The sequence below is a fragment of the Rhineura floridana genome, chromosome 5 (assembly GCF_030035675.1).
Source record: "Rhineura floridana isolate rRhiFlo1 chromosome 5, rRhiFlo1.hap2, whole genome shotgun sequence".
Classification (NCBI taxonomy): domain Eukaryota; kingdom Metazoa; phylum Chordata; class Lepidosauria; order Squamata; family Rhineuridae; genus Rhineura; species Rhineura floridana.
Window position 1 is genome coordinate 181,608,473 of NC_084484.1, and position 130,714 is coordinate 181,739,186.

At 46.1% G+C, this 130,714-nt stretch overlaps 2 protein-coding genes across 2 annotated transcripts; one reads left to right on the plus strand and one right to left on the minus strand.

Moving 5' to 3' along the window:
* Positions 1-3,032: 3,032 nt before the first annotated feature.
* Positions 3,033-53,097, minus strand: MOGAT2 (monoacylglycerol O-acyltransferase 2). The gene is made up of 6 exons (XM_061629638.1): positions 53,004-53,097; positions 40,408-40,586; positions 23,358-23,562; positions 21,177-21,351; positions 10,508-10,707; positions 3,033-3,187 (listed from the first exon to the last, which is right to left on the minus strand). Exons 1-6 carry the CDS (start codon positions 53,095-53,097, stop codon positions 3,033-3,035), a joined length of 1,008 nt encoding a protein of 335 aa, XP_061485622.1.
* A 10,148-nt stretch (positions 53,098-63,245) lies between these two features.
* On the plus strand, positions 63,246-113,487 carry MAP6 (microtubule associated protein 6). The gene is made up of 3 exons (XM_061629639.1): positions 63,246-64,909; positions 110,671-110,884; positions 113,200-113,487. The coding sequence occupies exons 1-3, from the start codon at positions 64,113-64,115 to the stop codon at positions 113,398-113,400; spliced, it is 1,212 nt and encodes a 403-aa protein (XP_061485623.1). The 5' UTR covers positions 63,246-64,112; the 3' UTR covers positions 113,401-113,487.
* Positions 113,488-130,714: the final 17,227 nt, after the last annotated feature.

Below are 130,714 nucleotides of genomic sequence, written 5' to 3' on the forward strand. Positions count from 1 at the left end.
TATCTCTTTTTTGCTGCCCTCACCGCTACTACATACCGCTTAGAAGAGGCACTCACCAAGGCATAATTGCATTTGTCAGGAGTTCGCCTCCATCTGCACTCAAGCCTCCTCCTCTCTTGCTTCATCACTCTCAGCTCCACGGTATACCATGGAGCTGTATGAGCTCTACATAGGAGGGGGCGCATGGGAGCGATCGTGTCAACCGCCCGGGTCATCTCCGTATTCCACAATCTGACCAGGGCTTCGACAGGAGCGCCAGTCTTCTCAGTCGGGAAATCCCCCAGAGCCCTTTGGAAACCCTCAGGATCCATTAGTCTCCGGGGACGGACCAATTTAATAGGTCCCCCACCCTTGCAGAGGGAAACGGTCGCCGTGAGCCTAAACTTCAGCAAGCGGTGATCTGTCCATGACAATGGGGTAGATGAAAAACCCCCAACCACCAGATCACCATCTCCATGTCCAGTAGCGAAGATCAAATCAAGAGTATGTCCCGACACATGCGTTGGGCCAGTAACAACCTGAAAGTATTTGCCAGGCTACAAGCTGCCACCCAATGTGGTGGCAATGCCAGATGTGTTGATGGCTTCAGCTGATGTGGACATCCTCACATTCATAGTGCCACATCAGTTCATTGGGAAACTTTGTGACCAACTAAAAGGCCATATCAAGAAGGAAGCAACAGGAGTCTCGCTCATCAAGGGTGTAGATGAAGGACCTGATGGACTGAAGCTGATATCAGAAGTCATCTGTGAGCAGCTTGGCATTGAAATGAGTGAGCTTATGGGGGCCAACATTGCCAACAAGGTGGCAGATGAGAAGTTTTGTGAGACTACCATTGGTAAAGGAGTTCGACCTTATGTTATGGGTAGCTGAGGGTGATGGGGATCTCTCTCTGGACGTGGTCTTTAAGTGTTTTACTCATGCCAAGTTCTTGAGATGTTCATCTACCCCTCCTTACCAGTGCCACCAGATGTTTTTGGTCTTTGCAAATGCCTGAAAAGGGCTTATGTATTTTCTTAATAGGAACAAAATGTTAGCAAAAACATCTTAATGGATTATCCTTAGCCATGGAAATGTAGCTAAATCTAAAATGTATTGCCTTCAACATCGAGAAAGCAAGTAATCCTTATATAATTATTTGTTACTTGAAATGTAAGCCTCAGAAATAAAACCATTTATATGTATGCCTTTAAGTAACTCTCTTGATGTTTGTACCATGTGTGAAGTTTGTTAATGTGGGAATGAATGTGGGAAAGAGTAATTGGTATTGGTATTATTGATTGAATTTTCATGTTAAAAATACGATTTTGATTTATCTATTGGATTTATTATTTATCTATTTATCTATTTTATCTATTGTATCATTGTATTTTTACTGTATATTCCTGATGTGATTTTTTTGTAATATGTTTTATAATATGTAGTAGTAGTAGTAGTAGTAGTAATAATAATAATAATAATAAGAAGAAGAAGAAGAAGAGTTCATGAACAGCTGTGGTGGGAAAAGAAACCATTGTCTCTATTCAGACCCAAATGAACAGAGTTGAACTTCTTTATGAATTGTAAATCAGCAGCATCACCCTGGAGCCTCCCTTTTGAAAATCCTATCTTCAAGTGTGGCCACCTTAAGGACCACAGGAGAGTGTCCTGGTTGATTGAAATGTTCTCCTGTTGCCACTAATCTAAGTCCCATTGATTTCAATCGGTTTACTCTTAGTATGACAAAATCGAAATTGACCCATAACGTCATTGGTATACACATAAGACGCTGTAGCCACCTGGCACCCTCCAAATCTTTTGCACTGCAACTCCCAGCAGGTATGTAGGCTGCAACCGCTGCACTGGCTGGGTCTGATGCGGGTTGCAGTCCAAACCATTGGGAGAGTTCCAGGTTGAAGAAGGCTGGTTTACCCATGACAATGGAAAGTCCTCCCTGGAGTGATAGGCAGCAATCAAGAGTACATGGCACCATGCAAGAAACTGCAGCTCATGAAACCGGAGTGTAAACCATCTATTTGCTTTAAAATGATTTTATTAAAAATATAAAGTAGACATAATGAAGACTGTGGAGTGATTTCCCTTTCCTCCCCCTCAACTGACATTTAGCATAGCTGTCTGATCATTTTGTTACATCAGTGTGTAAAAGCAGAGATAAATGCTCTTATTCTGAAAATGTTTATCGTAACCCAATCTGAAATCAATGATGTTTTATAAATATTGACGGGGTTTGGGCCTGCGGGTCAGGAAAGACATTCACTCTGGGTAATCTGATCCTGTTAAATGTCCTTCTTTCGTCTCTTTCCTGACCATCCTTAGCGTGGACTCTTGCAGTTCTTGTCTCTGTCTGTTCCATGTGCAAATACATGTTGCCATGTGCAAATACATGTTGCCGCCTCCTCCCCAAAACTAACATTTCCCAGACATTCTAATGCATGCCCCAACCTTCAAAACCAGTAAGTTGGATTCAAAGGAGCCCTTCTGCACACATGAGGACTATTCTTCGCATCATGTTAGAGCAGGGGTTGGCAACCTTTTTTGGCCAGTGGACACACTTGCACTTTTGGTAAAGTGCTGTGGGTGCCAGTCACAAAATGGCTGCCATGGGGGAGTGGCATAACACAAAATGGCACCCACGAGAGCATGTAAGGAGAGGCTGAACCTTGCAAACAGGAACTGAGCTGGAAGAGCAAACAGCCTCTTGTGCATTGTGGATTTTGGAGGGGATATTAAACTGAGAGCACCACAGGAGGTACTAGTGGGAGCAGTGGTACCCATGGTCACCACATTGGTGACCCCAGTGCTACAGTATTGGGTGAAAAAAGCGAAACTGTATCCAGAGGTGTCCTTCCCTTGCACACTGTGTTGCCCATGAAGAAATCATGAAGGCTGCTAGAGAAGATGCTTAATCCAGAATTGCACAACTTCTTGTGCCAGTGCGTTTGCAGAACCACGTCAGTGGCTACGTTCCCCTTGCAGTTCTTTGGATCCAACGCGGTGTCAGTGAGGGAATAGGGTTGAGCAGCTTCCTTGTTTCAAATGAAAGAAAGATGCTTGTCCTCTGGAACATTGTACTTCAGCTTGTGCTCTTCAAACAGCTTGCACAGCTCTTCCACGTACTTTTTGTGTAACGTGTCCACCTCTTCGTCGCTGGGGTTGTTGTTTTTCTCAACATTAATGGGTTTTCCAACTGCAGGTAGGTGGAGAGGGAAAGAAGGCAAGTAGTCGTTAAGATGCAACAAAATGTTTCACAAATGTAAGGGCACGAGAAGGGCCTGCTGGATCAGGGTCAGTGGTCTCACAAGCAACTGGATCCCACCCTCTCTCTCTGCAAAGTGCCATGTCAGTTACTCACTGTGTTACCTATTTATATAAATTTATATCCCACCCTTCCTCCCAGAAGGAGCCCAGGGTGGCAAACAAAAACACTAAAAGCACTTTAAAACATCTTAAAAACAAAAGACTTTCAAACAGATTAGAACAAAACGTCTTTAAAACCATCTTAAAAAGCAAATCCAGCACAGACGCAGACAGTCATATTATATCCATCTGAGCCAAACTTCATATACAGGAGACGTGGAAACGTCAATGGGCTCATGGTTTCGTTGCTTCTTTCTTTACCTAGCGTATAGTTTTTCTTACCCATGGTTAGGGATGGAACAAGCTGTCAGTTTTGGTTGTCTCGATATATTCACTGCATGCACACATTTCCCTAATATATGCACTGTCATAAACACTGCTTGGTTGGAGAGCTGCATTGGAAAATTCGGGTAAGTGCAAATTTCGAAGGGTGGCCATTCCCATTTTCTTTTGGTAAGTGCAGATTTGATCATTTGGGGTTTAAATGTGAACTGAATTGCATTTCTTCCCCATCCCTACCCATGGTGTGATGTGGGGAATTTTCCCACCTCCCGCCATCAGCAATCAATGATGTGGAGCTGGGGCAGGGAAGCACAGGGGTGCTGTGTTCAAGTGCAGCGAATGAATTGCTGCACTGATCAGCACAATCTACACCACCCCCTCCACCGCCCACCTTCCTTCGCTTTCCTTTGCCGAAGGTATGGGGAAATGGTATCTGTCACCCTCTAGATATCTCCCATCAGCCCCAGCCAGAATGGCCAATGGCCAGGCATGACAGAGTCCCACTGCACATGTTCCCTGGCCTGAGAGAAACCCTATTGCAGGCCTGTCTTAGCAGCTCTGCCAGGGAAGCCTGTTTAAGAAGAATCTCTGTGTCTGTGCTGGAATCCCTTTTTAAGATGTGTTCAGAGTTGTTTTCCCAAGACGTTTTTCAGATGCTTTGCTTTCATGCTTTTTCAAAGACGTTTTGTTTTAATATGTTTTGAAGTCTTTCATTTTTAAGAATTTTCAAAGTCCTGTTCGTGCTTTCGTTTGATGCCCTGAGCTCCTTTTGGGAGGAAAGGTGGGGTATAAATTTAATAAATAAATAACAAAAATGACCCAGTTGAACTTGTGAAGGATTAACAATACTTTGGCACAGTCATTAACCAGAATGGAGACAATAGTCAACAAACCAGAAGAAGACTAGGACTAGGGAGGGCAGCTGTGAGAGGACTAGAAAAGGTCCTCAAATGCAAAGATGCATCACTGAACACTAAAGTCAGGATCATTCAGACCATGGTACTTCCGATCTCTATGTATGGATGTGAAAGTTGGACAGTGAAAAAAGTGGATAAGAGCAAAATCAACTCATTAGAAATGTGGTGTTGGAGAAGAGTTTTGCAGATGCCATGGACTGTGAAAAAAACAAACAATTGGGTGTTGGAACAAATCAAACCAGAACTATCACTAGAAGCTAAAATGCTGAAACTGAGCGTATCATACTTTGGACACATAATGAGAAGACATGATTCACTAGAAACAGGGCTGGTTCTAAAGGGCGGCCAGGTTGGGAACTGGCCCGACGGCCCCTGGAGCTACAGGGGGCCCCTCAGCCGCCCCTCCGCTCCCCTTCTGTGATCCACGCCCCCCCCACGTCTCTCCACTTACCTGTCTGCTGTCTCTTATCGTTGCCCTTAACGAAGATGGCGGCTGCAGTTTCCCTAAGGTACTGAAGCCCCTGCCACCATCTTAGTTGATGGGAGAGATGCGCATGCGTAGCACATATGTGTGCCATCAACAAAGATGGCAGTGGTGGCTTCATCCCCTTAGGGAAACCACGGCCGCCATCTTCGTTAAGGGCAATGGTAAAAGAGCAGACAGGTAGGTGGGGGGGCTGTGCGTGCACGTGTGCGAACGCAAACGCAAACGCACACACACACTGGGGCCCAGGGCAAGCTGATGCCCAAGGGCCCCGGCATTCCTGGAGCCGGCCCTGACTAGAAAAGACAATAATGCTGGGAAAAACAGCAGGGAGTAGAAAAAGAGGAAGGCCAAACAAGAGATGGATTGATTCCGTAAAGGAAACCACAGACCTGAACTTACTTGATCTGAACAGGGTGGCTCATGACAGATGCTATTGGAGGTCACTGATTTATAGGGTTGCCATAAGTCGAAATCGACTTGAAGGCACATAACAACAACAACAACAGACTGGTTCTTTTGCATTAATTGGCATTCCCAACATGGTACCATCCAGATGTTAGGGACTCCAGCTCCCTTCAGCCCCAGCCAGCATGGCCAAGGGTCAGGGATGACGGGAGTTGGAGTCATAGGAATGTAGGAAGCTGCCCTTCCACACTGTGCAGACCATTCGCCCATCGAGCTCAATATCGTCTGCACTGACCGGCAGTGCTACTCCAGGGTTTCAGACAGGGGACATTCCAAGGCCTACCTGGCAATGCCAGGGACTGAACCTTTTCTTCCTCCACAGTCGAAGGCAGTATGCTTCTAGATACAGAGCTTGGAAAAGTTACTTTTTTGAACTACAACTCCCATAAGCCCCAGCCAGCATGGCCACTGGATTGGGCTGGTGGGAGTTGTAGTTCAAAAAAGTAACTTTTCCAAGCTCTGTCTAGATACCAGTTGCTGGAAACTGCGGGAAGGCAGAGCGCTGTTGTGCTTGGGTCCCGCTTGGCAGCTTCCCAAAAGAGGCATCTGGTTGGTCACTGGGAGAACAGGATGCTGGACAAGATGGTTCCCCTTTGGCCTGATCAAGCACTGCCCTCCATACGTTCACCTGCATGCGCAGCATATATTCTACCACGGAACCTTGGCTTTTCCCCAAATCATCCAGGGGCACCAATTTGGGAAAACTAATGTTGACCTGCAATGGCTACTACAGAGAAGCTTTAGATTTCACTATCCCAAACTATCTGGCTTTGAGGCTAGATGGGGAATACAGCTATGACTTATCTGCCTTCCCTCTGAAACTCTATGCTAATTGTGTTTGTCAGACTATGACAGGCTGTTATTGTCTGTCAGGCCGACTTGCTCTCTCTCATTAAGTGTCCTCTGCCAGAGAGGTTGGGGAAAGTGCATAAAACCACTGACAGGATCCAAACAAGCTGTAAAACAATTACCGGTAATCACTGTCTGTCAAATCCTGTCAGAGAGGGTGGCTTTACTTCCTTTTTAAATTAGCCTGTCAAGGAGTGACTGAAATTATTTGGGCTTATTCAGATTACAGTTTGTTTGCCACCATAAAACCTGTCATATAAATGCTCTCTCAGTGTTCAACGGCAGAAAAATCCATGCAAGTAATAAATGATCTGGTGCTTGCTTATGGAAAAAGGGTCCCTGATTGTTTGGGAAGGTGGCCTGTGTGCTAATATATCCTTCTGGCAGGGACTAATACCCACCGTATGTTTTACAGTCACTGTTATGTTTACAGAGATTGAGTCTTAAATTCTGTCTCTGTTCTATGTATCAACGTACCTGGCTCTCCCTCCTAGCCAATCCTACTTTCCTGTTGAATATTTTATTAAAGTCCCAAAGTAAAAACTACTTTCAGCCTTTTTGTTAATTATTCTGACATTCTGGTGTATATCAAGTTAGGAATCACTTTGCGGGGGAGAGGGGAACCCACAGAAGCCACAATCCAGTGCAGGTTGAAATGTTCTCGATTTTGAGGATGCATTCCTACTTTGTACTGGATTGGGTAATGAGAGTGGTAACGAGAGAGGAAGTTCTAGGCTTAATGGACAATATAAAAACTGACAAATCACCAGGCCTGGATGGCATCCACCCGAGAGTTCTCAAAGAACTCAAATGTGAAATTGCTGATCTGCTAACTAAAATATGTAACTTGTCCCTCGGGTCCTCCTCCGTGCCTGAGGACTGGAAAGTGGCAAATGTAACACCAATATTCAAAAAGGGATCCAGAGGGGATTCCGGAAATTACAGGCCAGTTAGCTTAACTTCTGTCCCTGGAAAACTGGTAGAAAGTTGTCCTGTCCAGAGCCGAAAGAATGAGGCTGGAGTGTTTGTGCAAGTAAATCTCGTTTTATTAGAGTAATGGATACATCAAAGGCATTGTGCTTCATAGGAAACCCTATGCTAACTCACTAGATTCCCTAACTATACTCTAGACATGCTGTGCAGCGTGTGAAGGAAGTTGACTCAACGACCCCCCACTGGGAGCGGCAGGCTTATATAGGGAATTTTCGAACATAATCTCTGACTCCTTCGTAATTCCTGTCTTTGCCCTGTCCGTTTCTTGCGGCGACGGAAACAAGGAGACAGGGGACGCGCATCCAACAGCTCATCTGAAGACACCTGCTCCCAAGCAACGGGCTCGAGGTCAGGGGGCGGTGCCACACTGGAATCCTCCTGGGAACTGCTTGGTAAAGGAGGAGCTGGCACTGACTCTGAAGCTTCCCCCCACAAGTCCTCTGCATCAACTGGGGGCGGTGCGCTCGGTTCCTCAGAAAGGGCGTTACTCGTGGAAACTGGCTGGAGAGCAGGCTGCCCCCCTCCCGCACGATCCTGCTCAGACACAACAATCCCCAACTCTGCTTCTTCTGGCTGTGGAGGTGCCTGAAACTCATGTCTCCCCCCTTCCTGTCCCTTCTGAGTTGGCTGCAGCACAACAAAACTATTATTAAAGCTAGATTAACTAAGCACATAGAAGAACAAGCCTTGCTGAAGCAGAGCCAGCATGGCTTCTGCAAGGGAAAGTCCTGTCTCAGTAACCTATTAGAATTCTTTGAGACTGTCAACAACCATATAGATAGAGGTGATCCAGTGGACATAGTGTACTTAGACTTTCAAAAAGCTTTTGACAAGGTACCTCACCAAAGACTTCTGAGGAAGCTTAGCAGTCGTAGAATAAGAGGAGAGGCCCTCTTGTGGATACGGAATTGGTTAAGAAGCAGAAAGCAGAGAGTAGGAATAAACGGACAGTTCTCCCAATGGAGGGCTGTAGAAAGTGGAGTCCCTCAAGGATCGGTATTGGGACCTGTACTTTTCAACTTGTTCATTAATGACCTAGAATTAGGAGTGAGCAGTGAAGTGGCCAAGTTTGCTGACGACACGAAATTGTTCAGGGTTGTTAAAACAAAAAGGGATTGCGAAGAGCTCCAAAAAGACCTCTCCAAACTGAGTGAATGGGCAGAAAAATGGCAAATGCAATTCAATATAAACAAGTGTAAAATTATGCATATTGGAGCAAAAAATCTTAATTTCACATATACGCTCATGGGGACTGAACTGGCGGTGACCGACCAGGAGAGAGACCTCGGGGTTGTAGTGGACAGCACGATGAAAATGTCGACCCAGTGTGTGGCAGCTGTGAAAAAGACAAATACCATGCTAGCAATAATTAGGAAAGGTATTGAAAATAAAACAGCCGATATCATAATGCCATTGTATAAATCTATGGTGCGGCCGCATTTGGAATACTGTGTACAGTTCTGGTCGCCTCATCTCAAAAAGGATATTATAGAGTTGGAAAAGGTTCAGAAGAGGGCAACCAGAATGATCAAGTGGATGGAGCGATTCCCTTACGAGGAAAGGTTGCAGCATTTGGGGCTTTTTAGTTTAGAGAAAAGGTGGGTCAGAGGAGACATGATAGAAGTGTATAAAATTATGCATGGCATTGAGAAAGTGGATAGAGAAAAGTTCTTCTCCCTCTCTCATAATACTAGAACTCGTGGACATTCAAAGAAGCTGAATGTTGGAAGATTCAGGACAGACAAAAGGAAGTACTTCTTTACTCAGTGCATAGTTAAACTATGGAATTTGCTCCCACAAGACGCAGTAATGGCCACCAGCTTGGATGGCTTTAAAAGAAGATTAGACAAATCCATGGAGGACAGGGCTATCAATGGCTACTAGCCATGATGGCTGTGCTGTGCCACCCTAGTCAGAGGCAGCATGCTTCTGAAAACCAGTTGCCGGAAGCCTCAGGAGGGGAGAGTGTTCTTGCACTCGGGTCCTGCTTGCGGGCTTCCCCCAGGCACCTGGTTGGCCACTGTGAGAACAGGATGCTGGACTAGATGGGCCACTGGCCTGATCCAGCAGGCTCTTCTTATGTTCTTATGTTCTTATGGGGACCTAACTGATTTTCTTTACTCTTCAACCTCATTTTTATTTACTGTGTGGAATGTTATAGAAATATGTATGCAGAGTGATTCAGTGGTCTGAGCTGTGCGTGCACCAGTGTGTATATTTACCTAAGTAGCAGGCTTTTACCCTGCATTGAGATCACTGAGACTTAAGATTTAGTAAAATAAGAAAAGCTACTTTATTTATAGAAATACATCATAGATAGGAAAGGCATACCTAGTTCTAACTAAGTTGGAGGCGCAATGTCCAGACTCGGGTATCACTCTCATGGCTCAGGAGAGAGATGTCTCCTCTCTCCTCGGACAGTCGAAGAAGAAGACAAAGGAAGGAGGGGTAGGTCAGCTTCCCTGAGCATATCAGTTTACAACAGAAGGAAGTTAGGCAGAGAAGAGCACACGTAAAGGTAGGCAAGCCTGGCCAGCTGGAGGACCCTAACTCTATCTCCCTTCTGGAATACAAAAGAACCCAGACAGGAGTTGCTCTTGCCCCACTTCTAACATGGAAAAGTAAGTGGAATATGAATGGTGAAATACATGAAATCAGGGCCGGTGCCAGGCATGACTGGGCCCGCACCCCCCCACCTACCTCTCCCATCACCTACGTGAATGATGTGTGCCAATAGCGCTCATGACTGCCATCACCCAAGATGGCAGTGGGGGCATCAGCCCCTTACAGAAGCCCCCACCATATGCAAACATAGTGCAGAAGTGTTCACAGAGACGGGACTCCCTCTGCTGGCTATGTGTGTGCCTTGCCGTGGTTTAGAATTCCAACACCAGTGTGGTGTAATGGGTTAGAGTGTCAGACTGAGACCTGGACACCAGGGTTCAAATCCCCACTTGGCCATGAAGCTCGCTGGGTGACCTTGAGCCAGTCACTGCTTATCAGCCTAACCTACCCCACAGGGTTGGTGTGAGGATAAAGTCAGGCGGGGGAGAACCATGTTTGTACGCTGCCTGGAGCACCTTGGAGGAAAGGTGGAACACAAATGTAATAAATAAATAAATAAATGCAAAGGGCCAGTTATCAAGAGCAGACTTACCCACAGTGTAGATTGGTCGCCGATATGGAATGAACCCAATACTGTACTGGAAGATCCCCCTGGCATGGAAGAGAGGAAGGGAGATTCCCATGATCTTTTGCAAGCGGTCTTGCATCCGCCTCAGCCAGCCACCTTTGGGGTTTTCAACTTGATCAAACACCTCATTCTCTCCAAAGGAAAATACAGGGACAAGTGGGGTTCTGCAAGGGGGGGCAGAGGTATGGAAAGAAGGAAGATGCTCTATCATTAATATGCCAGAAGATGTCCTAGCACTTAAACCTGTTGGGAGTAAAGCTCCAATGCATGTTACAAGTGACCTGAACCAGTGGGGGGCAATAGACAGAAAGGCAATCTCTTCTTCCCTCTGCTGCTTCCTCCTCTAAAGGGTTTGTTGTTTTTGTGGGCTTTGCTCCTCCCCTTCCTCCCTTCTTTTCCTGCCTCTGTTCTCAGTTAGTTAGTAATGGCTCCCTGAGTGCAGGCAGCATGCCTGCTTCAGCGTGTATGGCTATCTCTTTGTAGTAATAAACCTTATGTTTCTTTATTCTTATAACTATCAGTCTTAACAGACCAGTTATTTCTGCATTCAGCCTTGTTGCTGGTGCTAAATTTGTTTAAGCAGCACAGCGAAGAGTAACAGCAATGCGAGTGTGCCAGCGTGTTTGTGCATTTACCTAAGAAAGCAAGCTTTTACCCTGCATTGAGATCACTGAGACTTAAGACTTAGTAAAATAAGAAAAGCAACTTTATTTATAGAAATACACAGTAGATAGAAAGGCATACCTAGTTCTAACTAACTAAGTTGGAAGCGCAATGCCCAGGTTTGGGAGTTGCACTCATGGCTGAGGAGGGAGAGAGCAGAGACAAAGGTGTCTCCTCTCTCTCGGACGGTCCAAGAAGAGAAGAGAGGAAAGGGCGGAAGGAGGAGGGGCAGATAAGCTTCCTTAAGACATATCAATCTAACAACAGAAGGAAGTCAGTCAGAGCATCGCAGGTAAAGGTAATCAAGCCTATCCATCTGGAGAACCCGAACTCTATCTCCCTTCTGGAGCATAAAGAAAAGAACAACACAGGAGTTGCTCTTGCCCCACTTCCAACAAGCTGGTGCAGCCTTCCCATTCACCCTGTCGCCTCCCCTCCTCCTCCTTCTCCCCCCCCCCACAGCATTGTCATGGGCCCCATGGAGCGTTCCTGAAGTAATCCCACGGAGGAGGAGGAAAATTCTAGGATCCTGGGGAGGGGCCCAGTGGGGCTGCAGCAGGAAGGAGCTGAAACAGGAGAAGGTTTCAGCACTTTCGGCAGGGACAGCTCTGCCCTTGTAGTTCCAGCTACAACTAAAGAAACACTGTCTGACAAGCCAGCCCCTTTTCCTCTCTGCAGCCCTCCCTTGTTGCCCAACCCACCACCATTTGCGCCTCCTCTCAAGGAGGGGAGGACGGAGGCTCAACCAGAGGTGGTGTCAGGGCCGACTTGCCCATTAGGCACAGTAGGCACAGTGCCTAGGGCCCATGATACTTTTAGGGGCCAACGAAAATGTTTTAATTTCTTTTAAAATCAAAAGGGGAAAAATGAACATTTAGGGTCGAAGAAAATCTTTTAATTTTTCTCTCACATCAGAAGAAAATGAAATTTTTAGGGCCCAAGAAAATCTATTAAATTTTGCCTAAAACAGAAAATAAAATAAAATGTTGAATTATTTAAAGTTATATCAAAAATAAGAACAGCTGCCGCCGTGATCATATCACCCCAGTGCTAGAAGATCTGCACTGGTTACCAGTTGTTTACCGAGCCCAATTCAAGGTGTTGGTGTTAACCTTTAAAGCCCTACACGGTTTTGGTCCAGTTTATCTAATGGAACGCCTCCAGCATCACCAAATAGGCCGCCTGACGAGATCAGCCTCACAAGACCTTCTCTCGGTCCCACCAGTTAGAACAGTTAGGCTGGTGCGGACCAAAGAGGGGGCATTCTCGATTGTGGCTCCCACCCTCTGGAACTCTCTGCCATATGATCTTCGGCATACCCCCTCCCTGGTAGGTTTCTGCCAAAGATTGAAAACTTGGCTGTTTCAGCGGGCATATATGATTCCTGGGTAATTTTAGTTTTATAGCGTACAGATGTGGGTGGGTTTGATAATTAAAGACTGATGTTATAATTGTATTTATATGTGTATTTAATTTTATGTACGCCGCCTAGAGTGGCCGTTCATTCGGCCAAATAGGCGGCCTAAAAATAAATTATTATTATTATTATTATTATTATTATTATTATTATTATTATTATTATTATTATGGTGGGAGGGGCCCACGAAGGCAAAAGTGCCTAGGGCCCACGAAAGTCATAATGCTGCCCTGGGTGGTGTCCAAATATTATCTCAATAATGTACCACCATCATCATCTCCAAGGATTTGCAGGCATTCACAGATGGCTCCAGCAACACAGAGGGGGACCCTCAAGATTCCAAACCAGCAAAGAGCAGAGAGTAAAAAGTGAGAAGTTTTTATTGCAGCCCAAAGCGTTTCAGGTGTTGGTACAACCCTTTGTCAAGGTCAATCTGCAAACATATATATATATAAACACTATTAAAATGTATTTATTTATTTATTATTTGATTTATATCCTGCCCTTCCTCCCGGCAGGAGCCCAGGGCAGCAAACAAAAGCACTACAAACTTTAAAACATCATAAAAACAAACCTTAAAACCAGAGCTTGGAAAAGTTACTTTTTTGAACTACAACTCCCATCAGCCCAATCCAGTGCCCATGCTGGCTGAGGCTGATGGGAGTTGTAGTTTAAAAAAAGTAACTTTTCCAAGCTCTGCTTAAAACACATTAAAACAAAACATCTTCAAAAATGTTTCTTACAAAAAAGCTTTCAAAACATCTTCTAAGATTAAAAACATTTTTTTTAAAAAAAGGTTTAAGAACATATTAAAAAGCAAATCCAACACAGACGCAGACTGGGGTAGGAAAGATGATTACAGCAGATGGCTCGGAACACCTTGTGCAAATAACAAGCTGATATCTCATCAATGTAACAAACTAAATACTTAGAAACTGCTGGTTCTTAACATAAGGAAGATAAAGAGCACACCCACTTGTGTGAGTGTAGCCAGTTAATGAAAGCAGGGTGGTTTCTGAATTCTAAAAGGTACACAATGCTGATTTCAGTGAGAGTAACTACTTCTTAAAGGCAGATTCAAACACCCATGCAGGTGGCACTAGCTGAAAAGGGGTTGCTTTAATAGTGAGAAGTGATGTAGCAAAAGTATCTGTCCTGAAGCGCAACCTATACTCTGAACAAGATGCTACTGTAAGGACAGAATATGGAGAAACTGATTGGTTCCCCATCGGAAAGGGTGTGAGATAGGGGTGTATTTTATCACCCTACTTGTTTAATCTATACACAGAACGTATCATATGGAAAGCAGGACTGGACCAAGATGAAGGAAGTGTGAAAAGTGGAGGGAGAAATATCAATAATTTCAGATATGCAGACGATACCATACTACTAGCAGAAACCAGTAATGATTTGAAACGAATGCTGATGAAAGTTAAAGAGGAAAGCACCAAAGCAGGACTACAGCTGAACGCCAAGAAGACTAAAGTAATGACAACAGAAGATTTACGTAACTTTAAAGTTGACAATGAGGACATTGAACTTGTCGGCACAGTCATTAACCAAAATGGAGACAATAGTCAAGAAATCAGAAGAAGGCTAGGACTGGGGAGGGCAGCTATGAGAGAACTAGAAAAGGTCCTCAAATGCAAAGATGTATCACTGAACACTAAAGTCAGGATCATTCAGACCATGGTATTCCCAATCTCTATGTATGGATGTGAAAGCTGGACAGTGAAAAAAGTGGATAAGAGAAAAAATCCACTCATTTGAAATGTGGTGTTGGAGGAGAGTTATGCGCATACCATGGACTGCAAAAAAGACAAATAATTGTGGGTTAGAACAAATTAAACCAGAACTATCACTAGAAGCTAAATGATGAAACTGAGGTTATCATACTTTGGACACATAATGAGAAGACATGATTCACTAGAAAAGACAATCATGCTGGGAAAAACAGAAGGAAGTAGAAAAAGAGGAAGGCCAAACAAGAGGTGGATTGATTCCATAAAGGAAGCCACAGACCTGAACTTACAAGATCTGAACAGGGTGGTCCATGAGAGATGCTATTGGAGGTAGCTGGTTCATAGTGTCGCCATAAGTCGTAATCGACTTGAAGGCACATAACAACAAAAACAGCTGAAATGTATGGTAAAAAATGCAACAAGGCAATTATCTGAAATCTTCATTGGAACCAAAGGAAAAATACAAAAGTGCATGTAATAGGACAGACTATAGCAAAGGAGCTATTCCTAAATCTTCATTTAAATCTGTGGGGGGGGGTACACTCCTGAGCTGGAGGATCCAAAAAAGTTCCCTTTTCAATAATTGGCACATTGGCACATTGTACATTTTCTATGACCCAAAAAACCAAATCTCTGGGAGCACATCTCCGTGTCTGAAAATGGGTCACCAACAGAGTGCCCACTCTGTTACAAATATTGTTACGAATAGTGCTCACCAATGCGTTTTTTAAGGGGCCCCTAAGTTTGTCCTATGGAAAGTTTTTTACAGGGACACTCAGTTGCATAAACCACAGAGGCACTGCTACATGTGGGGAAATGGTGTAAAAAGTAGAGCCTGTTGTCCAAAGGAGTGGAGAAGGAGAAACACTCGCGGGTGTATTTGCAAAAAGTACAAGTGGCAATGGGTAGCTCTCCTTGATTGCTCAGTGATAGTTATTTTATGTATTTTAATTTATTTTAATGTTTTTGTGATTTTACTGTTTACAATTTTATTATGTACATGTCTGATTTTATTTTTGTAAGCCACCCTGAGTGCCCTATTATAGGGTAGAAGGGTGGGATAGAAATATTTTAAATAAATAAATAAATATTCATTTATTGTATTTCTGGTGTATTGACTGTAATATTTATTTATTTATTTATTATTAGATTTATATCCCGCCCTTTCTCCCGGTAGGAGCCAAGGGGGGCAGCATTATTATAATGTTCGAACCCTAACCTCATGCATGGGGGAGAAGATCCGGAATGTAAAGCCTGCTGTTTGTGTGCAGGTTTTCTCCATGATTTGGACCCTTTCCTGAGTGCCACACAAGGATGGCGAGTGCTGGAGGGGAATGCGATGGTAGGGCTGGGGCAAGGAGACTCATTCCTAACCTCCAAACTCCATGCAATTGCAACCACACGGGAGGGCAATGCCAGAGGATGCTTTCAACAGCTGAAGTGAGTTTGAACCCAGACTTATCTCAGTGTGGATTCTAATGTCATGTACTCATCAGATAATCTTTAAATATTCACCCCCTACTTTTGCTTGTCTTAAGAAAAGCTGGAAACAACAAGGCAGGTAGCCAAACCGGCAGACTAGTCAACAGGTGAGTGAGGACAGACAAGACTCTCAATGCTTGGGTAATGAGATGCTGCAGTGGAGGAGCCAGGACCCCAGTCAGGGCCAGGTGGAACCCTATTGGTCCATTTTGTCTCCTGACACTTGCCAAGTTAGCAGCTGCGATACCACCTCCTGTCCCTCTGCAGCGCTGTTGCTGAAGCATGGTAGAGAGCAAGCCAAGAGTTCAGAAGGTTCGGGAAAGGGCAACCAAGGGGGATGGAGTGACTCCCTGTGAGGGAAGGTTGCAGCATTTGCGGCACTTTCGAGAGAAGACAAGTGAGAGGTGACATGATAGACATTCATAAAATTATGCATGGCATGCAAAGAATGGATAGAGAGAAGTTTTTCTCCCTCTCTCAGAACACTAGAACTCAGAGGAGCTGAATGAAGCTGAATGCTGGAAGATTCTGTTGGAATAGGCAAATTCAGATTTTTTGCTCCAATATGCATAATTTTACACTTGTTTATATTGAATTGCATTTGCCATTTTTCCGCCCATTCACTCAGTTTGGAGAGGTCTTTTTGGAGCTCTTCGCAATCCCTTTTTGTTTTAACAGCCCTGAACAATTTCGTGTCGTCAGCAAACTTGGCCACTTCACTGCTCACTCCTAATTCTAGGTCATTAATGATCAAGTTGAAAAGTACAGGTCCCAATACCGATCCTTGAGGGACTCCACTTTCTACAGCCCTCCATTGGGAGAACTGTCCGTTGATTCCTACTCTCTGCTTTCTGTTTCTTAACCAATTCCTTATCCACAAGAGGACCTCTCCTCTTATTCCATGACTGCTAAGCATCCTCAGAAGTCTTTGGTGAGGTACCTTGTCAAATGCTTTTTGAAAGTCTAAGTACACTATGTCCACTGGATCACCTCTATCTATATGCTTGTTGACACTCTCAAAGAATTCTAATAGGTTACTGAGACAGGACTTTCCCATGCAGAAGACATGCTGGCTCTGCCTCAGCAAGGCTTGTTCTTCTATGTGCTTAGTTAATCTAGCTTTAATAATACTTTCTACCAGTTTTCCAGGGACAGAAGTTAAGCTAACTGGCCTGTAATTTCCGGGATCCCCTCTGGATCCCTTTTTGAAGATTGGTGTTACATTTGCCACTTTCCAGTCCTCAGGCACGGAGGAGGACCCGAGGGACAAGTTACATATTTTAGTTAGCAGATCAGCAATTTCACATTTGAGTTCTTTGAGAACTCTTGGGTGGATGCCATCCGGGCCCGGTGATTTGTCAGTTTTTATATTGTCCATTAAGCCTAGAACTTCCTCTCTCGTTACCACTATTTGTCTCAGTTCCTCAGAATCCCTTCCTGCAAATGTTAGTTCAGGTTCAGGGATCTGCCCTATATCTCCCACTGTGAAGACAGATGCAAAGAATTCATTTAGCTTCTCTGCAATCTCCTTATCGTTCTTTAGTACACCTTTGACTCCCTTATCATCCAAGGGTCCAATCGCCTCCCTAGATGGTCTCCTGCTTTGAATGTATTGATAGAATTTTTTGTTGTTGGTTTTTATGTTCTTAGCAATGTGCTCCTCAAATTCTTTTTTGGCATCCCTTATTGTCTTCTTGCATTTCTTTTGCCAGACTTTGTGTTCTTTTTGATTTTCTTCATTCGGACAAGACTTCCATTTTCTGAAGGAAGACTTTTTGCCTCTGAGAGCTTCCTTGACTTTGCTCGTTAACCATGCTGGCATCTTCTTGGCCCTGGCGGTACCTTTTCTGATCTGCGGTATGCACTCCAGTTGAGCTTCTAATATAGTGTTTTTAAACAACTTCCAAGCATTTTCGAGTGATGTGACCCTCTGGACTTTGTTTTTCAGCTTTCTTTTTACCAATCCCCTCATTTTTGTGAAGTTTCCTCTTTTGAAGTCAAATGTGATCGTGTTGGATTTTCTTGGCAATTGGCCATTTACATGTATGTTTAATTTAATAGCACTGTGGTCACTGCTCCCAATCGGTTCAACAACACTTACATCTCACACCAGGTCCCGGTCCCCACTGAGGATTAAGTCCAGGGTTGCCATCCCTCTGGTCGGTTCCATGACCAACTGGTCTAGGGAATAGTCATTTAGAATATCTAGAAACTTTGCTTCTTTGTCATGACTGGAACACATATGCGGCCAGTCTATGTCCGGGTAGTTGAAGTCACCCATTACTACCACATTTCCTAGTTTGGATGCTTCCTCAATTTCATATCTCATCTCAAGGTCTCCCTGAGCATTTTGATCAGGGGGATGATAGATCGTTCCCAGTATTAAGTCTCTCCTGGGGCATGGTATCACCACCCACAACGATTCTGTGGAGGAGTCCGCCTCTTTTGGGGTTTCGAGCTTGCTGGATTCAATGCCTTCTTTCACGTATAGAGCGACTCCGCCACCAATATGTCCTGCCCTGTCCTTCCGATATAGTTTATATCCAGGAATAACCGTATCCCACTGGTTTTCTCCATTCCACCAGGTCTCCGTTATGCTCACTATATCAATGCTCTCCTCTAAGACCAAGCACTCCAGTTCTCCCATCTTGGTTCGGAGGCTGCTAGCCCTCAATCAGATCATGATCCCCAACAGCTACCCCCTGCCGGTCATCAAAGAGATGCTGGAGCGGCTACAATCCACAAAAATCTACACAAAACTGGACTTGAGAGGGGCTTATAACTTGGTGCAGATAAGGGAGGGGATGAGTGGAAACTGCCTTCAAGACCCGCTATGGGCAGTATGAATACCTATGGATTGTCCAGCGCTCCAGGAGTCTTCCAGAATTTCATGAATGACATCTTCAGAGACTTTGTGGACCATTTTATGATTGTGTATCTGGACGATATCTTGATATACTCAAACTCCCTTGAGGAGCACTACACACATGTGCGCGCAGTGTTGCAAAACCTGCGGGAGCACTGCCTTTACGCTAAGTTAGAAAAATGTGGCTTTCATCAGACCACACTAGACTTTCTGGGGTACCGGATTTCCCCAGCAGGAGTGGAGATGGACCCCAGGAAGGTCCAATGCGTGCTCACTTGGCAGCCCCCCAAGGCAAAGAAGGATTTGCAGCACTTCTTGGGATTTGCAAATTACTACCATTGTTTCATAGCTAATTATTCAAGGCAGACGGCACCTCTCACTGATTGTCTGAAGGGCTCGGGGCCGTTCCGTTGGACAGAAGCTGCTCAGGAAGCCTTCGAGAGGCTGAAACAGAAATTTGCTACCGAGCCCATTTTACAGCATGTAGATCCCATGCTACCTTTTATGGTAGAGACTGAGGCCTCAGACGTCGCGATCGGGGGTGTCCTTTTGCAACCAGCCCAGAGAGGAGGGGGGCTAAAACTGTGTGCCTACTTCTCGAGGAAGCTAACCGACTCAGAACAAAACTACACCGTGTGGGAAAAGGAGTTGTTGGCCATCAAGGATGCCTTTGAAGCCTGGAGACACCATCTGGAAGGGGCACAGCAGGAAACTGAGGTGTGCCCGCCCGCCCCCCGTCACCCCGCTCATGACGCTGTGAGAAACGGACAGGACAGAGGTTGGACTTGCGCAGGAGTCAGAGATTACGATCAAAGACTTTCCCTACTTAAGACTGCAGCTTTCCAGTTTACGCTGCTGAGTCAACTTTATTCACACGCTGCAGAGCATGTCTAGAGTGTAGTTAGGGAACTCTAGTGAGCTAGCATAGAGATTCTTATGAAGCGCACTGCTTTTGATGTATCCATTACTTTAATAAAACAAGAGTTAATTGCACCTGTGTCTCAGCATCGTGGATCCCGCTCAGAAGGGGACACTGTCGGAGGTGTTGGAAATGTGACAGTGCAGCTCATGTTGGAGCCTGGGAGGGGACTGCATGCTACATGGGAGGTAGAGAGGTAGAGAGAAGTCCTCCTAAATTCTTAGACTGTTCTATCCACTCTCACCTAAGCTCACCTTTCCTTCCAGGTGTAAACTGATATCCTCAGAGGAAACAAATCTCCCTTCTTGCTCCTTCTCTGATTTCAGTCTTCCTTTGGTCTTCTTGCCAGCATGACTCCCCGAGGAGGAGACAGGTGCAACAGACATCTCTCCTGCAGCATCTCCTATCTAGTTAGTCAGATGTGGTTCTTTTCTATCGAAATATATTTCCTACAACAAACTTAGTTTGTTATTTTTCTTATACCAGACTCTCAGTACAATTTCTACCAAGCTGAAGTGTAGCTACTGCTTAATGTTTACTGCATGCACTTAATTCTGCAAAATACAATTATAATTCACTAATAGGCAAAAAACCTTGCAGTTTAAGAACATAATTATAGCCCACAGACATTTCTATCCAACTTTAAAAAGCAGGTAAATTGGGTAGCTCTAGTGAATGCACCAGGGGAGCAAGAGACCTGACCTCCTCTCTGAGATATTGTACTGCCCTACAAATCTGTCAAAATGCAAACACAATTTGGGTTGGTCTTTCACAGTCCAATCCTCTTGCTGTGTAGCTTGGAAGAATTTGGTAACGTGCCTCTGAGCATATGGTATGTAAACTGATATTCTCAGGGAAGCTGACCTCACTTCTGACCCTCCTTCCTGTTTTCTTCTTCTTCAACTGTCAGAAGAGAGAAGAGACATCTTTTTCTTTGCTCTCTCTCCTGAGCCATGAGGGCGATGCCCAAGTCCAGGCATTGCACCTCCAGCTTAGTTAGTTAGTTAGAACTAGGTACACCTTTCCTATCTGCTATGCATGTCTGTAAATAAAGTAGCTTTTCTTATTTTACTAAGTCTTAAATCTCAGCATAACATCAGTCAGGCAAAACCATTCGGAGGTACAGAGCAGAGCCAGTGAGGGGTGTGGCCTGGGGAGTGGGAGTGGCCTGGAGAGAGTTCCAAGGGCCAGGTAAAGAAGCCTGGAGGCTGCTGAGCTTCCCCAGCCCTGCCCTAGACTGACTTGCCAGATGACAACACTGTTTTTGCAATCCGAGGCAGGAAGCAGATTTGCCCAGACCCTAGTGGATTGACAGGCTGTGCTTGACTTGATGGAGCACCAGTCATAGAATCATAGAATAGTAGAGTTGGAAGGGGCCTATAAGGCCATCAAGTCCAACCCCCTCCTCAATTCAGGAATCCAAATCAAAGCATGTAGGCTTGCAGTAGTACTTCCCATTTGTGGGCAGCCACTGCGCAAGAGTTAGTATTTTGCACTCTGTTTGGACAACATGGTCTTCTGCCAGACAGAGGGCCACGACTCACCCATTCTTTATGGCCAGCCGAACAAACCCCTTCCGGTTTGCCAGCAGCAGCGTAAAAGCCCCTGGGCGGGCGTCCAGAGCTTCTTGTGCTCCTCCTACAGCGATGATGAGGACGTTCCCACCTCCTGGCTTCCGTAGAATGTACGATGCCGTTTCCTTGTCCGATGGGATTAAACCTGAGTGTGAAATGCAGGATGTGTGAGAACAAACACCCTGAGCTATAAACTATCGAACAACAATATTGGCAGTCTTTAGGCACCAGGCTATGTAAGACCTGCCTGTTCACCCAGGCCTTTGGTAATTAGATAGGAAGCTGCCTTATCCCGAGCCAGACCATTGGTCCATCTAGCTCAGTATTGTCTACACTGACTGGCAGCAGCTCTCCAGGATTTCAGGGGGCATTTGCAGCCTTATCTGGAGATGCCAGGGGCTGAACTTGGGTCCTTCTGCATGCAAAACAGATGCTCTGACACTGCACTACACCCCCTTCCTCTGCTGTTCTCTTCTTTTAGTAGCGTGGGTAGGACTTTTACTTATGAATATATTATGGGATCAACATTTTATGCATTTTGTATTGTTCATTGTTTTAATTTTTCTGGTTTTAATTGTTTTTTTATCTTGTTGAGTTGCAGAGAGGTTTTTTAAGATAAAGCGACTGACAAATGTAATAATAACAACAGTAATAATAATTGTTGTTGATGATGATGATAATAGAGCCGCATTCAGTATTAGACTCAGAATAGACCCATTGATATTAATGGGCACTACTAAATTAGGCCAATTAATTTCAGTGGGTGTGCTCTGGGTAAAACTTAGTTGGCTACAACCCAATAGTATTAATGAATGGGTAAAAAATGGACTGCTTCCAAGTCGATCCCAACTTATGGCGACCCTATGAATAGGGTTTTCATGGTAAGCGGTATTCAGAGGTGATTTACCATTGCCTTCCCCTATTAATGAATGTTGTTGTTGTTATGTGCCTTCAAGTCGCTTATGACTTATGGCGACCCTATGAATCAGTGACCTCCAAGAGCATCTGTCATGAACCACCCTGTTCAGATCTTCTAAGTTCAGGTCTGTGGCTTCCTTTATGGAATCAGTCCATCTCTTGTTTGGCCTTCCTCTTTTTCTACTCCCTTCTGTTTTTCCCAGCATTATTGTCTTTTCTAGTGAATCAGGTCTTCTCAATTATGTGTCCAAAGTATGATAACCTCAGTTTCATCATTTTAGCTTCTAGTGACAGTTCTGGTTTAATTTGTTCTAACACCCAATTATTCGTCTTTTTCGCAGTCCATGATATGCGCAAAGCTCTCCTCCAACATATTGCAAAAATCTTTAGGCATAACATGTGTACAGTCTAGCAGTGGAATGGGATGCAAATTTGCCACCCCAGCACCCACCCCCACCGCAGGCAATTGCCTCAGTTTGCCTAATGAAAAAACCAGCCCTGAAGGGGCCTTGATTTCCTACTTTCAGAGGTGGTTTTACTGGACGGGTAGGATTGCTGCGGCTCTCCAGTTATTGGTGGGCTACCAATCCCTTCTCCCCTGATGATTGGCTACGCCGGCTGGAGGCCAGGGCTGATGGGAATTGGAGCCCAGCAGCATCTGGATGGCCACACCTACCACATCTGCGCTTTGCTGGGTGGAGCTTGAAAAGTACAGCCTCTCTTTCTCCACCAGCCAGGTGCTGGCTAGGGATGGAATGATCTATCCATTCCAGTTCTCCCAGTTTCTAATTTTTCCAGTCTTAAATTCAGTTCTCCATATTTATGCCACAATTTGCAATTTCTTTTTTTTAAAAATCCTCATGAAAATTATTCAGCATTTTAGTGCAAATTTCTCCTAGTAAACACATTCTTGTATGCAGTTTTGACTAATACACAGATTTTTGCAAGCGGTTTCTCCTAATATAATGCATTTTCGTGTTATCACCAATGTATTCATTTTGTACACGCTTTCCCCTAATAGATGCATTTTTGTAAATATTGCTTGGTTGGAGAACTGAATCGCAAAACTCAAATAAGTGCAAATTTTGAAGGGCGACTGTGTTTCAGTTCTCAAATTGTTTCGGAAAGTACAGATTTGATAAATTTGGCTTTAAATGTGAACTGAATCAAATTTCTCCCCTGTACCTATTCCTGGCTTATAAAAACCTTCCTGTGCACTTCAGCTTTCCTTACCTCCACTCATCAAATAGTCGCGAAAGAAAGGGACTCTGAACCAGACGTTTAGCATCATCATATAAGGGGTCAGTCCTGGGAAGATCTTGGAAAACCCTGTTGCCTCTGTGCAGAAATTAAGAAATGCGCCAGCCACCAGGATCCCATGGGGATGGAAGCCAAAGATGTAGTTCTTCGCAGGATCCAGCTCTACTGTCTTCACCAGCTGTAAGAAGACCCAAAGCCATTTAGGATTCCTGTAGGCTCACATTCCAGTTTGGTAGAAATGGAGCCTATTGAGCAAGACCATTTCTAAGGAATGCCGGAGAATCAGCGGCCGACTCACACAACCATTGTGTTAGCACAAGCTTGACTGTTCCAACCATCCTCTAGCCTTGGAAGTGCTCTCACATGCCTCAGCTATAACACCTAGTGCATGGGGCAGTATATTCAGATAGCTTACTCCAGAGACCTTTGAAGAATATTCCCTAGATTTCTGATAGATGAGGCCCAGATCCCGCCCCCTCCAAATTGATAGCAGAGGAACACTTTAACAGATGGGGAGGGGAATCAGTTACCGCTACCCTGTGTATGTATGCATAAGTCATTCATCTGGGTGTGTCTCTTGGCTGCAAGGAGGCAAGGCTAGAGCAGCTATTCATGCAGAGAAGCAGCGAGCAGCCTCCTCTGAGAATGGGCCATTCTGCTTTATCTCTCTACCAGAAATGATGGAATGATCCAGCCACACCCAATGGCAGTGTTCTTCAACCTTGGCTCCCCAGATGTTGTTGGATTACAACTCCAATGATCCCACCTTGATCCCTTGATGATCCCTTGGCTAAGCTGGCTGGGGATGATGGGAGTTGTAGTCCAAGAACATCTGGGGACCCAAGGCTGAACAGCAGTGCCCAGTATAGAGAAGCAGCAGATTTACGATCTGTCCCCATCTCCCTCCTTCCCAGGGGTGACTGGAAAAAGGACAACTCAGAACTACTACTCCTGCAGAAAAGCAGCAAGGTGCCTCCTCTACTCCCCCTAGAGGATGACTGAAAGAAGGCAAGCACAGAGCAACAAATACACAAAGCTGTCTTATATTGAAATCATCTGATGGGTCTCTTGCCTGTTCTACTACTAAACTGTGAGCTCTGCTGTCGTTCTGGGTGAATTATGCAGAGGGGCAACAAGCAGCCTCCTAATGGTCCAATTGCTTTGGGCTCAGAGGAACCTGTATATAATTACTTTACTTCTCACTACACATTCACAAGTCAATGGTGGCACTCACTTAGGGAACAGCTACCCTCAAAGACGCCCATGAAGGAGAGAAGAAGCAAGCAGCCGGCCACACTGGTCCCACTTTCCACAGTTGCCAGTGAGAGAAAGTTGCATGGGTGACTTCAGATAGCCTTCCCCAACATGGAGCTCTCCAGAGGTTGTTAGACATCTGCTCCTATCAGCCCCATCCAACCTGGCTTAATTGCCAGGGATGATGGGAGTTATAGTCCAACAACATCTGGAGGATCATGGATTCGGAACCTGCGGCCCTCCAGATGCTGAAAAAGGGCACATTCCAGCCAGGCCAAACCACTCAAGGAGGGTGCAAAGTGAGGCTGGCAGGGGGTGTGGTGTGGGGAAAGGAAGGAAGGAGATGGCATAGCCTGGGTAGGGCCACACAAAGAGGTCAGGAGAGACACATTGAGCCCCCAGGCCTGAGGTTCCAGAACCCTGGTACTGAACACTTCTGAGCTAGATAGACCAATGGTTGGACTTGGTGTAAGGCAGCTTCCTGTTCCTAATGAAGAAGAGGAGCATTGCCTACCTGAGAAGGTAAGTGAGTGAGGAGCTGTGGACGTTCCTCCTTTCTGCCATTGTAAAGAAGAGAGTGGCCAGAGTGACGAGAAGCAGCTGCAGAGTCAGCACTGAGCCCTTTCATGTCAGTGGGGCCCAGGCATCAGCCTGAGGCTGTCAGCCTGTGGCACCCACCTTGAGTGACTGCAGCACTCCAGACCCTGTGCTACAGGAAAGCCACTCCAACCTATTATTCATGTATGCCAATTTTACGCAGAAAACTGCCTGTCCCTTCTAGAACATGGGAGCCTCTGCTGCTGCTGATTGCATATATTGTATATATTGTATAGAAATAGGACAACAAAAAAGGTAGAACAAGAGCCTTATTCTGAAAGATTAGAGAAATGAAAGGGAAATTTGAACCAAGAGTAGGGGTGTTGAATAATCAACAGGGGAACACACTGACTGACCGAGATGAAATAAAAGGAAGATGGAAGCAATACACTGAAGAACTCTATAAAAGAGATGCCAGGATGACAAATTCATTCACAGAGGAACCATATAATGAAGAATCAGAAATATTAGAATTTGAGGTGGAAGCTGCTCTTAAAATACTTGGAAGAAACAAATCACCAGGAACAGATGGCATACCAAAAGAGTTGCTACAAGCTACTGAGACTGAATCCATCCAAATTTTGACAAAAATGTGTAAAGAAATATGGAAAACTAAACAATGGCCCACAGACTGGAAGCATTCCATATACATCCCAATTCCAAAGAAATGGGATCCATGGGAATGCAGTAATTATCGAACTATTGCTTTAATATCCCATGCAAGTAAAGTAATGCTCAACATTCTACAATAAAAGCTCTTACCATATATGGAGTGAGAAATGCCAGATGTCCAAGCTGGATTTAGAAAAGGAAGAGGCACCAGAGATCATATCGCAAACATACGTTGGATAACGGACCAAGGAATTTCAGAAGAAAATCGCTTTGTGCTTTATAGATTACAGCAAAGCCTTTGATTGTGTAGATCATGAAAAACTATGGAATGCTTTAAAAGAAATGGGGGTGCCACAGCATCTGATTGTCCTGATGTGCAACTTATACTCTGCACAAGAGGCTACTGTAAGGACAGAATATGGAGAAACCAATTGGTTCCGAATTGGAAAGGGTGTGAGATAGGGGTGTGTTTTATCACCCCATTTGTTTAATCTGTATGCAGAACATATCATATGGAAAGCGCGATTGGACCAAGATGGAGGTGTGAAAATTGGAGGGAGACAGATTAATAAGATATGCAACCAATACCATGCTACTAGCAGAAACCAGTAATGATTTGAAACAAATGCTATTGAAAGTTAAAGAGGAAAGCACAAAAGCAGGACTATAGTTGAATGTCAAGAAGACTAAAGTAATGACAACAGAAGATTCATGTAAAATTAAAGTTGACAATGAGGACATTGAACTTGTCAAGGATTAACAATACCTTGGTACGGTCATTAACCAAAATGGAGACAATAGTAAAAAAATTAGAAGAAGGCTAGGACTGGGGAGGGCAGCTGTGAGAGAACTAGAAAAGGTCCTCAAATGCAAAGATGTATCACTGAACACTAAAGTCAGGATCATTCAGACCATGGTATTCCCAATCTCTATGTATGGATATGAAAGTTGGACAGTGAAAAAAGCTGATAAGAGAAAAATCAACTCATTTGAAATGTGGTGTTGGAGGAGAACTTTGTGCATACCATGGACAGCGAAAAAAGACAAATCATTGGGTGTCAGAACAAATTAAACCAGAACTCTCACTAGAAGCTAAAATGATGAAACTGAGGTTATCATACTTTGGACACATCATTAGAAGACACAATTCATTAGAAAAGACAATAATGCTGGGAAAAACAGAAGGGAGTAGAAAAAGAGGAAGGCCAAACAACAGATGGGTTGATTCCACCAAGGAAGCCACAGACCTGAACTTACAAGATCTGAACAGGGTGGTTCATGACAGATGCTCTTGGAGGTCGCTGATTCATAGGGTCGCCATAAGTCGTAATCGACTTGAAGGCACATAACAACAACACAATGCACATGTGTTGCCTTAAGAAAGGGGAGGGCCATGCTGAAGCAGTGATGGAAAGCAGCAGCAGCACTATGTACCCTACCATGGTGTCCACTGAAGTTCGCCGCCCAAAACAACTGCACGCCTGACCTTGAATATTAGGTTGGTCCTGTGCATGAGCATCTTCTTGCCACGGTGAATTTTCCATCTGTCCAGCATGCTGCCGCCCGTCTGCATGTGCCTATTCAAGCACCCTCTCCTAATGAGGCAAGGTTGGGAACAAGCTGTCCCCTTTTGCTGCCTCGTTGCACAGATGGCACTGAAGGCAAACGAGGATCACGTCTGCTGATTGTGTCTTTACTCAGGGACACATCTCCACCATTTCCGCAAGGCACTTTGTGCCATCTCACTTTCCATCATGAAATATGCGCAGTCATCTAAGGTTGCATGCACACACCATACATTTAAAGCACATTTAAAGTGTGTGACGTCTCCCCAAAAGACCCGGGGAACTGTTAGCACCCTCACCAAACTACAGCTCCCAGGATTATTTGGGGGAAATCATGTGCTTTTAAAACACTTTAAATATGTGGAGTGTATACAATGCAGCCTAAAGCTTTGTCTCCTCTGCATGTGCCTGACCAGCTGGTATGAAAGATACAGGTTGGATCTGCTTCAGAGCAACTTGATGCATTTTGGGTGAAAAGCATGTTGCTAAAATGATAAAATATGGGTTATCATAATTTGGACACATAATGAGAAGACAGGATTCACTAGAAAAGACAATAATGCTGGGAAAAACAGAAGAGAGTAGAAAAAGAGGAAGGTCAAACAAGAGATGGATTGATTCCATAAAGGAAGCCACAGACCTGAACTTACAAGATCTGAACAGGGTGGTCCACAGCAGATGCTCTTGGAGGTCACTGATTCATAGGGTCGCCATAAGTCGTAATCGACTTGAAGGCACATAACAACACAATAGTAAGCTTGAGTGGGTTGGTTTAGAATGTTGATATATTTCAACACGAGTGTGTGGATCTGATAAGGGTATGTTTGAATAAACTAAATGATAACTATTATTTTCAACTGTAGTTAGATGAAATTCTGTTATAAAGGGGGGGCTGGCTGTTCTAATTGTTTTTGTTTGTATTACGTTGTAATTAAGAAATGAGCTGATTTTGTTTAATCTATAATGTTTAAAAATAAGCTTACTTTTACTTTTATTTTTCTCAAAACATAGGGAATATTTTGTTTAGTCTACTATGCTATGATTTTTTTCTCATATTTCTTGTTGTTGTTATGTGTCTTCAAGTCAATTTCGACTTATGGCAACCCTATGAATCAGTGACCTCCAAGAGCATCTTTCAGGAACCACCCTGATCAGATCCTGCAAGTTCAGGTCTGTGGCTTCCTTTATGGAATCAATCCATCTCTTGTTTGGCCTTCCTCTTTTTCTACTCCCTTCTGTTTTTCCCAGCATTATTATCTTTTGAAGTGAATCATGTCTTCTCATTTTATATGCAATGTTTACATTATGTGTTGATACTAAAGAGGATGTTTTTTTTTATCGATTGTGGGGTTTGGGTATCTGATTTTTGACTTATGTTGTATACCACTAAGAGTTTGATTGATTGATTGCTGTAAACCGCCCAGAGAGCTTCGGCTATGGGGCGGTATACAAGTGCAATAAATAAATAAATTTAAATATAAGCAGTATATAAATAAAATAAAATAAATAACAGATGACCTAATAGCCTTCCCTTGTCTGATTTCTCAAAATTTCCCTCTGCCTGAAGTTAATTTATCAGTATCGGGTGCTCTCAGATCCTGGCTGTTTATTACTTGCTTGTCATGTTTTCCTTTCAAGATTTCTCCTGATTAATGACACTTTTAGAGGATGTACGCACTGAGCCGCTATGTGAAGCCTCTGCACCGCTGTTTGCTTTTCCTTACAGAGTCATTCCAGCAGCAATGTGATCAAATGAGAACGTTCTCTGATTTTATAATGTCCACATGCAAGGACATCTAGTTTCATGGCTGGATTCCCTTCTTCCCCACCCATCTCTCCCACACGCTCACTTCCAAGGTGACCTAAATTTTGCATCAAGCAGACCTTAATTTTGCAGCACATAAATGTCATGTAATTGTGCATACTGTCACTTCTTTGGCATAGGTTATGTTCTCCATCTAATCTGAAGGAGAGGGGGGCAGAGATGGGGAACTTGAAATCCTCCAGATGTTCTTGAACTACAATTCCCATAGGCTCCAACCAGCATAGCCAATGGTCAGTGATGGTGGGAGTTGTAGTCCAGCAACATCTGGAGGGTTGCAGTTTGCCCATATTTGCTATACAGGATATTCTGAAACGCTTGCCCTTTAACCTCTGGAGATCTGAGTTGGCCACATGCTTTTGAACCTCTTTTTGCAGCCTTCAGAACTAGCTTCAAAAATGAAAATGAATGCTGGCATTCTCAAGATGCAAAATTCTGCACCTTCGTGGTGCAGCTGCAGAATCCGCCAGCTTCCTGAAGCTGGGAAAGGTGAACGATTTAGCCCTGAAGCAGAAGCTCCGAAAGCAACACCTGTACTGATTTTAAGTGAGGCTTTGAGCCAGTGTGGTGTAGCAGTTAGTGTGTTGGACTACGACCTGGGAGACCAGGGTTCGAATCCCCACACAGCCATGAAGCTCACTGGGTGGCCTTGGGCCAGTCACTGCCTCTCAGCCTCAGAGGAAGGCAATGGCAAACCCCTCTGAATACCGCTTACCATGAAAACCCTATTCGTAGGGCCGCCATAAGTCGGAATCGAATTGGAGGCAGCCCATTTCCATTTTTCATTTTGTTAAAGGGACTGTTTCATGACTTGTTGCATGGTAAAGAGCTACCTCCACTGTTGGAGGCAGTAAGCTTCTGAATACCAGTTGCCAGAAACCACACGAGGGGAGAGTGCGCTTGCACTCAGGTCCTGCTTGTGGGCTTCCTGTTGGGGCATCTGGTTGGCCACTGTGAGAACAACACACTGGACAGGATGGGCCACTGGCCTCATCCAGCAGGCTTTTCCTATGTTCTTATGACTGCCATTGGTAACGTGAGATAAGCAATGCTTGTGGGCATATCAGCACAGTCATACACCTATTCCTTGCTTGATGCTTCCTTCTCAACTAGGAATGGACATATCTGTCCATTTCAGCTCCTCTTGTTTGTTTCCATCATACAGTTCTCACCCCTTCCATATCATCTCTGAATTGTTATTTCTTTCAAAAAAGGCTGCGCGAAAATGTGGATGCATTTTGTGTGGGTCCATCTACTGAGCTAGATAGACCAATGGTCTGACTTGGCTGCTTCCCAAGTTCCTCTGTGTTGCATGGCTATTAGGGGAAGGGGCATAGCTCAGCGGGTAGAGCCATTGCTTTGCATGCAGAAGGTCCCAGGTAGGGTTGGGAATGCCCGTTATGGTAGAAGCAGGAGCTAGCAGACAAAGAATGAATTTGAATCGATACCGGCCTGTTAGGTGGACGAAATGCTTTCAAACTGGCACTGGCCGAGGATCCCATCCCTGCTAGTGGGTAACTACAGGGCTGGCCCTACTATTAGGTAGTGTGAAGCAGCTGATCCAGGTAGCAGGTGATGTGGGTTGTGGGAAGGCAATGACAAGATGTCCCCTGCCTGCTTTTCCCAAGCCCATCGGCCTTGTTTGAGCACACCACTGTGTGTGCCCCATGGTCAGCAGCCCCCAAGCTAGACTGCTGCCCTCAGGTGTGGAGGTGAATGCTATGGATCAGGTGGATCAGTCAAATATGGAGGTTTAAGAACTCTTGCATATGGGGACATTGGGATCGGTCAGGAAAATGCCTGGAAAGGGCTTATGTATTTTCTTAATAGGCACAAAATGTTGGCAAGAACATCTTAATGGATTATCCTTAGCCATAGAAATGTAGCTAAATGTAAAATGTATTGCTTTCAACATCAAGAAAGCAAGTAATCCTTATATGATTATTTGTTACTTGAAATGTAAGCCTCAGAAGTAAAACCATTTCTGTGCATGCCTTTAAGTAACTCTCTTGATGTTTGTACCATGTGTGAAGTTTGTTAATGTGGGAATGAATGTGGAAAAGACTAATGGGTATTGGTATTATAGATTGAATGTTCATGTTGTTTTTAAAATACGGATTTGATTTATCTATTGTGTGCATTGTATTTTTTACTGTATATTTCTTATGTAATTTTTTTTTGTAATATGTTTTATAATATGTGGTTCACCACTTTGGGGGCCTTTTGGCCAAAAAGTGGTATATAAATAAACTATGCTACTAACTATACTATCCCAGCCCTAGCATTGAAGTGAAATTCCACTGCCAGTCTAGCTGGCTTTTGTATGTGGAATTTTGGAGGAGATCTTAATCTTTGCCTCAGGCAGTCAGATGTCTTGGAATGGCCCTGAGTAACTACAGCCTCCTGCTCACAAGCCGAATTAGGTCCACTCGCCGCCCCCCCCCACGTGTCCTGCCAGGCTGTTTTGGCCCAGCTGCGCCCACCTGCCCTTTACTGCTGATGTCATAGATGATGTCAGGTTTGGGGGAGGTGACGATGGAGCTGGGCCATATGGGGTTGCATTCAGTGTACCACTAAGCAGATCCTTCTGTTAACGCAAGGATTTTTTCCTCGCGCAACGGAATGTTCTTCCCATCTCCTCCGGCAGTGCGCCCCCTAAATCTCTTCCGGGGGTTCACTCAACCCACCAGTGCAGATTTGGAGATGGCACCGGATGCATGTGAGGGGAAGAGAGGGGGGCAGCAGCACAGTTATTTAGCTGAGTGCCACTCAAGGGTTTGCAAGCCCCAACAATCTGCTGATGTCATTGTGGCATCAGGTAATTGACAGGTGGGCAGCTCTGGTCACCGGCCCACCAGCGGTGCTGTATCAACTCCATCTGATATGGAGGCTGCACCCCTACCTTCCCAATCATCTGCTTCCATCAGCGGTACATGCCCTGGTCTCTTCTCGCCTAGACTACTGCAATGCGCTCTACGTGGGGCTACCCTTGAAAACGGTCTGGAAGTTGCAACTGGTACAGAATGCGGCGGCGTGCCTGATTAAAGGCAGGTGACGACGACATCATATCACTCCATTGCTAAAAGAGTTGCACTGGTTACCAGTTGCTTACTGGGCCCAATTCAAGGTGTTGGTTTTGACCTTTAAATCCCTACACGGTTTCAGCCCAGTATATCTGAAGGAGCGCCTCCAGCATCATCAGCGATGCCGTCCAACAAGATCAGCCTCAAATGACCTTCTCTCCATCCCACCAGTCAAAACAGCCAGACTGGTGAGCACTAGAGAGAGGGCTTTTTCAATTGTGGCCCCCATCCTGCGGAACTCCCTCCCAAATGATCTCCGCCAGGCCCCTTCCATGATGAGTTTCCGCCAGGCCTTGAAGACCTGGCTCTTGAGGCAGGCTTTTACGGTGGGCTAGGTTTTACTATTATTGCTTCAGATTTTTAATGTTTAATGTATTGCACCTTTTATTTTGTACGTCACCCAGAGTGGCTGGATAACCAGCCAGATGGGCGACTAATAATAACAACAACAACAACAACAATAACAACAACAACTTGGCCCATGGATGGGGGAGGGAGATGAGGATTTGGCTCACCAACGAGATCCACTTCCCCACCAACAAACTGCAATACCCTCCTGGCATAATGTCAGGACAGGTGACATCTACCCAGGAGTAGCCATCCCCCCAAAACTGTGGAGTGAGCATTAGCTCATCAGTGCGCTCATTAAACAGTGGATGCTTCTTTTTAATGATTAGCTGCTTGTGTTTACCCTTTGTTATCAGTGATGTCCATCCCTTCCTCCTGGTTGCCCTGGTACCAGCCTTCACATCCTAGGAAGACTGCCAAGGCGTTGCATAACTCATGTCACTTGCTATACAGAGTGATCTTGTTTAATGGCTCTTCGGAGTGTTTTGTTTGCAAAAGGGCAGAGGAGGTAAGAGGTGTGAGCACAGCATTATCCCAATGATTGGACAGTGAATTTGCCTATGCGTGAGTTGCTTTCTCCTCCTGTAGCCCAGGAGCTCTGCTCTGAATCGGGAATCTACCTAAACACCTGACAAACTACCATAGCATCTCACTTGTCTCATCATAATTTAAAGCAGTTGGTTTTTTTAGCCTGGGGGCCATATTCTCTTTGGAACAATCTTCTGAGGGCCACGTACCAGTGGTGGGCATGGCTGGAGGCAAATATGGCCGGAGCAACCTTTGTACAATAGGCTAGTTTCTACCCACACACTTCTCTGTCCTCAATCAAGGCAACCAAGAGGCGTTCTTAGAGATCAAGGACACATTTCAGCTAAGCAAAACCACCAGGAGCACAAATCAGACCCAATGACGGGTGTGGCCTGCAGAGAGGGGGCATGGCCTGGGGAGAGTTCCAAGTTTTTTATTATTGTATCACTTGTTGTTTGCTGCCCTCGGCTCCTTCGGGAGGAAGGGCAGGATATAAATGTAATAAATAAATAAATAGATGCAACTTTAAACAGTCATGGCCAGGGCTGTGGAGTCGGTATGCCAAACCTTCGACTCCGACTCCGACTCCTCTATTTTTCTACTGTCCAACTCCAACTCCAACTCCACCCAAAATCGCTTCTGACTCCACAGCCCTGGAAAGGGCTATAAATGTCTTTTTAAATTGAAAGCTCTCATAGGAGCATTTTTATCACTGCCTGAATATGCTCTGATCTTGGCATCACAACATTTGTCTTCATCTGGGTCCTGTGTCATACACTGACACACAAAATGTTTTCCATCTTGAGTTATGGTGAAATGCTCAACTACAGCTGACTTCATGGGAAGCTTGTTTGACATTTTGAATTTATATTTTAAAAAATTTGTCAATCAAAATTTATTTTGAAGCCAGAGTCGGAGTCAGTATATTTCTACCGACTCCGACTCCACCCAAAATTGCTTCTGACTCTGACTCCACAACTCCGACTCCACAGCCCTGGTCATGGCTTCCCTCAAAGAATCCTGGGAACTGCAGTTTGCTAAGGGTGTCGAGAGTTGTTAGATGACCCCTATTCCTCTCACAGAGCTACAATTCCAAGAGTGATTTATCAGTCAATCCTTCTTCTTAGGGAACTCTGAGAAGTGTAGCTCTGTGAGGGTAATGGGGGGGGAGTCTCCTAACAACTCTTGGCACCCTACAGTTCCCAGGATTCTTTGGGGCACGCCATGACTGTTTTAAACTGCTGTAATGCAAGGTGAGGACATGGCCTTGGGCTGGCCAGCCTTCAAAAGAGTGCCTTCAAATAGAGGGCTGTTCCTCTCGCAGCCCTTCAAATGAAGAACTCTGCTCTGCACATGGCCACCTTGGTTTTGATTGGGATAGGGTGGAATTAGGGATGGAGGAATCTGTTCATTTTGGTTTCTCCCAGTTTCTCATTTTTCCAATCTTATATCCAGTTCTCCACATTTATGTAGCAATTGGTGCTTGTTATTGTTATTATTTTAAATCCTCACGAAAATTCGTCAGCATTTGGGTACCAATTTCTCCTAACAAACACATTTTTGTATGCAGTTTTGACTAATATACACGTTTGCAAGCAATTTCCCCCAGCGTAATGCATTTCTGCATGTTAGTTCCACAAATATATAGTAGGGCCCTGCTTACAGGCGTTCTGCTAATGCGGCAGCTTTCCTCCCCTCTTCTAAAGCCGCTTTTGCGGCATTTTGCGGCATTTTCATGTGACACACCCCATTAAAGTCAATGGGGTTTCACTTTGCAGCGATTTCCACTTTACGGTGCGGGTCTGGAACGGAACCCGCCGTATAAACGGGGCCCTACTGTATGCAATTTTTTGTGCACACTTCCATATGGGCATATTTGCACACATTGCTTGGTCAGAGAACTGCATTGCAAATTTTGGAGAAGTCCAAATTTAGAAGGATAATTGTGTTTCGGTTTGCATATCGTTTTGCAAAGTCTGAATTAGGTAGCTTCTTATTAAAATGCCAACACCACCAAATATCTGTCCCCCATCCCTAGGTGGGATATAGGGAGCTCTGCTCTTAACTGTCTTCCCTGTTACAGTGCGATGGAACCTGCCTCCCCCCCACCTCTGAGTGCTTGTTTCTCTCCATTGCGGGATCTTTCCGGGTTGCTCCTTGGATTAACATTAGCCCCCGGGGGAGGGGGAAGATACTTGAGTTCCCTTCACTTCACCTCTTCCATCCTGGGACTCACTCCCTCGTTTGTGCTATCAAGATATTATGGGAGGATTAGAAGGCCCCAGTTAATCTCTTGGGAGCGAGTAATCCTCCTGCGACTAAGATGCCTTCTGCAAACTGGTCCATGATGGGAGGAGGGCAAGGGAAGCCAACAAAAGCCCCTGAAAAAGAACAGAGATTGGCACAGACTTGCCCTTCCTGAAGGTGCTTTTAGAGCTGAAGGAAGAACCGCAAGTGTGATCCTCCAGGGGAGGGGGGTGGCCTTGCGCAAGCTGAGCTTTCCCCAAAACAATGCCCATGGGGACAGGAGGAACAAAACTAGAGGAGATAGTTCCTGACTTCTCTTGCCAATCCTTCCCTCCCACTCCAAGGGAGGGACTCCTGGCACACAAACAGATCTGGTAGTCCTGCCTTTCTCTGTCCCAGATGACTCTGAGCAACCTGGGGTCCAGGGGATTTGTCATTTCCTGTGGCTCCCAATTCAGGGGATTGAGCCAGAGGGCATATAGGGGACCTCAAAATATTTGCTCAGTCCTTCATGGCTTTGTGTTGGAGATCCCTGCTTCACAAAGACCCCACAGTGTTGGCCCTCCACTTGGAATCGAGCCCAGATTCACCCACAAGGGCCATTCTCAGCCTCAACTTCCTCACAACGTTGTTATAAAAATTACATGAGAGAAGGGTTACAATTTGAATGCTGACTAGTGCTATAGGGATTAATATTAAGCTAAACAAGTTTTGCTATATCGACAGCTTCTGGAGAATTAAACATTAATGCAATGCATAAATGACTGGAAGATACCTGGTTTTGTTAGTGATTCGAGCTCTGAGAACCACAATGAAATTGATCAGTAGACTTGGCCAGTTGACTTCTAGTTTAATTCCAGTTTGGTTAACCAAACTGCAACTCTAAAATGTCCCAATCTACTATCCACTTCATTACTATTTCATTCCCCATAGGTTATCGACTTGTGAGGCTCCAAAAAACTCTCATATTATTATTATTAATCTCTGTAGCACCTTTCACACCTCGCTGCTGTTGTGATCCTTGTGATGTCAGAAACCCCTTAATAACAGTTTTCTGAAGTTCACATCAACTTTACCAGGAAATGTCTCTGACATTTCGGATTGATGTGTAGTTTCTTTGTAAAGATTGGTTGGGAGGCGCCATCTGCTGGACAAATATAACATAGCACGTTTTGGTTTAATCTTAGGGTAAACATGGGGAATCTGTGGCCCTCCAGATATTGTTAAATTCCAACTCCCATCAGCCCTCAGCCAGCATAGGCAATAATCAGGGATGATGGGAGTTGTACCCCCAACATCATCTAGAGGGCCACAGGTTTCCCATTCCCACTCCTGTCTTAAGGCCAAACTAGTTGCCACATGTACATAAGATGTGTCTTTGCCCTGAATGTGCAGGTTCTTTAAAACACATTTTTTTTGAGAAACAAAGCAAAAAAAAAAGGTTCAGAGGAGGGCAACAAGGATGGTTAGGGGACTGGAAACAAAGCCCTATGAGGAGAGACTGAAAGAACTGGGCATGTTTAGCCTGGAGAAGAGAAGGCTGAGGGGAGATATGAGAGCACTCTTCAAGTATACGAAACGTTGTCACACAGAGGAGGGCCGGGATCTCTTCTCGATCGTCCCAGAGTGCAGGACACGGAATAATGGACTCAAGTTGCAGGAAGCCAGATTTCGACTGGACATCTGGAAAAACTTCCTAACTGTTAGAGCCATACAACAATGGAACCAATGACCTAGAGAGGTAGTGGGCTCTCCGACACTGGAGGCCTTCAAGAGGCAGCTGGACAGCCATCTGTTGGGAATGCTTTGATTTGGATTCCTGCATTGAGCAGGGGGTTGGACTGGATGGCCTTGTAGTGTCAGGCTTAGGTGGGCAACACAGCCAGTTCCAGACAAGACTGTTAGGAGTTAAAGACACAGTGAAGCCGGTAATGGACAGCACTTGGCAGAAACGCCCAAGGTCAGGCTGCAGCTGTAACTGATCAGTGAAGCAGCAATGAAAAGGCTTCAATGAGCACACAGAGGTGTGGGGGTAATAGGAAAGCATTATAGAGTTGGTTGGTGAGCAAGAGACGGAGCACGGTGTGAAACCAGTAAAGTTTTGTTTTCTTAAAGACTTGGCTGATGGTCTATTATTTCGGTCGGCGACTGGCACTGATACACAAGCTAAAACGCTACTGGACTCTACTGGTTATACTGGTAAATTGGTGCTGCACTCTACATGTAGGCCCCTTCCAACTCTACTATTCTATGATTCTAAGTGCTGATGTCCAGGAAACAGGGCATGTAGTGGTCGTGTCAAGGGCAGCCACAGGATGCCGAATAATCTCATTAAGAACATAAGAAGAGAGTCTGCTGGATCACACCAAAGACCCACTGAGTCCAGCGTCCTGTTCTCATTGAGAGCAACCAGATGTCCACGGGCAGCCTGCAAGCAGGACCTGAGTGCAAAGAACTCTCTCCCCACTTGGGATTCCTGGCAACTGGTATTTCCAGGTATACTGCCTCTGATTGTGGAGGTACATAACATAAGAAGGGCTCTGCTGAATCAGACCAAAGGCCCATCTAGTCCAGCATCCTGTTCTCACCGTGGCCAGCCACTTCTTTGCTTCTATGAAAACGCCCCCTGCATTTTCAATGTCACCCACAGAGCATCATCTATGCATAGCAGAGCAGACCCAAGACCTCTGCATCACTGGGGGCTGGTGCCCATTTGGACTGATGGGGCAGAAGGCACAGAGCCCTACAGGAGTTGGAGCCAATGGCAGGCACAGCCAAACTCATTCTGGTTTTCTCCCCATCCTACTCCTCCCTGCATCCTCCCACACGGGCAACACTGAGATTAAAGAAGAACACAGGAAGCTGCCTGATACCAAATCAGATTTTTGGTCCATCTAACTCAGTACTGTCTACCCTGACTGGCAGCCTCTGTCCAGGGTCTCAGGTAGGGAACACTCCCAGCTCTACCTGGAGATGCAAGGGATTGAACCTGGGACCTTCTGCATGCAAGACAGATGCTGTGCCACTGAGCTACGACCCTTCCCCCTAGGAGGAGGAGGAGGAATCTGCCAGCCAGGGCCACCCCCTAGGCTGGTCATCAGAAGACAGACAAGTGAGGACTGGCTGAGATTGGCTGGGGCAGTGCCCAAGTTGCCCATATGGACCAGCCTCCCCTGCTGTCCAGACAGTAGACACGTTTATCCACACCACAAGAGAAGTACCTTTGTTCTTATGGACACTTCCACACCCTAGGGTTGCCAGGCTCAGGGCCTCAGACTGAACCTGTATCTTTAGGAGAAGAGAAAGTCAGCCAAGCGCAGGTGGTCTTGCAATGCTGTAATGGGAAAAACCACAAGGTGGAATTCTCCCTTCCCCCAACACAACTTTTAAAGATCCTCTTGGAGGCCGGGCCTGGCAACCAAGAGGCCTTCTGTATCTTTAAAAGTTGTGCAGGGGGAAGGGAGAATTCCACCTTGTGGTTTTTCCCATTACAGTGTTGCAAGACCACTTGCACTTGGCTGACTTTCTCTTCTCCTAAAGATACAGGATCAGTCTCAGGCCATGGACCTTGCAACCCTACCTCCCACACAAACCTGTGCATTTTTTGGCCAAATGGCAGCCTAGAAATAAACTATAACATAACATTTTCCAACAGGCCCTGCACCCACCTTTTCAGGACAGGCATGCTCGGCTGACCATAGCCCAGAAACCACATCTTGTGGTCAGCTAAGGGGCTTACTAACTCCCCTGTGCAGGTCAGATTTAAAATTTAGTGGTTGGCTACTTGGTCAGGAGTCTGGGTGAGAAGCTGCTATACGAACAGACAGACAGACACACCCAACAGCAATCTCAGTTCTTTAAGTGTTGATCCTTATGTAACTATTTATTTATTTATTTTCTTATTTACTTACTTACTAGATTTATATTTATTTATTTATTTATTTAATTCCACTTCTATACCGCCCACAGCCAAAGGCTCTCTGGGCGGTTCACAACAGAAATAAAATACAACAATATCAATAATAAATACAACATACATATAATCAATATCAAACCAAAATATAAAAACAATATGTAAACAAACAAGTAGGAGCCCAGGGTGGCAAAATAAAAGCACTAAAAATACTCTAAAATATCACAAAAACAGACTGTAAAATATATTACAACAAAGCATCCTTGAGAACATATTAAAACAAAACATTTTTATTTTTTTTTTAAAAAAAGCCTTAAAAACATCTCAAAAAGCAGTTCCATCACAGACACAGAGTGGGATAAGGTCTCTACTTAAAAGGCTTGTTGAAAGAGGAAGGTCTTCAGCGGGTGCTGAAAACATGGCACTTGTCTATTATTTAAGGGGAGGGAATTCCAAAGGGTCAGTGCCACCACACTAAAGGTTCGCTTCCTATGTTGTGTAGAATGGACCTCCTGATAAGATGGTATCTGCAGGAGGCCCTCACTTGCAGAGCGCAGTGGTTTACAGGGTATATAAGGGATATACTTTTAGTATATCTTTTTTAGGTCTTTTAGGTATCCTATTCCCATGCTGTATACTTTGTACACCAAAACCAGAACCTTGAACTAAATCAGCACGCACGCGCACGCACATACGGGAGGTATCAGTGTGCTTAAGGGGATTGTCAAGATTCGCATAAATACAACAAAATCCTTAGCGGGGGAAACGAAGGGAGTACCCGTCTCCACCCCAACCCCCAAAATCCAGGCAATGAGAACTAAGCATCATCTGTACTTGGGAAAACAAAGGGGTGGGGAATGGAATGGACCATCTCAGAGGAACGCATGTCTAGCTGGGACCCGGAATTGAAGTACTCCACGCTGCAAGATTTTGTTGTAGGCCTTCCTTACAGTAGCATGCGTTTGATTATTTTGCAGAACATGCTCTAATTAAATGGATGGGGGGGGAGCAAAGCTCTATGCAGGGATGCCCCCCCCCAATCTTCCACACTTACTGTGATGGGGAAATAGTCCTTCATGTATCTCCAGACGATGCAGTTCCTTATGCATTGGACTCGCCTTCCACCTCTGTTCGGTGTCTCCCAGTCATAGGCCCACCAGGCAGCATAAAGGGCACTGATCAGCCAGAAGCGGGTGAAGAGGAGTCCGACAAAGATCACGATGCAACACTGTGCTGTGAAAGGAATGCAGGTTGGCCAGGAGGTGGCAAGCCCTCAGAGCAGGGCCCGCCTGTGGGCGCTTCCCTGTGTGGGGGTCTTCAGTGGGGCTCTGCAACTGATCTGGCAAAAGCTCGGATATCAAAACCAATTTGGGCTCCTACTGGAAGGAAGGGCGGGATACATTTATTATTTATCTGGGTTTCCTCCAGATCAGGTTGAGTCAACCCCAGATTGCCCCAGGCTGGCCCACCTGGAGTGATCTGGAGTTGTCACAAGACTGGGTGACCAACAGGAGGGATGGAGGGGAAGTGAGGGTATTCTTTGCCAGGGCTTCCCAGCAGGATCCAGTTCTCTGCTGGGGATGGGGAGAAACTTGATTCAGTGCCCACTGAAAGCTAAATCTATCAAATTCGCGCTTTTCAGACCAGTATGAGAACTGAAACTCAGCCGTCCTTTGAAAGTCGCACTTCCCCAAATTTTGCAGTGCCGTTCTCCAACCAGCCAGTGTTTACAAAAATGCATATATTGGGAGAAAGTGTGCACAAAAATGAACACATGAGTGAAAAATAAATGTACAAAAATGCATGGTAGGAGAAACCGCTTGCAAAAATGTCTGCATTACTCAAAATGGGATACAAAAACACATATTTATTAAAAGAAAATTGCACTAAAATGCTGAAGCATTTTCACAAAGATTTTTTTTTTTTAAAGAAAACTCACAAATTGCTGCAGAATGTAGAAAACTGAATCTGAGATTGGGAAACTGGGAAACTGGGAAAAACCCAAAGGGACCAGTCTTCCCCTCCCTACTCTCCGCTCACCAGCTGCTTCAGTCGTGCCCTGTGGAGGAGTCAGTTCCCCACAGGGAATGCACTTGTGAAACAGCATCCAGCAAGACTGAGTGGGCCATCTGTTTACCCTCCTGACCACATTTAATTGGGGTTTTAAACCCTAATTAAACATTAGAACCGGTCCCAAATCAATTTGGGGCCTTGATCCTGGTTGGTCAGCCCCCAATTGTCCCAGGTCAGATTGGGGTCAATCAGAGTGCTGTTATCAGGCCCCAAACTGGATCAGGGGAGATCACGCACAGCCCTCATGTTTACCCTAGGAAGACCTGGGACGCAATATTAAATTCCGGTCTGGAAGCAACCTTTATTCTTCTGCACAGACTTTCCACGCATCCAAAAATCAGGGAAGGCAAAGCAGAAAACTCTTTGGAAACGATGACATGATTTTGGCACATCCTTACAGGGACATTCAGTTCTCCTTCCTGGTTGGTGGGATGTTACAGAGGGCAAATACAGATGACCGCTTGCCAAGCAGCAGCTTGCCCCAGTTGTCTGAGGTCCCTGCAAATAGTCTGCACCACCCTGCCAAAGAAGAGCTGCCACCTTGCAGGCTGGGCGCCAGGCACGTGCTTTCAACTCCCCTGATGCCACAGGGCATGATGTGCCTCCTGTTTGTCCCCACCCTGATCCTATTGTGCTTCCAGCCCCCTCTGCCGTCAGCGAGGGGGCAGAAAGGTCCCCTCCTGTGAGGATACTAACTGCCGTCAAGTCAGCTGTCTGGGGGAGGAACTATGTGGCAGGAGCTGCCGCGTCCTCCTGGCCTGGACATCGTCACATGCTTTTTATCAAGGGCAAGGCAGCCAGAACTGCCATTGAATTCAGCTGTAACTTTAAGTGCTAGAAGAACTTGTGCCTGAGCGTGCTTTTCCCTCATCCCTCCCTCCTTTTTTCCTCTTGTGTCATGACATTTTAATACAGTGAGCCTGACAGCAGGGTCCATCTCAGGACTGATTTTTGACAGCTGCTCTGAAAGCCTTTTTGCTGAAAGGGAGGGGTATAAATGCCATAAATAAATATTCTGGTGAAATAACAGAGGGAGCAAGCAGGAGGACTGTGGTGGTGACCTGACAAATGAGAGATTTAAAGGCCTACATCCATCATCTCGGTTACGGGGGGGGGTCTTATTGCTAAGTGACAAGCAGCACTTTACCACACATCAGGTATGGGTTTTGGGGAGGGAGAGAGTGATAATTTTCTGCATCAGCAACACTGATGACTGTTTTATCAAGCATTTCCCTTCACACTGGACTAAGCTGCCACAGTGATTTGTAGCTCAGCCTATTAGCTACACCAGCCCTTGATTTTCTTTGCATTTTGATGAGAACCTACCTAATTCACACTATGAGAACCATTGTGCCAACTGAAACACAATGACCCTTCAAACCTGGCACTCCTGTCATTGTTGCCATATAGTTCTCCAACCAATGTGTACAAAAATGGGGAAAGTGTGCTTAAGGATGCATGCATTTGGGAAAACAACATACAAAAAAGTCTTACATTAAGGGAACAGAAAACGTGTATATTAGTCAAAACTGCATAGGAAAAAATGTGTACATGAGGAAAGATTTGCACTAAAATGCTCACAAATTTTCATTTCACAACAATAATCACAGGTTGCTACATAAATGCGGAGAACTGATGTTATGATTTGAAAAATGAGAAACTGAGAGAAATACTGGCAGATTCATCCATCCCTACTCCATGGGGGGAGGGAAGCATCACCTGTTGAATTTTGCCTGTCAAGTTAGTGGCACAGGAGCCCAATCACTGTGGCAATTGTAGGACAATATTTTAAAGTTGGTCTGTTGCAAAATTCTGCAGCCTGTACACTGTCTGGTTTTATGACTGTACAGAGGCCAAAGTACATCTCGGGAGGAGATAGCATGCCCTTGCCCTCAGCCCAGCTGATGATTAATCAAGCTCAATTGATTCTTGCTAGTCCCTTTGATGTCTGCCCTAGCTATGACCCAAGGCCAGGGGCAAGACTTCTGGAGTGGGTGCAACACTTCCCTGCCTGCAAGGTCCGGCCTTAATTTGGCCCACGGTTTCTCGACAGCAGAGGCACATGTGAAAACACAAGGAGAGTCCTCTACTGGGTCAGAGCAAAGGTCCATCAGCCCAGCATTCTGTCTCCCACAGTGGCTGCCCAGGCACCCTCTCGGAAGAAGCCCACAAGACAGACGTGAGTAGTACTTTTAAAGATACAGAAGACCTCTTGGTTGCCAGGCCCGGCCTCCAAGAGGATCTTTAAAAGTTGTGCAGGGGGAAGGGAAAATTCCACCTTGTGGTTTTTCCCATTACAGAGTTGCAAGAACACCTGCACTTGGCTGACTTTCGCTTCTCCTAAAGATACAGGATCAGTCTCAGGCCAGGAACCTGGCAACCCTAGACGTGAGTGTAATTGTTGTTTCCTGCTAGTTTGGCTTTGCCCAGCTTTCCTCAACCTGGTGCCCTCCAGATGTTATGGATTACAACTCCCATCAGGCCTAGATGCTGGCAGGGGCTGATGGGAGTTGTAATCCAAAACAACTGGCAGGCACCAGGTTCAGGAAGACTTTCCATCAGTGTGGATAATGTGCAATGAAATTGCTTGAGAAACAATCTGTCATTTTAAAACAACAACTAAACACCACGAAATCACAACCAGCTAGCCTGATAGGTCTGGATTGCCGTCTTTTCCCCCAGGAAGGGCTCCTGCAACTTCCAGTGGTGCAGACAGGCAGAAATTCAACATGTTCCATTTTCCCAGTCAAATGCTTCTCAGTGCCTTGAGGAGTTTCACTGGCTGAATTACTGCCTGCTGCGGAGCTGTTTTAAAAGCAGGGGGAAACATCCAGGAAAAGGTGGATATTCAGGAAAAGTTTTAAAAATAGGACTCTTGTAGAACTTGTTCTTTTCCTTAACATCCCATGGAGCCTATTATATTGGAATGCTAGGTCCACTACACAGCATAGGAATCTATAGCTATGCTGGGGGTGGGGAGCCTCAAGCCCACAGGCCAAAAATGGCCTGCCAGCCCCAGTCAGTTTGGCCTGCTTGCTTTTGGACGTCCACACACACCTGTCACTCACACGCAGGGCTTGGCAAAGTTACTTTTTTTGAACTACAACTCCCATCAGCCCCAGCCAGCATGGCCATTGGATTGGGCTGGTGGGAGTTGTAGTTCAAAAAAAGTAACTTTGCCAAGCCCTGCAGGTGCAGGACAGGTAAAGCTGTAACCGCCAAGGAGCGTTCAGGAGTGCTCTTCAAATTTGGCACCAAATGCAAACTCCGTGGTCAGGATCAGTTCCATTCTGGAGTTCCCAAATGGCGCCAATCCCTCACAGAGTTGCAGTTCCTGGCATCCTTAACACACTATAGTTCCCAGGATTCTTCAGGAAGGACATGTGTTTTATGGCATGTGTGCAGCCCCAGAGCGGAGACACTTCACGCTGAAAGTGGGCACAGATCCACCCATCATTGGGTAGCTGGCAGTGTACGGATCCACCTGCCTGTCAAAAATAGCCTTAGGAGGGGCGGCTACTTTTCAGTCCCGCTCTCCAGATCCAAGGGCTTCCCCAACCCTGCTCAACACTGACCGGCAGCCTCTCTCCAGGCACTCCGAAAGGAGCCCTTCCCAGTCCTTCCTGGAGATGTTGGCAATTGAACCTGGGACCTTCAGCATGCAAAAGAGATGCTCCACCACCGAGCTGTGGCCTTTCCCTCAAGCTTGTGCCCTACCGTAGATCTACAGCTCATCCTCAGAGAGCATCGCAACTTCTCCAATGCCAGTGAACACGTTGGGAAGCTGCCTTGATACAGCCTCAGAATGGTGCCCCATTTGGCTCAGCAGTGTCTACTCTGACCAGCAGCAGCTCTCCAGAGTTTCAGACAGGGGGTCTTTCCCAGCCCTCCCTGGAGATGCCGTGGGTTGAACCTGGGATTTTCTGCATGAGGAGCGGGTGCTCCACCACTGAGCTCCGGCCTCTTCCCCTTGCAGGTTGGACCCTGCAGAGGAAGAGTTGGGGTGGATTTGCGAGGCAAAAGTCCCAGTTGTGCCTTGGCATCTTTGCTGGTTTGAGACAAGTCCTTCCCTCCTTCCTTCAGTTCCATTATGTGCACAATGGGTATAATACTAGCCTACCTCACAGGGTTGCTGGGAAGATGAAACACAATCAAGATTGCGAAGCATTTTGCAAAATGGAAACTCAACACTGGTCATAAGCCTTAGAGTTAATTAGTAGATAAGATATACGGACGTAACTTATGGAAGTGCTTTATGCAGGGTCAGAGCACTGATCCACTTCATCCCAGATTGTCTCCCTCAAAGGGCAGCCGAACTCATCAAGAACTCAGGCAGAGAGATGTCAGTCCTGGTGTCCAAGACACCAGATTCCATCTCCTGGTGACTGGGACTGTCTGTCATGCAAAGCATGTGATTATCCACTGGGCTACAGCCTCTCCCCATCTCACACCCTTTTGGTGTAAATCAGTCAAGCGTGCCCAGATCTTTCTAATGACAAATGGGTGGCTGCAGACAGATAAAACTTGTTGCTTACTCAGTATTTACTGATTGCTCCACTTAAACGTGCTTGGATAGATTTGCTCACAGATGCAATGCAACATGGAGGTTGACACCTTTGTACCATACATGTCACTCTAGATCACACTGCATAATAGTTTTTGTAGTGTTAAACCTACACAAAAACATTGCCGATAGCCTATTTGTGTATTTTCTCAGAGGGTACACCTGATGCCAAGGGTTTCTGGCCCAGTTCATAGGCGACCCTTGCATTACGAGGCATTGATTCCGCAGGGTTCAGTCCCATACAGCGCCATCAAAAAGGACCAGCGAGGCTGGTGCCAGTCTTTAGCGGGTCCTCAGCATGGTGCTGCAGGTGAGCCCCTTCTGGATGCACTGGCACCATCAGAGCAGCTGCATGGTATGATGCCACTCATCCCTCACCCCCGATGCATTTGCCACCATTGCATCTGTTATGGCTGCAGAAGCACCGCTCAGCTTTGCAGCAGGGTGGTCAGCCACCGTGTTCAAATCCCCAAGGTGCAGTGTCCAACAGCAACATTATGGGGCATTGCAACTTTATGTATTTATTTATTACATTTAAATCCCACTTTTCCTCCAAGGAACTCAAGGTGGCATATATGGTTCTCCGCCTTCCCATTTTATCCTCACAACAACCCTATAAGGTAGGTTAGGCTGAGAGATAGTGAGCGTCCCGAGATCACCCAGTGAATTTCATGGTTGACAGGTGGATTTGAACCCTGGTCCCCCAAGTCCTGGTCTAGCACTCTAACCGCTACACCACACTTGGATAATTTAACATGTTAGGAGGCTGCCTGCCTGTGCCATGGACCCAGACAGTAGCTCTAAGCCTGTCCTGTTCTCACCAGGCTCCTGAGAAGGTAAGAGACTTCCCAGCAACATTGCCAATGTGGGCCACACCAAGTCAGTCTCCAGGGCCGGTCCAAAGCCAGAGTCCAAACAAGCAGAGTCCACAGCAAAGGGGTCAGGAAAGAGGCAAGGTCACAGCAGTCCAAAGGTCAGGGTCCAAGCTATCCGTGGGCAAAGCTGGTCCAGGCCAAGTCAAGAGGCAGGTCCAGGCTAGTCCATGGTCAGGTCTGGAGCCAACAGCAGAGCAGCAAACAGGCCAGGGATAGGGCTGGCTGGCTGGACACTATTCCACCAGCCCTTCCACCCTAGCCCTGGGGGTTTTGAGGTCTAGCTGCTAGAACCAAGCCCCCAACCTCAGCTGACCCTGATCAACTACCTTCAGTCAGGCCTTTACTCCCAAGGAGACCTTGCCTGCAGTCAGGCGCTTCTCTGGATGGGCTGCGTTTCCACCTGGTGTTTAAGCTGACCTCTGTCTCTTTGTCTTGGGACCTGTTCAGCCTCGATGTTAGAGGCAGAACTCACCCTAGGTGCAGAAGGCCCTTCCTCAATCTGGTCAGAGGACACTGACTCCTCACCCCAGGTGGAGCCTGACCCTGTGCTGGGTCTAATGCCAGAGCCTCCTGATCTTCCCCTGATGAGGAGTTCCCAATGATGATTCTCCCGGCTGGGACCTGACAGCACCCATGCTGAGTACCAGAGCAGGGGCAAATGTGTCCAGGGTGGAGGTGAGCAAATGACTGTGGGAAGGGCAGCAGTTCTCCCACTGCCCCATGCAGGGGCTCTAATGGCACAATTCTCTGGAGAGGGTCTGGAGTCAGCAAGATTAGCAATGGGCCCTTCTAAGTGTATGGGCACCCAGCAAGTGCCCAGCTATGCCGACTTCTGATGCTGACCCTGGGAACCAGGCAGGACGGGGCTGTTTCCCACGCTACCACACAGGGAGGGGTATTAGCACAAGGCTTCTTTGTCCTTTTCACAAAAGGGACACCCAATGTCCTTGTTGTGTTTTGTTTTGCACCAGACGCAGCTCCGTGTATGGGCAAGCTGCTGCTGAGGAATCTGCAGCTCCCTTGGAGAGGGACTGCACAGAGGCCTGACGTCAGAGCTGGCAGAGGACAGCTGCCAGGGGTTGGCGTGCCAAAGCGTCTAGTGCTCGCCTCTCGAAAATGAAATGAGTCTCTCGGTGGGGCAGGCCTGCGCTTTCTTTGCATAACCATGGCAACGGCTGAGAGCGGCGGAGGCAAGCGGCCGCCACCAAGCCCATCTGCTAATGAGTAGAACGGCTGGCATAGCCCGTGACGCGGAATGCCAAAGTGAGCCGATCAATGTCCCCTCAGCAGACTGGCAAAGAGGATGCTTGCAAGGCAACAAGACGATGTTTGCATACACACAGGTGCTCACGCCCATTGAATGCAGGGCCAGGAACACTTTTTCTGCCCGAGGGCCACTTTCCCTTCTGGGCCATCTTCCGGGGTCCACATGCCAGTCCTACACACATTTGCACACCCCTCCCTATATCCTCCGTCCAGGCAAGCAACAGGCATGGAAATAGAAATGGACTGCCTTCAAGTCGATCCCAACTTACGGCGACCCTATGAATAGGCCTTTTCATGGTAAGCAGTATTCAGAGGTGATTTTACCATTGCCTCCCTCTGAGGCTGACAGGCAGTGACTGGCCCAAGGTCACCCAGGGAGCTTCATGGCTGTGTGGGGATTGGAACCCTGGTCTCCCAGGTTGTAGGATAGGTAAAACTGACCATGGGGGAGGAGGGGGGGAAGGAGGGGATGGGAAGCAGATGGGGAGGGGAAGGGAGGGGTGAAGGAAGGGGGAAGGAAGGGGCAAGAGGGAGGAGAGTCCCAGGGGCCAGGTCAGAAGCCCCAGGGGGCTGCCTTTGGCTCCTGCACCTGAGGTGTCCCAGCCTGGAGTGAAAGGGTCCTGTGCCATTTAGCAAGAGATGCTTTGCCTGGGATGAAGATAAAACAATGGGGGGGGATGTCACCAGCCTGCTTTCTGGGTTTGGACAGGGGGCTGTTAAAATGCAGAGGAAATCAAGGGAGTTGAACTCTTCCCCTTCCTGGCAGTCATGTTATCTCCCTCCTTGGGAGAAGCATCACCCGCTAAATTTTCATGTGTCAAACGAAGGAAACGACCAGTGAGCAACGGTGGTATACCCCTGTTTGGATCTGGTTAGATTTTTAGGCAGTGGCGGCTGGCAGCTCCATGTCAGTGGGGCAGTGGAACCCGCTCCGGGTTTTAGCACTTTCAAGGTGCTGAGCCACCGTTCAGCACCTTGAACAGCTCCTCGAAAGTCCAGACTAAAACCTGGAGTGGGTTCCACTGCCCCACTGAAAGGAAGCCACCCTGATTTTAGCAGCATGGTGTAAGAAGCGTTCACCAACCTACCACCCTCCAGATGCTGACTGGGACTGACAAGTGTTCTAGTCCAAAACACTCAGTTGGCGAAGGCTGGCATAAGATAACATGGTCTTCATAAAGCAAAAGCAGGCTTTAAACAGCAACTATTAGGCACTTCCATGGAGGAGAGTGTAGATGTGTTTTGGATGCTGCAGAGGGGCCCACAGAGGACAGGTCTGCCAAAGGTGTTTAGCTATTACAGCTAAATAGAACCTCCCTGTTCATAGCAGTCAGCTGCTAAATGTCACAATGCGGGAAGGGAAGGCTGATGCCATCATCAGGACCTGCTTATGGGCTGACCACTGCTGGGATCACAACACTGAGGTAGACCCAGATGGGCTTTTCTTACGCTGGTTTCTTCACTGCTGGCTCTTCTATCCCCTCTGGGAGACACTCTCTGCTCATACATTTGCCAGCCCTGCCGTGAGCTTCCAAAGCCACAATGATCCTCTCCCAACTTGTCACCCTGGAAACTGCAAGCGTCCTTTTTTCTTCCCTCGATCACCCGCGTTGGCCAGCATGCAAGGTTCACTCTGTTGAGCCACACTGGGAGTTCTTCCTTCAGAACAACGCACCATGTTCATAGAATCATAGAATCGTAGAGTTGGAAGGGGCCTGTAAGGCCATCCAGTCCAACCCCCTGCTCAATGCAGGAATCCAAATCAAAGCATTCCCGACAGATGGCTGTCCAGCTGCCTCTTGAAGGCCTCCAGTGTCGGGGAGCCCACCACCTCCCTAAGTCATTGGTTCCATTGTCGTATGGGTCTAACAGTTAGGAAATTTTTCCTGATGTCCAGTCGAAATCTGTTCTCCACTTCCAGCCATCTGCCCACACAATTTCGCTCGGACTCCCCGTTTTTTGTGAGCGCTGCACCTTTAACTAGTGCAGGATTTAAGCAGAAGAAGCCTGTCCCGCCATGAACAGCCACTCAGTGGAGGCTGGCCCAGTCTTAGTCTGCCTTCAACCAGCACCCATAGCCTACTTCAGGCGGTGGGATTGCCAATCAGTTCCCTCCTCTTCCTCCTCTCCCTTAATCTCAGGATTTCCATTGTGGAACTCTGCAGGGAGGAGGACAAGGAGGGGCAAAACTAGTGTTAGCTGGCTCCGACTGCCATTGGCTCAGATCCCGTCTACGGCTGGCCTCTCTACCTTCCATTTTACCAGCCATCACTGGCTTCCCTCAAAATGACAGGTTGTAATGAGGAGTCAACCCAATCAAGCCTAGGCACACGGCAAGCTGCCTTACACCAAGTCAGACCATCGGTGCATCTCGTTCATTATTGCCAGCACAGACTGGCAGCAGCCCTCCAGGGTTACAGATGGGGTTCTGTCCCAGCCCCACCTCTACCTGCTAGGGATTTAACTCAGGGCATTCTGCATGGAGAGCAGATGCTCTACCACTGAGTAGGGGGGGAGTGACCAATCAGTTTAGGTTTTCTCCGTTTTTCATTTTTCTGCTCTTAAATTCAGTTCTCCCCATTTCTGTAGTTATTTGCAATTAAAAAAAAAATCCTTATGACAATGCTCCAGAATTTTAGTGTGAATTTCTCCTAATAAACAGATTTCTGTAAGCAGTTTTGACTCATGTACACATTTCTGCAAAGCCATTTCTCACCATATAGTGCCTTTTTATGCACACTTGCCCCTTTTGTAAACAATTGTTTGGTTTGCCAGCTGCAAACTTCAAGTAAGTGTGAATTTCGAAGGATGGCTGCTTCATATTGTTTTGGAAAGTGTGAATTTAATAGATTCAGTCTGAAATGCAAACTGAATCAAATTTCTCGCCCATCCCTACCACTGAGCTATGGTTGGTACACAGATGTGCCACCAGTCAGGTCAATTATCCAATAATACTTCTGGGCCTGTATTTTTACATAGATTCATTTCTTCCCATATATAAAACCTAGTCAAAGAGGAGCTAGAATGCTTAGCGAAGACTTGATGTCAATGACAAAACAGAAGCTTCACTCCATGTGGCGCTTGCCTTCAAACCCCAATCAAAAAGTGAAAATCAGGCTCAGCCTAGATGTGGCATTAATTGCTTTAACACAGTTGGCACGCCTGGGTTTTGTTATGTCAATAGCAACTGCAGGGAAGCCAACACACCCTTGGGACTGTGGGAGTGGGAGGGGCATTTAACTCCTTGCCTCCCTGCCACAATCCTGACAAACATCACCCCTGACGAACCGCAGTCTGGAGTGAGAAGTTTGGGGTTTTTTTAAATGGGGACAATACTATTTACAACTGCATTTTCTTTATACTTCAGGGTTTTTTCCCCTTTATTGCTCTTGAAGTTCCATAAAATGTTATCGATTAACAGCTCAATCCTATAATGTCTACTCTGAAGGAAATCCCATTGAGTTCAACGGGTCTTGCTCCCTAGTAAGTGGGTACAGGGCTATAGTATTTTATGCTTAAATTGTTATGTTTCTATCGCTTTCAGATTTTCTGCTTTCATCAAGCCTTGGCCCAACACCCAGGAGGATCCTCTGGGTTGGATCCTGCCAGGCTGATTTTGTTAATTTCTCTCTGAGGCAAAGTGTTTTAACAGCCCTTTATTCCAAGATATACCATCCCCATCCATTACATTTTGCTTTTCATGTGGCATCAGGTGATTGTGGCCTGTGGAGGGTGGACCAGTTCCTTGTCCCTGCTTTAAAGCATAAGCAAGAGAAACAGGTCCCTGCCCTACAGAGCTTACAAAACTGACAATCTGGCCCTAAATTAACCAGGATAAATTTTTGCTCGCTCTGTCTCCATATAGTATAGGAGAGCTGGGGACCCTGGTGCCCTTCAGATGTTGCTGGACTACAACTCCTATACTTCCTTGACCATTGGCCATGCTGGCTGGAGCTGATGGAGGATGGAGTCTGACAACATCTAGAAGGCACCAGGCTCCCCAGCCCTGCCACAAAGTTTCACCTCTTAACAGGCCTGTTTGGGGGGCTCAGGGGGTTCTCCTGCTTCTCCTCCCCTTAAAAAAATGCAATTAAAAAAAACCCTTTGCTTAGTGTCTGGGCATACTGCAAAGGTGGGACTCCAGCCGCATCTAAGGCCCTTTTGCCTGTGAAATCTCTTTGTATCAGGATTATAGATGGAAGGAATGGACAGGTCCCTTCCGTTTCTCTTTTTTCCCCACTCTTAAATTCAGTTCTCCACATTTCTCAACTAATAAAATATTTCTGTAAACAGTTTTGTCTAATGCACACATTTTTGCAAGCAATTTCTGCTAATATAATAAATTGATGAATTTTAACACGTTTCACTACTGTATATAAATTTTCATGCATAAGTTTCCCTAACATATGCATTTTTGTAACCATTGCTTTGAGAACTGCATTGCAAAATTCGAATAAGTCTGAATTTTGAAGGATGGCTGGGTTTCATATTGTTCTCATATTGTTTCAGAATGTGCAGATTTGATAGATTTGGCTTTAAATGTGAGCTGAATCTAATTTCCCCCCCAACCCTTGTCAGGATATTTGTAAAGGCTCATGATGAACAGAAAGTCAGCCATTCCATTTGTTCCCAGGGGGTCAGGAAAAAGAGTGCATCTTTCTCATCTTTATGGGCAAAGAGGCCTCACAGGAGTTGACTGAACAATATCGCCTTCTCATCCCCACCTGCCATTGTGATCTTGAAAGAAAGGCTGCAATCCTAATCCCTCCTACCTGGGAGTAAACCCCACTGAATTCAATTGGGGTCACAGCTAGGAAGATACGGTTAGAATGGCACTGAAAGTGTCTAAGGAAGAATCAGTAGATCATTTACCTAGACCCAAGAAACTGAAGACCCACTGGAGGACTGAAGCAGTCTGGAGTCTCCTCTCGAAAGGGATCGAGCGGGGAGCAAATTCAATCTTCATTGCGGAGGCTTAAGCGTATGGCTTGAAATTGGTAGGCAAAGGGATCTTCTCGAGCAGAGAAAGCCAGAAAGACCAAAGTCTGTGGCCCTGTGTTGACTCAGCATTCAAGGAATGTTACTGAGGGAGCAATTAATGCGTGTCTTGATTAGGCTTTGGAAGAAGCCCATCCCATTTTGGCAAGACTGAGCTGATCAAATGTGGCTGTGCATATTAGGGGACTTTGATTTTAGAAGGGTAATCAAGTAATTGAGCCAATTTGTAGCTTCAGAATTGGCTTAAGAAGACCACCACTGGATCAGTCCAAAAGCCTATCCAGTCCAGCATCCCAGTCAGGGCTACTGACAGGGGGTACAGGAGTACATGTGTATCAGGCCCCCTAACCGATAAGGCAGAAACCAGTAATGATTTGAAACAAATGCTGATGAACGTTAAAGAGGAAAGCACAAAAGCAGGACTACAGCTGAACGTCAAAAAGGCTAAAGTAATGACAACAGAAGATTTATGTAACTTTAAAGTTGACAGTGAGGACATTGAACTTGTCAAGGATTATCAATACCTTGGCACAGTTATTAACCAAAATGGAGACCATAGTCAAGAAATCAGAAGAAGGCTAGTACTGGGGAGGGCAGCTGTGAGAGAACTAGAAAAGGTCCTCAAATGCAAAGATGTATCACTGAACACTAAAGTCAGGATCATTCAGACCATGGTATTCCCGATCTCTATGTATGGATGTGAAAGTTGGACAGTGAAAAAGCAGATAAGAGAAAAATCAACTCATTTGAAATGTGGTGCTGGAGGAAAGCTTTGCGGATACCATGGACTGCGAAAAAGACAAATCATTGGGTGTTAGAACAAATTAAACCAGAACTGTCATTAGAAGCTAAAATGATGAAACTGAGGTTATCATATTTTGGACACATCATGAGAAGACATGATTCACTAGAAAAGTCAATAATGCTGGGAAAAACAGAAGGGAGTAGAAAAAGAGGAAGGCCAAACAACAGATGGATTGATTCCATAAAGGAAGCCACAGACCCGAACTTACAAGATCTGAACAGGGTGGTTCATGACAGATGTTCTTGGAGGTCGCTGATTCATAGGGTCGCCATAAATCGTAGTTGACTTGAAGGTACATAACAACAACAACAACAACCGATAAGGCACCCCAGGCTCTTAGCTTTCATTTTAAAAAAAAGTTAGTCAATCAGACATCTACAAAGAAAGTTAGAAAGCAAAATGTGAAGGCAACTCTAAGGCTTCAGTACTTAGCAGGCAACACTGTTGCTAAGGACACAATTGCTGTTGCTAAGCACTCCATCAATTGGAAGAAAAGGCACCTACATCAGCCACCACCACAATCACACACAGAGAGAAGCTCTTTGCATCTCTCTGTTCAGACTGGGAGGGAGAGTGGGTGTCCAATCCTGGCATCCTATGAAATCTGGCCATATTTAACAAGGCGTGCTCAATGCAAAAGAGGCAGAGCCAGTGCAAATGAGCCAGATCAACAGTCTCTTGTGCACTGTGGATTTGTGAGAGGATATTTACTGAAACCTTTCATGGCTGCCACAGGAGGTATTGCTGGGCACAGTGGCACATCATTGGCAGCCTCCTGATATAATGTGTAAACAAGTGAAGCATGTGTTTCAACAAGTGTGCATTATGTTATTGGAGAGATGTTGCATCCAAATCTGATGGATTCTGCATCTGTGAAGTCCACATATTTGCTTGGAAGTAAATCCTTTTGGGCTCAGTGGGACTTACCTCATCCTTAGGAACTCCACAGGCTCAAAAATGCAGCAGCATCCCAGCTAGTCTGTTCACAGAACCACTTGTGGTCGTAACAATAGTCCAGGCATCTGTGAGGTTTCTATTTTCCCTTAATACAGAAGGAACAAGTACCGGCAGGTCTTTTGTTTGGCAGTGTACAGAAGGGTCTCTTGTATTTGCAGACACCAGGGGAGTAGAAAGACTTGCACAAAATGCGTCTCCCAGCAAATGTGGCTTTGTCCAGCTGAAACTCCAGCTCTATAAAAGAACAGAGGCCAGTTGAAGGAGACAGTTACACAGTACTGTGATGTCTGGGTGCAGGCAGGACATCCTTCTACGTATTTTCCTATGTAGGATTGCCAACTTTACAATTGGCCTTTGCAGCTCTGCCATTAAGATCAACTCAAGCTATGGCCATCAGCCAGGGATAATGAGTTGTTCCAGATGACCTGTTCTAGTGAGCATTCATCCTGATTTGTTTGCATGAAATCTGCAAGGGCCTTATTATTGATGTGGCTGCTTATTGAGCATTCATTCCCATTCATTTGTATGGCGGTTTTAGGGTGTTGCCCGATGTGGCAGTTATTTATTTATTGAAGAAGGGCCCAGGTTCAGCCCCCAGTGGCATCTCCAGGTAGGGCTAGGAAAGGACCCTGCCTGAAACCCAGGAGAGCTGCTGCAAGTCCGTGTAGACAATACTGAACTAGATGGACAAACATGATCTGACTTAGTATAAGATACCTTCCTATGTTCCAATGCCAACGTTTATTTATTTATTTATTTAATTAGATTTATATCCCATCCTTTCTCCCAGCAGGAGCCCAGGGCGGCTTGAAAGTATGTAAGGCGGCTTGTTGTTGTTATTTCCATTTATAGACCGCTTACTATCGAAAAGATCTCAAAGTGGTTTACAATAGAATACACAAGGTACAATAAAAATATATCAGATTAATTTACAAAGCAAAATACATAATCAATATCATATACACAAACATATGCATAAACACAGTATAAAAGTCAGAATTCACCAAGTGAAGCCCTTAAGCATGGCTTCTCTGGTAGCCAGATACCCATTCCATGCAAGACTTTATCGATGCTAATCTGCAAGAACAAATGCTATCAGTCAAATTGCTCCTTTACCTGCGCTGCTATATCACAGAGTCCATCTGTAAGCTGGAGATAACAATCTACTTCACCAGGTTGTTGTCCAGGTCACACTTCCTGCTAATTTTTTCTGTTGCTGTCCCTTTAAACTTGATGTTCACCTCTGTGATGGGAAAAGCTTCACCAGTCAATTTCCGCATTATCAATGGTATTCCCAGTCTCTATGTATGGATGTGAAAGTTGGACAGTGAAAAAAGCAGGTAAGAGAAAAATCAACTCATTTGAAATGTGGTGTTGGAGGAGAGCTTTGCGGATACCATGGACTGCGAAAAAGACAAATAATTGGGTGTTCGAACAAATTAAACCAGAACTGTCACTAGAAGCTAAAATGATGTAACTGAGGTTATCATACTTTGGACACATCATGAGAAGACATGATTCACTAGAAAAGATATTAATGCTTGGGAAAAACAGAAGGGAGTAGAAAAAGAGGAAGACCAAACAAAAGATGGATTGATTCCATAAAGGAAGCCACAGACCTGAACTTACAAGATCTGAACAGGGTGGTTTACAATAGATGCTATTGGAGGTCGCTAATTCATCGGGTCACCATAAGTATTAATTGACTTGAAGGCACATAACACACACACACACACACAAGCTGTTTCTAAAGCAAGGTGGGGAACCTAAGCCCCACCCTGATTGCTCAACTACAACTCCCATCATCCCTGGTTCCAAAAACAGGTATCTCAGGTGTTAAAGGCAAATGATGGGAACTATATAGTGAAGGTGCCAGGCACACCTCCGTGGATAGGGAGTTCCACAACTTAGGAGCTGCCACAGTGAATGCCATTTCCTGGGCTGCCACCACCCCAAATTTCTGAGGGAGGTGGAACCAAGAGGGCTCCTCTACTGATCTTAACACCTGAGAGGTTCTGTAGGGAAGGAGGAAGCCTTATATATCCCCCAATCCATGCGAGGCTTCATTTCCACAAGGACAACACAATGTTAGATGGTAAAGCTATTGTTTCCTGGGGTGAATGTGCAGTTCACACACAAAACGTGTCACTTAGTCAATGAGCGCCTATGCCATCTTTGACGGTCAAAGGCTGACAGCGCCACAACTGCAGTTAAGTCACAGCTGTTGTGCTTTGCTGATAAGATTACACCTTATCACAAAGTCTGAAGGTTGCCCAATCTGTTCAGTACCATTCAGCAATATTTCCCTTGGCTACACACCCATTATTAGGATTCGACAGAGGGAGCTGAAGTGGAGCTGGGGGAACTTTTATTTTTTGTGTAAGAATTTTAACTTTTCTATCCTGAGAGTCACGTTTCCTTATGAGGATAGGGGCCGCATGCAAGGGGTGGGCAGGAGCCAGAGGCAAAAGTGGGTGGGGTGGAGCAATGGATGTAGTTCTTACCTTTGAACAGGTAGGCTACATTTTGAAAAATGGAAATGGGCTGCCTTCAAGTCGATCCCGACTTATGGCGACCGCGACCCTACGAATAGGGTTTTCAGGATAAGCGGTATTCAGAGGAGGTTTACCATTGCCTTCCTCTGAGGCTGAGAGGCAGTGACTGGCCCAAGGTCTCCCAGTGAGCTTCATGGCTGTGTGGGGATTCAAACCCTGGTCTCCCAGGTCATAATCCAGCCCCTTAACCACTATACCACACTGGCTCTCTAGGCTACATTTTAGTCGCACAAAACCCCGATGTTTCTACATCCATGCCCCATCCTTCAGCCAGGAAGCAACATTCATTATCACAGTTCAAAGACACATTACACCTAGGCAAAAGCACTCAAAGAGGCTGTGAAAGAGAGCCGATGAGGGGTGTGGTTTGGAGTAGGGCGTGGCCTAGGGAGAGGCCTTGTGGGCTGCAGCTCTTGGGCGTGGGATTCCCTACCCCTGAGCTACAGGTACATAGAATGATGAGGTCATAAGGCAATGCAAAAATCATCCTGAATCACCCCAATATTCCTCATTATTCGGTCCCAGCACAGAACAGCTGCACACCCCTAGTATTTACACACACATGTGCACTAGGTATTCAAGACACATTTAGGCCATATTCACACCAGGCCCGTATTCCGTTATTTTTCCACTTTAAACAGTCATGGCTTCCCCCAAAGAATAATGGGAAGTGTAGTTTGTGAAGAGTGCTGAGAGTTGCTAGAAGACCCCTATTCTCCTCACAGAGGTACAGTTTGCCATAGTGGTTTAACAGTCATTTCCTCTTTCCAGAAAACTCTTGAGAATTGTAGCTCTGTGCAGGGCCGGCACCAGAGGTTGGCCATGTCGGGCCCTGACCAAGGGTTCCTGTGTCCCAAGGGGCCCCTGAAGGGTGGGTGCGTAGTGCTCCCTTCCATGATCTGCGGCAGCATCAGCTCTGACCTTGCCGTGAATCACAGAAAGGGAGTTCCCAGTCCAGACACCCCCCTGCTGCGCAGGCCTGCAATGATGCCACACCTACCTCTCCTTTGATGTAAATACTGGTTGCACAGCGGGCAGAAGCCTGCCATCAACTAAGATGGTGGCCGAGGTTTCCCTAAGGGGCTGATTCCCCTTCCACTATCTTGGTTGATGGCAGGGATGCATGTGCGTAGCAACCAGAAACCAACATCAGTGTCACTCAGATAGGCCCTTCTTCTCTGCTGAGACACAACAGTCATTAAGAAAGGATCACAACTGTTTTATGGGCTTGTTAGCTTGGTAAAGCGTTTTTAAATAATGTTTTTAAAGATGTTTGGTTTTAATGTATTTTAAAGACTGTTTTTATGATGTTTTAAAGTGTTTTTAGTGCTTCTGTTTGCCGCCCTGAGCTCCTGCTGGGAGGAAGGGTGGGGTATAAATCAAATAAGAAAGAAAGAAAGAAAGAAAGAAAGAAAGAAAGAAAGAAAGAAAGAAAGAAAGAAAGAAAGAAAGAAAGAAAGAAAGAAAGAAAGAAAGAAAGACAAGGACCTTCCTTGACTGCCCTCCTCAAAAGATTTCCTGCCTCCATGCTCTGATCTTCTTTGTGTCTATATGAGTGAAACCCTCCGTGATGACAATCTTATGTATGTCTACCCAGAAGAAAGTCCCACTAAATTCTCATAAGTGGGTTTAGGATCCCAGCCTCATAGCACAATATGAGCATGTGTTCTCAGAAGGAAGTGGCCCCATGCATTCCATGGTACATACATACTACTAAGCGTGTGATGCACACTTACTTGGGAGTAAGCCCCACTGGACGGAGTGACAGTTCTGAGTAAAAATGTAAAGAACTGCCCCCTCATACTGACTTCTGGGGTACATTTGGAGCCCAGATGCACTTTTCATTGTGTAGTTTACATATAAGTAGACTTACAGGGATCTCCTTGTAGCATTTGTAGGCTTTTTACAGCATTTGGGGCTTTTTAGTTTAGAGAAAAGGCGGGTCAGAGGAGACATGATAGAAGTGTATAAAATTATGCATGGTATTGAGAAAGTGGATAGAGAAAAGTTCTTCTCCCTCTCTCATAATACTAGAACTCGTGGACATTCAAAGAAGCTGAATGTTGGAAGATTCAGGACAGACGAAAGGAAGTACTTCTTTACTCAGTGCATAGTTAAACTATGGAATTTGCTCCCACAAGATGCAGTAATGGCCACCAACTTGGACGGCTTTAAAAGAAGATTAGACAAATTCATGGAGGACAGGGCTATCAATGGCTACTAGCCATGATGGCTGTGCTGTGCCACCCTAGTCAGAGGCAGCATGCTTCTGAAAACCAGTTGCCGGAAGCCTCAGGAGGGGAGTGTGTTCTTGCACTCGGGTCCTGCTTGCGGGCTTCCCCCAGGCACCTGGTTGGCCACTGTGAGAACAGGATGCTGGACTAGATGGGCCACTGGCCTGATCCAGCAGGCTCTTCTTATGTTCTTATGTTCTAGGACCTTGTTGCAAATGTTAACCTGTACAATGTCTGCAAATTTCAGCCAGTAACCACTTACCATTTTCCTTCTAGAAACAAAAAAACCCTGTGGTCCAAATATATCCCAGCAAGAAGCCCTGGGGCAAATTTCTGCTGCAGGCACACTTTTATTGTGTAATTTACACATGAGTAGACCTATGGGGTTGTCCTTCCAGGACGTTGCAACAAACTGTTACCCGTACAATGTCGCCAGATTTTAGCCAGTTACCACCGACCATTTTCCTTCTGAAAACAAAAAAAATACCCAAACACCACTACCAAATATTTGGACCACAGGGGTCCGAATATGCTCCAGAAATTGTGTTGTACTCAATATTCATGGGGAAGGGGCCAACGTATACTGCTCAGAGAAGTTCTACCTCCGCTGAATAAGTGTGGGGGTTTTGGCTTAAGAGCTTTGGTATTGTCAAACACCCTTGTGCTGGCAACACACCAAAAATGGTCTCTGGGGGGCAAAGGTACCCCATCCTTCAGTAGGAAATCACACATATATATGCCAAAGACAGCCAGTGTGATTTTTTAAATTTAATCCTAATGTGGAATTTCAACCCATGGATCATTTTTTTTCTGTATCTTTTCGAATTCTACAATTTGGGGAAGGGCCGTAGCTCAGGGTTCAAGCATCTGTCTTGCAGGCAGAAATCCCCGACTCCAATCCTCAGCATCTCCAGGTAGGGCCAGGAAAGGCTCCCTGCCTGAAACCCTGGAGAGCTGCTGCGAGTCAGTGTCAACAATACTTAGTTAGATGGACCAACAATTTGATTCAGTATAGGGCACCTTCCTATGTTCCTAATATCATTTTTTAAAGATGGGAAGCCAAACTATACATAGCATCATGACTGTGGCTGCACCTAAGATGTGCATAACAACAGTGATACTAGCTGATTTCTGTCATCAGCTAGTCCTTAGGAGAGACGGCAGCATTTACTGGTGGCTTAACATTTTCCCTAACAGCTGGTCTAGCACAGTGGGGATCAGGGCCTGGCTGGGAGTCCAGAGTCTGTGAGTTCAAATCCCTGCTCGTGTCTGCTGGGTGTGAAGGGCCAGCTAAAGATCACCCCCACAGGGAGTGGCTCAGGGGTGACGTGCCCTGCCACCTGTGCAGCCGTGGGCAAGCTGCATAGTCCCAAGGAGCCCAGTTGCCCCAGCTGGCAGTTGCAGACAAAGAAGGGGCTGCCTTGTGCAGCTGTGGCAAACTGAGCAGGCCCTGGCCAGCTGCGGAGGGCTAGCCTCAGAGGGAGGCAATGGGAAACCCCCTCTGAATACCGCTTACCATGAAAACCCTATTCATAGGGTAGCCATAAGTCGGGATCGACTTGAAGGCAGTCCGTTTCCATTTTTTAAAACATTTTCCCTAACCAAATCTCCCCAATGACTAGGTGTTTCTCCATTTCCTAGTATAAGGGTGTAAGATTCAGGAGTGCGTGCGTGCATGTATTACTCCAGTCTAGACAGCATCTAGTTTTTAAGGTGGCACTGGAAACGTGATTGTTTTTTCCTTCCCTAGTTGTGGAAAAAGCTTGCAAAGGCTAAAATCCCACACCCAGGACTAGAATTCAGCCTAGCTCACCCGCCCTGCCACAAGCACGCACCTCTAGAGACTTTGGGATTGTATTTATTTTAAGTGCCCCAGGCTCTTTAACAGCCTATGACCCGCCTTTCAGATTTCTAAAGGGGCATTCCATGGTAGATTAACAAGGGGGGGTTCATTTCTTGTTCCCTGCTCCCGCCTTTCTTTGGACTTTTCCCTTTCATCAGAGATCTTTTAAAGGGCGGGTTGCCTCGGGATCTGTCCAAAGATTTTTAGTACTGAAAATTCCTGCCTGGGAAAGAGAATGGCAGTGACTCTGGGGTGCTGTCCAATAGCTTCGCAAAGGACATATCTGTGTGTTTTCAGCCAGCTATGAAAAAGGAGAATGGGAATCCATGTGCTTCTAAGCGACAATTTGGCAAGTGTGCCTGAGCTGGGCAGGGAGGAGAATGGCAAGATCTGAGGCTGCTGTGTGTCTGGGAAAGGCCTGTAAGCTCTTGTGTGAGAGAATCATAGAACAGTAGAGTTGGAAGGGGCCTATAAGGTCATCAAGTCCAACCCCTTGCTCAAGAGGGCAGGGGAGGGCCACAGCTCAGTGGCAGACAGTATCATAGTGGCAAATTCAGAAGTGCAGGGTCCCTTCATGATAGACACAGCCATGCACCTCCCCCCATTTTTTTGCTATGGGGTTGAGAATGAGATCCTTGTTAATGCCTTCTCCCACAACAACAGACATCCCTGGGAGCCAGTTAGCATGGACAGGGAGAGTGTTAACTACTGAGAAGAGTCTTCTCAGTTTCTGACTCACCTCCTTTCACTCTGATAGGCTTCAATCAGCAGGAAAGGAATAGGAAGCATCTTCTCAGTGGCTAACACACTCCCCTTTCATGCTGATTGGCTTGTAGGATGCTGAAGACATTAGGGACCCTGCCGGGACCCTGCCTCTGAAAAAGTCAGATGTCTAAGCCTCCCCCCCCAGACCCCAGGCAACTACACTCCTGGTGGAAGAGCATCTGCTTTACATGCAGAAGGCCCCAAATTCAATTTCCAGCATCTGGAGAGAGCCCCTCTCTGACATCCTGGGAGGAAGTTTTCTTAACACGTGGAAGGCTTGTTCAATGCATACGTGCAAGAAACGGGAATCTTCAGCCAGTGCGTCCATTCAACTGGGGCAGGCACGCTCTTCCAGCCCTGGCGTCTGGTGCCGGCTCGCCAGGCACAGAGGCGATACCAGAACAATTCGTCTGCTTGCTGTGGGTGATTTTTGGGCCGGGTATGAGAAGAGGCGTCTGGCTGGCCCCGGCGAGGCAGGAAGCTCGCTTCCATGAGCTTTTGGCCTGACCCGGCAGGCTCTCCTTACGGTACCGCAGTCGCAACCCTGGTCTGCCTTACACGGCTGTTGTAAGCGCTAGGACATCCTCCCTCCCCCGTCGGAGGCAGAATGCTGGGGATCGCGAGGGGGAAGGGCGAGGTTGCGCTCAGGTCCTGCTGGGGGGCTTCCCAGCGGGGTGTCTGCCTGGCCACTGCGGCAACAGGACGCTGGACTGGAGGGGGCCCCTTTGGCTTCCTCCAGCAGCCGGGCTCCTCTTGGGGGAGCCTGCCGGGGCGTTTCGACAGGCAGCTGCTGCCTCCACGCGAATCCCCGCCTCCTTGGGGAAGCCCCCCCCGCCTGGCCAGGCTGGAAAGGGTTAAGGGCTGCTGCCGCCGCCGCCGCCCTCCCACCCCCCCTCCCTCCCCGCTCCGGCGTCCTTCCGTGCGTGCTGACGGAGGCAGGGGATCCGAGCGCCTCGCCTCCCTCCCTCCCTCCGTCGCGCATCGTCGGGGCGCTCGGCTGGGTGGGGTCCATTCGGCTCCACTCGGCTCTGCCGCAGCTGCGCCCGCGCGCCTCGCCTTCGCTGCTCCCGTCAGGTGGGGATGGCTGCGAGCCCAGAAGCGACGGCGGCTCCCTCGCCCCTTTCGCCCGCCTGACTGGCCCTCTGCAGCCGCAGAAGAAGCGCAAGGCCAGCGAGCCAGCGAGGTGGGGCTGCCAGGCCGGCTGACTCTCCCTAACGCCGACGCCGCCCCGTCGGACGCCTGTCCCCTCGCTCGGCCATGAGGCTGCGAAGAGCTGCCTTTTCCTCCCCTCCTCCTCCTCCTCCAGCCGGCGAGGTGGCGTGAATCCCGCCGCTGTCCTGAATCCGTCGGGGACGGGGCTGACGCTTCTTGGGTCTGCTGGACGCGGGCGCCCTTTGGAGACCGGCAACCAGAGAGGGAGCTGGCCGCCTGACAGACGCCTCCTGGGTTGTTGGCCCAGAAAACTCTGCATCCACCCAAGGGGAAGAACGGGTTCCTTTTGCCCCCTCCCCTTCTGAATGACTCTGTAGATTTCTTTCTTGATATAGATATAGGTATAATTGCAGGGTGTTTGTCTAACTTAAGGGAGGGTGGCGCTTGGCTTCAGCCGGCGGCAGGCCAGGCAGGATTGGGTGCTGATTTAATCTTGGGTGTTTTTTTTGGTGGTCTCCTTTTGCAAAACCACAGCCGGTAATGTAAGGTCAGGCTGGGAGCCGGTGGAGGTGTCCGCTGAGTCGGCGGCCCGTGGTCTTTTGTGGAGAGTGAGGGGGCCAGCAGGCGCTCCCCAAAGTGGAGGAGGGGGTGGCGCTGGACCAGGCTGCCAAAATGGCCTGGCCTTGCATCAGCCGGGCGTGCTGCATCGCCCGCTTTTGGAACCAGCTGGACAAAGCCGACATTGCCGTGCCTTTGGTCTTCACCAAATACTCGGAAGCCACCGAAATCCCCGGCACGCAGGCGGTTCTGCAGCAGCAGCTACGCCCATCCTCGGCTATCGAGACCCAGCCTGCTGCTGCCCTTGGTGGCGGCGACCTGGATGCAGTCGCCAGGGCGACCTCTGCAGCGGGCGACCATCCGGCCCAGGGGAGTCATCACAGACCTGGGCCGAAAGAGCCGCCCTCGGTGGACTCAGTGATGCGCCAGGACTACAAGGCATGGAAGGTGCAGAGGCCGGAACCCAGCTGCAAGCCGAAAAATGAATACCAGCCTTCGGACACGCCCTTTGCGAAGGAGAGTCAGTACCAGAAGGATTTCCGTCCCTGGCCCATCCCCAAGAGAGGGGACCATCCCTGGATCCCGAAACCGGTCCCTATCCCTGTGGTGGGTCTGGAGAGGGGGTCAAAGGAGAGGCCTGGCAGCCTTGAGAGGAGGAGGAAGGCGCAGGGGGGTCAAGAGAAGGAAGAAAGGGGGAAGGCAGAGGAGGTGGCCAACCCAGCCGGGCCAGAAGAAGGAAGGATGAAGAGGACCAAGAAGAAAGTCCACCTGCCAGAGGGTGAGAGTCAGCAGAGGCCAGCTGGCGGGCAACCTGCAGCACTGGATGCCAGCAAAGGGCGAGCGGCCGTGGACGCGCTCAACCGACAGATCAAGGAGGAAGTCACGGCACGGGTGAGCACCTCCTCCTACAGGTGAGAAGCCCAAACAGGTTGTCCCGTAGCCAGCAGGGCTGCCTGCTGAGCAGATGTCTTGTTCTGAATACCTCGCTAATTGCACAGCCGGAGGTGGGCCCCCAGGGGAGGTGCCTTGCTGCTGTTGGCCAGATTTGTGGGAGATAGTAGAATCTGAGCCCCTGGGCACCATCCGCAAGGACATGAGGAACAGAGGCTGCCCTGCCCAGAGTCAGACCGTTGCTCCACCTAGGTCAGTTGTGTCGACACTGACCGGCAGCTGCTCTTCAGGGCTTCAAGCAGGGAGTCTCTCCCAGCCCTGCCTGGAGATGCCATTGGGGATTGAACCCAGGAGCATGCCAAGGAGATGCTCTGCCACTGAGCTAGGGCCCATTCCCAAAGGAGGTGGGAGTATGACTCAATGGGAGGGGACAAACTTTGCTTGCGGAAGGTCCCGGGTTCAGTCACTGGCATTTCCCATTGAAAACATGCTAAGGTAGTGGGGCTCGGAAAGTTGTCTTTCTGGAGAGCCTCTGCTACTCAGAGTAGACCATACTGAGCCAGGTAGGTCAGTGGTCTGACCGTAAGGCAGTGATACATGTTCATATGGATGGTTCTGCCTTATGCACAGCACATGTTCATAGCGGTAGGGATTACACAGGAGAAATTCCCAGCAGATTGTACCCCAGGTTTTCGCCTTGGGCGCCAAAATATTCTGGGCTGGCCTTGCATGCTGTTGAGGATGACATAACTATATTTGTGTGCTTCTTTCTCTGACTTCAAAATGCAACAGATTTCCTGGTTTTAAGCATGGTTCTAGTTGTGACTCTGGTGCTCACTCCTGAGATTCTGCAGCCCTTAAATTCACATCTTGGTAGTACGTATTTCACGTTTAAAACTGAATGTTTGCACTCAAAACCAAAAAATTTGCTAAAAGAAATCTGTTGTTTTTTTCCAAATTCTGTGTCTATAAATCTCCAAAAATTTCTTTTTGAGAATACGTATATGAATTTGCTGAATTAGCTTATTCTGGGTTTTCAAACATTTTGTTTTGTTTTGGTCATCTGCCCAGTTGCTTTCTCAACAGGACCAAGAGTTTTTATAATTATTTAATTTTAATTAATCAATGTAATCAGCAGGATTTATATACCACTTAATCATCATAATCTTTAAGTGGTTTATATCAAATAGAAATTAAAATTACTGATTAAACTGAGATGTTATGAACAAGCCACCCTAAAATTTTCAAAGTAAAATCAGCAGTTTTAAAAATATGCATACCAAAATAAAATTACATATAAAAATACATCTGAAATTTACATGCCTAAATAGGCTTACTTAGACCAAAAAGATTTGAACAGGACCTGAAAACAGTAGAGTGAAAATGTCTGCCTAATATCAATGGGCAGGGAGTTCCAACATGTAGGCGCTGCAACACTGAAGGATTGATTCCTTGCGAGTGCGGAACGAAGGTTGGTGTGGCACTTGTGAAACTACTGTGCCAATTAAGGATAGGAGAAACTTCCTGATACTAAGCCCAGCTGAGAATGTGCCTAATTAGCGCTGGTGGTGTGTGTGTGTGTGTGTTTGTGTGACTATACTCCCTGGTACGGAGTACTGTCACCTCTTTGTTACACGTCAGCCATATTGTGCTGCCACCCACTGTACTTTTTTCAAGATATGAGTACCGGCACCTCTTTTTTTTTTTACCAAAAACTCCCCACTGTGCCTAACTCTATCCACCCAAATTTGCAGTGGCTTTTCAGAGTCCCCCCCCTTCACCTGCCATCTGAGATCCTTAAAAGAAATTGGTTTCAGGTAGTGATGGGGGAAACTCCATTCAGTTCACATTTAAAGCCGAATTTGTCAGGTTTGCAGTTTCTGAAGCAGTATGAGAACTGAAACACAGCCATCCTTCAAAGTTCACCCTAATATGGATTTTGTGATGCAAAGTGCACAGAAATGCATATTTTGAGGGCAAGGTGTGCATGAAAATAAATGTTTGTGAAATTACAGAATGTATTGTATTAGGAGAAATTGCTTGCGAAACTATGCACATTAGTCAAAACGGAATAAAAAAAGTTTTTATTAGGAGAAATGAGCACTAAAGAAGAATTTGAACGACAAAGTTTGCAAAATTGTTGCAGAACTGTGGAGCATTGAATTTAAGATTGGAAAAATGAGATCCGAAATTGACAGACCCTTCAGTTGCAGAGCTGTCATCTGAACAAAGAAACTTTGGTGAATTAATCGTATGAGTTTTTTGGTGGGATTGCATGGAGGAGCAGCTGTCACTTCCAAAGCCCTGCTGGCCAAGGGAAAAAGGGGGGAAGTTTTTTCCCTACCTTCTCCCCTCTTCTTCTCCCCCCCCCCATTGCAATCAATAGGAGAAAATTAAGCACTCCAGGCCAGCCCCACGGCTGGTGCAGTTCAAGGCTCCTTTTGGGAGCATATTGGAGGAACAAAAGGAGGTACTTCTTCACAGAGCACATAATTAAACTATGGAATTTGTGCTCCCAAGTGACGGCCACCAGCTTGGATGGCTTTAAAAGAAGATTAGACAAATTCATGGAGGATGAAGGCTGTCAGGGGCTTCTAGCCATGATGACGATGTTGCACCTCCACCGTTGGAAGCAGTGTGCCTCTGAATGCCCTTTGCTGGGGCTCACAAGTGAGGAGAACTGCTGTTGTGCTCAGGCTCTGCTGTCAGGCTGCCCATTGGGGTATCTGGCTGGCCACGGTGAGAACAGGATGCTGGACTAGACGGGCCTTTGGTCTGATTCAGCAGAGCCCTTCTTATGTTATGTACCTCCACAATCAGAGGCAGTATCCCTGGAAATACCAGTTGCCAGGAATCCCAAGTGGGGAGAGAGTTCTTTGCACTCAGGGCCTGCTTGCAGGCTGCCCGTGGACATCTGGTTGCTCTCAGTGAGAACAGGACGCTGGACTCAGTGGGTCTTTGGTGTGATCCAGCAGACTCTCTTCTTATGTTCTTAATGAGATTATTCGGCATCCTGTGGCTGCCCTTGACACGACCACTACATGCCCTGTTTCCTGGACATCAGCACTTAGAATCATAGAATAGTAGAGTTGGAAGGGGCCTACTAGGCCATCCATCCAGTCCAACCCCCTGCTCAATGCAGGAATCCAAATCAAAGCATTCCCAACAGATGGCTGTCCAGCTGCCTCTTGAAGGCCTCCAGTGTCGGAGAGCCCACTACCTCTCTAGGTAATTGGTTCCATTGTTGTATGGCTCTAACAGTTAGGAAGTTTTTCCAGATGTCCAGTCGAAATCTGACTTCCTGCAACTTGAGCCCATTATTCCGTGTCCTGCACTCTGGGACGATCAAGAAGAGACCCCGGCCCTCCTCTGAGTGACAACCTTTCATGTACTTGAAGAGTGCTATCATATCTCCCCTCAGTCTTCTCTTCTCCGGGCCAAACATGCCCAGTTCTTTCAGTCTCTCCTCACAGAGTTTTGTTTCCAGTCCCCTGATCATCCTTGTTGCCCTCCTCTGAATCTGTTCCAGTTTGTCTGCATCCTTCTTGAAGTGCGGAGACCAGAACTAGATGCAGTAGTCAAGATGAGGCCTAACCAGTGCTGAATTGCCAATCTGTCCATGCTGCCAGTGGGAAAGGACAAGATGTCATCCCTTTGGATTCCACAAAGAGAAGCTGCCTGGCAGCTGGCTCTTACTTCAATAGTGGTAACCAGATAGTGTTCCCCCTACCCACCCACTCATGCTGTGCATGTGGCAGCAGGCATTTGGGGGCCAGGAGAGATCTTGTGGTGATGGAGATGAATGGTTGGAGGACACTGCTGGGGGCTGCTGTTGCTGCCTTCCAGTGTCTGCCACATGAAGTGGTTGCCTCACTCTGCCTAATGGCAGGGCTGGCCCTGTTTCTATGGGGATGCTCTAGCAGTAGGTCTCCTTCTCCACTGGTGGAATTGCACTTAACCAATGACCTCTCAGTTGACTTTAGCATTATATCCTAATATCCTGACCTAAGACAATTAATTACAACAGTAATCCCAATGCCACTTAACTCAGGAGTATGTCCTATTGAACTCCAAGAGGGCTTACTTATGAGTAGATATGAATAGGATTACACTGTAGAGAAAATAAACCTGCATAAATTTGCATATAATTAAAACAATCATTCCAAAGGGGGGGAAGCACACTTCCTTTGTGTAAAGTATCACACACCTGTGTCTTAATCTAGGGTGGCTGATTGATGAGTAGGGATCAAGTGCCGTGTCCAGACTCCCTTGGGACTGAGCCTCAACTGCATGGCGCGCAGAGAGCAGACAGAGGGAACTTTTCCCTTAGTATTTCTGTCATAATAGTAAATTTTGGGTCTCCCAGTGATTGATTGATTGATTGGTCGATCAAGATCAGGACTGACAAAAGGAAACACTTCTTAAAAACAGTGAAGTTATGGAAAGCATTACGGGTTGTGTCATGACGGTCATGGGCCTATCAGCTTTGGGAAAAGGTTAAACAATTACTTGGAGGGTTAGGTTATCAATTGCTGCAATAGATTCATAGAATCACAGAATAGTAGAGTTGGAAGGGGCCTATAAGGCCATCAAGTCCAACCCCCTGCTCAATGCAGGAATCCAAGTGAAAGCATTCCCGACAGATGGCTGTCCAGCTGCCTCTTGAAGGCCTTCAGTGTCGGAGAGCCCACTACCTCTCTAGGTCATTGGTTCCATTGTTGTATGGCTCTAACAGTTAGGAAGTTTTTCCTGATGTTCAGTCGAAATCTGACTTCCTGCAACTTGAGCCCATTATTCCGTGTCCTGCACTCTGGGACGATCGAGAAGAGATCCCAGCCCTCCTCTGTGTGACAACCTTTCATGTACTTGAAGAGTGCTATCATACCTCCCCTCAGTCTTCTCTTCTCCGGGCTAAACATACCCAGTTCTTTCAGTCTCTCCTCATAGGGCTTTGTTTCCAGTCCCCTGATCATCCTTGTTGGCCTCCTCTGAACCTGTTCCAGTTTGTCTGCATCCTTCTTGAAGTGCGGAGACCAGAACTGAATGCAGTACTCAAGATGAGGCCTAACCAGTGCTGAATAGAGGGGAACTAATATTTCACACGAAGGTTAAACCAAGGATAGGAAGCCTCAGTTCTGGGAGTCAAATGGAGCCCTTCAGGCCTCGTTATCTGGCTCTCATGACTCTTCCCAGGCCACACCTCCTCCCCAGGCCACATCTCCTCCCAGGCCCCATCTCTCACTAGCCCTGATTCGCATCCTCCTTGAGTGTTTCTGGCTGGCTGGAATGGGTGTCCCTGAACTCTGATCCTGCCTCCTGCTTGCCTGGGTGGAGGATAGAGAAGGGTGTGTCAGTGTGTGTAGAAACCCGGCCTTATGTGCAGAGGTGAAATTCACATGCGTTGCTCCACCCACTTTTGCCTCTGGCCCCGCCCACCCCTGAAAGGGAAGGGAATGCAGCCCTTAGTCTGAAAAAGTTCCCCACCCCTGACTCAAATAGAACTGCCACGTTTGGAGGTGATTTTGTATTTATTTATTTATTCATTTCATTTCATTACATTTCTAGAACACTCTTTATTTTTTATTTTATTTTTTAATCACTGTATATCTTGAGTATCGGGCTGGGAGCAAAATGCAAGAGCATGCCTCGCTGTCCCGCCTTGCTTGTGAATTTCTGGGCGCCATCTGGCTGGAAATGATTGGAAAAAGAATTTGGGATGAGCTAGACCCAAGTTGATATGGAACCTGCAGTTATCTTAGGTTAGGCCAGGAGTCAGCAATTTGTGACACACACACACACACACCCGCTGGATGATGTTGGATTATAATTCCCATCATCCCTGCCCATTGACCACACTGGCCGGAGCTGATGGGACCTGGACCTCAACAACGTCTAGAGCAGCCTTTCCCAACCAGTGTGCCTCCAGATGTTGTTGGACTACAACTCCCATCTTCCTGACCATTGGCAATGCTAGCTGAGGCTGATGGGAGTTGTGGTCCAACAACATCTGGAGGCACACTGGTTGGGAAAGGCTGTTCTAGAGGGCCACACTTCTGTATTAAGGGCTTTTCTTCTCAAGCATATGCCTTATCATTGAGCTTTAAGCCCTTTCCTTGATCCATGGGAACCTGAGTATGTGAACCTGCCACCCATGTGTCCTATTAAACACACCTCCTTGAGAGGAAGGGGATCTTTTGCTAGGGATTAACCAAGTGCTTTACCCTGAAATGTGCCTAAATAGTGTATGTATAACCCAAAAATGCAGGTCCAAACCAGGCTAAAGCAAAGTTTTCTTTTATAGAGAGAAAAGAGAAGAATAGCATTACAAAATCACTGAGTGCGTGGCAGCATTAATCATTAGTACACTAACCCATTCATAACTCTAAACTAAAAAGATAAAAGATGCCTATTGCTATAACGAATGACAGGTTCAGAAAGTGGGATTGGACCAAGATGAAGTAGGTGTGAAAATTGGAGGGAGAAATATCAATAATTTCAGATATGCAGACGATACCATACTACTAGCAGAAACCAGTAATGATTTGAAACGAATGCTGATGAAAGTTAAAGAGGAAAGCACAAAAGCAGGACTACAGCTGAACATCAAAAAAACTAAAGTAATGACAACAGAAGATTGATGTAACTTTAAAGTTGACAATGAAGACATTGAACTTGTCAAAGATTATCAATACGTCAGCACAGGCATTAACCAAAATGGAGACCATAGTCAAGAAATCAGAAGAAGGCTAGGACTGGGGAGGGCAGCTGTGAGAGAACTAGAAAAGGTCCTCAAATGCAAAGATGTATCCCTGAACACTAAAGTCAGGATCATTCAGACCATGGTATTTCCGATCTCTAATATGGATGTGAAAGTTGGACAGTGAAAAAAGCGGATAAGAGAAAAATCCACTCATTTGAAATGTGGTGTTGGAGGAGAGCTTTGCGGATACCATGGACTGCAAAAAAGACAAATAATTGGGTGTTAGAACAAATTAAACCAGAACTATCACTAGAAGCTAAAATGATGAAATGAGGTTATCATACTTTGGACACATGAGAAGACATGATTCACTAGAAAAGACAATAATGCTGGGGAAAACAGAAGGGAGTAGAAAAAGAGGAAGGGCAAACAAGAGATGGATTGATTCCATAAAGGAAGCCACAGACCTGAACTTACAAGATCTGAACAGGGTGGTTCATGACAGATGCTATTTGAAGTCATTGATTCATAGGGTCGCCATGAGTCGTAATCGACTTGGAGGCACATAACAACAACAAGGCCCAGGAGTGGGCCATGGAATACAGCTGAAATGATGTGAGGGAGCTCTGGCCAGAAAAGCAGGAAGGAATCTCTGCCTCAAGGTTTGCACCAAGACACAGACTCCTTTCCTGTTCTGTGGCCTGCAGTCCTGTGCTGCATTCCTTGAGAGTGTAGTTACACATGTTGGAGCTCAGATCGGCCTTTTGAGTCTCCAGCCCTGCTCTTAAATACACTTTCCCTCTTACAAATCAACGTGAAAAGGAGCGGTCTAGGTATGAGGTGATCTCATGTTTGTGTGTCTGTTTCTTGCTGACAGAGAAACTACTTCTGCTTTCTAATGTTGGCTTTGAACAATAAGATTGTTCTGCTGGGCATGAGGGAAATCTGCCAAAAAATGAGATAACATTTAATTCGGGGTCTTCATGTTCCTCCGAAAGTGCTAAAAGATGGTCCTTGCTTCTTGTCCTCATTTCACAGTGTTTAGGAAGGCACAACGAGTCAGAAAACAGGGTGTGGGGTGGGAAATGTAGTCCAGGATATTCCAGGCCTTGTCATCCCTTTGACTCCAAATGAACCAACGTGGGGGCTAGCCTGAGCACTCGTAGCGATATGGTCCACATTCTGTAGGGCCGGCCCTACCATTCAGTAAGAAAAAGTAGCTGATTCTGGTCATAATGAAAAAGCAGCCAATTGTTAGTTATTTAATTTGTTGTTGTGTTATTTACTCCCAGGCAAAGACATTTGAGGATTTTCTGCCTAAAATAGCTTGACTCGCCTTGGATATTATGCACCTTGACTTCGAGGGGGGGGAGGAGGGAGGGATTTTCAGTCAGCAAAAGGTTTTGGACTTGAGATGGCGCAGTCCTAAGAATGCTTACTCAGCATGCTTTGCATTACTCAGCTCCGCATTACTCAGCATACACCCTACAGAATTTATTGGAGCCTACTTCGGTATAAGCATGTATAGGATTGTAGCTTAAGTATCTTAGTGACCACACTATTTCATTCCACACTGGCTCACGGGGCACTATCACTTGAATATACGAGCCTTGCTGGATCAGATCAAATGTCCATCTAGTTTAGTATCCTGCATCCCATAGCGATCAGCCGGATGCCTTCTGCAGTCCATACAGGCTGAAGACCATTATTGTTCCCTCTGCATATTGCCTCTGAACCTTGAGGTTCCGGAGAGCTACCCTGACTAATAGCCATTGACAGGCCTCCTCCTCCTCCGTGAATTTGTCTGATTCTCTTACAAAAAAAATCTAACAAAGATTGGAACCCTCAGTGCTCCCTCTAATCGCTGACTCAGGTGCTGAGGGCCGACTGAGATGCAAAAGAAAAGTATTAGCTCAGGGGAAGCTTGAGGTTTGTAGAACTACAACTCCACCCCACCCCAAATGGAGCAACAGCAGCAAAATCCCCCCCCAAATGACCCACTGAGGTCTAAGCATGCTCAGTGGCTGTGGAATGCTGAGTGTCTGTTGGGGGGGGGGATCAGGGGAATGTAGAGCCAATGAAATGGAGCAGAGCACAAGCGGGCGTGGTCTGGTGGCTGGAATCCTGAACAGGAGGGCTCCAAAAGGCATCATTCACAGAGACAGGAAAGGTAGGTGGGGCATGCGTGTGGGTTTATTGAAACCCGTGCTGATTGTATTGGGCTGTGTGGGCCTGGGAGTTCCCTCTTCATGATCCGTGCCAGGGTTAGGAGTTGACGCCCTGCAGATTGCGGAATGGGAGCGCCACCCTTCCACCCTAAGGGGGGGCCCTTCAGGGGTGCAGGGGACCTCGGCTGGGGCCTGACCTGGCCACTCTCTGGCACCAGCACTTGAAGCCATGACTGTTAAAGTGGTATAGTATTGCTTTAAATGTATAGTATAAGTTGAACCAGCTTGTAAAAAATATAATTTATAAAATATAATTTATTATAAAGGCATTAAGGAGGCAGCTGGACAGCCATCTGTCAGGAATGCTTTAGTTTGGATTCCTGCATTGAGCAGGGGGTTGGACTTGATGGCCTTATAGGCCCCTTCCAACTCTACTATTCTTTGATTCTATGAAACCTGGATTTATTTTAAAATGACATCAATTTATGCCTCTCACTGCTTTTGGCTACGTGAATAGAACTGGATGGAATATTAACTCCAGTGTCACTCATGCACTGATCATCCTGTTCCCTTTTCTTGTTTCTGTTGCCCTTTTGCTGTATTTAAGGAGAGGAGAAAGTGCTTGCAGACAGGGCTCAGGGGACACGATGGGATCTCTTCCTGCCCTTGCAGATCAGCATAATGTAATGCTTAAAAGGCTGGGAAGGCAGTCAAGTCTGCAACCAGAAATAGACTTGTAGGTCCAGATGTAGTTACAGTTAATTAAAAGGAATATCGTGAATCATTTTCTGATTTTTTTAAAGCATTGTAGATTGCTCCTTATTTTGCTTTAATTGGCCTCATCTGTGTACAGTGGGCATTTTGACCCCCCACCTCCCTGGTTTAATTTTAAAAAATCCCTCCCCCACATGCCTGTGAAAATTAGAGCTGATTTCCTTCTGCTGTTGCGGTGGGAGTGGAGACATTTCTGCAAAATAATTCAAGAGGTGTTGCTACTGACTTTAATGAAGTGGCTGAGAGGTGTTTTTTATTTGAGGGGACAGGGTGTCTTGCTTTTTTAAAAAAATAATCAGCAAAATTTTGTGATGCTGTTTGTGGAGACAATGCAATGTTAAGAACCACAGTGCTGTTAAATTAAACATACATGTAACTGGCCAATTGCCAAGAAAATCCAACACGGTCACATTTGACTTCAAAAGAGGAAACTTCACAAAAATGAGGGGATTGGTAAAAAGAAAGCTGAAAAACAAAGTCCAGAGGATCACATCACTCGAAAATGCTTGGAAGTTGTTTAAAAACACTATATTAGAAGCTCAACTGGAGTGCATACCGCAGATCAGAAAAGGTACCGCCAGGGCCAAAAAGATGCCAGCATGGTTAACGAGCAAAGTCAAGGAAGCTCTTAGAGGCAAAAAGTCTTCCTTCAGAAAATGGAAGTCTTATCCGAATGAAGAAAATAAAAAAGAACACAAACTCTGGCAAAAGAAATGCAAGAAGACAATAAGGGATGCTAAAAAAGAATTTGAGGAGCACATTGCTAAGAACATAAAAACCAACAACAAAAAATTCTATAAATACATTCAAAGCAGGAGACCATCTAGGGAGACGATTGGACCCTTGGATGATAAGGGAGTCAAAGGTGTACTAAAGAACGGTAAGGAGATTTCAGAGAAGCTAAACGAATTCTTTGCATCTGTCTTCACAGTGGAAGATATAGGGCAGATCCCTGAACCTGAACTAACATTTGCAAGAAGGGATTCTGAGGAACTGAGACAAATAGTGGTAACGAGAGAGGAAGTTCTAAGCTTAATGGACAATATAAAAACTGACAAATCACCGGGCCCAGATGGCATCCACCCGAGAGTTCTCAAAGAACTCAAAGGTGAAATTGCTGATCTGCTAACTAAAATATGTAACTTGTCCCTTGGGTCCTCCTCCGTGCCTGAGGACTGGAAAGTGGCAAATGTAACACCAATCTTCAAAAAGGGATCCAGAGGGGATCCCGGAAATTACAGGCCAGTTAGCTTAACTTCTGTCCTTGGAAAACTGGTAGAAAGTATTATTAAAGCTAGATTAACTAAGCACATAGAAGAACAAGCCTTGCTGAAGCAGAGCCAGCATGGCTTCTGCAAGGGAAAGTCCTGTCTCAGTAACCTATTAGAATTCTTTGAGAGTGTCAACAAGCATATAGATAGAGGTGATCCAGTGGACATAGTGTACTTAGACTTTCAAAAAGCGTTTGACAAGGTACCTCACCAAAGGCTTCTGAGGAAGCTTAGCAGTCATGGAATGAGAGGAGAGGTCCTCTTGTGGATAAGGAATTGGTTAAGAAGCAGAAAGCAGAGAGTAGGAATAAACGGACAGTTCTCCCAATGGAGGGCTGTAGAAAGTGGAGTCCCTCAAGGATCGGTATTGGGACCTGTACTTTTCAACTTGTTCATTAATGACCTAGAATTAGGAGTGAGCAGTGAAGTGGCCAAGTTTGCTGATGACACTAAATTGTTCAGGGTTGTTAAAACAAAAAGGGATTGCGAAGAGCTCCAAAAAGACCTCTCCAAAGTGAGTGAATGGGCAGAAAAATGGCAAATGCAATTCAATATAAACAAGTGTAAAATTATGCATATTGGAGCAAAAAATCTTCATTTCACATATACGCTCATGGGGTCTGAACTGGCGGTGACCGACCAGGAGAGAGACCTCGGGGTTGTAGTGGACAGCACGATGAAAATGTTGACCCAGTGTGCGGCAGCTGTGAAAAAGGCAAATTCCATGCTAGCAATAATTAGGAAAGGTATTGAAAATAAAACAGCCGATATCATAATGCCGTTGTATAAATCTATGGTGCGGCCGCATTTGGAATACTGTGTACAGTTCTGGTCGCCTCATCTCAAAAAGGATATTATAGAGTTGGAAAAGGTTCAGAAGAGGGCAACCAGAATGATCAAGGGGATGGAGCAACTCCCTTACGAGGAAAGGGTGCAGCATTTGGGGCTTTTTAGTTTAGAGAAAAGGCGGGTCAGAGGAGACATGATAGAAGTGTATAAAATTATGCATGGCATTGAGAAAGTGGATAGAGAAAAGTTCTTCTCCCTCTCTCATAATACTAGAACTCGTGGACATTCAAAGAAGCTGAATGTTGGAAGATTCAGGACAGACAAAAGGAAGTACTTCTTTACTCAGCGCATAGTTAAACTATGGAATTTGCTCCCACAAGATGCAGTAATGGCCACCAGCTTGGATGGCTTTAAAAGAAGATTAGACAAATTCATGGAGGACAGGGCTATCAATGGCTACTAGCTGTGATGGCTGTGCTCTGCCACCCTAGTCAGAGGCAGCATGCTTCTAAAAACCAGTTGCCGGAAGCCTCAGGAGGGGAGAGTGTTCTTGCACTCGGGTCCTGCTTGCGGGCTTCCCCCAGGCACCTGGTTGGCCACTGTGAGAACAGGATGCTGGACTAGATGGGCCACTGGCCTGATCCAGCAGGCTCTTCTTATGTTCTTATGTTCTTAAGAACACTTCCCACCCTTTGTTTCCGCAAATGGAATTCATGCATGCAAAGAAGCTCTTTCTGGAAGGCTGATTGGTTGTCATATTGCTGATGTCTCAGTGGCTGATTTTTTTTAAAAAAAATCACGGCTCTGCATGCAAACAATGCCTTATAAAACACAATTTTTGTATGCAGTTCTGCTTTATATACACATTTTTGCAAAGCTCTTTCCCCTAAATTAATGTATTATTGTATATTATTTTTAGCTAATAGATGTACTTTTATGCACGCTTTATCCTAGTATATGCATTTTTGTACACACTTTACTGGAGAACTGGATTGCAAAATTCAGAGAAGTGTGAGTTTAGAAGGATGGTTATGTTTGGGTTCACGTGTTGTTTCAGAAGTTGCAGATTATGTAGGTTCACCTTTAAATGTGAACTGGATTGAATTTTCTCCCCCATCCCTTTAAATTGGTTATATAGATTGATTAAAATTATTTTAATCAACCAAAAAAGTGACCATGATCAATCAGTCAACAGATACCTTTTTTAAAAAAAGTTATTTTTAATCCAAATAATTATAAAAACTGCAGATGGCATGTGCCTCCTTATTTTCCCCCAGATTTAATAGGCTGGCAGGACTTGTATAATGAATCAACTAAAATGTAATAACACTCCTTAGAGAGCCACAATCAGCTGTTGCTCGCTGCCAAAGATATTTCTAGTAGCAAACTGGTTTGCCTCTCAATAATTGTGCTAAAAAGATCCTCTGTCTAGCTTCTACAGTTGTGTTATCTCAGATATTGTGTTATTTCTTTGGAATTTTTTATTTTATTTTATGCAAGATTCCCTATTTTTGCAGACAGCAATGAACCACGTTCTTTTGCTTGCATTCTTTGATAACTCTCAGCTTGCTCATGGCAATCCAAATCAGGTAACAGCTATGCTGATCCATTCAAACAAAATTTGTATAGTCTGAAAAGCGATGTCTTTGTTGGGGCCAACAATGTGTACAGGCTTTTGAGTTACACTGCTCTCTTCCCCAGGCTCAGTGTGCTCAAAATGTTTAAACAAACACATCTAAAAGAGAGAAGCCACTCTACTTTGGAACGGTGTTAAGGCTCACTTGACTTTTGTCGCAGTTTTGGCTTCATATGGCAACCCTGTGAATAGGGTTTTCATGGTAAACGGTATTCCGAGGGGGTTTGCCATTGCCTCCCTCTGAGGCTGAGAGGCAGTGACTGGCCCAAGGTCACCCAGTGAGCTTCATGGCTGTGTGGGGATTCGAACCCTGCTCTCCCAGGTCGTAGTCCAACCGCCCACCCACTACACCACTCAGAAGTAAGTCCCAGTAAGCTCAATGAAAATCATTCTTCAGCCAGGGTGCATAGGATTTTAGTTTCATTGCAGAATGAAAGAGCACGTCCTTTGCTTGTATGAGACCCTGGGCTTGCTCCATTGTATCTTGGCTTGAAAAGCTTTACACGAGAGTGCAACAAAACTCGCCTGCCTGAAATCTAGGAGAGTTATCACCCAAACAGATAATATGCTGCTCTAGATGGATCCATTGTCTGGCTCACAGCTTCGCATGTGGAAATGGGGAGGCACACGAAAGCTTTTGAGCTATGAGCCTGTTCGCCCCTGCTTGGCGGGAAGCGCTGCCGAACTCATTGGGACTTGCTTCTGAGTTAGGGGTGGGCAACCTCAGGCCCAGGGGCGAAATGAAGTCCTCCAGGCCTCTCTGCCTGACCCCTGGAGTTCTCTCCAGGCCACTCCGCTTCTCATCAGGCCACACCCCTGAATGGCCTGCTTTGCCCCCTCCTTGAGAGTGTGTGCATGCGTATGTGTGTTGGCTTGGCTGCTGCAGTGTGCCCTGATCATGCCTCCTGCTTGCCTGTACATTCAAGTACATGAAAGGTTGTCACTCAGAGGAGGGCCGGGATCTCTTCTCGATCGTCCCAGAGTGCAGGACACGGAATGATGGGCTCAAGTTGCAGGAAGCCAGATTTCGACTGAACATCAGGAAAAACTTCCTAACTGTTAGAGCCATACGACAATGGAACCAATGACCTGGAGAGGTGCTGGGCTCTCCGACACTGGAGGCCTTCAAGAGGCAGCTGGACAGCCATCTGTCGGGAATGCTTTGACTTGGAATCCTGCATTGAGCAGGGGGTTGGACTTGATGGCCTTATAGGCCCCTTCCAACTCTACTATTCTGTGATTCTATGAGGGTGTGTGTGTGTGTGTGTGTAGCATAGTGTACAAGGGTAGATTTTACATTCACTACTCTGCCCACTTTTGCCTCTCCCCCCTCACCTCTAGCATGTGGCCCTCAGAAGGTTGTCCAAAAGAGAGTGTGGCCCTCGGACTGGAAGAAAGGTGCCCCACCGTTATACTAAGCATACCTGCATAAGGTCAGGCTATCTGTGTGTTGAGGTTTGCAGACTTAAGTTCCAATGAAACCGTGCCTGGAGAACACCAGATGTAAAACCCCAGAAAATATCTTAACACTTAGAAAATGGTCCAGTGTACTTTGAGCTTTGCAGCTCGTCTGCAAGGATATTTTCCCTTTGCAACTCATTCAAAAGAGACCCACCTTTCTTTCTTCACTCACTTTCTGTATCCGGCCATTTTCTAAAACAGTCTTGACTTATTTAAAAGCACATTAACCTGCTTCCAAACTGGGCAGTTGAGCTCAAATGATGGCCATGTGGGTATATTTCATAGAATTATAGAGTTAGGTGGTATGTTGGAGGTCATCTAGCTGATCCCCTGCTCATTGTTGGACTCTTAATACCTACAGCATCCCTGACAAATGGCTCTCCAGATGCCTCTGGTTAAATACCTCCAGCAAAGGAGAGCCCAGCACCTCCTGAGGCAGCCTGTTCCACTGTGAGCAGCAGATGTGGGGAGCGTTTGCCCATCTAGGTGTTGCTGAACGACAACTCCCATTATTCCTGTCCATTGGGCTTGCTTGCTGGGGCTGATGGGCGCTGTAGTCCAGCAACACCTGGAGGGCCAAAGGTTCCCCACATCTGCTTTAGGAAGTTGCTCCTAACCTTTAGCCAAAAGCCGCTTGCCTGCCATTTCCACACATTGGGGCTAGTCTGCCCTCTGGAGGAACTGAGGACAAATCCCCAGCATCCTTAACAAACTACAGTTCCCATGATTCTTTAGGGGATGTCATGTACTTTAAGTGTGGATTGGATGTGCTTTAAAAGTATGGTGTGGGCCTGTCCCAAGTCTGCCCCATCCTTTGCAGGATAGACCTTTCAAATATTTGAGGACCGCTATCATGCCTCCCCTTAGGCTTCTTTTCTTCACTCTCGTATGGCTTCATTTCTGTGTGCCTTTGTTATTGTTGGCCTTGGTTGATGTTCCTTTGTCCTGAGGTCAGTGCGCAGACTTGTTTAGTGCAAAATATTTGGTTACCGATTTGCTACTGGGCCAGGTTCATAGTTCTTGTGTCACTGCACAAAGCCCTAAACATCTTGGGCCCAAAGGAGCTTCAGGACCCCCTAGTTCCGTATGCTCTGCCTTGATCACTGAGGTCTTCTGATGGGGCACTTTTGGGGGTCCCACATGGCCCTGAGGTTTGGCTGGCTTTTACCAGGGGCCAAGCCTTTGGTGTGGCAGGCCCTGCCCTGTGGAACTCCTTGCCAAGAGAGGTTTGGAAGGAGCTTCTTTTTAGACATCTTCTAAAGGCCTTTCAAACCTGAGATTCTTTGCCAATAAGCTCTTACCGAGGTTTCACATTTTAAAATGTTTTTTACGGTATTTTTCAGGTTATATGCTGCCTTGTGATTTGTAATATGAAAATGTGGTATTACTATAATAATAATAATAATAATAATAATAATAACAATAATAATAACAACAACAACAATAACAACAACAACAATAATAATACATTCAAAGTCTCTTGGCACTATGTGAATGGCCCTGTTGGATATGCCCATTGAGATCCCCAGGAATTCCCAAACTCTGTGTTGCCGTGAGAGACCTGCTAGGGTGCTTGGATAAATAAGCAAATTATATAAAGAAAGGCTGTGATGAGCTCAACGTACTTGGCCAAAGAGGATGCTTCTTGTTATGTCTTGGTGTGGGCTACTGTTCTGGCCTTTCCTCTCTCCAGTCACCTTTGGGGTGGGTATTCCTCCAGCCAGTGTTAGTGGATCATTTAATCATTCCAATTCAAAGATTTAGCGGGATTGGTTTCCTTCAGAGGAGGCTGTCCGTTGTATCTCTGTGTCAGTTCGTGCACTGGGCTTGCTTTTTTCTACTGAAGAGCCATGCCTAGATTAGTGACTCACTCAGAAAGAGGGGTGGTTGTCTCCTTTGAAGGTAGATAATGCTTGCTTTTTTTTACACTCTTTAGAAGCGGTACAAAAATGAAGTGTTCCTGTTTTAATTCAGAAAAGAAATCCGTTCCTTAGTATCCGAAAACATGCTTCATCACTAAATTTGAGTCTGATTTTCTAGGTGGTACATCTAACCATTAAAGTGCTCTTTAAATGTTATGCTGATTAAGAGGGTGAATTTTTTGCTGCCCCCTTTTCCAAACTCTTCCTGTTTGAATAATGCCCCTGAGTCAAGCTCACTTTCCTTTAATAATTGCATTGTCTGGCTCATCTTTAGATAAACTCCTCAGGTCTTCTCTAGGTAGCATTTTGAGGATCCAGTACCCCTCTGATAACCTGGCAGCCAAGCTTTGCAAGACAGTAATGCGTGCCCGTCCATAGAGGAGCTTTAGGAAATAGAACAATTATAGCCCGTTGCTTAACGCTGCTCCTAAATCTTTCACAAGGTTCGCCTCATCCCTCATCGCCACGCCCAGCATCAGTGCACAAAACTCCTTTTGTGTTTAAAGCTGCCAGCTGGGGAGTACAACCTGGCCCACTCTTATACATTTAATAGGGTCTATATATCTCTGTCTATATATGTCAGCAGATAAGGCTTTTCACAGCATAGAGATAAGCAGGCTCACCCTGTTAAGGCTTTCCGTGCACCAGCTTCCTGTTGAAGGCACGGTGGAAAAACTGGCAACCTCATGGAAGCAATACCCACTAATTCCAAAGAAGTGTGTGTGAGTGTGTGGTGGGATAGTCCGTCTGTGATTGCTCAGATGCAAAGGAGGACAACGGGGCATTTGCCTCTTTAATACAGGAGGTGCTCTCCAACTTCCTCGTTCCATCAGTGCAAGGATTTTCACTTGTGCAACATAATTTCCCCCTTCTCTCCCCCTGCATGCTCCATGCCCTCCTGAAACGGGGGGGGGGGGTTGGAGGAATCCCCAGAACAAATTTTGGGGGTGCATGGAAGGGAGGGAGGGACATTCTGTTGCACAAGTGCTGACAGAATGAGGGAGTTAGCACTACATTGGATTCCCCCCAGGAATGGGGAACTTGCGGCCCTCCGAATTTTGTTGAACTACGGCTCCCATCATTCCTTGCCCATTGGCCATGCTGGCTGGCATTGACAGGACTTGGAGTCTGACCACATCTGGAGGGCACAGCATCCCTATCACTGCTTTTGCAGCTGTGTCGAAGGGGGACTTTTAGCAGGCATAGCTTATGGAGGAGCAGAAAAGATGCACCCACTGAAAATTTCCTCCTTCAAATTTTGTACCAACACAATCTAAATGCAGCAGTATCAGAACCGAAGAAGATCACTGCTGAATCAGGCCAATGGCCCATCTAGTCCAGCATCCTGGTCTCACAGTGGCCAACCAGATGTCCATGGGGAGCCCACAAGCAGGACCTGAGTGCAAGAGCACTTTCCCCTCCTGCAGTTTCCAGCAACTGGTGTTCAGAAGCATGCTGCCTCCAGTCATGGAGGAACTGAATAGCCATCATGGCTAGTAGCCATTGATAGCCTTATCCTCCATGGATTTGTCCAATCCTGTTTTAAAGCCATCCAAGTTGGTGACCATCACTGCATCTTCTGTGAGCAAATAAACTATGCATTTCATGTAGGAATGAACGACAATTCTGCTGAATTTGGATTTTGTACTGGATTTGTCAATGGACCACGTAGTCTCCATCTTTGTGGAGTAATCCTGTTTGCTCTGAACTTCAGTGGCTATCCCCTGACACTAGATTTCCCCCCCCCCTCAAATATTCCCTCAAATTTATTCTTCTTTTATGGATTTTATTCACAGCACTGCAGTACAGCTTTCTTCACTCTCACTGCTGTCTCCCCTTCACTCGGATAATCCAAGCTCCAAGTGGGGAGGAAGCAAGCCAAGCCTATAATAGCGGAGGAGAGGGAGGAGGCGAAGCTGCTTTCCTTTCAAACTATCAATAATTCTTTCAAAATATTGATAATTGCTTTCAAAATACCAATATTAATATTGATATTTTTAGGGAGGAAAAAATCGGACCAGTAAAAGCAATAGATAGTGAACCAAGAACCAACTCAAATCAATACTGCTTATGAGGTCAACAGAATGCTTTTGAAGCGGCACTGGCCAACAGATCTCATCCCTAGTGGGATAAAGAAGGACTTTCTTTTGTCTGCCCCGAATCTTCCTACATTCAGCTTCATTGGTTGTCCACAAATTCTAGTGGATTCCTCTATCCACTTTCTCCATTCCATGCATCATTTTATACATGTCTATCATGTCCCCTCTGACTCGCCATTCCTCTAAACTAAAAAACCCAAATACAGGAGTTGCCCTATCCCCTTGATTGTTTTGGTTTCTCTTTTCCGAACCTTTTCCAACTCTACAGTATCTCTAAAGTAACACAGATAAATGATGCAAATTAAGACCTCCGGCTAGTTTTGTTTTAGCAGTTGGGCAACATTCTCCAAGGAACTTTGGGGCAAATTGGGAAGGGGGTGGTTAAAGGGTGCACCCTTTTACCCTTTTCACTTGCCACCCACGGGGTTTCAAGGCAGTGGTGGCAGAAAAGTGGTGTGGCAGCCGCCGACTAACAGCTGTTGGGAGGGGTTGCTATTGTCACCATCGCCAGGAAGACCCGCCCCTGAAGCTTGTGCCCTTGTTCCCCTCCCCCTAAAAATTGACTAAATGCCCCCATTTTGCTGCCTACAAGGATGAGCTCTGGATTTGTTTTGTTACTGTCCCAAGGTGGGGGGAAGACATGAAACCACTCCACCGTAGGGACCCTGTGCCTACTGACGAATCCATCTCCCGGCAAGCCTATCCTGGTTTCTGAAGCCCCATTGGCATGTTTGCAGGCTCAGCTGTGCAGCCTCCAAAGGGTTGAAAGTCGGTAAAGCTCAGCGTGCTCCCTCAGTTTGTAAATTGGGGTGGGTGGGGTGCAGGCACCCCCAGGGGTCGCACAGGGATGGGGGAGAGGAATATAGGAGAGGATGTCTACCAGCGATTGTTTGAAATGGAAATGTACTGTCTTCAAGTTGATCCCGACTTATGGCGACCCTGTGAATAGGGTGTTCATGGTAGGTGGTATTCAGAGGGGGTTTCCCATTGCTTCCCTCTGAGGCTAGTTCTCCCCAACTGGCTAGGGCCTGCTCAGCTTGCCACAGCTGCACAAGCCAGCCCCTTCCTTGTCTGCAACTGCCATCTGGGATGCAACTGGGCTCCTTGGGACTATGCAGCTTGCCCACGGCTGCACAGGTGGCAGGGCACGTCACCCCTGAGCCACTCCCTATGGAGGTGATCTTTAGCTGGCCCTTCATCCAGGAGACACGAGCAGGGATTTGAACTCACAGCCTCTGGACTCCCATCCAGGCTCTCCTCCCCACTGTTGCCCAAAAAATCCAGAAGGTCAAGAAGTCTCTCTGCTTTCCCCCGAAAACTAGAGGGGCTCAAAGGTTGTGCATTTGCAATGCCCTCACACTGCTGGTGAACTCCAATTCACCTTTGTGACGGAACAGATCCCAGGGGGGATTGGTATCCTCAGAGTCCAATTTCCCCTTGGTCCCTCCTTTTTGGGGGGAGGGAAGGGGACTTTCTGCACGCGCACCCGCTCACCAATCTCACACTACAGATTAGTACCAGGCAATTACTCGTATGCTCCGGTTAGTATTGTGTGATGCAATTAGACAAGAACAGGCTGACGTGTGCTGTCTTGCACTCTGTCGCAGGCACGCCAGTCCCTTGGAAGTGCTTTGCTGGCAAGCAGTGCAGGCTCAGGTGCACACAGGTCAGCAGAGCAACTGAGAAAGCACCGGGGGGGGGGAGAGGGAGAGACACCAGTCTGAGCTCCTCGCTTGACTTAATGCCAAATGAGAGAAGTATGTTAAGTGCAGCTTTAAAGGCCTCCTGCTTCTGCCTTATTATTTTTAAAATAATTATTAAGATGGAAAACAGAAGGATTGAATGATTGTGGAGGGGGCTTTTTGGGGGGTTTATCCTGGAAAATCTCAGGGACCTCAACATCTCCTGCCATATTCCTTTTTGGAAATGGCTGATGTAACAGACGCGTAAGAGACATATTCCATTTGTTACTGTTCCACTCCTCTGCTCTAGATTTCTTTTATTTATTTATTTATACCCAGCTTTTCTTTTCGTGGTAGAAACCCAAGGCGGCTTCCATATGGTTCCCATGCGGTCTCCCATCCAGGCACTGGCCAGACCTGACCCTGCTTAGCTTCAGCAGGGTGCTGGCCTCATGTGCCTTCAGACCATAGCCAGCACTCAACATCCTTGGCTACTGAACGTGCTCAGTCACTGAGCTGTCCCAAGGGCTGTCCCCAGGCATGACTGGGCCTGCAGTACTGGGCGCCCCAACACCCCCTTCCGATGCAGGCAGCACAGGGCTTAAACAGGCTGGCCAGCCCCACCTACCTCTCGCATACGTGTGCATGCCCTCGGTGCTGCATGTGCACACCTGCCATCACCCAAGATGGTGGCGGGAGTGTCAACCCCTTAAGGACACCCCGCCGCCATCTTGGGTGATGGGAGTCCTGTGCACTAACATACTAACGCAACAGGTAGGGGGGATGGGTCGGCTTATTTAAACCTGCACCACCTGTATTGGGGGGGGTCCTGGGAACTCCCACACTGCAATCCAAGGCAGCATCAGGTCATGTGACCTGACACTGTCACGGATTGGGAGTTCCACCCTCCCGCCCTAAAGAAGGGCCCCTTGGCTAGGGCCCAACCTGGCCAACAGCTGGCGCCAGGCCTATTTTTATACTTTCCAAACATGAGAGGTCCTGAAGCCTCCTAAGATCTCTGTGTGTGTCTGTGGCTTCCCAGTGGAGGCTGGCTTATTGGGGTGGATGGGGCAGTGCCCCACTAAGTTCATTCTGCCCTTTCCAATTCCCACCTGCCTGTCTTCCCACTTACAACCACTCCAGGGGATGACAATGCTCAGTGTTGCCCTTGTAGAACTCAGCAGAGAGGATGGAGGCAAAACTAGAATCAGCTGGCTCTGCCTCTCCTTCACTGTGGCTCCCCTTGCTGTCTGGGCACCCTGCCTTCTGCCCCACCAGTCCCAGTGGGCACCGGCCCCCATGGGTGGCCCCCTTTTGTGTCAGCACCCATGCTCAGTATTAGAGGGAGCAATGCGCCAGCTGTTCACTAAGAAAGTTCCCGCTTGATCCTTCTCTATCATTTTCCTTCGGGCTCTTTCCCTTTAACAACTCCACTAGTGTAGTAAGAGACCGTGAGCGGAGGAGGAAGAATGAATATTAGTTTTGGTGTGGTGTGCGGAGGTGCAAATTATGGTTCAGTGGCTTGCAAACAAATAAACATACAATCTTAAGAGTAGGTGTAATTAAAAGCTTCTTGAGTGTTTAAAGCCAAAACTTAGGTCCTGTTACTCACAGCTCACAGATGTTTCAGAAACTCGCACAAAAATCACTCGCCTACTGGAACACATTTTTGTGAATGAGATTGTCTCTTCTCCTGTTGGCAGACCTATTAAGCTCATTCTTGTGAACGGGTTCTTCATTCATCACACTGTTTCCAGGCCTGTCACTTTCTTCCACTTTGAGAACAGATGGGCGAGAAATTTGATTCAGTTCTCATTTGAAGCTGAATCTATCAAATTCGCATTTTCCAAAACAATACAAGAACACAGCCGTCTTTCCAAATTTACATGTGTCCAAATTTTGCAGTGCGGTTCTCCAACCAAAAAAGGTTTACAAAAATGCACAAATTAGAGGACAGTGTGCATAAAAATGAACCTATTAGTGAAAATAACATACAAAAATGCATTCTGTTAGGAGAAATTGTTTGCAAAAATGTGTATGTTGTTCAAAACTGCATACAAAAACGTGTTTATTGGGAGAAATTCTCAGTAAAATGCTGGAGAACTTTCATGAGGATTTTTCTTTTTTTTTAACAAAAAAAGTCACAGATTGCTGCAGAAATGTGGACTGAATTTAAGACTGGAAAAATGAGAAACTGAGAAAACCAAAATAGACAGATCCTTCCATTTCTAACTTTGCGTAAAGCCTATTGAATGTTACATCCTTTCCCCTTTGCCCTTGCTATGAAACCTGCATTTTCTAAATTCTGGTCATAAAGACTTCCAAAACAGCATTGTTTATGTGTGTATTTATTTATTTATTACATTTATATACCACCCCATAGCCAAAACTCTCTGGGCGGTTTACAATTAACAATTATTGACAATTAATGTTAGTTTTCTGGGAGCTTGTCAGTTTCTAGCAAATTTTTATTTTATTTATTTATTTATTTATTTATTTTATTTATTTCATTTTTAAACCGCCCATAGCGAATAGCTCTCTGGGCGGTGAACAAAACAAGATTAAAATACAATATTACAATAAAATTACAATAAAATCAGCAACAAGTTAAACGAAAAAAAAAATTAAATGAAACACATTGAACATTAAAATGCCTGGGAGTATAGCCAGGTCTTAACCTGGTGCCTAAAAGAAAGTACCGAAGGCGCCAGGCGTATCTCCACAGGTAGGCTGTTCTACAGTTCGGGGGCCACCACAGAAAAGGCCCTAGATCTAATAACAATCCTCCGGGCATCCTGATGAGTTGGTACCCGGAGGAGGGCCTTGGATATTGAACGAAGTGAACGGGTAGGTTCATGGCGGGAGAGGCGTTCCACAAGGTATTGCGGTCCCACACCATGTAAGGCTTTATAGGTCAAAACCAGCACCTTGAATCTGGCTCGGAAACAAATAGGCAGCCAGTGCAGGCGGGCCAGGACAGGTGTTATATGCACAGACCAGTGGGTCCTCGTTAACAACCTGGCTGCCGCATTTTGCACTAGCTGAAGTTTCCGAACGGTCTTCAAGGGCAGCCCTACGTAGAGCGCATTACAGTAGTCCAGTCTAGAGGTTACCAGAGCGTGAACAACTGAGGCGAGATCGTCACTGTCCAGATAGGGGCGTAGTTGGGCTACTAAGCGAAGATGGTAAAATGCATTCCGTGCCACCGAGGCCACTTGAGCCTCAAGCGACAAGGAAGGATCAAAAAGGACCCCCAAGCTACGAACCTGTTCCTTCAAGGGGAGTGTAACCCCATCTAGAACAGGATGAACATCCACCATCTGGGCAGGTAAAGAGCTCACCAACAGTGTCTCAGTCTTGTCTGGATTAAGTTTCAGTTTATTAGCTCTCATCCAGTCCATTATCGCGGTCAGGCAACGGTTCAGCACATCAACAGCCTCACCTGAAGGTGAAAAGGAGAAGTAGAGTTGCGTGTCATCAGCGTACTGATGGCAACGCACTCCAAAACTGCTGATGACCGCACCCAGAGGCTGCATGTAGATGTTAAAGAGCATGGGGGACAAGACCGACCCCTGAGGGACTCCACAATGGAGAGTCCAGGGTGTCGAGCAATGTTCCCCAAGCACTACCTTCTGGCGACGATCCGCTAAGTAGGAGCAGAGCCACTGCCAAGCAGTGCTCCCAACTCCGCGAGCCTCCCCAGAAGGATACCATGGTCAATGGTATCAAACGCCACTGAGAGATCAAGGAGAATCAACAGGGTCACACTCCCCCTGTCCCTCTCCCGACAAAGGTCATCATACAGGGCGACCAAGGCTGTTTCAGTGCCAAAACCAGGCCTAAAACCGGATTGAAACGGATCCAGATAATCGGTTTCATCCAAGAGCGCCTGGAGCTGGCCGGCGACCACCCGCTCCAGGACCTTGCCCAAAAAAGGGACCTTCGCCACCGGTCTATAGTTGTTCAAAATATCTGGGTCCAAAGAAGGTTTCTTTAGAAGAGGTCTCACTACTGCCTCCTTGAGACTACCAGGGACTACTCCCTCTCTCAAGGAGGCGTTTATCACCTCTTTGGCCCAGCCGGTGGTTACAGCCCTGCTGGCCTTCACCAGCCAAGATGGGCAAGGATCAAGGGCAGACGTGGTCGCCTGCACCATTCCAAGCACCTTGTCCACTTCCTCGAGCTGCACCAACTGAAACTCATCCAACAATGAAGGACAAGACCGCGCTCTGGACACTTCAATGGAGTCATCTGTCATAACATCAGAGTCTAAGTCCCGACGGATGCAAGCAATCTTATCCTTGTAGTGCTCCGCAAATTCGTTGCAGCGAGCTTCCGATGTTTCCTTAGTATCAGGAGGGCCAGAATGTAAAAGCCCTCGTACCACCCTAAAAAGCTCCACTGGGCGGCAAAGAGATGATCTAATGGTGGCAGCAAAATATGACTTTTTTGCCGCCCTAACCGCTTTTACATACAACTTAGTGGAAGCACTCACCAAAGAATGACTACATCCGTCAGGAGTTCGCCTCCACCTGCACTCTAGCCTCCTTCTCTCTTGCTTCATCACTCTCAGCTCCGGGGTATACCACGGTGCTGTTTGAGTTCTGCACCGAAGGGGGCGCGCGGGAGTGATCATGTCAATGGCCTGGGTCATCTCCGCATTCCACAGATCGACCATGGCCTCGACAGGAGCGCCAGTGCTATCAGCCGGAAAAACTCCCAGAGCGCTCTGGAAAGCAACAGGATCCATAAGCCTCCGGGAGCGGACCAACTTAATAGGTCCCCCACCTCTGCAGAGGGAAAGGGTTGCCGTGAGTCTAAAGCTCAGCAAGCGGTGATCTGTCCATGACAATGGAGTAGATGAAAAATACCCCACCCTCAGATCACCATCTCCATGACCAGTGGCGAAGATCAAATCAAGAGTATGTCCTGATACATGCGTCGGGCCAGTAGCAACTTGAGACAGCCCCATGGTTGTCATGGAGGCCATGAAGTCCTGAGCTGCCCCGAACAAGACAGCCTCGGCATGAATGTTGACATCCCCCAGTACCACAAGTCTGGGCGATCTCAACAATACCTCCGAGACTATCTCCTTCAGCTCAGCTAGGGAAGCCATTGGGCAGCAAGGTGGGCGGTACACCAATAGTATTCCCAATCTGTCTCCTTGGCCCAGCACAAGATGAAGACACTCCAAACCAGTCGCCGTCTGGACAGGGTGCTTAGTGAGAGAGAAAGAACTCCGATAGACCACAGCAACCCCGCCTCCCCGGCCCTCAGATCTACCACAGTGCTGCACCGAATACCCAGGTGGGCAAAGCTGGGAAAGAGCAACTTCTCCCTGCTCACCCACCCAGGTTTCAGTAATACACACAAGGTCGGCACCCTTCTCCACAATCAAATCGTGGATAAGGGGGGGTTTATTAACGACCGACCTAGCATTTAAAAGCAGCACCTGGAGATCCGAGAGCTGGCTGACAGTACAACCAACAGTCCTGTGGATAGGAGGAGAACCAGAACAAGGCACAGACACAACTTGTCTGGGACGAGTTCCCCTTACCTGGCACGTTCTCCTCCCAACGCCATACCTCCCATTACCCGTCACAACGTTAATTGGGGGCCCCGAAAATCTCCCTGCGAGGCCCAAGGCATGTTCTCCCAGGCACATCTTAAAATAAATCTAATACAGCAAAACACTTAAACAACATAAACACAAACACACATTCACTCAATCTCATTCACACAACAACAGACAGACAAACAAACAAACAAATTAAAATACAGCCAAACTTATTGCAAGTTATAAAACGGAGGGGAGGCGTTCCTGATCCCAAAAATAACGCTAAAAGGTGATTAAAATGTGTTAAAAGAAACATAGGTGGTGGAGCTCCAGCCGTAGCAAGCTGTTACGCCGCCATCTTCATTACGCCCAGCAGCAGATCTTCCCAGTACAAGCAGTTCAATGAGAAGCGCAGCAATGATGACAATCAAAAGAAGACAGGAGCAAACAGCAATAATAGCTCTCACTCCCTGGGCAGCTGGAACAAATGCTGTGTGTAAGAACCAAAGTAGCAGCCACAGCTGCTCTCTTTCTCTAAGCAACAACAATGTTCCTCTTCCTGTAGGCAAAAAGGTCTCCACACGTCCCTCAGTCCACAGTCAACATATCCCTCCAAAGGGTAGATGGAAAAAATAAACCACGGCTGGCTAAGGTTCCTGGGACCCGATCCTGCAGGATATAGTGCAAATCAAACAACAGCAATCCAACAGGGAGGGATGATGATCTTGTTTTACATTTCTTTATTGCTGTCGCCAAACTACAGATGCAAAGAGAGACACATCTATGTGGCATTGTTCTTCAAAGTAGAATCATTTTCTTGGTTTTGGTTTTACCTTGATAATGTTGTTCATGTCCTCATTTCAGTCGAGGGGCCAACTGCAGATTGTTTCCAAAGTCAACCCGGAAGCAGGGCATTGTATGGGCGTCCAGTGATTATAACGCTATCTATGTTAGGAGACAAGGTGGAAGACAGTGTAGTAAATGTGCAAGCTTTTGCATGATTCCTGCATGTAACTTTTAGCTTATACCTAAAGTCTTGCAAGAGGACATTGCAATGTTTTAGGAATGAGCTATCTAGCAACTCAGGTGCAGCAAGAACTTTAGAGTCAGCACTCTGATAATTACAAGAATCGTGGGCTCACTTTGTAGCTATTGCAAGGCCCTTGCAGTTGATCCAAAGCTCTTATCAGGATGCTTCTGCTGTACCTTTAGCCTGTTTATTCCTACACACCTGGGGCTTTGTGCGAACACCCAGAAACCTGAAATTTTAACCTTAGAACCTCAGAACTAGTGGTGACTGGTGGCGCCATGCCAGTGGGGCAGTGGAATTCACTCGGGTTTAGTCTGAACTTTCAAGGAGCTGTCCAAGGTGCAGCAAGGTGCATTCAAAGAAGCTGAATGTTGGAAGATTCAGGACAGACAAAAGGAAGTACTTCTTTACTCAGCGCATAGTTAAACTATGGAATTTGCTCCCACAAGATGCAGTAATGGCCGCCAGCTTGGATGGCTTTAAAAGAAGATTAGACAAATTCATGGAGGACAGGGCTATCAATGGCTACTAGCCGTGATGGCTGTGCTCTGCCACCCTAGTCAGAGGCAGCATGCTTCTGAAAACCAGTTGCCGGAAGCCTCAGGAGGGGAGAGTGTTCTTGCACTCGGGTCCTGCTTGCGGGCTTCCCCCAGGCACCTGGTTGGCCACTGTGAGAACAGGATGCTGGACTAGATGGGCCACTGGCCTGATCCAGCAGGCTCTTCTTATGTTCTTATGTTCTTAAGTTTGTATTAAAACCTGGAGTGGATTCCACTGCCCCACTGGCATGAAGCCACCAGCCACCACTGCATGAAGGCCAAAGCACTGAGCGCAGACAGCCTTGTCATGCATCAGGAATCCTGATTATTCTTGTATGAAACTCTACTTTTAGCTCCAGATGCTTCACGCAGTCTATCAAATCACCTATGAGCTAGGTTGGTTGAAACTCCCTCTTTATGGCACCCATATTCTTGAATGAATGCAACATTGTGATGAGCCCTCCCCTTTATCAGGCTGTCTTGCTGATTTCTTGTCTGCATTGACCTTGAGATCCCTTGCATCTTTTCCCATACTCTAGGGGATCAGAGTAGCACTGGGCGATTATAATTGTAACAGAAAGTGCCTGGTGATGGATGGGTGGGAGATGCGTCATCATTCAAATTATCCTAATGGCTTTTCTTGATCCGTAATTCTTGTGGTCTCTCTCTCTCTAACCATCCTGTTCCACCCCTTCCTTGTTGTTGTTGTTATGTGCCTTCAAGTCGATTACGACCCTATGAATCAGCGACCTCCAAGAGCATCTGTCATGAACCACCCTGTTCAGATCTAGTAAGTTCAGGTCTGTGGCTTCCTTGATGGAATCAGTCCATCTCTTGTTTGGCCTTCCTCTTTTGCTACTCCCTTCTGTTTTTCCCAGCATTATTATCTTTTCTAGTGAATCCTGTCTTCTCATGATGTGTCCAAAGTATGATAACTTCAGTTTCATCAATTTAGCTTCTGGTTTAATTTGTTCTAACACTCTTTTTTGCAGTCCATGGTATGCCCAAAGCTGTCCTCCAACACCACATTTCAAATGAGTTGATTTTTCTCTTATCCGCTTTTCTCACTGTCCAACTTTCACATCCATAAATAGAGATCGGGAATGCCATGGTCTGAATGATCCTGACTTTGGTGTTCAGGGATACATCTTTGCATTTGAGGACTTTTTCTAGTACTCTCACAGCTGCCCTCCCCAGTCCTAGCCTTCTTCTGATTTCTTGACTATTGTCTCCATTTTGGTTAATGACTGTGCCGAGGTATTGATAATCCTTGACAAGTTCAATGTCCTCATTGTCAACTTTAAAGCTACATAAATCTTCTGTTTAGTCTTTTTGACGTTCAGCTGTAATCCTGCGTTTGTGCTTTCGGACTCAAGAGGTTATCTGCTGATGCCAGCATCTCCATGGAAGATCACCTACAGAGACAAACTGATACATAATGTTTTAACACTCTTTATAGGAACACAGGAAACTGTCTTATACTGAATCATATCATTGGTCCATCTAGCTCATTATCGTCAACACTTAACTGGCAGCAGCTCCCCGGGGTTTGAAGCAGGGAGCTTTCCTGGTCCTACCTGGAGCTGCCAGAGATTCAACCTGAGACCACCTGCATGCAAAGCAGATGTTTTACCCCTGAGCTACAGCCCTTCCCCAAGCTGCAGCTGTCCAAGAGGTGGGAAGGGGGGGTTGCCTTTGCATTGTTACACATTTTTAATTTTATTTTTATTTATTTAAAAAGATTTGTAGGCCGCTTTGCAATGCCAGTCCAAAGCTGTTTACAGCCATAAAACAAATGATCACGGGGCATAGATCCTGGAGCATGTGCACAACATCGCAAAGGTGCCTTGTTGCACACCTTCTCCAGGGCTGGCCTTACCATGAGGCAGAGTGAGGCAGCTGCCTCAGCTGGTGGCTTGGTGGTGGGTATGTTAGAACAAATTAAACCAGAACTATCACTAGAAGCTAAAATGATGAAATTGAGGTTATCCTACTTTGGACACATAATGAGAAGACATGATTCACTAGAAAAGACAATAATGCTGTGAAAACCAGAAGGGAGTAGAAAAAGAGGAAGGCCAAACAAGAGATGGATTTGTTCCATAAAGGAAGCCACAGACCTGAACTTACAAGATCTGAACAGGGTGGTTCACGACAGATGCTCTTGGAGGTCGCTGATTCATAGGGTCGCCATAAGTCGTAGTCGACTTGAAGGCACATAACAACAACAATGGCAGGGAGTTGGAGGACAGAGTTTTGTGGCCCTTGTGGCCTGCCATGTGCCTCCTACACAAAGCTGCTGCCATAGGAGGGTGCTGTCCAGTGCTGAAATATGACCCAATAGCCAGCCTATTAGCTTCTGTAGATGGAAAGGGGTAGGGAGCATCTTGCCTTTGCTTCAAGCAGCAACATGTCTTGGACCCACCCCGACCATGTTCTCCAGCAGATTAAAACTTGGAGATGCTTACAAACTTGTGGAATTCCCTGCCAACAGATGGGGAGACTGCTCCATCTGGCCCTTGGTATCAAAGAAAATTTAAGCATCTGTGATATAGTGCTTCATCTCTCAGTGGATCTGGTTGTACTTGCTACAGCTGCAACTCAATACACATCCCTCAAGATTTATTATCTAGGCCGGTTTGGTGTGTGCGTGGCCACACAAGGGTGGGCAACCTGTGGCCTTCCAGATGTTGTTGGACTACGGCTGCCACCAGCCCTAAACATTGACCATGCTGGCAGGTGCAGATGGGAGCTGGGGTCCAACAATGTCTGCAGGGCCTCAGGTTCCCCATGCCCAATGTAAGGGAAACATTGCAGCATATGCTTGTGCATGTGCGTATGCTCATTGGGAGGCGTTGGATCTAGAGTCAAGATGGCATTGTATATCCCCTCTGTAAGATAAGTAACCTGGGCCAGACTCTGAAGAAGAAATCTAGTGCACGTGAAGGCACATTAAAAAGCATTTGGGAGGCATCACTCAACATTACCCTATGCTGTACTCCGCCCTGAGAGCCTTTGGGCTGTGGGCGGTATATAAATTGAACAAAATAAATAAATAAATAAATAAAATAAAATAAAATACCCCACAAGCAAAATACAGACAAATTAGGAAACTGTATTATTATTATTACTACTACTGCTGCTGCTACTGCTGCTGCTACTGCCTGTCCTTCATCAGATACAGGGTGGGTTACAGCAGTTTAAAATTCAGTATTAAAACAATTAAAACCAGTCACAATCACAGGAATAGGGTAAGCCCTGAAAACATACATCTCAGGTGTCAAAGAGGTACATCTTCAGCCTAAAACTCTACAGTGACGGTGCAAGACGCACCTAATTGGGGAGAGAATGCCACAAGCTAGGGGCTACCACAGAGAATGCCCTCCCACCAGCCACCTCCCCAAAGTCTGATGGCAGGAGAACTACCAAGAGGCCCCCCTCTGCTGATCTCAATGCCCAAGAGGGTCTCAAGAGAAGAAGGCAGTCCCTTATAGATTTGGGCTCTAATATCCCACCTGGCAAACTCTGATCTGTGTGAGTCCTGCAAAACAGTTTGCCATTCCATCCAAACAGCATCAGCGGACACATAAGTGCAAAAGCGCAAATTTAGCAATTATTTGTTTTGCATTTATAATGGAAATACAAGATGTTGTGCATGTTTAGGAGACATGCAAGATTTTCCCCCCTCCAACCCTCCAGGGATAGCAGAAGATCCAACAGAAATATGAGCTAGTTTGGACTAACTCTCAAAAACTACCCTTGCCACACATTAAATGTTGTTAGTATAGGTGAAACTTCATTTCACGCCATCAAGAATGTGCAAGTTGACACTGAATTTTATTATTTTAATGATAGCTTTCTCACAAACACCACCTGTGACCCTGCAAATGCCACTCAATTGTTGCCTCCGCTTCAGTCAGTGAGGCCTTTTAGAGTGGATAGCTAATTAATTTTTTTTTAAATGCCTCCCAAACAAGCCATCTGCTCTCAGTCTGTTTTGCAGACTCCCCCGAGACCCTGCGGGGGGGACAGCCATGGTGTTTGCAGAGGGCTAAATTAGTAGTTTAGGAACTGGTCTCCATGATTCTTTTCCACAAAATAATCATCAGTATGTCAGAAATGGTGTTTAAATTATGAAGTCCTAAGAGCGCTTTCCGGAGATGCTGTTTAATCGAAGCTGAGTCTGTGTGCAGACATAAAAAAGAGGCCAACTAAATTTTGCGTCACAACCCAAATTTTGCAACCAGAATAAATTCAGAAAGGGTGCATGCATGCAATTGTTGTGCTTAAGTTATTTTATCCATAAGTTTCTAGTTTTCACATACATAGCTGTCAGCTCAGAACTTGCAGATGGAATATATTAAGTATATATTACCCTTAGTTAAATGCACATCACACCTTTCTTCTCTGGTCAAAATCAAGGTCGCGTTCATGAAGGGTCCTCAGACAATTTCCCATCCAGGCATTAGCAAGACCAGACTTAACATAAGAAGAGGTTGCTGGATCAGCTAAAGGCCCATCTAGTCCAGCATCCTGGACTCACAATGGCCAGCTAGATAAGTCCACAAGCAGGACTGCAGTTTCCAGTCACTGGTATCAGAAGCATACTGCCTCTGACACAGTAGCATAGCAGCAAATTCAGAAGTGCAGGGTCCCTTCATGTTGATGAGAGCCATGCCCCCGTCCTGTTTTTTTTGCGGCGGGTTGAGAATGAGATCCTTGTTAATGCTTAAGAACCAACACGCAGAAAAGAGGAGAGTGTTAGCCTTGAGAAGAGTGGCTGACTCACCTGCATTCACTCTGATTGGCTCCAATCAGCAGGAAAGAAGAAAGTTAGAAGACTCTTCTCAGTGGCTAACACACTCCCCTTTCATGCGGATTGATTTGTAGGATGCTGAAGACACAGGGACTTGCTGGGACCCTGCTCCCAAAAAAGGAAAGGGTCTAAGACCCCCCAAAACCCTGCACGACTGCACCCCTGCTCCTACAGTGGAAGAAGAACACAGCCAACGTGACTAGTAGCCACTGATAGCCTTTTCCTCCATTAATTTGTTGAGTCCTCTTTTCAAGCCATCCAAATCAGTGGCTATCATTGCCTCTTGTGGGAGCGAATTTCATAGTTTAATTATGCGCTGTGTGAAGGACTTTCTTCTGTCTGTTCTGAATCCTCCAACATTCAGATTCATTGGATGTCCATTACCGTTACTTATGAGAGAGGGAGAAAAACTTTTATCCACTTTCCCTGTGCCATGCAAAATTTTATTTTAACTTGCAGAGCTTCCGTTGGTGCAGGTTGTGCTTTTGAATTTCTCTGGTCGTCCACGTGTCTTGGACTAGGCTTCTGTCAACGTTCAGCTTTCTAGGTGGTCTGGAATCAGCAGAACTGTTTGGGATGCACTTCCAGCCCTCTGTTTCTAGGGAGAGACTAAACAAACGTACCTCCGTTTCAGACTTTTATAGCAGCCAGCATGGCTTGGGGTGCATCTGTGCCAAGGTTTAGCTCTCTCAATTGCCTGAGGCTAGAGCTGACCTAAAATGCCTTCCTCAATTCTCAATTCCAGTTGCAGGTCCTGAAAGTGATATTAGGGATTTCAGTTATTTTTAAATTCTGATGCTGCTGATTTTGCTGTTTGTGTATGTTATTAGAATTACCCTGATGGTCAAGATCTACCTCCAGTATCAGAGGCAGAATGCTTCTGAATAACAGCTGCTGGGAATCATAAATAGGGAGAGCACTACTGCACTCGGGTCCTACTTGCGGGCTTCCGCTTGAGACATCTGGTTGGCCATTGTGAGAACAGGATGCTAGATTAGATGAGCCATTGGCCTAATCCAGCAGGCTCTTCTTATGCTCTTAGTGTTTTAATGTTTTTATTCATTATGTAATGGGTTTTCAAATGCAAAGATGTATCACTGAACACTAAAGTCAGGATCATTCAGACCATGGTATTCCCGATCTCTATGTATGGATGTGAAAGTTGGACAGTGAAAAGGCGGATAAGAGAAAAATCAACTCATTTGAAATGTGGTGTTGGAGGAAAGCTTTGCGCATACCATGGACTGTGAAAAAAGCAAATGATTGGGTGTTGAAAGAGGAAGGTCTTCAGTAGGAGCTGAAAAGATAACAGAGATGGCGCCTGTCTAATATTTTAAGGGGAGGGAGTTCCGCAGGGTAGGTGCCACCACACTATAGGTCCGATTTCTATGTTGTGCAGACTGGACCTCCTGATAAGATGGTATCTGCAGGAGGCCCTCGCTGGCAGAGCTCAATGATCGACTGGGTATATAACGGATAAGATGGCCTTTCAGGTATCCTGGTCCCAAGCTGTATAGGGCATTGTACACCAAGACTAGAAAAAACTTTACCCTCAAAGTGCCTTGCAAACAATTCACAGTGGGCCTCCAAAGGGTCTAAAACTCCATTTCCTGGAGTTGATGTCAACAGACCCCTGACAATACGGAAAAGCTCCACTGGACGGCTACTTGAGGATGCGATGGAGGCAGAGAAGTGGGCCTTCTTCGCTGCCCTCACTGCCACACAGTAGACACAGTTATCATGTTTTACTTGTGCCCGATCAGCCTCACAGCCCGTCTTTCGCCACTTGTGCTCTAGCTGTTGTCCAGCCTGTTCCATTCCCTTTAGCTCACTGGTGTACCAAGAGGTTGTTGAACTACAACTCCCATTAGCCCCAGCAAGCATGGCCAGGGATGATGGGAGTTGTAGTTCAGCAGCATCTGGAGGGCCAAAAGTTTTCCCACACCTGACAAAGAGGATCCTCCCCCAGTAACTATGCAAAGTGTGAATGGTAGCTACCCATGCAGCAGAGGACCTTGCAAAATAACATGCAGGGCTCCACTTCGATGGGCCAGACTGCCTGCAGCGATGCTGTCAATTTCCGTAATGCCACTACGGCGAAACAATGCCAGTGTGTTGGTCCAGCAACAGCTGCAGCGTTCTGTGTGGTTTGTGTTTATTTGTAGCTGCTCCTGCTTCCATGTTACATTATTCATGCGCCCTTTGTCTTTACAACACACGCGAGGTGGAGCTTTTAATGAAGGCGCACTTAACGGCATGTCTCTTTCCATGTCTCACTGGACCTCCTCCACTCATCCTTGCATTAGGTCTAGACAAGTGGGAATCTCTAGGGTCCAGGAGGAAAGAGGGCTATCTCACTGTTAGTGCTAAACTCATTGAGAATTACTTTTTTAGCGCAGACCAAAAGGTCCAGCGTTCTGTTACTAGCAGCAGTGGCCGAGATGCCTCTGCCTGTTCACAAGCCTTCTCCTAGGGTAGGGGTGAGGAACTAGATCTGGCAGGAGTCTGGATCCTTATCTCTCCCTCCCCCCCCCATGGACCAAGTTTGACAGGGAGGCAGGGCCACTCCCCTGTCAATCATCTAATGCCACAGTGATATCAGGTGTCCCGGTTTGGGCTGTATTATTTGAAATCAGCTGATCGTTGGGTCTTGCAAACCCCAGTGCCCGCTGTTCTGCAAGCGCTGATGATCAGCTGATTCTCAGAATGTGCAAAAACTCCTGCATAGCACCCCACAAGACCAAGCAATCAGCTGATTGTCAGAGCTTGCAAGGCCCAGTCAGTGCACAGCAGCGCTCCACAAGACCTGAACGTCTGCGAAGGGTTTGTGAAGCACTATGTAGCACTTTACAAGCCCAGCTGATCAGCTGACTCAAAGCCAGGTGGTCAGTGCCTCACAGGGCTTTGCAGGCACCGCCAGTCAGCTGATCAGCAGTGCCTGCAAGCCCTCTCTTGGCCCAGCTGAGTCTTTCCCAGCTTCACAGCTGACAATGAATTTATGGGTGGAGGTTCCCCACTGCTGTGCTAGGGGATTGATCAGAAATGAGCTGTTGTACTTTGAGTGCAGGGAAAGCGAGATACCCAAAGCGATGCCTCTTTGGAAGAGGTGATTTGCACCTCCCACAACAATTGCCACTTCTTTTCTCTCCCACACTAAGCAGGGTAGGTATGCACAGCCCCTGGGCATGCACAGGAGAGCACAAGAAGAGCCCTGCTAGATCAGGCCAAAGGTCTGTCTGCTCCCACATCCTCAAGGAAGCCCAGAAGCCAGGCTTGAAGGGCACAACCCTCGACTGCAGGCAACCTCTTGAGCATGCAGGTTTCACTTAGCTGCAGCGGCTTATAGTTTGAGAAAGGTTAGTTTATATCAGCAGCAAACTCAGCACGTGTAAGCAGTCATGAAGCCACAACCACACCATCAAAGTACAAGAGACCCAAGGGCCACAGCAACTCTAAAATTAATTTATATATTTTAATTACATTTATATACCACTTTATTCTAAAAAATCTCAAAGCAGTTTACAGAAGGAATTAAAACAATAAAATTATTGGCAAAAACAGTTAAAGGCAGGTATTTAAAAACATTCAAAATAATAAAACCAACAATGAGTTAAAAACAGATAAAAAATCACAATAGCTTCTACATGCCTGGGTAGGCTTGCCTAAACAAGAATGTTTTTAGCAGGTGCTAAAAAGAGTGCAATGAAGGTGTCTGCCTAATGTCAATAGGCAGGGAGTTCCAAAGCTTAGGTGCTGCCACACTAAAGAACTGATTTCTTACAAGAGCAGAACAAGTACTATGTGGCACCCGTAACATGGAAAGCACCCCTTGAACTTGGCCTGGTAGCAAATCAGCAACCCGTGCAGATTTCAGAGCAGAGGTGTTATGTGCTGATAGGATCTCACTCATGTCAGCAATCATGCCACAGCATTCTGAACTGCAGCCCTCGGGTCAGGTTGTGCTGCATCGGGATTTCGGTGACCTTGGCTGACTGGCTGCCAGGATTTTTTTAGTTTTGGTTTTTGGTTAGGAATCCTGACTGGTTGTTGGATGCTGAGTTTTTTGCCTTACTGATAGGAATCTTGTTGTGGTTGGTATGGTATTGCATTTAGGAAATCTTCACTGCCTTTTCTTTTTCTTTTTCTATTTGCGTTTCATTTACCTTTATCCGCACTCGCTTTCATCCATAGAAGCAACAACAGTGGTTCCATGCGCTCCACTCAGCCCCCTTAAACCCACTGATGATGCACCTTGTTGGTTGCATGACTAAAATGCACCCTGGCTGAAGAATGATTTTCATTGAGCTTACTGGGACTTACATCTGAGTGGTGTAGTGGTTAGAGCAGCCTTTCCCAACCAGTGTGCCTCCAGATGTTGTTGGACCACAACTCCCATCAGCCTCAGCCTGAGGCTGATGGGAGTTGTGGTCCAACAACATCTGGAGGCACACCGGTTGGGAAAGTCTGGGTTAGAGGGTTGGACTACGACCTGGGAAACCAGGGTTCGAATTCCCACACAGCCATGAAGCTCACTGGGTGACCTTGGGCCAGTCACTGCTTCTTAGCCTCAGAGGAAGGCAATGGCAAACCACCTCTGAATACCGCTTACCATGAAAACCCTGTTCATAGGGTCACCATAAGTCGGGATTGTCTTGAAGGCAGTTCCAGTGGTAAAAGAGAATTCACATACTGGGCAGCGTGGCTGCAGTTGTTGTCGTTGTTCCCAAGCTGCTGCCTATGAAGGTAGACCAAACCATATGTGCTTTCTCTCTGTGAATTATTACTCACTGGAATTGGGTTGGCTATCAGAGTGAGTTTATAGCAGCCCACAGGGGAGACAGAAAAGAGTAGAGAATCTTCTTACTCTTACTCATTTCTCAGACCTCTTTCTGAAGTGAACGGTCAAATCTGTAAAGATATTTAGAGCAGCCATGTTAAACTGTAGGGGCAGGACATTCCAGGCAGGGGGTTGCCAACCATACTTGGATAAGGATATCTTTGCAGAGGATCCCTGGTCAAGCTTACCAACAACACAATCCACACCATATCTACTGAGAAGTAAGTCCTATTGAGTTCTATGGGGCTTAGTCCCTTAGTAAGTGTGTTTAGAACTGCAGCCTTCGGGGGCATCCATCTTTACTCCTGAGTGCTCCCATCTAACATCTCCACAACACTAGGCTCCTTTCTTCTTACAATGGCCTTCTGGTGACTGGCCAGGCCTGAGGGCACTTAAAACCCTTTTTGCCAGAAGCAAGTTGGATAGATCAAATGTTCCCTACCCAGACTCCATTTTAGCTAAGATTTCTATCTTAATTTCCGATCAGAGAAATGTTTTTGTTTGAATTGTATGCACCAAGCAACGTGGTTGATGCTTAGTATATCATGCTTAATGCCAATATTGAGCTAGACAGAGCAATGATCTGACTCAGTATAAGGAAGTTTCAGATGTTCCCTGTGAGCCACTTTTAAAAAAAGAAGAAAATTTTTCCAAAGGTGGCATACAAAAAGTGACAAAAATAAAACAAATCAGGACCCCTATTAACATTAACATTGCAAAACAGACAGCAAAATGATAAACAATAACAGGAAAAGAGCAATACGTGCCTCTTTTGCTATGGTACTAGGAACCAAAGTGTTCTGGGAATGGGTGTGTGGAGGAAAACATGGGGGGGGGCACCGGGAGAGAGGTGGCACGGAGGCCAGCAGTCATTTTGAGCGTGGCTGTAGTGAGAGCTGCGCAGTGTTGAGTTCCGTTTCTGTGTTCCACATTTCAGTCTCTTGTGGCTTTATTTTATCAAGATTACACTGTGTCAGATGAGAAACGAGAAGGAAAAGAACAATGCAAAAAAAAAAAGTTCTGGCATCATTTTTAGGAAATTTACAGCAGTACAAATGACATCTTTTTTTCTAACCCAAGGCACCATTGCACTCTTGACTTTTAAATCAGTTGAGGCGGGCAGGGACAGAACTTTTGCAGAATAAACCAACTGGACAAGCAGCGAAGACCCTTCAGTGATGTCTGTCAGGGTGGGGGCTAAAACAGCGATCCTTGATATGAAAGGTTGGGTGTAGCAAGCATGTCCATATTCTGATGTGTGGAATATTGGAAGGTGTGGCTGAATTCTGCTCTTCCCCCCCATATTTCTGGGGGTAAGTGATTATTCCTCAGGATCCCCTGCATTTCGAATCCATCACAGGTTCTGACTGCTGTTGTAACCTTATAAAAGAGGTGTATGCTGTCATTACAAATGCCAAAGGCACAGCTCTGCACACGTGGGGGATGCATAGGCAAGGCCCACCGCTGTCCTCTCGCCAAACGTTGAGGCCTCTTTTGGAATTCTGAGAATGTGGCATGGGTGCCAGTCACAAAATTTCTTCTTTTTTAAAATAACATGCTTTAACCTTTCCCCCTCCCCTTTTTTCTTTTTTAAGATGTCTTCAAAGCTTTTTAAAAAAATGTTTTTGAAGATGTTTTGTTTTAATGTATTTTAAAGTCTGTTTTTATGATGTTTTAAAGCGTTTTTAGTGCTTTTTTTGCCGCTCTGGGCTCCTGCTGGGAAGAAGGGCGGATATAAATTAAATAATAAATTAAATAATAAATTAAATAATACATTAAATGGCTGCTGTGGGGGTATGGCAAAACAAAAACTGGCTGCTTTGTGGTGCGTGGTATAGCACAAAATGGCTGCCACGTCTTAAAGAGCAGAAAAAGAGACAAGACCAGAAAGCTGTGTCAATATGGAAAACTTTATTTAAAAAAAAAAAGTTGAAACATATGAATAGCCAAACATGTTCCAGGATTCTCCTTTTCTAAACATTGTTAAGTCTTGTGTTGCCTGTTGCGGGTGAGGTGTTGTAGATTAGAGCTAGAAAATTATTCAAAATTACTCCTGAACTCATTTATTACATGAATATACGTGCACAGTCACAAATAAAAAATATGTATTAAATGCTGTCTGGCTAATAATCATACCATTGCAGTTATTTATTTAAATATTTTTCATCCCACTCTTTAGTAAAAAAAAAGGCTCTCAAAGAGGCCTTTCAGATTACTAAAAAAAAGAAAAAGAGAGTCCCTGCCAACATGAAAAGACATGACCCAAAAGGAAAATGGCTTGGGAGGAAAGAGGCAAATAGGTTGCGTATAGTTTAATTGTATCTTAATTGTATATTTTTGTATGTTTTTAACTACATGTAGTTTTATTTGTAAGCCGCCCTGAGTTCCAGTTTGGAAAAAGGGCGAGGTAAAAATAAAGTTTCATTCATTCATTCATCCATACTTGCAGAAGTTGTTAGTTATAATATATGTGTCGGGTCCAGGATGAGACTGAGGGACCAGACCAATGGGTGAAAGCAATTCAGTTTTTATTAGAGTGACATCCACACAAACGCTACGCCTTCTCATAAAGCGCCACTGACTTACAGATCCTGCGACATGGAAAGATAGTTGACAGAGCGAAGTGCACTTTCCCGCCCAACTCTTAAGTAGGACCCAAACGGGTGCGAAGCCTTTCACTCCGCCTCAATCCACCCTCCGGGGCCACCTGTCTCCCCCTCCCCCTTTCTTGTCTCTTCATTCGTCGTCGAGTACGCGGTGAGGGGGGAAGCGCCGGCCCCTCCCCTTCTGAAGATTCCGACTCCGGTGTGGTGTGGGCGTAAGGGGAGGTCCTGGCGGAGGGGGAGGCGTGTGAACTTTCAAGGTTGGCTCTGAGACTCTGGCGCTCCCAGGATCTCCGTTGCTGGGCAACCCTATCTCTGGACATTCCTCTCCTCCTTCGCGCAAGTCTGACAGGGGGCTCCCCTCCCCCTCGTCTTCTGACTCTAAATCCACGGGACCCCAATTCCGCGTCCCGACAATATGGAAGACATAACAGAAGACAACAGGTCGCCAGAGACAACTCACCAGAGAAGCAGCTGGAAAACCCAGACTAGTGTGATGGTAGAGGCCGAACATCTTCTGCAATCGATGGAAAAGGCCCACCAAGCAGGGAGTTGTTTCAAATCCAAAGAAAAGCCAATCAATCAACAAAGCTAAAAACAGCCCTGTAGGGACGAACCTCCACCCCAAACACAGACACACACACACACACACACACACACAATTTATAGCAGACACAAAGCAAAGCATCAAAATCCCTCTTCCCATTTGCTGGGAAACCTGGCTCAGGGGTACACTCACTGCACACGCACACACACACCTTTTCTGCCGATGCTGCACAAGGAAAGACTATCGCTCAGCAGCAGAGCATCTGCCTGGCATGCAGGAGATGCCAGGTTCAATCCCTGGTGTCTCCAGATGGCCCTGGGAATGTTCGCTGTCTGACGTCCTAGAGAGCTGCTGCCAGTCAGGTAGTCAGTACTGAGCTGTAGGGACTAATGGTCTGACTCATTATAAGGCAGTTTCCTAAGTTCCTATGAGGTGGCCAGTCCCCCACCCCTTTGCCTCAGAAAAAGGGGGGGGAGGGCAAAAACTGGCCTCTGTAGCTCAGAGACTTGTAACAGCAGCGGTACGAGGTGGTCAGTTGTGCAAAAGATCAGGAAAGCATGAGGTGGACAGTTGTGCAAAAGAAAACACAAGGGAGATGAAAGAGTGGCCTCAGTGGCCCAGAATGCCCCCCAACTCCACAAGCAGGAGGCAGGCGCCCTGGCAAGAGATAAGAAAATGTCCTGCGCCCAACCTCATACCCCAGTCCTGCAAAATGAAAAAACCTCTAAATTGGATGGGGTTGAAAAAGTTGTCTTTATGGCCCCATGCTCCTCACCCACGCACAAGTGCCTTCCCACACCCCACCCACACCGGAAACAGGAGAAAGTGACAACCTGCCCGTGCTCAGCCACCGGAGCTTGGTGTCTGTAGAGAGCTGTCCCTTCTTCTCCTGTCCTCTTCTCATCCATAGCAGAAGAGAGGGACACTGCCATCCAATCAGAATCAACTTTGGAAAAAGGGCACGGGTGGCCCAGCAAAGAATTTTGAGTTTGGCTTCTAGCTGGGCCTTCAGATTTGTCTATTGGGTCCTTTTTAATGGTGGCTAGTTCAGTGGCGGTTACTGGTTATTGGCTCGCAGGCACCAAAGGGGGTGTCTACATTGGCAGCCCCTGGTCTGCAGAGTGTGTCTAGTTCTGTGTGAGCATGGGACTCCCGGGGAAGCAGGCTGTGTGTCCGGCCCAGAGTCAGAGAAATGAGGCGGAGATGAGGTTTGTTCTAATTCCCGTTTTATTAATGTGATGGTTACATCCAAAGCGCTGCGCTTAATAAACCTATCTACTCTGGCTCACTACTTTCCCTAGCTATTCTATCTGAGCAGTCTCTGCAGCCTGTGGGGAGAATTGACTCGGCACTGAAGCCCGGGTGGGCACCTGCTTAAGTAGGGGAGGTCTTCACGTGCAAATGACTCCTCCTCCAAAGTTCCACAAGCTGAAAGTCTCTCTTCTCACACCTTCTCACATGGGGCGAGGGAGGGCGAGCTTCCGGCAGCCCATCTGACAGCAGGGCCTCACTAGGTGACGGCGCAACCTCAGGAAGCAGGGATCTGGTTGGCAGGGAAGTGTTTGAAGTGCCGGGCAGGAATTCCTGCGCGGGTTGGGTTGACGCGTGCGAAGGGTTGCCTTCCAACGGTTCAGGCAGAGAGTTCTCAGACGGGGTGGGACCTGCCTCGATGGGGGTGCCTGCTGAGGAAGTCTGCAACGAACTGACAGAGCCCCCCCTGCAACGCCTTCAGGGACCTCATCCTCATCTGACTCCTCTCCCTGATCTAACTCCCCTTGCGCCTGGGGCTCAACACTGTGGCTAGTCAAAGTCCAGTTGGAGTAGACAGAGACAGGGCCATGGATAGCTCCAAAGGATAGTCCAAGTCTAGTCAACCTACATTATGACTTCAATTGGCTCTAGCTCCCTGTAGAGACAACATTTCCTGTAGCTGCCTTAGCTGCCCTTGGAGCCCTCACTCACCCACCCAGATTATTCCAGACCTGGAATATGGACGGCTATGCCTCCCTGGAGAATCTGGATGGGCAAGTGAGGGCCCTCGCCTTATTTTGCAGTCTTTTCGCTTTTGCATGGCTGGGGAGACAGGGAATGGTGACAGGACTGTGTCCTCTTTCTAGGAGGGTCCAAAATAAGGTCCTAGCGGTTCCTCGTCCCAAGGAAGCCTGAACCTTGGTCCCATCCGGTTCCTCCATGCAATGAACATTGGGGGTCCCTTGGTTCTCACCAGACCTCTCCATGAGACAAAGGTTGTTGATTGCATGTACTGGAGGTTGGGCCCAAAGGGCAGTCTAGGGATTCTGCTCGTGTACCGTCCACCCCGCTGCACGACAGACTCCCTGGCCGAAGTGCTGGAGGTGATCTCGGATGTGCGGGTCCAATCCCCAAACTTGCGGGTGCTGGGGGATTTCAATGTACATGCTGAGGCCATCCTCACAGGGGCACCTCGGGATTTCATGGAAACCATGGCTTCCTGGGAGCTGCACCTTATTCCCACGGGACCCACCCATTTAGCTGGTCATGCACTTGACCTTGTATTTGTCTCGGGAGGGGAGGGGAGTGATCTGAAAATGGGGGCCACATCTCTTACCTCGTTGTCATGGTCAGATCACTACTTGGTGAGAGTAGACCTTTCGATGTCACACACCCTCCGCGGGGGTAAATGACCCATTAGGATGGTCTTCACCAGGCGCTTGATGGATCCTGATGGATTCCTGAATGTGCTTGGGGACTTTATGGAGCCTGCAGATGGGCACTCGGTCGAGACCCTGGTGGAGGAGTGGAATAAGGCGATCACTGGGGCATTAGACTGGGTGGCTCTGAAACGCCCTCTCCCCCTGAATAGAGCTCAGACGGTATCGTGGTATACTTCACGGTTGTGAACTCTGAGGCGGGAGGTGAGAAGGCTAGAGCGCCGGTGGCGGAAATCTTGCTCTGATGACGATCGGACATGGGTTAGAGTGGCTGCAGCAGCCTACCATGTGGCAATAAGGGCAGCAAAAAAGGATTTTTATGCTGTCTTTATTGCATCCGCAGAGTGCTGTCCCAGGAGGCTGTTCCAAGGGGTCTGAAACCTGGTTGGTCCTGTTGCTTCAGAACCTATGGAACATTCTAAGACCTCCTGTGATGATTTGCAAAGCACTTTGCAGATAAAATCAATCGTCTAAAGAATGCGATTCTGCACGCTATCGATACAGTGAGTGAGCCAGAGTTGGCCAGTAGTTCTCTGGTGGTGTAGGATCGGTTCCAGCTTCTTCCTTCTGATGAAGTGGACAAGGTGCTTTCAACCTTAAGGCCAACCACCTGCTTACTCGACCCTTGCCCGTCGTGGCTCATTATGAGCTGCAAGGACAGTCTGGGCGAGGGGATCAAGGCGGTGGTAAATGCATCCTTGGAAGAGGGAGTAATGCCATCATCCCTCAAGGAGGCAGTAATAAAACCAATTTTAAAGAAGCCCTCCTTGGATCCCCAAGATTTAAACAACTTTCACCCAATTTCAAACTTACCATTCTTGGGCAAGGTAGTTGAGCGGGTGGTGGCGAAACAGTTGCAAGTGCAATTGGAGGAAGCGGATTATCTGGATCCATTTCAGTTGGGTTTCAGGCCTGGACATCGGACTGAAACAGCCTTGGTCGCCTTGGTGGACGGTATAAGGAGAGCGTTGGATGGGGTGAGTGCACCTTCCTCATCCTCCTGGACCTCTCCACGGCTTTTGATACTGTTGACCACGGTATCCTTCTGGATCGCCTGGAGGGGTTAGGCATAGGGGGCACTGTATTGCAGTGGTTCCATTCCTTCCTGTCTGATAGGCACCATAGAGTAGCATTGGGGGATGAGGTTTCAGACCCTTGGCCTCTCACTTGTGGGGTGCCACAGGGCTCCATCCTCTCCCCGATGCTGTTCAACATCTATGTAAAGCCACTGGGGACTATCATCAGGAGATTTGGGCTGCAGTGTCACCAATATGCGGATGACACGCAGCTCTATCTCTCATTTAAATCTTCACCGAGGTTGGCTGTAGAAACCCTATCCAAGTGCCTGGAGTCGGTGAGTGGCTGGATGGGAAGGAATAAGCTGAACCTGAACGCTGACAAAACCAAGGTACTGTTCGTGGGAGACAGGGGAAGGTTAGGGGATTTGGACCTGGTGCTCAATGGGGTACAATTGCCCCTGAAAGACCAGGTCTGTAGCCTCGGGGTCATTCTTGACTCCCAACTGTCCATGGAAGCTCAGGTTTTGGCTGTGAGCCGGGCAGCGGTGTATCAACTTCATCTGATACGGAGGCTACGCCCCTACCTTCCCAATCATCTGCTCCCATCGGTGGTACATGCCCTGGTCTCCTCTCGCCTAGACTACTGTAATGCGCTCTGCGTGGGGCTACCCTTGAAAACGGTCTGGAAGCTGCAACTGGTACAGAATGCGGTGGCGCGCCTGATTAAAGGCAGCCGCTGGCGAGATCATATCACTCCAGTGCTAAAAGAGTTGCACTGGTTACCAGTTGTTTTCCGGGCCCAATTCGAGGTGTTGGTTTTGACCTTTAAATCCCTATATGGTTTCGGCCCAGTCTATCTAAAGGAGCGCCTCCAGCATCATCAGCTATGCCGCCCAACAAGATCAGCCTCTAAAGGCCTTCGCTCCATCCCATCAGTCAAAACAGCCAAACTGGTGAGGACTATAGAGAGGGCTTTTTCAGTTGTGGCCCCCACCCTGTGGAACTCCCTCCCAAATGATGTCCGCCATGCCCCTTCCATGATGAGTTTCCACCAGACCTTGAAGACCAGGCTCTTCAGGCAGGCTTTTGGGGTTGGCTAGATTTTATCTTCATTGTTTTTAGATTTTTAATGTCTATGTATTGTATGCCTATGTTGTACGTCGCCCAGAGTGACTGGACAGCCAGCCAGATGGGCGACTAATAAATTCAATAAATAAATTAAATAAATAAATAAACATGGATCAGAATGGAAATTGATGGCTTCTTACATCCCTAAGAGAGCCATTGTGGTGCAATGGTTAAAGTGTTGGACTACGACCTGGGACACCAGGGTTCAAATCCCCACACAGCCATGAAGCTCATTGGGTGACCTTGGGCCAGTCACTGCCTCTCAGCCTCAGAGAAAGGCAATGGTAAACCCCCTCTGAATACCACTTACCATGAAAACCCTTTCATAGGGTCGCCATAAGTTGGGATCGACTTGAAGGCAGTCCATTTCCATTTCCATTACATCCCTAAAGATGGGGGGGGGGAGCCTTTGTGTTTACAAACAGAAAACAACCTAACCCGTTCTATTTCTTAGCCTTTCTGGCCAACCCCTTTATTTCCTGTTTCTCACTAAAGCTCTCCCCTTTCCCCCAGAAATGAATATAAACCATGGACAGACATCAAGCCGGTGAAACCCATCAAAGTCAAGTCCCAGTACAAATTTCCAGAGGAGAAGATGAATCACAAAACAAGCTACAGTACCCAGTTCACCGCAGAGGGGGCAAAGCCTGGTCCTTCAGATAACAAATTCCTTGAGCATAGGAGGATACGGAGCCTGTATAGTGAGCCCTACAAGGAAACTGCAAAGGTAAGGAAGGATGGAGGCAGGCAGCGCAGTCCAAAATATTCATTGAGTTATTTCATACATTTGTTTTATGTGGAGAGCTTTGCGCATACCATGGCTTGCGAAAAAAACAAATAATTGGGTGTTAGAACAAATTAAACCAGAACTATCACTAGAAGCTAAAATGATGAAACTGAGGTTATCATACTGTGCGCACATCATGAGAAGACAGGATTCACTAGAAAATACAATAGTGCCTGGAAAAACAGAAGGGAGTAGAAAAAGAGGAAGGCCAAACAAGAGATGGATTGATTCCATCAAGGAAGCCACAGACCTGAACTTGCAAGATCTGAACAGGGTGGTTCATGACAGATGCTCTTGGAGGTCACTGATTCACAGGGTTGCCATAAGTCGTAATCGACATGAAGGCACATAACAACAACCACCACCACTTAAAACAGGACAATCTCTCAGTTCTTTACAAAAAATAGCAAATAAAACAATAAAATCCCCCCACCCCAAAAGCAAAAACATAGCAGCACATTTTAAAAACATCTTGACAGCCAGAGATCTCTTCCCTCTTCTTATTCTCTCTTGCTAAGACAGATCCTGACTCCCCATCCTAAGGCAGGCATGGGGAGGCTGTAGAAGGGAAGGGCCCTAGCACAGTGGCAGAGCATCTGCTTTGCATGCAGAAGGTCACAGGTTCAGTCCCTAGCATCTCCAGGCAGGGCTGGAAGAAACTCCTGCCTGAAACCCTGGAGAGCTGCTGCCAGTCAGTGTAGACAATACTGAGCTAGATGGACCAATGATTTGAATCAGTTTCCTGTGTTCCAATGCGTGAGCATCTCTAAAGTAGAGTATTTGTTAAGTGGCATGATCCAGGAGACTGGCAGTGATCAGGACACTGAGTCACAGGCTACAGGGCCACTCTCTGTGGCGTTGGGCCAGGCTTCTGGCCGTGAGATGCTGGTGATGGGGGGCCACTGGTCTTGAAGCTGGCAGGCAAGAACCCATTGAACCATATCCCAAACACTAAGGCCGTTGACCTAGAGCCACGACTCTTGACAGGTCAAGAGTCGCCCAGGCCTAAGGCATGAAGGACCATCTGTTGAGCCCAACCCCTTTCGACCAATCAGAATCGCTTTCATTGCCTTGGAATTATGTGAACCACAAAGCCAACTCCTATCTGGTTGCATTTGCCAATGTGATTTAAGGTTAGCCCTTTGCTGTTGCTGATGGAACTCTCATTAACTGCTGAGAATAGTGAGGCCCGGTAGCCTTTTGATTGGTGAGTATTTTCTCTCTTTGGGGCAGCGTAAAGAAGCTTTCCATATTCCTGTTGATGGTGGACTTCAACTTGCGGTCAGGGATGATGGGAGTTGTAAGCCAGCATCATCTGGACAGTACCAGGTTCCCCATCCCTGCTCTGTAGGAAATTTGGGGGGAAAGTTCCCGCAGGATAAGGAAGATATAAAGCCACTGTGTAGCCCAACCATGCTCTGTGCAGTCCTCTGAGGGCTCCATGATTTGATGTTGGTTTTAATTTGTCCCATCCACCCACCTGAATAGTGGCCAGGAACCAGCAAAACAGGCCACCACTGATGCAAAAGCTACAGGTGTGTGTGAGAGAGAAAGTGCTTCAGGGCTTAAAATACCCCTAGCATCTCTGTATGCCCTCATTAGTTCACTACCTCAGTCCAATCTGAAAATTATCTGGTGTAAACAGATGGATTTCCTAGATATCCAGAGCACTCACCTCCCATGGTCCTCGGCCTCTCTGGAAGCTCTATGCATATGCAGCGGGATTCAGGACCAGGGCCGGTGCCAGACATGCTGGGGCTCTTGGGCACAAGCCTGCCCCAGTGCTCCCCTTCTGCGATTCGCGGCAGGATTGCTGCCGCGGATCGCACGGCAAGAGCTTCGGGGCTCCGCCATTCCCTTGCTTCCTACCTTGTTCTGCGGTTGAGCACACAGCGGTGGCCTTAATAAATATGGCGGCTGAGGTTTCCCTAAGGAGCTGAAGCCTCTGCCACCATCTTGGTTCATGGCAGTGATGCGCGCAAATTGTGGGGAACTGAATTTAAGATTGGAAAAATGAGAAGAACTGAAATTGACAGCAGATCTTTCCATCCTGCAGGGAATGCGTTTGATAACAGGTTCACTGCCTGCCTTGATTGTATCCATCAGTTAAAAGCTGCACTCTCAGTTGAAATCCCACCAACGTTTGGCCATGCCTCTCTAAATTTGCTTTTCTCCTCCCTCCCCCTCTCCCTTTCCTTATGTGTCGTGCACATTTCTCTTTGTGTCGGTGGCTTGTCGGTTATACGTCCGTCCAGGTGGAGAAGCCGAGCCCTCAGCCTTCTAAGCCAAAAAAGACGACCACAAGCCATAAACCACTCAAAAAGGCCAAAGATAAGCAGATGGCGTCCAGCCGGTCGTCTAAGAAAAAGAGCACTGAGGGGCCCAGCGCAGCGAACGCAGAGGAAAAGGAGAAAAGTAAAGAGATGAACAATAAATTGGCAGAGGCAAAAGAGTAAATTTCACCGCACTTACTTGCTTTCCCTCTCTCTTTTCTCTCCCCTCCCCCTTTTTCCTTTCTTTCTTTTTTTCAGTTTTTTAAAATAAAGGCCACAAAATTAATTAGAGGCTTCTAATCTGCCTGTGTTCCAATTGTATCAGGAGCTTTTTATCTTTGATTTCAAAGGCGGATTAGGAAGCCTCATTTCAGTGGAGGGGGGGAGAGGGGTTGGCGGCTGGGCAGGGAAATCGAACACAAGGCAGAGCAAAGCACAGCGGATTACAGCCGTTCTCAGTCGAAGGGCCTCAGAGATGTAGGAAACGGGGGGAGATGGAATTGAAAGGGTCGCTTGAAGATGGATTTGCTCATCCGGCTTTCACCCCTGGCAAAACAGGTTGGGCTGGTTTTGGGCACCAAAACCTTGCAAAACCTGTTGGACCAAGGGGAAGAATAAAGCAAAAGAACTGTGTGTTCACACACCGGGGAGCAAGCTCCCTCTTCAACCACTTCCAGCCCCCTTTAAAATGAATACACAACTCCAGCCTAGTGTCACTTCCTTATGTTTTAGCCTATGGATCTCAGAGGAAGAATAACCTCCATTCATACCACTAAGAGAGGGTGTAAGTTAAATATTGCTCCATGTGTTGAATATCTGGCAGCCCTCCTGTGCCCCACAGTGACACCACCTTAAATCCTTGAGGTTTTTGTTTTTAGTCCAAATAATGGGACAATTGCACATTTACTGTTTGGCAGAGCTTGGAAAAGTTACTTTTTTGAACTACAACTCCCATCAGCCCCAGCCAACATGGCCACTGGATTGGGTTGATGGGAGTTGTAGTTCAAAAAAGTAACTTTTCCAAGCTCTGCTGTTTGGTAGGTGAACAAGAGAGCCTTGTAATTCCTAAGCCATTTTTTAAAGGGACAGGATCAACCCTTTTGTTACAAGTGCTTTTGAAGACAGATGCAAGATCTGCAACCTAGCCCCCACTGGAGGGCCCAACCAGACATGCCAGCATACGCATGGATACCTAGCTCCTCCCGTTCCCATCTGCAATGCCTAGTAATGTTCACACCATACATTTAAATCACTCTTATACCATTTTAACAGTCCTGGCTAACCCCCCCCCCCAAGGATTCTGGGAACTGTCACTTGATAAGGGCCTCCTAACAGTTCTCAGGACCCTTAGCAAACTACAGTTCCCAGGATTCTTGTGGGTGGAGCCATGACTGTTGAAATGGTGTGGATGTGACCTAGTGCTCCTTGTGACATCACAGTGTTCCACATTTCCCAACCAATGATGTGGAGCCAGGGCAGGGAATGTAGAGTGTTGTGATATCCCCACAGGAAATTCCTGTTCTACGAAGCCCGACAGAATGGAAGAGGGGAAGCAGGCACACATTTAAAGCAGGAGCCATGCATTTGCTATGACGCCCTCTTTTCTTTGGAGACCTGCGGCCTGCTTCTGAGGCCAGAGCTTGGAAAAGTTACTTTTTTGAACTACACCTCCCATCAGCCCCAGCCAGCATGGCCACTGGATAGGGCTGATGGGAGTTGTAGTTCAAAAAAGTAACTTTTCCAAGCTCTTGCAAGTTTCCAAAATTCACAGTTTGTCATTGTGACATGCTGGATTCCCTGAGGAAATGCTGCTTTTCAGTCTGCATAGCCCAGACGTTCAGAGCTGAAACTTTAAAAGTGTAGATCAGGAACCAGAAAATCAAACAGAACCATTTGGTTCCCAGAATCAAAGAGACCCGAGGATTTCTATGATCAGTCTAAATTGTATTGTTGGAACCCCCTGGTTTCAGATTTGCTGGCTGGTTGGTGCAGTGCTGCTTGACTTGTCTTGAGCAGAGGATGGTTCATACATTGCCAACAGGAGAGATCTCATTCAAGGGGTAATGGAGAGAGATTAAATACGGCGCTAAGGCAAAAGGCTTTAAACTTAAAGTGCAAACAGAATTATTATCAACAAGAGATAAATGCTGTTGGAATTCCGTATCAAGGATTCTCTGCTTGATATCCGTCATGGCCTTTGATGCACCCGAGGCTAGGATAGATGGAGGGGAGAAACCTAGGCGAGCCAGTTTATAAAATAGAGATTTCTTCCATTTTGATTGGTGAGAATCCAGCAACACAAGGGGGGCCAATCCAACTGGAGCATAAACCAATTTAAACCAGTACCTGAATTTAAGTATCCAGATACGAACCTCAATAGAAGGGAGACCAGCCTCTAGACGGAGCTTCACATTAGAAACACATGGGGGAGTACCAAAAATGCTCCTAAGAAATTTAGACTGCATGGTTTCTAGGGGAGCATAGGAGCCATAAGTGCTGACCTGTGGACCATATAATAATTGGGAAATCACCTTGGCAGTGAACACTTGAAGCGCAGAAGGCACGTATTGGCCCCCATTCGAATAAAAAAATGATGAGGGCCTTGGAAGTCCTATTAGTAGTCACGCTGGCCATTTCTGCCTGACGGTGCCAAAGACCAGAGGAATGGAAGGTGATTCCCAAATATCTATATGAGGGGACATGTTCGATGGGTGTACCATTTACTGCCCACCGGTGATGGAGTCGCTTCCTGCTAGAGACTACAACCTTAGATTTGCTATAGTTTATCGTCAACATATCCTTGGTGCAGTGTGCAGCAAGAGCTTTCAATAAACGGCGGAGGCCAGTACTTGACAGCGATAGTAGGACCACATCATCGGCATATAATAATATCGATAGGGGTCTGTTAGCTAAGGAGGGATAATGTGAGGGAATCAACATCAGGCTCTTGATTAGAGAGTTTATATAAAATAAACATTATCTTTTCGGTGCCAAGTTAAAACCTTCCTCTTCTCTGAGGCATTTTAATTTAAGTCGACTTAATTTTAAACTGTTGTATCTGATTTTAGAGTGTACAGTTTTTATATATTTTGTTCTATTAGATTGTGTAATTTTATTGTATTTTTTTTGATGTTCACCGCCCAGAGAGCTATTGCTAGTCGGGCGGTATATAAGTTTAATAAATAAATAAATAAATAATAAATATATGGGGGGTTGCCCCTTCCCTTCTCTCCATCACATGCCTGAAATAACATGAAATGCAAGGCATATGTCCTGTGTCCTGATTTACCAAACATTTCCCCCTCTAAATGAGGCATGAAGGCAGATCAAGACTTGTGCATGCAGCCTGCATACTAGGCCCCATCAGTAGGGATGGAAAAAATTGATTCAGTTTGGTTTAAAAGCCAAATTTATTAAATTCACACTTTTAAAAACAATATAAGGACCAAAACAAAGCCATCCTTCGAAATTCGCCTTTATCCAAATTCCGTGGTGCAGCGCTCCAACCAGAGTTTACAAAAATTAATACACTGGGGGAAAGTATGCATAAAAGGGAATGTACTAATGAAAATAACACAAACATGCATTATATTAAAAGAAATGGCTTGGGGGAAATGTGCACATTGGTCAAAACTGCATACAGAACTTTGTTTATCAGGAGAAATTTGCACTAAAACTGAAGAAGTTTCATGAGGATCTTTAAAAAAAATGGCAAATTGCTGCAGAAATGGGAAGTGAATTTCAGATTGGAAAAATGAGAGAACGGAAATGGACAGATCCTTCCATCCCTAGCCCCATGTCACATCTTCATGTTGTTGTGGGGTGGAAGGGGAAGGGTTCTTGCCCAACCACCTACCCATGACATGAAGGAGATACCTGCCACTGGCGATGAATAAACCGGGAGGGCAGCTGGCCCCAGCAAGTTAACTCATGACTGTGTTGTGCAAGAAGGAGCTAGGCCTGCACTGAACCATCATCATTTTCTGAAATTTGAAAAATACCTGCTAGAGAACCTCTCCAGATAGCCTTTTTATTGTGCGTTCATGATGATTTGTGCTTGTGAGGCTGTCGGGGGGGTCACATGCGATCACCATTTTTAATACTGTTTGTTACTGCAAAAGTTTTGGGGCAGTCACATTGCTTCTTTTCCAATCAATGCATATCCCATAACTTCCTAATGAAATCACATAACTTTTTTTATAATGCAAATGTTCTGGTTTATTTTTGTCCCACTTTTGTTCAACTATAGCCCCTCCAGACAGCAATAATGTGGTAGCATTGGGGAAATATCAACAGAACAACCAAAAGCAGCATAAACCCATGATTGATGCCCTATTACTGGGTTAAGAACATGTTGCAGAATACACCCACAATAAAAAAAATCCAGTCTGGAGGGCCTAGAATCTTATCCAAGTGAGTTCCAACAATGCAAGTTAGATTCATCACAACCCAAAGCCCCTGGATTTAAAGGACAAACAGTTTTTAGTTTGTTCGTTTTTTCTGGTTTCTTTGACATGCGCATAAGACTGTCACTGCAAGTAATTAGAAAAATGTAAAAGGTTACACAGGCCAGAGTGAAGAGAAGCTGCCATAGCTACGTCTGATGGCTCTTTGGCCCAAAATTGCCGAATAGTTTTTGAGAGAACACCAACAAACAGCAAAAGCGACGGGGGTGGATTGAAAGGGCAACGTTCAGGGGGCCCAGTTGCTATGGAGATGTTTAAGAAAGGCCCCCACCCCCAAATCTTTCTTTTATTATTGTTTCTAGAGTGCAAGATTTTCAGAATGTAAATGCTTTTTGAGGTAGTTGAGAAATAAGCAGGAGTGCTGTTTTTTGCCAGAATACCAGTTTAGGATACCTAAGGCTGCAATCCTCACCATATCTACTGAGAAGTAAGCCCTGTTGAATTCAATGGGGCTTACTCCCATGTAAGTTGGGGGTGGTTAGGTTTGCAGCCTAAGAGACTGGGGGGAGCTGTACGATAACGTGGGTAGCAAATGTTGTCGGCTTACTACTGAACTGAATGCAAAAACCGTTAGTATATTGTGTGTGATGTGTTCTATTATGGCTTGTTCCTGAATGCTTTCGACTATAAAGTCCATGTAATGAAATCTGTGGTGTATTTCCAAGTGTAAGTATATTAGAACTGTAGAGTATGAAGTATAGCTGGGTTTGTGTGTATGTAGAAGGGATGGGGGAGGGGGGGAAGGTTATATATCTGCAGTGCTTTGGAGAAATTCAGGAATATCCGCTGGGAAGCAGCATAGAAATCATTGCAAATGTGATGCATTGTTTTTTTAAAAAAAACAAGCACGCATACATCGTGGAGACCTTCATTGATTGATCCATAATGCTCATTTGCTATTCAGAATGCTTAAAACAAAATGCATGGACATTGCTTGATTATACAGATTTGCAGTTCTGAAAAGGTTCACGGCAAGGATGCCACTTCCTTCCCTACAGAAGCATCTCATCTAATGCTGAAGGAGGACCACAAAGCAAAAAGATGGACTGTGATCCATGGGGTCAGTGTGAAGTTTTTAGAGAGTTTCCCACTCGTTAGATTAACCACCAACACCCTATGGAATCCCCAAACTTTGAAACTTCCCTGGATTATTTTTCTTCTTGAAAAGTCAAAGGCAGCCTCATAAAGAGGAGGCATGACCATTCTGCCACTGAAACATGGCATTCTAATTGACCATAGCAGGTTCACTCTTCACATCCCTCTTTTCCCAGCTAAAAGTTTCACACCCAGCTCAAGCAAAGAAAATACTTTCCCCTTTTCTCTGCCGTATTTGGGATGATGGATGGGAGTTTCCTTGGCGGAGCGGCAGAGAGTGCAGTTGGGAAGGTAGAGAGAAACACTGATGCTGCATTTGATCTTCCAACCACTGTCAGTGGCTGGATGGAGCAAAGAGTAACCACAGATACATGCTATACCACCTGTGTGCATTCTCTGCCTCCAGCGCTGTGCAGAACTGAGATGTGATTCAGGCTGGCTCATGCAGCCAAACAAGGTGGTAAAGAGGAGCCCCCCCCCAGGCCGAATAGCAGCTTTGGGCGAGTGTGTGTGTCCAATTTTCACCAGAACAATGGTGCAGGAGGAAAGATGTAACTACCCCTCCCTGCACAGTCCTAATCCTGACTTTCCCTTCCCTGCCAAGGTTGCTATGAAACAAATCACACACATTACATGCATACATGCATCTCATGCAGCCTTTGCCAACCTGGTGCCCTCCAGGTGTTTTGGAGCATGGCTGGCTGGGGCTGATGGGAGCTGTCATCCAAAACATCTGGAAGGCAACAGCTTGGCAAAGGCTGACCTAATGCAGGTGCGGGGAACCTTTGGCCCTCCAGATGTTGCTGAACCACATCTCCCGTCAGCACCAGTATATATATCATGGGTTATGAAGGACGCAAGAGGCCTTTTTATCTTTTCTCTGGTTAACACCCAAGTGTCTTTTAAGACCTACATAAAGCGTCGTCTTGGATGCAAATATGTTTTTACTTTAATTAGGCCATTCAGGTTTTCCTTCTAGAATTAAGATCTGTGTGTTGGCAAACTTGTGTAACACATTGCTTTGCATTTCCTGTACAAATATTTGCTTGCTGCCTTCCCTCCCACTTTTTCCTTTTGAATATTCCTGCGCTTTCTTGTCCGTTTGATCACATTTGCTGTATCTCCTTCGTGTACTGTTATGCACCCCCCCTTTTTGCAAGATGGTGCTTAAAAATCCTTTCCACAAATTGTTTATATCCCCCCACCCACCTTGGCTTTGCAAAAAAAAAAAATCAGAAATAAATACCCTAACCACATGCTTTGCTCATCTGCAGTGCTTCTTTTGGGGGAATGTATGATCCCTTCACAAGCTCAGATCTAAGGTGTCTAATTCATATTTTGTGGCCTCAGTTCAACTGCATTATCACCAAGAAAAAAACTGTCTCTGTAAACCATGCAAAGACTTCACCATCTCTCCCAGTCCTGCCTTCAGTTTTGCTGTCAATATAATCACAACCAGACCAATATTAATGTATAGCCAATTGATTGTGATGTGCTTGCTTGAATAAGGGGTCACTTTCCCCCCCCTAGACAGTGATAAATAAATGCTGAACACAAACACCCAGCTCCCTGATCTTTTTCTTCTCCCCAATTGACTGAGCCAAAGAAGTGTCCTTTTCGATGACAAGTCCCAAAGAGACACCAATTTCATCTGGAAGAAATAATGAGAAAAACACGGCCAAGTTCAGTTCTCTTCAGATGGAATGGCAATTTGCCAAGAAAAGATAGCAATCACTCATCACTCGGGTTGTTTGAATTTGGGCTGCACATTCTAATCAATAGATTAATCAACTCAAGTTTGAGCTGATTAATTGATTAGGACTTTTTGTTTTAATCAAAGGGAGCTGCAAGTAGGGATGGAGGAGAAATTAGATTTAATTCATAATTAGATTTAATTCACATTTAAAGGCAAGCCTACCCAATTCACACTTTTCAAAATAATATGCGAACCGAAACACAGCCATCCTTCAAAATTCACACTTCTCCAAATTTTAAGTAATGTGTACAAAACTCCACATACTAGGATATAGGGTATAACATCCATGTATTAGTAAAAATAAACAATGCATGATATTAAGGGAAATTGCAAAAATGCATGTACTAGGCAAAACTGCATACAAAAATTTGTACATTAGGAGAAAATAGTGCTAAAATGCTGATGATTTTGATAAGGATTTTTTTTAAAAAAAATCACAAACTGACGTGCAAATGTGGAGAACGGAACAATGAGAAACCCAAATTGACAGATTTGTCCATCCCTAGCTGCAAGTTAAGAGTATGTTTTTTCATTATTTTGGTGACCTATTTGGTTCTGATGTACTATTTGTAATGAGGAATCAATTAAGAGAATTGTGAAGATTATCGTCCTTAGGTCTAGCAATGTGTGGCAGGTTTCCGTTATTTCTTTATTATACCTCTTGCAGATCTCAAAAAGGCACTTATACTGAGGTTTGACAGTGCAGACATGTTTTCAAACACACATTCTGCTGCTGAGAGAAGGATGGTAGAGTATTGGTATAAATCTCAGCAGCCAAGTTGCAGTCAAAGGATGATCAGTAAATACTATTTTATTTTTATTGATAAATAATTTTTGGTTTATCCAATTAGAGACAGGTGTTTAAAGATATAAAACAATCAAATCCACGTGTGTAATTAAAAACAAAAACCCCAGTGAACGTGTTCTACTGCTGTCAGAATTCAGGCCCCCGTTTGTTGCACCAATGCTCTCTGGACATCATTCATCTGGGCTCATCATTCACCTGCTATGGTATGTGTTAATTTATTTACTGACAGCAGTAAGGCTGGAACTTAGAATCCCTTGTTTTGTGAAAAAGCAAAGGGGTCTAGAATTGGAGCCTTTGCATTTGCGTTGGTGTTCATGTATGTTGGCCCCAAAAATCTGTTTTCTTCATTTCTTTGAATGGAAGGAAGCAAAGATGGCGCTAGTATTACATAGGGTGAGGCAGCCTACCTCTTAGGCCATCCTGTGATAACTCCAGCCATCACAAAAGCACCTTATCCCTCTAACGCCACCCTTAGGAAGCAGTTAAAGTGAGCAAGAGGAAGAAACTCTGAAATACATTTTAGAAGGACTGTTTGTTCATCTGGACATTATCGAACTAAGACCCCTCCACATCTTTTGCACTGGGGGTGTCTCTCCACCAGAGACAAAGGTATTCCCTCCTCTCTAGGAGAAGAGCAAAACAGAAATTAGAGATATTCTTATGGGATTCCACCAAACCTGATCATGTGGGAAGAACTTGCTATACATAAAGACATTTTCCATTGCAACAGATGCTGTGAAACCACCTGACTTTTTTATTTTGCACAATTGAACAGCAGCTCCTGTTTTATGTGAAGGCTCAAACAATTTTTTTTAAATTGGGGTGCATATTGTTCCTGAGAAGGCCCAACCTAAGTGAAGATGCTTATTTTATTAAAGGTTTTGCTCAATAATGCGGCTCTCAAGGATATAGCAATGTGATACGTTCGGTTTCAAAGATGGCATGCCTTGAGCTGAACCCTGGAGTCCTCGTCTTTAAAATTGTGTGCGCACATACATGTAAAGATGCCAAAAGCTGATATCTGCATTCCAGATTGAGCACTCTCATAATTTTAAAGTTCACTGTCAAATTGGGCAATCTATATTTTTACATTCCAAACTCTGCATTTGGAATTTGGACCTCAAATATGTGCATTTGCACAACTGGAGCATTTTAGGAAGATTTCCTCCTCATGTCACCTCATGTCACTTCTTAATAGATTCAGCTCTACTCAGCCTACAACACAATTCAGACAACACTGTTACCGGGGAGGCCTTTTGCTTTCTAGAAACATGGAGAAGTGGATTAGACTGTCAGAGTAGGACCTAGGAGATGCAGGTTCAAATCCTCCTCAGCTATGGAGCTCTCTGGGGAACCCTTAGCCTAACCTACCTCACAAGGTGGTTGTGATGATAAAATGGGGAATGGCAAGAACCCGAGATCCTTGGAGTAAAAGTGGGATATAAATGAAACAAAACAGGAGGGTAAATTGCAGTTTTTGTCAGGCTACAAATGCAGTTAAGGGGCAATTCACACATTATGTAAAGACTGTGATTGCCCCATTGAGTGTACTTCCACTAAGTAACGTGTAAAAGGGATATCAGTGTGATGCTGTGATGTGTGAAATGTCAGGTTCAAATCCCAGCTCAGCTCTGAAGCTCACTTGGGGACCTTAACCTCATCAGTACCTTGGTACCTCTCAATGCTGTTGCTGCACAAGGCTTAAAGATGCTGGTGTGAACTGCTTGAAGGAAGGGTGAGAAACGATGATGACCTCAAATATTTCATGGGGACGAAAAGGACTGGCCCTGCCATTAGCAAAGGGAAGCAGATGTCTCAGGTGACAGATGCTGGAAGATGGAGAGCAATGGCAGTTTGTTGGCTGTTAGAGGCCCCTCTGTACTATGCATTTAAAGCATTAGAATCCCACTTTAAACAGCTATGGCTTCCCCCAAAGATTCCTGGGAATTGTAGTTTAAGAGTGCTGAGAGTTGTTCGGAGAGCCTTCTCCTCCCAGAGCTATAATTCCCTCTTCCCAAGGAATTCTGGAAATTGTAGCTCTGTGAGGGGAATAGGACTCTCCTAACAACTCTCAGCACCCTTAAACCACAATCCCAATGATACTTTGGGGTAAGCTATGGCTGTTAAAGTGGTACGATACTGTTTTAAATGTATAGTGCAGATTAGGCCAAAGACAGGCAGGCTTCCTAATCTAATCTGCCTTCAGAAGGACACTGTCCAATTCCCAGTGTTGAAATATGATTCAACTGTCAATCCAGCCAGCTGGAATGGGGTGGGCCGCCATCTTGTCCCTCACCCCAAGCAGAAAAATGTCTTTAGGCTGCCCTTGGAAACAAAACAAAACAAGGGGCAGACTGCCATAGGCAAGCCTATTTTAAGACAAATGCCACCAAATGAAAGAAAAGGCTAAGCAAAACATGTGCAGGGAAGAAATCTACACATCATAAAGGCTCACTTTTATTTAGAGAAAGACTGAAAACAATGTTTGTTCTCGGCACCGTCACTGAAGGCGGGGGGGAATTATACCTATTGGGTGAAAACTCCACTTGCAAAGCTGCTGAATCTGAACAACTGCAGAAGGAGTCAATCCTGGGTTCATTACCACAGCAGCTGGTAGCAATGGAGGAGAAATTTGGTTCAGATTACAAAGTCACCTAATGTGCATGTCCCAAAATGATACCTGAATTGAAATGCAACTTTCCTTCAAAATGCTCACTGCTCCGAATTTTGCAATGCAGTTGTCCAAACAATGTGTATGAAAATGCATATATCTGGGGAAAGTGGGCGTAAAAATGTACACATATTCATGAAAATAACATAGAGAATGCATTATATTAGGGAGAATTACATGCAAAAATGTGTATATTAGGAAAATGCATATAAAAATGTGTAAATTAGGGCCACATTCACACCATTTATTCCACTGTTATTCCACTTATACTGTAATTGTAATGTAATTTTATGTATTATGTGCAATGTGGAAAATAAAATAATTTTTTTAAAGTCATGGCTTTCCCCAAAGAATCCTGGGAAGTGTAGTTAACTGAATGGTGCCGAGAGTTATTAGGAGTTCTCACAGAGCTACAATTGCCAGAGTGGTTTAACAATCAGTCCCTCTTCCTAGGGAACTCTGGGATAACATGCGTTAAAATGCTGTCGATTTCCATGAGGAGATCTTTTTTTGTTTTTTAAAGCAAATTGATGCAGAAATAAAGTGAACTGAACTCACTGGATTAAATTCAAGCTGCTGTTTCTGGTGTATAAAGCCTTATAAAGCTTGGAACCAGAACCCTTGAACGATTGTCTTACCCGTTATATACCCAGTTGGTCACTGTGCTCCGCAGGTGCTCTGCTCCACACAACATAGAAACTGGACCTTTCTTGTGGTGGCACCAATCCTTTGGAATTCCCTCCCCTTAAATATTAGACCGATGATTTAAGATGTTTTGTTTTAAAATATTTGTTAGTGCTTTATCATCTGTTTGCCACCCTGAGCTCCCTTTGGGAAGAAGGGCAGGATATATTTTATTATCATTATCATCATCATCATCATCATCATCATCATCATCTCAAATAGGACATTGATGAATGTTACAAATCCTCTTAGCAAATCTACCAAACCCAACAGCATCCATAACTGAGAATGTAAAAAAAAAAAATCAAATTAGGGGCTTAAAGAGCCAAACAAGTTAACAAAGAAGACTGGTGACTGGATCTCCTGGCATTATTTTTCTTCATATTTTAAAGCAGCAGGGGGGAACTATTTGGATGGAGACCATGGTACCGTGCATTCCAAACAGATTCCGCAATGCACATAACACATCCCTGAAACAAGCCCCAGGAGATGAACCTGTCATAGAAATATGTGAAAGCCTGGAAACACCTACAAACACAAAAACTGATTATCTGTGACTGACATATTGATGCTAACCGAGTGGATTGTTTTGGGAAAGCCTTTGCAAATGAGGGGAAATCAAAGCATCTTGCCATCTCTATGCTTTTTTGTGTTTCTTTTTTCCTGCAGTCAAGTCTTCATTTCGGCCCATCAAAATTTTTTGGACGCCACAGCACATCACGGCTAATTCATTCTTCACAGATTGCAGGGGGTTCCCATTGTGATTCCATATTTGCCAACCTCCGCTACTAGATTTAAGGGGAGCAAACTGCCCAGATGTCATTTTGCATAAACTGAAAAATATTGTGAAATTTCAAAATGTGGAGGTTGAGGTGCAACGTGGAAAAATGGCCGAGACATTTTACCAAACTTAGGAAGTTTAGGGAAAATCAGCCTCTCTGATCCATAATAAGTGAAATGACTCAAAATAGGATATACATTGACTTCCTGGGAATATTTCAATGCTTAGGTACAGAATTATCTGAGCTTCCAAAAAAACAACAGCACACTACCCTGCTTTTTGGCTGTTAAATTAGTGTCTGCATTTTGAGTACAGAGACACATGGGCTTCTATCAAAAGCCGTATTCCAGCCCATAACTGAATATACACTTTAACTTCATTCCTGGTTTCTAAAATGTAAATCTGCACCAGCAAATGGGAAGTTTGATTATCTGAATGAGATTTTTTCTCTTTCTCCATTTTACCTATCCCAACTCAACCAATCTTTAAGGTGCAAAACCAAAAAATGGTTTCAGCAAGACTCTAGCACCCAACTCTGTGGACAGGACTATACTCCTAATTTTCTTGTTGTTATATTGAGATTTTAAATACAATTATATATTTCTATGCAAGTGATAATAAATTGGCAAGTCCATTCAATAGTCAGTCTTCAATAGCCTCAAGGGATCTTGAACTCGCTTCTAGTACATAGAGGGTTCAATAAAACCAGTTTTTTCTAAAAGCTCAGACTAGAAGCATCCATTCAGGCCAAACTTTGAGAGCAGAATCACCCAACAAATTGCTTGTATCCAATAAAGTCATTCTCAGAGTAGACCCACCGATATTAATAAACTTCAGAAAGTCAAAGTGTATTTTATTTCAGTGGGTCTATTTTACAATCCTATGGAATCCCAGTTAGGTACTTTAGAAAACTTATGAACCGCTTTATGTGATTCCACGCCAGCCAAATAATTAATGCTTTTATCTATGACAGAATAGGTTTTCTATCAGTCTCGTAGAATAATGACTTTTCTTTTCCTTGCAGAGCCTCTAATAAAACCACCGGTGCTACAGATGAGGGACAGGACCAACTTGTAAAAGTTAAGCCTCTTCCCTCCATTCCTGAGTAAGCAGCTGGGACAAGCATGTAGCCTGCATGAAATTTATACAAGACTTGCTTGAAGAATAGCAAAAGGAGGGGGGGGGGGAGAAAATAAAAAATCAATAAAGTGGTGCTGGATCCTCTGTTGTCTGTTGAATCCTTTCTAAAATTGTGTCCGCATTCATTCTGTCAAGGTGCATCCCCAGTTCTTTTGAGAACAAACAGGGGTGTCCAAACGAACACCCCCTCACTCATTGAGGCAGGCAGTGGGGTTACACCCTCTGGCTACCCACCACCAATGAGCATGAGAAGGAGCCACACTTGTGATTGGGATCCTTCCTGTGAGGGAGGGATCCCTGAACCCCCTGGGAGTAATACGACTGGAACATTGGAAGTGGCCTTACACTACAGGTCCATCAACTGCAGTATTGGCTACACTGACAGGCAGCAGCTCTCTAGGGCTTCAGGCAGAGATCTCTCCCAGCCCTACTGGAAATGTTGGGGGTTGAATCTGGGACCTTCTGTACGCAAAGCAAATGCTCTAGCACAGACTCACAGCCCTTCCCATTAAATGGCACATAGGAAGCCGTAAAGAACTCTCGCTGGGGGGTCAACTCCCAAGCCCAGGGCAATTGATCCTGGCCAGGCACAACCCATGCCTCCCATACCAGGGCTGAGTTAAAACAACACCAACCCTGCAAGGTAAGTAGACTGCCACCACCTCTTAAACCTGGCCACCCACTCTGAGCCAAGGGGAAACCTGAAGTGCCAGAAATAGAACTGCCCAGGATTCCAAAAGACAAGAGCCAACGATGCACTCCTTGTCTAGGAGCTTTAAGGCAAAATACCCAACTATACGGTAGTCTGTGGCTAAATGGCCAAGGTGCTGGATTCAGAGCCAAGTCGTCCCCCCCCGCAATGAACACACACTGGTAAATAAGAGGCAGTCTTTATTAAAATAAACATTTAAGTGCAAAAATATAGCAGCAAAATAGTTCCTTAAACCAAACACCCCAAGGATTAGCTAAAATACCAAAAATACAGAGAGTTCAAGTCACAAGAAAAACAACAGATCTGTCTAGACTATTCTATACTCACATGATATAGGAAATGGACTGCCTTCAAGTCAATCCCGACTTATGGCGACCCTATGAATAGGGATTTCATGGTAAGCGGTATTCAGAGGGGGTTTACCATTGCCTCCCTCTGAGGCTAGTCCTCCCCAGCTGGCTGGGGCCTGCTCAGCTTGCCACAGCTGCACAAGCCAGCCCCTTCCTCATCCACAACTGCCAGCTGGGGGGGCAACTGGGCTCCTTGGGACTATGCAGCTTGCCCACGGCTGCACAGGTGGCAGGGCACGTAACCCCTGAGCCACTCACTGTGGGGTGATCTTTAGCTGGCCCTTGACACCCAGGAGACACGAGCAGAGATTTGAACTCACAGACTCTGGGCTCCCGGCCAGGCTCTCCTCCCCACTGTGCTATACCAGCTGTTATTCACTGTAAGCACATCTATTATTCCTGCACACACACACACACACACAGTGCGCAAATGTGCCTTGGCATCCAACAGCTGAGCGATTTAGGTAAACAAACTTGAGAAAATGCAGGTACACTTTACAAAAAATGCTGTTATGATTTTATTTATTTTATCCACTTGATTATAACAAAACAAAACAAAACAAACTCTAAGCAGTTTACAAAAGACATTAAAATTGTTGATACAACAGCTAAAAACAAGTAATTAAAACATTTTTTAGAATAATTAAAACAGCAGCAGACTAAAAAGATTAAAACACTTCAATGTCTATTTGTCTGTACTTGCTCCTTCCAGGGAAGTGCAACCCACCCAGAACAGATAAGCTGCCCAATTGCCGGACCTGAGAATTACCCACCCACAAGGCTTCTGTCTTATCAGGATTCAGCTTCAGCTGATTGGCCCTCATTCAGTCCATGCTGCTTCCAGGACTTGCACATCCTCACCTGATTCAGATGCAACAAGCCCCTCTAATGACCGGGACCTCCTGCATGCACAATAGATGCTCCACCACTTTTCTCCTGGCAGTCTCGCCTAGGACTTCCCCCCAACCCTTGCTTCATGGCACTTCTTCTGGGAGGAGGCTGGATGGACCATTGTGGAGGAGGAGACTGAGCTTTCCAAAACCAGCACAGGAGAATCTGCACCATCCTCAGAATCCGGAAAGAGGAGCTGGTGGAGACAGTTGTGGCCAACATGGTGCTCTTCCAGGAAGTGTCACGTTCATAAGTGCCACAGCCTCCATCCCATAATTCACCTGGCACGTTGTGTGTACCTCTTCAAGGGCACACTTGGTGTTCCTGCAGGGATTGTCACGCTATCATTAATGACTAGTGATGCCCAGCTGTTTGACACGCTATGCAGAATGCTGTAGGTGGGATTTGGGGCTGTACTGTTACTACGACCTGGGAGACCAGGGTTCAAACATAGCCATGAAGATGTGACTTTTCCACCTTCACCCCACTTTTCTTGATCCAAGGCAAGCAAAAGGCATCATTATCACAGTTCCAGGACAAATCCCAACCAGGCAACAGCACGTAAAGAGCAACGGTGTAGTCATCCAGGGTAGCGGAGGGTCGTAGGCCCCTTACTCTTTTGGCAGCAGAGTCCCTATGTCTCCAGCATCCTATGGACCAAGCAGCTTCAAAAGGGAGTGTACTAGCCACTGAAAAAAGTCTTATGGAAGCTCTCACGGTCTTCATGCTAAGCCTGAGCAAGACATACCCTCACCCTGCATTCAGCACTCAACAGAACTCAGTAAGAGACCGAAAGCTCACTTTATTGTATAATCTTAGAAGGGGTCGTGGCTGTGAGAAGGCATGATGTGACTGTCATAAAGGGACCCTGCACTTCTGAATTTGCCACTACACTGCTGTCAAAGGGGGCGCAGAACTGGACCAGCGAGGGGGGTGACCTGAGGATGGGCAAGCCCTGTGGAGAACATAAGAAGAGCCTGCTCGATCAAGCCCACCTGTTTGTTTATTGTATTTCTATCCCACCTTTCCTCCAAGGAGCTCAAGAGGGTACACATTTTATTCTCACAACAACCCTGGGAGGCAGGTTAAGTTGAGAGGTTCTGACACGCCCAAGGTCACCCAGTGAGCTTCATGGCCAAGCAAGGATTTGAACCCTGGTCTCCCTGGTCCTAGCCCAGCACTCTGACCACTACACCACACACTGGCACTAGTCCAGCATCGTGTTCTCACAGTGGCCAACCAGACGCCCATGGGAAGCCTGCAAGCAGGACCCGGGGGCAAGAGCAGAGAGTCCCAATGGCCAGAGAGAGAGAGAGGCCTCAAGGGCCACCTTGGGCTCTTGGGCATGATATTCCTTAGCCCTGGTCTACACTGACTGGCACTAGCTTCCTTAGCTCTATTTGAAGATGCCAGGAACCAAACCTGGCATCTCCTGTATGTATGCATGTGCACTGCCACTGATCTGATGGCACTGCTCAAAGGGGCTGGCAAGAACGAGCGCATATATTGTCCAAGAACACAAACAAACTAGTATATGGCTCTTGACTTCTATGCAGAAGCTTGCAGACTTAATAGATGAGTCAATTCATTGGCTAAGGTGGTTAATTGGGATTTGTTGTAAACCGCCCAGACAGCTTTGGCTATGGGGTGGTATACAAGTCCAATCAATAAACAAATTGTTTCAATCAGGTGACAGCCCTCATCTTTAAACCTTAACTAAAAGTGCCCAACATACTTGCATGGACACATTTTGCCCTGCACAAATCCAACCACCCTAGAAATTCAAACTGCTGATGAATGTGGGGGGGGGGAGATGAAGGAGAAATCACATTTTTCCAGCTAATGAGAAATGGAGGATCAAATCCTCAAATGACATATTGAGAAAATGCCTGGAGCCAAAAAAAGACCCATAGATTTTATCCTGCAACCAAACAAGGAACAAGTTGCACTCCCCCCCCCAAAAAAAGGCAAATAACTGGAAAGACCTTTAGAGAAACCAGACCAGCTAAATGAGGACAACTATAGTTCACATTGGCTTCAATCCTTTTTTTATATAGTTTTATTTTTTAAAAATAAATGCTGGATTACTTTGACTGACTAGCGTGCACCTATGTCGCTCCCCTGCAGCCATTTGAGACCAAAA

Bases quoted from the DNA above. Each gene is read 5' to 3' on its own strand.
- MOGAT2 (XM_061629638.1), bottom strand. From the start codon at position 53,097: ATGAAGATTGAATTTGCTCCCCGCTCGATCCCTTTCGAGAGGAGACTC. The intron at 23,563-40,407 runs GTAAGTGTGGAA...GTCTTCTTACAG, and splicing joins AGGACTATTTCCCCATCACA to CTGGTGAAGACAGTAGAGCT. The intron at 3,188-10,507 runs GTAAGTCTGCTC...ACCTACCTGCAG, and splicing joins GCGACCAATCTACACTGTGG to TTGGAAAACCCATTAATGTT.
- MAP6 (XM_061629639.1), top strand. From the start codon at position 64,113: ATGGCCTGGCCTTGCATCAGCCGGGCGTGCTGCATCGCCCGCTTTTGG. The intron at 64,910-110,670 runs GTGAGAAGCCCA...CCTTTCCCCCAG, and splicing joins GTGAGCACCTCCTCCTACAG to AAATGAATATAAACCATGGA. The intron at 110,885-113,199 runs GTAAGGAAGGAT...ACGTCCGTCCAG, and splicing joins CCTACAAGGAAACTGCAAAG to GTGGAGAAGCCGAGCCCTCA.